Raw genomic sequence first — 124,864 nt, forward strand, 5'->3', positions numbered from 1 at the left:
TAATAATGTTATTTCAACATAATATTTCGTTTTTTCGACATAATATGTGCGTGCAACAAACAAGATGTGTATTTGTAAATCCGGTGATGCGTGCATAGATTTTTATCAATAAACTAGTGTTTTCTGACAGTGTCGACAGCAAAGATGAAGTTGACGATCGCCATATTTGTAGTGAACGCACCTAGAGAGAAATGCACATAAAGACATAATCAGAGAGTAGCCATTTTCTTTTCGTTTTGAATTATTTCGTTTGAAGACATTTCAAGCTTTGTGTATTTGATGTATTTATCATGTCTGTGTGAGGCATACGCTGAGTTTCGTTAAGTTAGGAGGATGAGATGCGCTCCAGCTGACGTGCAATGCAAGTGACCGCGCGGGCGCCTCCATGATTAGTGTCTGTTATATTTGCTTCTCTTACTTATCTCTTAAATCCAGCAATTGGTTGATGAAAAATTGATTAAAATTAAGATACAATTTATAGAAAACGAAATTCACTTTAAAGAAAGGTTTTCTACTAAACAAAACTTAATGAAGTGGTCAAAATCATGTCTGACCCACTCCATATCCATCTCTCGATATAATGCATCCTATCTTACTCGTGCTGTTCACTTTTCATATTCAACATAGATGGAAAAAAATAACATTATAATATTTTAACAAATATGATACTAAATGAGATTATTTAATGGCTACAACAGTATAGTAGGCCTATAGACTCTATTTGTACAAATTGCTGCACATTAATTTAATTAAATGAAACCTTGTAACGAATTCACACTGTAGGGTAGACTGTGTACAGTTGAGACACCTTAAATAACTTGCGTTCGCAGCACAAGTTGTGATTTTTGCTGTGCACTTGCATTTTAGTGTCAGCTGGGAAGGAAATATAGAGACCAGACCTCTTGGAACTTTAATTGAATACATAGCGTTGGTAAAGCATACTGAAATTGCATCCCTACAAATGTATTAGGCCCTACTGAAAATAAATGTATCGAATTTAAGCAAAGTAGCCTAAATGTTAAGACTGTAAGCCCTTTGCTTTTTTCGTAGCCTATAAAGGATTCTTATAGCCGACTTTGTGTTAATTTAATCTGTAGAGGATTTTTTTAACTCAAACATTAACACTGAAATAAATGAAACTAAAGTATTGTACATTTTTTTGGCACACCACGACGAGTGGCGCTATGCATTGTTCTAAAGCCAGGTTTTATTCTGGCATGTTGAATTAGTGTTCGACAAACGCGGCGGCGCGTTCATTTGAATGAAGAGCGCTTCTCGCTCGTGTGAGCGAACACACACTGGAACGTTAGGCCATGTTGCAACGAGTGAATCGTGGCCGAGTGGTTGAATTTACGTTACGATCATTTAGATGACACGGGTTCGAATCCCGAACTAACTGAGACTACTGATATTTTTATATTAGCCTATTAATGCATTGTATAGTCTATTGTTGATGCAGAGAGATTTGTCTATAGTTCTAAAACATAGTTTTTTGCTTATAGCCTATTTACAAAATAAAATCACCATGCATTTCCATTTTACACCAAGGAACAAATATTATACAATGACTTTACTTCTGTAACCTATAATAATTCCAATCGTAATTTCAAAAGCAGTTCTGTTAAAAAAACATATATATATATATGACGTTTAAACGACAAACAATAAAATCAGAACCAGTATTCTGTTACGTTCATGGTTCCAGTGGCAGTAATGCATCCACGGCTTTTCAAAATGTCACAAAGCGTTTTGAGATTGTTTTGAATGAAATATTGAAGTTTATAATTAAGTGTTTTGGCACACCACGACGAGTGGCAAACTCTTTGTTTTGTTTTGCAAACTCAGCTAGCCTGTGGGGGGTTTGGAGAAGGCAATAGTTGCTTTATCGTGGGGGTGCAGGACAGAGGTGTTAATGTTCCGTCTTTCATATGGAGAGTGTCGGAGCCAGCCTGATGAGCAGGCAAAGGCAACATTCTAAGGATTAATCTCAAAATCTCCAAAAGTCCATAGCCTATGTACAGTAGGCCCTATATCTTATTAAATTTTATATTGTAGTTTTATTGATTGTATTTAAAGGTTTTCCACAAACAATTTCAATTTAGCAGCTCTTTAATTCGCGACCCACCTCGTTTTATTGTAAGGTGAATTCAGCAAGGCATGTTGTATCTTTGAAGGAACAAAAGCTATTTGTTACAGTTTTTTCTTCGTGATTTGTGTGGATGACACACAGCGACATATACAGTATTATCAGCTGTATGGTGTTTTTTTACGCTGAAATGCTTAATTTCGAGAAAGACCCGCCGCGCGCAGTGAGGGAGACCAAACTTACTAAAAAAATATCCAGCGCGAGAGAGGCAAAGAAAAACGCCTGTTCTTAATTTATGTTGCTTTGAACTTTTTTCGTTTTGGACCGTTTTAATTTTTTAATTTAGCTGCAATTTCTTTGACAATAGAAATTTAAAATGTTGCAAGAATAAGATTCTGTGTTTCTTATTTTGCATCACAAAGGGAATAAACTATCGATGCAACCCTGTTTAAATAAATAAACTGTCCCGACACTTTATTCATACCTTGAAATGTGCGATGGGTTTTCAAACTTAATTAATTTTCTTTTACATTTTCATTGTTTATTTTTTAATTGAAAGCAATACTGTATTGAAAGTATTTTTCTGATTTGTTCGATCTGTTTTGAAAAATGTCTTCCGTTGCTATGGCCGGGTATAACTGTCAGTCATCTCAATCTCGTGAATGATTCACACACACACAAAAAAATAATTTAGCAGATTTATATTTTTACATATTCAATCAGTCTCATTTTTGTTCAAATAATGAAATATATATATATATATATATATTATAAACAGATAGGAAACTTACCTTTTAAAATGCTGCTGTTTTGCCCTGTCACTTGCGCCACCCGGTATAGCCTATAGTCATTTCGCGAACGACTTTGAAATTCGACTGGTTTATTTTTTCTGCGGCAGTAATAGGCATTGTGGTTGATTATTTATTAAAGAATTCAATTGATAATCATAACAACAAGTAAGCCTATTTAATTCTGAATATAACAAAGAATGCTTAAACCGACTAACATCGGTTAGTAGCCTAACTGCAAGTCCTGAAAATGTTTTAATTTTACGGTAAATTATTTTAATTTATTTCACTGTTATGTTTCAGTTAATAAATCTACAAACACATTAAAATAACACGAAGTAAATGACAAGTAACCTATTGACATAGCCTTTCTAAATTATAGAAAAACTGGGCACACAATGTTAACGTGTGTCTACTTTTTTTTTAATTTAATGAATTTGAATTCGTTTAACCACAATATTTATCTTGAATTTATCTGTGACCTCAGCTCAGATTACTGCCGCGGCAGATTACGTCATTAAGAGAATAAACTGACACTTTTCAAAGTCTGTGATTACAGCGCCACTCAGCGGTAAAAGGCAGCAAATACACATCCCAATTTTGCCGCCGCGGGAACGGCGGCGGTAAAAGTCTCATTCTGGTTGTCCACCATCTGTACCCACTTGCTTTGTAATTTTTGTTATAACTCACCAACATTTTTCAACTGCTTTCTAGTAAGATTTCGAGTAGTCTCTTGTTAGGTAAAGTTAAAGTATGGTGTCCTTATCATCATCACTTACTTGTTTGATTGGTATGGTTACAAAGATGAAACTTGTTTTCCTCTGAAGTTTTTCTTTTAAGAGTTGCCTGCAACTTCTGCAACCATGAGCAGTGCTGGGCCATCTCCTGAACAAGTATTGTCCTTTCCTCCTCCAGTCTCATTTTCAGCATGGCTTTGTTAAAATGTTTTAACTTGTCTTCGATTTGTGCTACAACAGAGGTAAAGAAAATGTATAAATAACAATTTTGACTTGAGTCTTTACAAAATAAATCAGAGGCCTCAGGAAACTCCACTTACCACTGCCATGAACCTCCCACGGCCAGGTTGGGGACGGGTTGTCTCCTGATAGCGACTGCTCCACTTCATTAACATCAATTGGCATGGCAGGCTCATGAGTGTTATAGGTCTCTATGTCTTTCAATAGCAGTCTCTTGCTCTCAGCAATTTTCCTCCGCAGGCGGTGACGGAACTTGCCACTATCTGTAAAGACATGAAGCAGAAGGTAAAAATAGTGACTAAAAATACAGTGAGCAATTATCTATTAACGATGTAATTATACCATTTTGGCGGTATAGAGCCTGCTTCCGCTGCCTCACGTTAAGGTAACGTCCCTCAATGGACTGCTCTAGGGAAGTACCTGTTGTGTCTGGAAACACAACACAAAAACACAATAGTGTAAAGAAGGACGAGTTGGAAGGGGGTGGGTGCCAAAAAAGGCTTACAGAGATAGTGGCAAGCAGTATAGTAACCAGTAGGCAGCTTAAATAGCATGATCTAAATGATCGCCACCAATGAAGAAGCACAAAGTGAAACATGTTATTGGTTCAAACTTACCACCAGCTGCCCATTCCCTCACATCAGACACCCACACTGCTTCATGGGTGCAAGCCAAGCTTTCTTTAAGCTCCGCTAGACTTGCAGTCTCCTCCTGAAGCCTCTGGCAAGTCTAATGCGACAGTTAAACAATGCAGTTACACAAAGCTACACAATAACCACAAATTGAAACCATTTACAGAGAACACACCTTCACATATCTTGCAGACAATGCCCGATGTAGTGTTGTGATTTTTTTTGTAGTTCCAGGCCATAGTATGGATTGTAAGCATATCCACACGTGCTGTTGAGAGTAAATGTTGAGTGAATGTCATGCAATAAGCAATAAAATATTGCATTAGAAGAGAAATACTACAATTACCTCCTTTCAACATGTATTTAGCCGTTAAGGCACAGCGGGAGAGGTAGCAGTTCACCTGTTCAATTTCCTCCCCCGCAGTTGACCCTGCTCCTTCTTGGTTTTTGCCACTCCATGTAATCTAGAAGTAAGAAGACATGTAAGGGATAATGTAATGTCCGCCGGTCATTATCAGATAATAAGTAACAAGGCGAACCGGACCCTGACGCGCAGCAGAGGGACTGAACATAGCTCACACTTAGTGGAATGTGCTGTAGTGTGCATCACGCTTAGGAAAGGCCTAATTGATGTTAGCCCCTGGAGATCAGGAAAGATGTTTGCTGATTTGTGTAAATATGGCCAGTATTTACACATTACATCCATGGCGATAAACCTTGGCTTTGAACTCATCAACTCCTTGTGCAGATACATGGGGTAGGCAAAGATTTCACCTAGGGTTATACAAATTGTATTAGAAATGCAAATATCCTATTATTGTACATTCTAAAGAGAGCATCATTATGGGAAACTCAACCAAGCAGTGGTATAAGATGAACTAATAGTGATAATTGAGATGCTTCTCCATATGATTATGGTATTTAGCTTTTGATCAAAGCGACATACAAATCACAACAATACAAAGTTACATTTAACAGCAAACAATTTATTATAATCTCACCTCTGAACATTTTAAGTGCTTTAAGGGGGAAACCATGCCGACACACCGCAACCTCCATGCCCTCTTCGTCCAACTTGAAGGTCCTCCTAGAAGTCTCCTTCGCTGCTGTCCACGAGGAGCTCCCACATCTGCCTTGTCCAGGTAGCTGTGATGTAAATGAAACACACTATAAACATACTGTATATACACCTTGTATTTTGAAGTTGAGGGCAGTTTTTCACCAATGCAAAGAAAATCTGGGCTGTAAAAGCATAGTAATGTAATTAACAAATAATTTGAAACCTGCCTGTTTCACAGCTTTATGCAAGACATCAACAAATGCAGACACAGATGTGTCTTCTGCGATAAATGCCCCATCAAAAAACGAGGAGTCGGAGCTGAGGAAGAAATGAAACAGAACATTTATCCATGCTGAATATCAAAAAAATCCAGATCAATCTACTGTATACTGGAAGAAAATCATATCACCTTCCGTTTCGGAGAAACCGGTATAGCTTCCTGTTGCCATCCACAGAGATTGCCAGCATGTTTGGGGTGCAAGCGGGGCAGGTGAAAGGTGCACCGCAGGACAAGTTATCTTCCTCAAAAGCACAATAGGAAAATTCCAGGAAGCTGCGCTGCAACGTGTCCCCGCACACTGGTCCTGACTGAAAGATGCATTATATTAATTGTTACTTCGGAGATGTCTGCATATGTTAAACGATTCTATAATATGGTGAACACTTACCCGTCCACCACACTATGTACGATGCTCCAGCAGCTTTGCAAAGGCTTGTCTGGACAGTGCCGGCGCAATGACTTTCAGTTCTCTTACACTGCTGAAAAGGTTGAGGGAATACAAAGTAGAAGAGCTGGAGGAAGCTGGCCAGTATCCACTGTTTATGAGGTCCATGAACTCTGGAGCCCACTGCTGCTGGCATGTTTAGCATGCAAACAATGGCTGGTGCATGTCATAACACAACAGCCCTGATTCCACCATAAACATGCAGTTTATCCGAAACATGAAGACATCAATTAGTGATGAACTCTAAAAACCTATAAAGCTTGTCCCATCATTTTTATTTTGGCCACAGAGAGAAGAGGTTCGGCTGTCAATGCCCATGATATTTAGACAAACTTACCCTATATGTGCCTGCATAATTGATTGTTTCGAAATTTTTATAGAACTCAAAAACTTAGAAGCAAGAGCACAAACATATTCGACCTATAAACATCATCACACCATGAAATACCTAATTGGCATATCCCCACAAGGAACAGTCATATTCATATCTAAGGGATGGGGAGGCAGAACATCAGACAAACGTGTCTCGGAAAATTCTGGGTTTCTGGAATGCATCAGTGCAGGTGATGTAATACTGGCCGATCGACGGTTTAACGTGGCAGAATCTAAAAGCTTGTATAATGCTGAGCTGAAGATCCCAGCTTTCACTAAAGGAAGGAAACAATTGAGCCCAGTAGAGCTGGAGTCCACACCTGGACTTGCCGCAGTAAGAATCCATGTAGAGAGAGTTATCGGTGAAACAAGAAACCGATACACTATACTACAAAGTACTATTGGTATCCAGATGTGTGAAGCTGAACACCCCAAAGGGTTAACAGTTTTAGACAAAGTAGTGCATGTGTGTTGTGCCCTTACAAATGTGGCACCCTAAATTATTCCTTCTGGTTAAACACTACATTAGTACAATGTAAATATACAATGATTTATTTATACAAACACACAATGTAAATAATAATAATAATATGACATTTTATATATTACAATAATACATTTATTGTATTTTCACTTTAAATTCCTATGTACAGTGTATTTATTTGTATTCATCTGTTTTGTTTATCTATGTATGTGCATTTTATTTATTTATTGAATAAATCTTTATTTGTCTGTTTTCATTTGTTTTCTTTGTGCACGCTTGCATTTTGCCAATTCCTGTTTGCAGACACTGCACTGTTTGTGACTGATCTACAGTCTTCAGGATAATGATTTAAATAGAGAGAGTCACTTTGCATTGTCAGCACATGCTTCAGTGCTCTGAGAGTGTTTATAGTGCTGTGAGTTTAACACTTCATGACTGAGAGCAGAACACAATCTTCATCATCACACAAGACTAAACTACAGCAATGAACACAATCAACATCTTCATCTGGACCATTGCACTGTTTATTCAAGGTAAGATGTAAAAACTGACTCTGGTTTTGGTGTTTTTGTAAAAGTATATGATGATAATAGCTTTAAACACTAATAGTTTTTCTTTTCTCTTCTTCAGAATCCAGAGGAGTGACTCTGACTCAACCTGAAGTTAAAACTGTCCAACTGAGTCAAACAGCAACAATAGAGTGTAATATAGATGTAGGAATATACAGCAGCTACTTAGCCTGGTATCAGCAGAAACCTGGAGAAGCTCCTAAACTCCTGATTTATTATATAAGCAGCCTTTATACTGGAACTCCATCTAGATTCAGTGGCAGTGGAACAGCAGATACTGGACGAGATTTTACTCTGACCATCAGTGGAGTCCAGACTGAAGATACAGGAGATTATTACTGTCAGAGTTTACACAGTGGTCCAGTGATCACACAGTGATAAAGAGTCGTACAAAAACCTCTGTCAGTCAGACGTCACAGTGACTGCACTGATACAGCTGAGAGAAACTGCAGCTGCTGATGGAGGATCACAAACTACACAATATCAAACCTTTCACACACTTTATTCATTTATTATGATGTAAGTAAACATGTAACACAATCTTATATCTCTTTCTAAACTGGAATAAAATGTGGAGAAAATGTGAGTGGTGATTGTTCTTGTAAAACTTCTTGTTCTTGTAAAGCCACTCAATTGTATAAAATGCACTTTCATCCTTCACCACTAGAGGACACATCTTTATATTACTGAGTTCCCTATCTGTCAGCTTACCCATTTTCCACCAAAAAAGAACTGGTTCGGAACTGGTGCTGGTTCAAAGTTGGTTTAACTTGCGAACCTTCTCAGAACCTGTTTGTTTTTCCACTGACTAGAGAGCCCAGCGAACGACACCGTTGCATCACTGTGTACGTTGCCATGCGTCTTAGCTTTCCCAACTTCACGCATCTCTGCAATTAATCTCAGAATTACAATGTTGGACTACATCGTCTTTCTGCAAATGTTTCTCCTGGCTTTGTGATCCTATATTGGGGTCAGAAGAAGACGTTCAGAATTACTGCTCATCTGGATTACTATAGACGGAGGTTATGTTTGAGAAGAAGTTTGACAATAGAAGTAAATGACTTAACATATCACAATATGATGGACAGGAGTCATAGTCCCATACTCCATTTCAATGAAGTCATTCAACTGTGCTCTCAGAGTTACAGTTATATTCATAAAGAGTCTTCGAGTCCCACCAGGTGTAATCCACGTTTAGAGAGTTGGGTCACTCTCCCACTCTTTACTGGAGATACAACTGTATATTTATGCCACTTTGACATACTGATCACTCGAATATACAGCTACAAATTATCTCACTAAAAACCCGTCAGTCATGAATGATCACGTCTGATTGCTGATCTCTGATTGGCTAAAAGTGCTGCTCATCGGTGACATCATCACCAACACCAGTTGACTCTGCGGTTATTTATTTTGACACACTACATGATATTTGTGGAAGTGCCAGTGAATTTCACATGATCATTGATTGTTTATTATTCATTTATGTTTAGGATGGGAAATGTTTAATATCGGTAACAATTTAAAGGTGAAATATAATGCCCATTTTCACATGATGTAATATAAATCTCTGATGTCCTCAGAATGTGTCTGTGAAGTTTCAGCTGGACTGGATCAACACAACAGCCGAATTTCTCTCAGGTAAAATGTCAATAACACCCAGTAGTGAGTGCAGACTCACATGTTTGAACCAGAGTCAGACACAGATGAGCCCCTTTCACACAAAGATTCCGGAAAATACATGGATAATGTGTCCCGGGATTTGTCCTGGGATCGTTTGATTTTGGTTCAGTCACACTGCCAGTGATTTTCCGGAATCTGTGAGTGCGTTCACACACATCCCGTAAAGATCCTGTAAAGACACTTGACGTCAGGATGTGTTGAAAGGCCAGTCTAATCTTCCGCTACCGCTCTTTCCATTGTAGTCGTGCACTTAGTGGATTTTTTTACGCAGCGTCTTAAGTTTACTAATGATCTGCGCTTTCAATCTCGATCTCATTTTTAACCGGATTCGGTTGTACACTAACGCATCATGTACCGTTCCACAAAGCTGGCGAACGATCTCAGCTTCAGCGCGGATAGTAAGGAGCTCCTGGTCTCTGCTTCACTCTAGTTTGCATGAATTTTTTCGTTCTTTCTTTGTTGATGATGAACACAGACTTTCTTCTAAGAGCAACAAAATACCCCTTACGGCACTGGTCCTGGCTTTGTTCACACAGAGCGCGTTCCGAGACTGATTCCGGCAACGTTACTTGGACCCCATCTCGGCATCAATGCCGGGACATGTTTGCTTTCACACAGAAGGCACTCTAGCAATTTTACGGCAATTTCCCGGAATGATCAGGAATGATCTATGAAGAGATCAGGAAGAGGCTGCAACTGTTAGACTGGACATGGATGTTTCGGAAAGGTTAGTGGATACATTTATGTAACTTAGTTGTTGTGGAGTTACGTTTATTCATCTCATCGACTAGCCTGTGCCGTCATGTTAATCTATAAACTGCTATATAGTGCTTGTGTGTGAACTGTATCAGGATGCCCACAGAGCCAGAACATATATTCTGCATGGAGAGAGAGCAGGAATGGTTTATTTTACGGTTATAATGTGGGACCGCTTCTCACTCAGGAGATCTAGTGCAGATCGTCATCAGTCGTGGGCCGGTTTCCCGACTCTTACACAGGAGTATAGGAGGATATCAGAAACAGCTTGTTCTGAGATATTGATAATGATATATGCGGATCATAAAAAAAAGTATTGGGTGGATTTTTACAATTATAAGCTGGTTTTTTTTTTTACACACATCTGTGTCCAAATACCTTATAAAAGTGAATTTTGAATGATAGGTCCCCTTTAACAGAAGGATTGTCTAATTTGAATAATTTGTCATAGTTTCAGACTCATACATTCATACAAACACAACTACTCACAGACGTGACCTGTTTTATGAATCCAGCGTATCATTAATAGTTTTGTGGATTGAACTCTTCAAGCTCTTACTCTCTAACCGAGTCGAAGACGATCTCAGCAGTCCAGAGGCTTCAGACCCTGACAGTGTTTCATTATAAACTGATGAATATGAACAAACCTCATCTCTCAATTAGTCCAACTCTTCTGACTCATTTCAGAGAATAAAGTGTCAGACAGTGAAACTCATATTTGCATCATCATTTATCAATTATCAATTATGTCATTTTGCTGATGAAGCAAATCAGTGTCATCACCACAGTGTCATTTCCATCAAATCTCAAATGTTTTATTGTGTTTAAAAGCATTCTGTCATGGAAATAAAATGTTTTATATTTTTGGAATAAAATGCCAAATCCTTAGTCTTGCCGAGGCTATTTTCAGCTAGTATTGCATGCATCCTAAACACACAAAAAAAATTATATTTTCATACTTTTCCACACAGCTTAATTGTAAATGGCACACAAATATTCTGATATTTTCTTTATTTTCTTCACTCATCAGATGTCTCATATTTCATCTCAAGCATCTTCACTGACACTGCTGTCTTCTTATAATTGTTCGGTTTGATGGAAATATTATACACTTTAATATTCTAAAGTCTCTTTCTGGGAAAAGGGCAAAATAATGAAATATGCATAAAAATTATTTAAAAAGAAGCGAATGGGACCCTATTGTAACAAAAAAAGAGACAAATAAAACCATTGTTAAAGTTAAACTCATGTCTTTCTCACACACACCCTTTTTTAGGTTTTTAATTACTTCTTTTTTTAATGAAAGTGACACTGAGAGCAAAAAACAGGATAATCATTGTATTTATAAAGCGCCGGTGTTAAGCAAATGTTTGGTGGGTCTACAGCCTAGGCTCACTCCTGTCTGCGGACATTTTAGACAGAAATGTTCAAACAGAATACATCACTGTTTTAATATTTTAATTACACCATTTACAGTCATTATCTGTTGCATTATTAGTAACAAAATCATTATACTTTATATTTCTATTTAAGGTTGTTGTTTTTTGAGGCTCTGCTCCACTACAAAAGCTCTGCAATAAGTGATCAGAAATCAAGAATCAAAAACTGCTGTAATAACTCTGGTTAAAATTACATTTTAAAATTGCGTGTCAAGTCCCACGAAAAGTCTTTGAAACACCTCAAATGCTTTGGAAAGCTTGGATGGACACTCAAGATTAAGTGCATATGTCAAACCCAAGCAGAAAGCAGCATGCTTTGGCCAGATTTACAAGATTGGTAAGGAATGGTATTCCCTCAATGGCGATTCCTACTGCATCTGGCTCACGGCAGACATAGATGCTCATATTCTTCATTTCCAGGTCCTCATGAACAGTGGTCTCTGCAGCCGCCTTCGAGATAAAAGATAAAGTATTTAAGACAAACAATCTCATTTGTTGATGAAAAACAAATTGTCCAGCACTATCTGCCAAATGCTGGTTCAGTCAGTTCACATTAACAGTCAGCACAATTTAAACCAGTTCACCAGACCGACCCAGTAATCAGAGATGAGCTCCTGTCCACTCTCTCCCATACACTCACAGAGGCGTCTCATCTCAGAGAGACATCTCTCTTCTTCACTGCACTGGCACTTGGGTCCTAGTTAATACAACAATAATGAATACAGTAAATTATTTGTGTTGGTAAATTCACTCCAACCCTGTAATGCCATCATTCCTGTAGGTCTGTATTAGTTTATCTTTATTATTCATTACAATATAATAATAGTAATAACAATTGAGACTATTTAGAAAAAAAAAAAACTGTCTAATTAAAAAAACAAAAAAACAGATAAGCAAGATAACTGAAAATCTACTCAATTGATTAATATTGTACATTTTAACTTTGTAACCACTTTTGCCCCGCCTGTATCAGTTCCATCAGCAAGTTATTGATGCGTTGACCAGTTGCTCCTCTTGGCACTCGAGAGCTCGAGGAGCTTTGGGCTGTGCTTGTCCAGCTGTGGCATAAACGTCCAGGGGAACCGCAGTACATCTCCAGAACTCCTCGTTTATCTGTAGGACAGCAAATGTTTGACTGTTATTTAAGGGGGTTTAAAGATTAGCAACATTTGAACTTTATGCAGAGCAAAAAAGTGAATCTACTATCTCATGTCCAATAGGGCTGTTGGAACGAATTCCGAAATTCGAATATAATTCGAATATTAAAAAAAATCAATACTATTCGAATGCATAAAAAAAAAAAAAAAAAAAATATGCAATCTTGCCTTTTTCACGCGCATGTGAAATGAAATGCTTTGGTTTCGTCAGATGAACAATAACGTTTTTTGAATTGTAACACAATTGTGCACGTTATCCACACTGTATCATAACAATACTGTCAAAAATCGCGGAGAGCAATGTCTGCACGGAAACGGAGATCACCACTCCTGACAATTTGAGAAGCGATGAGTTGAAGGTGTTTGGATTTCAAACCCTAAATGGAAAAACTGACAACGTTACACCCTGACAAGCTAGGCGATCTGTCCGAGGAACCGCCGCTAAAACAGGCAAGAATTATTCTTTCTGCCTCTCTCCTCTCTCCTCATCACGGGGCTTAACTGTTACCAGCTGTCCGCCAAGTAAGAGATAATGTAATATAGTGAGGCCGAGGCGGTTGTTATAGCGAATAATAACCCTGACAGGCTGAACTTATTACATGGCTACCTACAAAATAAATAAATAATTTGACACAAAATATTGATTTAAAAAGGAGTTTATTGATTTAAAAATGAGTGTATTGCTTCCGCTAAAGAAATTAGTCCGTTCCGCGTCCATAGCAACGCTGTTTTTCAGGGCAACGATGTGTTATACTCTGCAGCGGTCTGTTATCAAGAAATAACAGACCGCATCAAAGAGTATAGAAGGACTTCTATACTCTTTGACCGCATTCTACATTAGAATTCAACCAAGCCATGTAATAAACTGACACGGTTTATCTGTGGAGATATGAGACCGATCAACATCACGCATTGGCGATCCAAGACTGTGTAATGTCGTAAATATTAATAATAGGATACATTTGAGCATTTAATATTCGAATAGTATTTGAATATTAAATAAAATAAGGAATGGAATTCGAATAGTATTATAGAGGAAGATTGACAGCCCTGATGTCCAAGTCACAATTTCCAGAAATGGTCTCAGAAGTGAGTAGTGTCAGGAAAAACTGAATAAGTCACTTAACTGGAATGGTTGGAAGAGGGCAGGCCATCTTTCCTTAAAATCTGCCACACCAGGAGACTTGGCAACACTTCCTTCAGTGGCACATTAATCTCCAACCGAAGATAATCACTCAGCTGTGGCTTCGTGTGTGTCCGTGCGTCTGTGTGTCCGTGAGTCCACTGCCAAACTATGTCGAAGCCAAGACAATGGTTTTGAAGAAGTTACAAACACCTCTGAAACATTGAACTATCACACAAAGACAGCATTACTTATTCAACACACACACACACACACACACACACACACACACACACACACACACACACACACACACACACGCAGATTTATACAGTATGTGGCTTTGTGGTAACTGTTTGAGATGGAGCACACTCGAAGTTGGTGGTCGCAAAAGTTTGTAGGAAACAGAGCGATACTTTTGCAGATTGCGCAACACAAACACGTTAATTAGGGTAAAATCTAACTTTTAACAATACAAAGAGTTACTTACATGAGGTACGTGAAGTATAAATTATCCGGCTCCGTGGAAAACCCTGTTGGAATAAACTTCTGGAAGCTGGAACAGACAAGAGTGCAGTGTTGCCAACTAATTTTCAGGGGAAGTTGCTAAAGGCAGATCGATTTGTTGCTAAAAGTTGCTAAATGACGTTGTGACGTCATTGCGCTATGACGTCATTACGTAATCGCAACGCAAATCTACGCCATTATGTAATCCGTAGATATTATTGTTTGTTAAATAAATTATATATATGTATATATATATATATATATATATATATATACACAGCATTTGTAAAAGTAATACAAACAACACTTATTCATGATAAGATTTTTTTCTTTTTAAATACAACATTGATATTGAACAGTTAAACACTTTTGAACAATTACATTTTATGTAGGCTATTTTCTTATTAACCAGTGAAACTACACATTAACTGAACAATTAAAGCACTGTGGTAGTTGATATGCTAAAATGATCAACAAGTATACAGTACAAGATAATAACAAGGTGTATCAGTAAATGAACAATTAGGCTATATTGAACAATTGAACAATTGCAGCTAGCATCTTAACTTAAATATGTTTGTCTATTGCTAGGCACCTCTTTCCAACTCTCTCCATAGAATGGTGTGCTGCTGGGCTGGTTAGCAGTGGTTTCCTCCATTATTTTTCTTATTCACAGTGCAGTGCACACTGCCACCATCAGCCTTGATTCCCCCAGTTCTGGAAAATCCATTCCTTGATGAATCATAGATTTACAAGCAAATCATTTTCATCTTCACTGTCCAGTGAGCTGGTATCAGCAGAAAAGGATGGCATGGCTTTAAAGCTGTATGCTGCTGTGGTGCCAAACTGTTGCAGAACTTCACTGGGTAGTTTATGCTGGTAACAAGTATCACCAGCCAGCTTCAGTCCATACCGCACCAGAAGTATGGAGTTGAGAGTGTGCAGGGACAGTCTATTTCTTAACTTTGACTTGACCACACTCATTTGGCTGAACAGCCGTTCAACCTCTGCATTTGAGTGTGGCAAGGAGAGCGCAGCCAGTGCAGCTTTGAACAGTTCTTCGAATGGTTTTAACCCTGAAGCGTCTGTGTAGTTATACACTTCGCTCCAAAACTCAGTGGTATTTTCAGTTGATTCCCACCTCAATAAATGGATATTTCTCCATTGGGAAACAATTTTGTCAATTGACTCTGGCTGGTACCCCAGTAGCTCAGCTACTTTAATAATTTCATTGGTGCCTTTATTGTGTTTTAGTGTTTCCTTAACACTGAACAGGGTCATGTTTTGTAAAGTTTCGAGATTGTCTGGGAGCCTTCCTTGCAGCTCTTTTCTTAGAGCAACAACATATTTGATGCATCGTCTCCGAATTACTTTTTCGTCCTCTGGTGCAAGGCTGAGTTGGAACAATGTGCTTTCGAAAAGGTACCCAAGATATGGTGCTGGATTGAGATGACCATCAATGGGTTCCTTCAGGACATTAATTTTTGCCATAGGGTTGACTACTCTGCTACAAATTGATGATATGAGGTGAACCAGATTGTCTAAAAGCTTGACAGGATCTGTATGTTCTCCCTCAAATGACTTCACTGCAACTTGAACTTCAGACAGAATTGATTTTAAGAATGTAAGGTAGACATAGTTGGTCTTGTCCATGTACATAGCATGGAGCACATCTGCCATGTAGCAATGCTCACTGGCCTTGGTCAACTCAAAGTGGAGTTTTAGTTCTTAATATACGAGTTACTGCAGGCTCAATCGATATCCAACGTGTGGCACACACTTTCGTGATCTGCAGGGGTTTCTGACCACAATTAATGGTGGCATACACTGCTTTGTATGCCTCTCGCCGTTTTGGGGAAATCGAAAACCAGTTGTAGGTTTCCCTGATTAAGTATTCAACACATCTAGGGATGGTTTCTTTGGATGCTGCACTGACAGCCAATTGTAAAGAATGGCACACACAGCGGATGAGCACCAAATTGGGCAAAGCACATTCTTCCTTTAAAATCTTGTGTACGCCATTGTGCACCCCAGTCATCACAGACGCATTATCAGTGCCAATACCCTGAAGATTCTCCTTTTTAAGGCTACACTTTTCAAGAAATTCAACTATTGCCTTTGCTATTGATCTGGCATCGCCTGCCTCCAATTCAACCAGCCCAAGAAATGTGGACACAATTGTTCTTTTTTTAGCACTAAAATACCGAATCACCACACCCAGGTATTTTGAGACACTGACATCAGTGGACTCATCCAAAAGGAGACTGAACCTCTCATCCCCCACATCTGATGTTATCCTTTTCAGAAAATAAGGAGCCAATACTCCCTTAATCATTTCTGTGCACTTGGTGCGGTGCATCTGGAAGTTTGTTGCTGCCACAGAATCTGAAAAGGTAGCTTTGCAAGCCATACCTAAATGGTCGCATGCTAGCAGTGAACATTGCCATAGTAGCTTCTGCACTTTTGCAGTTATCCACTTTCTTAACTAGCTGTGGTAATGTAGACTGCTTTGCGGGGTTATATGGTTTTGATTTATTTATATGCTTTGCTGTAGCACAATGTTTTTTGATGTCATACATTTTTGCAAGCATATCTGATTTGTAATACGCACAGTATGCTCGACAGTCAACCCCAACTACTGGCTTCAGCCACCCTTTAAATTCAGGTAAAGACTCCCACTCTTTTCTGTACTTCTGGCTGTACAGTTTTGATTGAGACATGTTGATAGATGTAGTTAAGTCTCTAATCAAACATTCATGAACAGCTATATTCACTGGATTTTAACTGTGGTTGTTGAATTATTTAAATGTATAAAGAAAAGTAAAAAAAAAAACTAAAAATACTTCATTTACTTATATTTTGTCTGTAGTGAGTGCACTGCACTAGCATGCATTAGCCCTTTTTGAAGTGTTAATGGTAGCCTACTTGTAGGAAATGATAAATGTATCTTTTCTTTTTAATTGTGACTTGCTAACCAAACAATTGTACTCTGAACTTAACGTGTTTAAATTATTTTGCCAAAAATGTTAAATGCGTGCTGCTGCTGCACTCAGCCAACCATTTTTGCTTTTGCCACCCGCAGCTTCTGTGCCTTGCTAAATAGACCTTTTGTAGTCCCGCCCCTGCACTCGTTGTCTTTTGTCTTCCTGTTTTCACATTTCCACAGCGATCTTAAAGGGTAACTAAACCCTAAAACAACTTTTTTTAGTTAATGATCTGTAAGACTGGGGCTTTATTAATGCTGTTCATTTATTCAAGAAATTTTTTTGACATTTGGGTATAAAGTGTTTTAATTCTACAATATATGCTGTAAAAAGGTAAAAAAAACCCGTCTCTGAGTGCTGCCCTCTTCAGGTTGAACGGTGACTACTGCAGTTGAATTTTCCTATTGGAAGTTGTGGTGTCCTTAGCTCACCACGCCCTTGTGTGTGTTGTTTGGATTAGAGTCACTTTCCAAAAGTTGCTAAAAGTTGCCAAATAAATTACAAAAATTGCTACATTTGTTGCTAAGTGCTTTTGGAAAAAAAAGTTGCTAGGGTAGTCTGAAAAGTTGCTAAATCTAGCAACAAAATTGCTAAGTTGGCAACACTGCGAGAGTGAAGGCTTGTTCTTCCGTTGCTGCAGGTGTGGGCGGGTCACGTCTTTTACTTCTGACACGTCTGATATAAACTTTTAAAATGAGTTTTGTAAAATCAATTTATGGTGAAGTCCAATGAAATTAATTTTATTATTGAAAATATTAAGTAAAAAAAAAAAAGCACACTTTTTACTTATTGATAACTAAAAAAAAAACAAAGAAAGAAAAATAAATTAATTTATTGGAATAAATAGTTTTTAAAATTGAGTCATATGGACAATAGCATTGAACGACTTGGACAAAAATGTCCGCATTGCAAAAAAAAAATTATCCCAGGGCCATTTAACTATAAAATTATGCAATCTTTGTTAACAGTTTTAGTTTTTTAGTTTTTATTGAAAGGATCTCCATTGGCTACAGCCGTGCTGCAGCTATTCTTCCTGGGGTCCTGAGAAATATGTACATAAACAAAAAACAAACAAAAAAATAATTAAAAATACAACAAATAAATGGAAAAAGGTAAATACACATACACATATACACATACATATACACATGTATATACACATATCAACGTACATATGTACCCTCATACGGGCATGAAATATACACACATATAAAAACACATACATACACACGCCTATAAATATACCTACACATGTGCATGTACACACATATTCACACACATATATAAATATAAACAGTCAGATGTATTATTTTGATAAATGCTGTTTTACATATAATTTAAATGTATTGACATTGTTAGTAAGTATGATATTCTTTGGCAGTTTATTCCATTCCTTCATACCTCTGAACATAACAGTGTTTTTTATGGCATTTGTTCTTGCTATGGGTAAGGTGAAGTTGCCTTTAGTTGCATGTCTGGTACTGTACTGATGATTGTCTACACTGAAAGAAAGATGCTTGAACAAAACAGAAGGCAATTTAGAGATGGAAATGTTTCTTATGAGAATTAACAGTGAATACAACAGTCTATCTTCGACCAACAACCAGTTAAGATCTTTGTGCATTAATATAATATTTCTCCTATAGCTGCACCTAAGTGCTACACGAGCAGCTCTATTCTGTATAAGTTGTAATTTATTCATATATTCACCAATGGCATTTGACCAAACTGCTGGGCAATAGTCGAGGTATATCAATATTAGTGCTTTCATCGCATAATTCATAATATTTGAAGTTAAAAAATTTGCATGTCTTCTCATAATAGATATACCTCTTCCCATTTTTGCAATAATATTATTAATATGTTTTTTCCATGATAATCTAGAGTCAACTGTTACACCCAGCAGTTTGGTCTCGTGCACTTGTTTAATAGTTACGTTATTAATTTGAATATTAATTACAGGATTTTGATTAATGTTATAATTAGAACCTAAAATCATGCAGTTTAGTACCAGTTTATTTCATTTGATCCAATCTACTACATATTTTAACTCTATATTTAAAACAGTTTCTAGTTCCATTTGTGTACTTGCTGATGTATATATAGTTGAATCATCAGCATACATGACAATGTTAGCCTTATGTAAAATGCACGGTAAATCATTAGTAAAAATATTAAATAATAATGGACCCAGACAACTGCCTTGGGGTATTCCACATGTGATATTTCTGATACCTGAGAAACTGCCATTAAAAAAACACTGTCTGTGTTCTGTTTGACAGATAACTGTACATCCATGTGATTGCTGACTGCTCAAAACCATAACAAGATAATTTTGTTAATAACAGTTCGTGATCTATGATGTCAAAGGCAGCAGAAAAATCTAAAAATACAGCACCAATAATATTTCTCTTTTCAGTCTCTCTAAGCCAATCATCAGACATATGAGTCAGTGCAGTGGCAGTGGAGTGACTTTTTCTGTATGCATGCTGAAAATCTGTTAATAAATCGTTTGTATAAAAATAGTTGTTAATTTGATCATATACTATAGATTCCATTATTTTAGATAATACAGGTAATATACTTGTCGTGCGACTGTTGGGACCAGAGAAAGGCAGTTTTTTATCTTTGGGCAGAGGAACTATTTTAGCCTGCTTCCATGCATGTGGGCAGGTACAGCAGATAAAACTGAGGTTGATGATGTGGGTTAGAACAGGGGCAATAGAGTCAGCAGCTAGTTTAAGAAGCCTGCTGTCAAGACCGTCGACACCCGGTGGTTTGTTTTTACAGGATTTTAAAAGATTCTTTACTTGATCTGTATTTACACTTTCTAATTTAAACCTTGAGTTTTTATTTTTCATCAGTTCGTTTCTTATTAATAGGTGAGATATGTCATTACTTAGATTAGGCATATTTTCTCTTAGTTTATCTAATTTTCTTATAAAATAATCATTAAGATAATTTGCAATATCTGTTGGCTTAGTTATACATTTATCCCCTGTTTCCAGAAAAGATGGAATTATTTTATTTTTCTTACCAGTCAATTGATTTAAAACATTCCATAACTTCCTACTATCATTACCTATGTTTTTAACATGATTATCAAAATAGATTTTCTTCTTATTTTTATTAAGTTTAGTAACAGAGTTTCTCATTTTACAATATAGGTCCCAATCACATTTATTTCCTGTAGTAACTGCTGTTCTTTTCATTTGACCTCTTATTTTCATAGAATTTTTCAGTTCATCATCCAACCAAGGTGTGACGTTGTTCCTGACAGTAAACTTATTTAAAGGCGCATGTTTCTCAATCAATGACAAGAATAAATTGTTAAATTTAAAAAGGGCAATTTCTGGATTACTAGCTGCCAATACATCAGACCAGCATATAGCTTGAACATCTTCAATAAACTTGTCATTTTTAAACAATTTATAAGATCTTTTAAATAAGACTGCAGTTCCAGATCCACTCAGCTTGGTTATTAACACAGAAATGATCAGATTATGATCACTGCTACCAGTGGGGATAGACAGTACCTTTTTACACAGTTCAGGACGGTTTGTGAAAATATGATCTATACAGGTAGATGTTCTGGAGCTGTCGCTCTTAAACCATGTTCTTGTAGGCTTATTTATAAGTTGAGTAAGTCCACATGCATTTGCAGTAGTTAACAGTTTTTTTTTTTTTTTGTAAAGTGGCAGTCTTTAGAAAACCAGTCAATGTTTAAGTCACCCATGAAATATATGTCCTGACTTACATTCATATTTATATCCAGCATTTTACAGATAGTGTCAAGATATTCACAATTGGCACTTGGTGACCGGTAACAGCAGCACAGAAGTATCGACTTTCGGTGGGGTAGATGCATTTGCAACCATAATATTTCGATGTTAAAACTCATTAAATCAGTTCTTATTTTTACTGGCAAGTGATTCTGAATATAAAAAGCTACTCCACCACCAAAACCATTTCTGTAATTTCTGTATATGTTGTAACCTTCAATAAATAGTTCTGTGTCATCAAAGGAAGAGTCCAGGTGAGTCTCAGAGATAGCAAGAATGTGTATTTTATACTCATTTAGCAGTTCAGCAACTTCATTGATTTTATTCCTGAGACTGTTTATATTAAAGCAACAACATGGAACTTTTCCTCTGCGGTCGCCCTACAGGTTGGAAGCGGAATTGTCCATTACCGCTGTCGTAAAATGATTTACGGTTACTGTATATGAAGCATGCAGGTTTTTTCATATGGGCAATGATAATATTATTAATCTTCCCCCTTTCATAATTTATACATGTTTAGTAGACTAAACATTTTAACTCAAACATTTGCGATTTGCATGTCGATTGCAATGCTCAAATCTGAACGAGAATGATAGCGATAGCATCCTAACCATCTAAAACTACCATGTTAGTGTTTACTAGCTACCAGATTGATAATTCGCTCATCTACTAGCTGATTCATGAAGATAAATAAATGGAGGACCAGATAGTTTCCGTAACGTAGCCAGGCAGACAACAGATTAGAAAAACTAAAGATAGTATGCAAGCAATTTACAGTTACTTACTAGTTCAACAGCATGACGGCCAAGTCAGCATCGGTCTGGTAACTCTCCTCCTCCATAAGCTAACGCCAGCGAGCAAACGCTCGACCAATATTGATCCTCGTCCTGCCTTTCAGTTTATCACTCTCCCTTTTCCTCTTCCGACTCTACTCCGACAAAACCTTGGACTTCTTACGTTTCGCTGCTGCTTCAGCCATGACGAAAGTTGGCCACATTTGAGGAAGTGGTGGGCAAAGTGACGTATGCCGTAAAGCAGTCGAATTTTGTAGTTCTTTTTGAGCGCTGGTTACCGGGGTGCGGGTCTTTTTGACCCGCACCCCGAAGTTACATAGTGCCAGTAAAAGCGATACAGACCCCGTCAGGCTCTGGCAGACGTCTCATTCAACCTATTGTAAGTCGATGTACTATCACAAGGGTCTTGGAAATATATTATGAAGGTTGAAAAGTTACATGTTGTTACTTTAATATGTGCTAATCTTAAGCCGTTTCTTGGTAATGAGTACATGAGTTTTATGTGCTGTCATACCTTCAGAGTTGCACAGAGATTACTTAGGGGTGCTAGTGTGGGAATGGATGATGAGTCAGTGTCACACCTGAATGAATGGCTCATTATGCAGAGTGGGTGGGACATTGTATTCTCAGGTGTAAACCACTCCTCCTTCACGCCCCCCTCAGTTATTACTGTGGTAAGCATGGACATTGGAGAAAAGAGTGTAGGAAAAACTATTTGAACTATTTGATGTGGCAGTATATTCTACAGTAAAAACTGTACCCAAATCTAGTCAACAAAATGTTGTCTTTCATATTTCGCCTGACTGTAACATTGTTTTTATGAAATATTAGGTCATATAAATGTTAATTTGCAGTTTAATACGTTGCTTATACAAATAGCCTACATTTTATTTCAACATATTTCAGTCGATTTTTACTCATCTCAGTATAGCAATACAGTTTGCTAAAACATCATCATTCATTCACACACGCGATTTAAATTTAAACTGTCTTTTTGCGAGCTGTGGTAAACAGGCCCTGGAGAAGTTTTGACATGCCTTGATATTTCTTCTTTTTTCAGTTGCTTTAAAACATATTACAGTTTTTCTCAATTGCTTAAACACTATAACCAGGCTTTTGAACTAAAATTTCAAAACCATAACGGCATTTATCAAAAAGCACACCCATTTCACTAAACTATAAACACTATTCCCTGTTTTGACACATGAGTCAGATTTGTTGAACTGTCACTGCAAAACTCTACACACAAATCCCTTCATTTCTCATTGCCTACACCATGTTGTCATATAGAAAGCACTAGCATTCAAAATAATTCACTCAAGTTAGCACAGCTTCAGCTCAGTTAGCACACAATTACCCAAGTGAAAACACTAAGAGTAAAAATTTAACACACATCAATCAGAACCTTCAATAGATATATAAAAGGGCCCAAATCAGTTTATTGCGTTTTGGAACAATGGATCCAGAAAGACATGAAGGAAGAGGGATAAGAAGTAGGGGGAGGAAGGGCAAGAACAAGAAGACAAGCAGTCTCAGATGAAATTCAAGCCACTCTAGTTGCCCATGTCTTTGTCAATGGTGTGACTATGAGGGAGGCTGGGCTACGAGTAAGGCCAAATTTGAGTCGCTTCAACGTCGCCTCGAGAGTCTTCAGGGAGGAGTGGTGGCAAACAGAATTCTATCACTGAATAAGAGACAAACATTTCCAATAGTCTTTGATGAGGTTTATTTTCTTGCAAGAAAAGGCCAGCAGTCGTACAGTCACACAGAGCGGCTGCAGAGTGTGACAGTGAAGGGAGGGCATCCTTTCTCCTTTATAGTCTTGACTCCCAGAATGTTATCTTTCTAGGCATGGTATTTCAACCATATGTGGAACATTCTTAGATGTGTTCATCATATTGTCTCCTTGAGTGGAGGCTCTCCTGTCACGTCCCAACACTCTTTACCATTCCAATACATATTAGAATATGGTTTGTGTGTGCTCTTTTACTGTCATATGTTGGTCACATACATCATACTGTAAGTAAATATAAAAAAAAAAATTAGAGGAGAGAGTAAAACAAAACAAGTAATAAAAACTCGGTGAGTGTTTTAGCGCAATTTTCTCACCTAAATCTACAGTTTTTCTCAGTAAATCTTTTCCTGGATTTTTTTTGTGTGTTCCCGAGATTAGACCTTCCTTAACATAATGCCGAAAACCCGAAGTCTCTAGGTGGTCTGGTTGAGGAGTAGATAGAAGTGCAAGATTGGTCCGCACAGACAGAACAGAAATCATGAGTTACTGTAACAATCGCAATTTGTCCGTGGAGGAAAATTGCGCTAAAAAGAGTAAAAAAAAATATTTGTGTGTGTGTGTGTTTTCTGTGTATGAATAAAAATGTGCCAATGTATCCATTGGTTGTGTCTTTTGTGTTCATCATGTGAAAAGGTTTGTGATGGGGGGAACCACAAGCAACATAACTTACCAGTTTTGGAAATGTTGTTTTGAATTTATTGCACCAGTGTGTTAGACTATGTTGTAGTGTGTGTGATTTTGAGGGCTTGTGTGTCCAGTCTGAGAGCAAAGTTTGGTTTTTCAGCAAGAGTGAATGGTTTTGAGTGTAGAGCTTCATTTTGACCTGAAAATAGGATGTTTGGGGAATTGGGTGAGACGTTATGGATTTGTGTTTATAGTTTTGAGAATACGAGGCATAGTTTCAAGAAATGTGTTTAATCAATCGAGAAAAACTGTAATAGCTTACTCCATGTATTAAAGGTACACGGGCAATCGGTGTATGGACATGGATAGCGATAAACTGCCCCTTAAGTGCCCATGAACCTGCCTAAAATGTTGCAACAACAAATACCTGCTAGCTAATTCCAAACTGCATTCTTTGCACTGCCACATTCATAATCCTAAAAAGGAGAATAAAGACAATTAGCACATATCACATGACAATGATGCAAATCAGTTTGTGCTAGCATTGAGCAAGTATGTTAGTCTTATACCTACCATCAATAGAGATTGCCACAAACTGCTTTTCAAGTTAAACTGCAAAAGATGAGATACATATATTAGAGGTGTGAGCAATGGAGGAAATACTCAGGCGATGTATCCAAATAAAAGTAATTATTAATTATAGTCAAACACATTAGTACATAGGTTAATATTGTAGGTTGAAATAGAGCACCTATTAAAAAAATTAGTTTTAACATGCAATACAGATACAGATTTAACTACTGTGACTTTAAAAAATCTTAAAATTAAATAAAACCACTTTTCCTAAAGTAAAACACAGTCTTCTTTTCAATTACAGTTTTTCTCGATTGCTTAAACACATTTCATGAAACTATGCCTCATATTCTCAAAACAGTAAACACAAATCCATAACGTCTCACCCAATTCCCCAAACATCCTATTTTCAAGTCAAAATGAAGCTCTACACTCAAAACCATTCACTCTTGCTGAAAAACCAAACTTTGCCCTCACACTGGACACCCTAGCCCTCAAAATCACACACACTACAACATAGTCTAACACACTGGTGCAATACATTCAAAACAACATTTCCAAAACTGGTAAGTTATGTTGCTTGTGGTTCCCCCCCTCACAAACCTTTTCACATGATGAACACAAAAGACAACCAATGGATACATTGGCACATTTTTTATTCATTCATGTACTACACAGTACAACACACACACACACACACACACACACACAAATATATATTTGTTTTACTCTCTCCTCTAATTTTTTTTTTACAGTATTTACTAACTTACAGTAAGATGTGTGTGACCATCATATGACAGTAAAAGAGCAAACACAAAACCTTATTCTAATATGGAATTGTATTGGACTGGTAAAGAGTGTTGGGACGTGACAGGAGGGCCTCCACTCAAGGAGACAATATGATGAACACGTCTAAGAATGTTCCACGTATGGTTGAAATACCATCATTTGCCTAGAAAGACAACATTCTGGGAGTCAAGACTATAAAGGAGAAAGGATGCCCTCCCTTCACTGTCACACTCTGTGTCACTCTGTGTGACTGTACGACTGCTGGCCTTTTCTTGCAAGAAAATACACCTCATCAAAGACTATTGGAAATGTTTGTCTTTTATTCAGTGATAGAATTTTGTTTGCCACCACACCTCACTGAAGGCTCTCGAGGCGACGGTAAAGCGACTCAAATTTGGCCTTACTCGTAGCCCAGCCTCCCTCATAGTCATACCATTGACAAAGACATGGGCAACTAGAGTGGCTTGAATTTCATCTGAGACTGCTTGTCTTCTTGCCCTTCGTCCTCCTCCTCCTCCTCCGTATCCCTCCTCGATCTCTTCCTTCATGTCTTTCTGGATCCATTGTTCCAAAACTCAATAAACTGATTTGGGCCCCTTTATCTATCTATTGAAGGATCTGATTGATGTGTGTTAAATTTTGACTCTTAGTGTTTCCACTTGGGTAATTGTGTGCTAACTGAGCTGAAGCTGTGCTGACTTGAGTGAACAATATTGAATGCTAGTGCTTTATACATGACAACATGGTGTAGGCAATGAGAAATGAATGGATTTGTGTGTAGAGTTTTGCAGTGACAGTTCTGACTCATGTGTCAAAACAGGGAATAGTGTTTATAGTTTAGTGAAATGGGTGTGCTTTTTGATAAATGGCATTATGGTTTAGAAATTTTAGTTCAAAAGTCTGGTTATAGTGTTTAAGCAATCGAGAAAAACTGTAATGATATATGCATTCTTTAGAACTACTTGAATACATTATTCTTTCAAGCAGACATAATTATTTGTATGAATTAAATATAATTAATCCTTATTAAAGCTATTAACACACAGTGCATGCTTTTCTCTTTTTCTGGTAACGCTTTAGATTGCAGCCCGGAAAGTACTGCATAATTACGCCGAAATTACAGCGTACCTTTCGGTAATTATAGTGTACTTATAAAGTACGTACGTGTAATTATAAGGGAACAATTTATAATATTTGGGGAATAAAGGGGTAATAACCAGGAAAAGTATTGCGTAAGTACACCGAATTTACAGTGTACCATTCGGTAATTATAGTGTACTTATAAAGTACGTATGTGTAATTATAAGGGAACAATTTATAATATTTGGGGAATAAAGGGGTAACAACCAGGAAAAATACAAATACTATGCAGTATTTCATAACTAAGTGCTAACTATTTTAATATTACATGGTATGTATGACCTATTTGCTAAAAACGTGGAAAATTACAAATGATTTATACAGTAAGTAATTCATAACTTCGGGCTAACTATTCAAATATTAGGCCTATCTGATATGGCCTATAAGCTACATGCAAAACAACAATCTTATGTTTGAGAGCAATTTAGCGAGAACACACATTCACTGAATTGGCTCGATCACTCTCCTCTCCACATATAGCTGTGTGTGGTGATCGCACTGGCGTCGTAGTACCAAGGCTGCCGTCGCATCATCCATGTGGATTCTGAAAACTGTGGTGATTCAGAAGAGACCTCTGATATGGTTGTAAAGTGCGCTGGGTCTTCATTCAATCATAATCATACACCATATCTTTTTGGAATAATACATAGGTATTAAAATATATTTAGAAAAATGTATTTTTTTAACCACGGGGTACATATTCTATCATTTCATGATGCATGATGGAGATTACTTGAAAACTTGAAATTCAGGGGAATGAGTTAATGAGTTTCTGCTATGATTTTATTTAGAATTTTCAATATAGGTTACTTACCTTAAGCAATAAAAACAGGATTTTGTTGGGTCATCAAGCAAAATTTAAAATAGGCAAGGCAACTATGGTGAAAACAAGGCAAGCAAAACTAGAACTATTTTCACAGTTACTGTGTAAATATACCATTGTTTTGTGTTGTTACAGTGTAAGTCCAACTTGTTACCCCCTTGTTTCAAGTAGTTACAGAGTAATTACAACGTCTGCGGGCTGTAAATTAAAGCGACAATTGTTACCCCCTTGTTTCACGTAGTTACAGAGTAATTACAACATCTGCGGGCTGTAAATTAAAGTGACACTTGTTACCCCCTTGTTTCACGTAGTTACAGAGTAATTACAACGTCTGCGGGCTGTAAATTAAAGCGACAATTGTTACCCCCTTGTTTCACGTAGTTACAGAGTAATTACAACATCTGCGGGCTGTAAATTAAAGTGACACTTGTTACCCCCTTGTTTCACGTAGTTACAGAGTAATTACAACATCTGCGGGCTGTAAATTAAAGTGACACCTGTTACCCCCTTGTTTCACGTAGTTACAGAGTAATTACAACATCTGCGGGCTGTAAATTAAAGCGACAATTGTTACCCCCTTCTTTTGTATAGTTCTAGGGTAAGTTTAAAGGGTTAGTTCACCCAAAAATGAAAATTCTGTCAGTAATTACTCACCCTCATGTTGTTCCAACCATGTAAGTCTTTCGTTCATCTTCGGAACACAAATTAAGATATTTTTGATGAAATCTGACGGTTGCATCACTCCTCCATAGGCTTTCAGAGGGACCGAAACTCGTCGGCCCAGAAAAGTTATTAAAAACATTGTTAAAATAGTCCAAGTGACTACAGTGGCTCTACATTATGTTTATCATGCGACGGCAATACTTTTTGTGCGGAAAAACAACAAAAATAACTTTATCCAACTATTAGTGTTCTTCAATGTGGGCCTCTGACGAGAGTTCACGGGAGCGCCACAACGCATGCGCGAGAACTGAGATTACGGGGTTCTTACCTTCAACTACATCATGATGTGCGGCTATTGCGGCAACATACACTTTGAAGGGTGGAGGGAGACAGCCTTCGCTCCAACCCCTCTTGTAGGAAGGAGAGCACGACACTGATCGGGCAAGTTCATGGGTTCTCCCCGTGGGAAGAACACCAGTCGACGAACAGGTTCCACTTCAGAGCATAGAGGCGCCTCGTAGAGGGGGCTCTAGCTGAAGAGATGGTATCTACCACTGCCTGTGGCAGGCCATCTAGAACCTCCGCGTCCCGCCCAAGGACCAGACATGGAGTTCCCAAAGGTCTGGACGCGGGTGCACCAGAGTGCCCCTTCTCTGAGAAAGTAGGTCCTTCCTCAGAGGAATCGGCCAAGGAGGGACTGTCGCGAGGAGCATGAGTTTTGGGAACCAAGTCCGGGTTGGCCAATACGGGGCCACCAAAAGGACCTGCTCCTCGTCCTCCCTGACCTTGCACAGGGTCTGTGCAAGAAGGCTCACTGGGGGAAATGCATATTTGCGTAAGTCCCGGGGCCAGCTGTGAGCCAGGGCATCCGTGCCGAGGGTCCTCTCGGTCAGGGAGTAATACCACTGGCAATGGGTCGTGTCCGGAGAGGCAACAGGTCTACCTGCGCGGCTCCGAAAATTTGCCAAATCAGCTGGTCCACCTGGCGATGGAGTCGCCATTCTCCTGGTAGGGGAGGCAGTCGTGAAGGCTCGTCGGCCACACGATTGAGCTCCCCTGGAACATGAACGGCACGAAGCGACCTCAGATGCTTCTGACTCCACAGGAGGAGGTGGGAGGCGAGTTGCGACATACGACGGGAGCGTAGACCACCTTGTCGGCTGATGTATGCAACGGTCGCAGTGCTGTCCGTACGGACCAGTACGTGATTGTGTTTGAGAAGCCCCTTGAGGCAATACAAGGCTAAGCGTACTGCTTGCAACTCTAGGTAGTAGATGTGCCAATGCAGCTGGGGCCCGTCCACAGACCCGAGACTGCATGCCCTATATACGTGGCCACCCAGCCCTTGGCAGAAGCATCTGTGAACACCACAGCATGCCTGGAAACCTGGACTAGGGGCACTCCGGCCCGTAGAAACACAGGATCCGACCAAGGGGTGAAGGTTTGGTGACAGTGCGGGGTGACTTTGACCCGGAACATGCCGCTCTGCCACGCCCACCTCGGGACTTGGTCGTGAAGCCAGTGCTGGAGCGGTCTCATATGCAACAGACCGAGCGGCGTTACTGCGGCTGCGGCTGCCATATGCCCCAGGAGCCTCTGAAACTGTTTCAGTGGAACCGCTGACTTGCCTCGAAAAAACTTGAGGCAGTTGAGCACCGACTAGACGCGTTCCTTCGTGAGGCGCGCAGTCTGGGCGACCGAGCCCAGTTCCATAACGAGATAAGAGATCCTCTGCACGGGGCAGAGTTTGCTCTTGTCCCAGTTGACCTGAAGCCCCAACTGACTGAGGTGCCGGAGCACTATGTCCTTGTGATCGCACAACACATCTCGCGAGTGTGCCAGAATGAGCCAGTCGTCGAGATAGTTGAGAATGCGAACGCCTTGTTCTCTCATGGGAACAATGGCCGCCTCCGCGACTTTCGTGAAGACACGGGGCGACAGGGCCAGCCAGAAGGGTAGGACCTTGTACTGATATGCTCGACCCTGGAAAGCAAACCACAGAAATGGTCTGTGTCGGGGAAGAATCGAGGCATGAAAGTACGCGTCCTTCAGGTCGATTGCTGCAAACCAATCCCGGGGACGGATGCATTCGAAAATGCGTTTCTGCATTAGCATCTTGAACGGGAGCTTGTGCAGGGCCCGATTCAATACTCGCAGATCCAGGATTGGCCGTAACCCACCGCCTTTCTTGGGTACAATGAAGTAGGGGCTGTAGAACCCTGACCTCATATCGGCTGGAGGGACCGGCTCGATCAGGTCCTTCGCCAGCAGGGCGTCGATCTCTTTCTGCAAGACAGGAGCATCCACCGGACGCACATGGGTGAAGTGGACGCCCCTGAACTTGGGAGGCCGGTGTGCAAACTGAATTGCACAGCCGAGCCGGATGGTGCGGATGAGCCAGCGAGACGGCCTCAGGAGCGCAAACCAGGCTCCGAGAACCCGCCGCAACGAGCCCATCCGCACCACCGGCGTACCCGCGGAGGGGCAGCGAGGTGGAAGGCAGGGACACGCCTCCGGTGGCATTGCAGCGGCCGAGAGCGTGGTCAGGGTGTGTACTGGACAACACCTACCTGCTTCCACCGGGGGACAGACGGCAGAGAAGTCCCGAGAGTGTTCTACTGCGGGCTGTCGCCTGGCGAGGGAAGGGGAGGAGACGAGGAGCGAGGCCCAAGGGCGGCTGCTGGTCTCCGAGCCTTCCCGCCCAGCGGCAGACAGGAGTGACGTGACCGAGGTGGCGCCACTGCTATCTGCAAGCTGGGGAGAGGGGAGCGGGAGTGGCGCCGTTTGGGGGTGGCGCGCACTGCCATTCTGACCCTCTCGAACGGAGGAGACTGGCCTTATTTTACTGCCAGTCTCGACCGTGAGGGGAAACGAGGAGCGAGGCCCGGGGGTATCGAGTCCTGGTTTCCTCCTCGCCCAGCGAGAGACAAGAGCGACAAGGCCGTAGCCCTCACTGTCATCTGAGCGCTGGGGCCCGTGAGTGACTCAGAGGAAGTGGACTGCTCAGACTTTGGGTACCGCTGACTGGATGACCAGCGGCGGAACAGAAACAAAATTCTCCACCCGGCCCTCCTCCGGGGGAAGGAGTGGTGATGACACGCACTCCCGAAGAGCAGACGTCACATACTCTGGGTCGCTCCTCTCAGGGTCATTTCCCCTCCTTTTGCTGGGGGAAACGAACTCCGAGCGGGCTGGTTCTGGGGCACTTCTGGACCACCAGTGTGGACATCGTCTGACCGAAGGCCAGCGCAGTGACTAATCACGGTCAGTCATAAAGCGCAGCTCCACTCCGAGTCAGAACTACCCACGTGCACTGAATGTGCAGGGGTAGTGAGAGAGGAAAAACTTTTGCAGATTTAGGCATGTTTGGCTTGCCATATTGGCACCAAAATGTTTCCATACTGCCAAAAAAATTTCACACCCATCCATGCACTTTCGAATAGCCCAGGAAAGTGTGGCTGTCAAGTCTGAATCTTCAGCATGAGCATGCACCATTATAGTAGGAACTCAGCATCATTTCCAGAGTCTAACAGCCCTCTCTCCGATGTAGCGATCGACATCTGTCCTCCCCTGGAGCCCCGAATGAAATGCTTGGTCCCTCATGAGAAGGACCAGAATCCCACCCGAAAGCCTCAACGGCACACGGCACGCTGAGCGGCTCAAGCCCTTACGAATAAGGGGAGACGAACAACGTGCCGACGTGGTCATGCACTCATGAGAGAACATGAACCACCCACGAACGCAGTCTCAACACACTGATTAAGCATGTGAAACAGTGATCGTGGCCGTCAACCAGGCATGCAAGACAGTGAACGTGGCCATCGTTTCGACGACACACGGCACGCTGGGCACTCAAGCCTTCAGGCAAGGCGAACAACGTGCCGACGTGGTCATGCTCCCATGAGAAAGCATAAACCACCCACGAACACAGACTCAGCATGTTTGCGATGCGCTAGAGGAGTGGGAAGCTTGTGAGGGTCTTTCACCTGGCGAGACGTTCCACACTGTAACCCCCAGATCACCAAATGCTCATTAACCAAAGTAGTCCTCCCCTATTTAGAAAAGGAACTAGATTGGGGAACAAGCAAAGGGACTCAACCTCGTAGAGGTACACGAGTCTCGATCGCGCATCTAGAGCGCCGAATGACACGCGCGCTGGGTTGCCGTGACAACCCGCGCTGTCAGCCGGCGCTCGACGGCACACGGCACGCTGAGCGGCTCGAGCCTTTAAAAAGGGGAGACGAACAAAGTGCCGATGTGGTCATGCACTCCTGAGAGAACATGAACCACCCACGAACGAAGTCTCACACACTGATTATGCATATGAAACAATGAACGTGGCCGTCAAATGAGGACAGGAAACGATCGCATCCAGAAACACGTCATCCTGAAAAGGACGCGATCTTCACTAGTGTTGCTCTTTCAGGAAGAAAATACTCTCTCTATTGTGCTGAAGCACACAGGGACCCAACGCGGCGACACAGCGGGGAAACTGCAAGCCCGCTGTGCGCACTCCACCGTTTACCAGCTGTGAAAACAGCTTTTGAATTAACAGTCTTTTAGACGCTGCCGGCAGACAGGAAATCGCGCGGTCGCTAAAACGCCGTCTCACCAACACAGAGAGCTTCTCTCCCGAAACAGCAGACTCGTAGAGCGTAAGATAAATACAATCTTAAAACTCATTCACTCAGAGAAGACACAACTGGTCGGCTCCGAAGCTAAAAGCGTTTGTGTATGCGTTTGCTCCGCCTTTATACCCGCACTGGTAGGCGGGCCGCGGAATGCAAATCTTGCATGCCAATGTTCATTGGCTCGTTTTAATTCACTCGAAGGCAATTGGTCTCCCTAGCGTGATCCCAATTCGTCAGGGGAACTCCCCCGACGAGGCGTCGGAGTTCCCTGCTGACGAAAGGGAACTAATATTAACATTGTAATAGTAGTAAAGTGGTCACACCAATACATGACAGCAAGCTGTGTAACAATAACAGAAGTTACAGAACGATTATGATTACATATTTACTGATACATACCTCTGCAATGATGCTTGACAAAGCCAAGGTAGTTTTGTCAACCTTGGTACTATGACGCCAGTGCGATCACCACACACCAGCTATATGTGGAGAGGAGTGTGATTGAGCCAATTCAGTGAATGTGTGTTCTCGCTAAATTGCTCTCAAACATAAGATTGTTGTTTTGCATGTAGCTTATAGGCCATATCAGGTAGGCCTAATATTTGAATAGTATTTGCCTAATATTTAAACCTAATATTTGAGGCCTAATATTTGAACACACCAGCTATATGTGCGAGGAGTGTGATCGAGCCAATTCAGTGAATGTGTGTTCTCGCTAAATTGCTCTCAAACATAAGATTGTTGTTTTGCATGTAGCTTATAGGCCATATCAGGTAGGCCTAATATTTGAATAGTATTTGCCTAATATTTGAACCTAATATTTGAGGCCTAATATTTGAACACACCAGCTACTGTATATGTGGAGAGGAGTGTGATCGAGCCAATTCAGTGAATGTGTGTTCTCGCTAAATTGCTCTCAAACATAAGATTGTAGTTTTGCATGTAGCTTGCATGTAGCCTAATAGTTAGCCCGAAGTTATGAATTACTTACTGTATAAATCATTTGTAATTTTCCACGTTTTTAGCAAATAGGTCATACATACCATGTAATATTAAAATAGTTAGCCCTTAGTTATGAAATACTGCATAGTATTTTTCCTGGGTGTTACCCCTTTATTCCCCAAATATTATAAATTGTTCCCTTATAATTACACATACATACTTTATAAGTACACCATAATTACCAAAAGGTACACTGTAAATTAAGTGTATTTACGCAGTACTTTTCCTGGTTGTTACCCCTTTATTCCCCTAATATTATAAATTGTTCCCTTATAATTACACGTACGTACTTTATAAGTACACTATAATTACCGAAAGGTACGCTGTAATTTCGGCGTAATTACGCAGTACTTTCCGGGCTGTAATCTAAAGCGTTACCCTTTTTCTTTTGTTGCTTGATCAAAGTTAAGGACACAGACCACATTAGGTCTATTACCCACTGTCACTTTAAGACATCGGATCATGTCCAATGACATGCGGATCCAATTGTACTGATACATCATGCACATCCGATACACTCACAACCGTTTAAGACATAACCAACATAGTTTACGTGAATACTCTCCAAAACGGACATTTAGACATAATGTTGTGTGTATTTGTCCATCGTCCTTATTCAGATCTATATGTCTGCTATACTCATTCTCCCAGACGTTTACACTTTTCAAAGTTTTATGAGACCGCTGGGTAGATCAGCACGTTACAGTACAAATGTGCGCATCTAGCACAAAAGCAGGACATCAGTTCTGACTGGATCGCTTCCCAAATAGTCACTTTTTAACATTTTCGTCTAGTTTTTATTAGTTGACGAAAATGTCAATAGATTTTCGTCATAGTTTTTGTCATTCAAAACTAGGTTTTATTTAGTTATCGTCTCGTTTTCGTCTGTGAAAAAATGTCGTTGACGAAAATAATGCCATTAAGTATTTTACACACATGGCAGAAACAACGCAGCTAACGTTAGCTACCCAGTGTGTAGCCCGGTCTCGGCAGGCCGTCATAACTAGTCCACCTACAGCTTAAATGCATAAATACCGAACGAGCCATGGATATTTAAACTAACGTTTTCATTGTGGTATTGACCGCTTCGGTCCTTGGCTGCTAACGCTTGTCGCCGCCAATCCCGCCATTTTGGACACACGCACAACAGAAATTCGTCATTTTTTCTTTTACTTTTATTTGTCTACAGGCCAGTTTTGCCCGGTCCAAAATTGCGACGACGAAGAGCAATAAGCAATAAGTTAACCAAAGCAGTCAACGTGACTAACGTTAAAAGTACAAAAGTAGCACTAGCTAACCACCATATGTTAACGTTAGCCAGCCAACTCCTTTCAACTTTGAAGAGTGAAATTAGGCTCGCTTAAAGCAGCACTCAGTAGCTTTGGGACTTCTTCGCTGTATTCTCGCTTTTTGCTCGCAGGTTTCTCTCTAGAGCTCCCCCCACAGCTTCGGAATAGATATTTGACAACACTGTCGTAAAAACTCGTTGGTGATTCTCAGACACCAGAGGCTATAGATCAACGACATCAAAGCAGATGGGACGTTCTTTCAAACGTCTTCTTCATTCGGGTTCGAACAGCGTGAGTGAGCGCAATAATGACAGTATTTTAGCAGATTTCTTTTGGCCGTAAAGCAATTGTTTACATCGCGAGACCTGATATCACGCGATACTTCCTGACCCGCCGGCTCAAAGTTGCAAGTGCGTATTTTCCGCTCACGGGCACCAGAGGGGTGCGAAACGACCACCATTCAACCCGAAATAAGTAATATAACCATTCCAATGACTCCGAAGCTGTTCAGTTAAGGTAAAAAAAGTTACTTAGTTCACCTTTAACTGTTGCACACTTTCTAATCAACTACAACAAATGAATACTTACCAAGTAGTGGATATTCGCCTTTTATGTAGTCTCGTCCACCAAACGTTGCCTTGGCGTTGCACCCAGAGGATGGAGCGATGGGCGAAAAGAGCGCGCTGTCCCGCACATGCGCAAAGGGCGGTCCCGTATGACACTTTTTTTTTGGCGATCCAACGTAAATCAATTTCATAGGTGGAGCTATTAATGCATTTTTAGTTAAACCACTTAAATATATACACATATGATCTTAAATAGATATATTTAAATAAAGAAAATTATATTTAAATGTGTCACCTCTAAGAAGGGCTTGAATCATTTTTTTGAGTGCATGCTGGGAACTAGAAAGCCACTGCCCAGTTTTCAAAATTATCAAGACAGTTTCATCAAAAACATAAAAATTCAAGTTTAAATTATACAAAATATTACCAGAACACATCAAAATAATGTTTGCATCTTAGAAGTACACTCACCTAAAGGATTATTAGGAACACCACACTAATACTGTGTTTGACCCCCTTTCGCCTTCAGAACTGCCTTAATTCTACGTGGCATTGATTCAACAAGGTGCTGAAAGCATTCTTTAGAAATGTTGGCCCATATTGATAGGATAGCATCTTGCAGTTGATGGCGATTTGTGGGATGCACATCCAGGGCACAAAGCTCCCGTTCCACCACATCCCAAAGATGCTCTATTGGGTTGGGATCTGGTGACTTTGGGGGCCATTTCAGTACAGTGAACTCATTGTCATGTTCAAGAAACCAATTTGAAATGATTCGAGCTTTGTGACATGGTGCATTATCCTGCTGGAAGTAGCCATCAGAGAATGGGTACATGGTGGTCATAAAGGGATGGACATGGTCAGAAACAATGCTCAGGTAGGCCGTGGCATTTAAACGATGCCCAATTGGCACTAAGAGGCCTAAAGTGTGCCAAGAAAACATCCCCCACACCATTACACCACCACCACCAGCCTGCACAGTGGTAACAAGGCATGATGGATCCATGTTCTCATTCTGTTTACGCCAAATTCTGACTCTACCATCTGAATGTCTCAAAAGAAATCGAGACTCATCAGACCAGGCAACATTTCTCCAGTCTTCAACTGTCCAATTTTGGTGAGCTCGTGCAAATGGTAGCCTCTTTTTCCTATTTGTAGTGGAGATGAGTGGTACCCGGTGGGGTCTTCTGCTGTTGTAGCCCATCCGCCTCAAGGTTGTGCGTGTTGTGGCTTCACAAATGCTTTGCTGCATACCTCGGTTGTAATGAGTGGTTATTTCAGTCAAAGTTGCTCTTCTATCAGCTTGAATCAGTCAGCCCATTCTCCTCTGACCTCTAGCATCAACGAGGCATTTTCGCCCACAGGACTGCCGCATACTGGATGTTTTTCCCTTTTCACACCATTCTTTGTAAACCCTAGAAATGGTTGTGCGTGAAAATCCCAGTAACTGAGCAGATTGTGAAATACTCAGACCGGCCCGTCTGGCACCAACAACCATGCCACGCTCAAAATTGCTTAAATCACCTTTCTTTCCCATTCTGACATTCAGTTTGGAGTTCAGGAGATTGTCTTGACCAGGACCACACCCCTAAATGCATTGAAGCAACTGCCATGTGATTGGTTGATTAGATAATTGCATTAATAAGAAATTGAACAGGTGTTCCTAATAATCCTTTAGGTGAGTGTAGAAGGTTTATGTTATAATACATTGTTGTTGTAAAGGTGATAAACAGTTATTGATAAAAAAAAAAAAAAGTTATGTCTGAGTATTGTTTTCATATCTCATGTTCTCAGCCACAACCTGATATAAATGATAAGTACAGCTCTGCCACTGACGGGAATCTGTTGTAATGTTATTGTAATATGTCTCAATTGCACATCCCATTTAGTGTGTGTGTGTGTGTGTGTCATTGTTTCCAATGGAAGCTCATAAGGAAGTAAAAAAAAATAAAACTGTACTAACTGCATATTTAAATAACCTGTCAGACTTTAAGGGACTCTCACTTGGTTATTACCTGCCAAGCTCGGTGGTCAAGCAGTTTTATGTTTTAACTTTAGCTGTTAATGACTGAACTGGTATGTATCCTTCCTTTTCTTTCTAATCACATATTTTCATGGTCTTAAATGTAATTAAGATAGTATTTTTTCCAACATTATTCAATTCTTGCTGTATTCCTTGCATTTTGCTTCCAATTCAAAATTAATGCAAATAATAAAACATCATTCATAAAATGTAATCATTATGATTCCCAGTAAAAATGCAGTTATGTGCTTCTCTGCTGAGTTTGGCTTGGGCACTTTGTCTTGCATCACCAATGGTAAGTTGGATAGTAAAAGGTTTATGTCATAATACATTGTCGTTGTAAAGGTGATATACATTTGTTGATTTTTACAAATATTTTTGATGTCTGACTATTGTTTTCATATCTCATGTTCTCAGCCACAGCCTGATATAAATGGTAAGTACAGCTCAGTCACTGACGTGAATCTGTTGTAATGTTATTGTAATATGTCTCACTTGCACAGTGTAAAATATAGCGTTATTATTACTGTCTGAAATTTTGATTGCTCTTTTTTTCTCATTTTACTTTCAGATTGTTTCACTAAAATATGTTGACTAGCACTCAATTCGGTAACACTTTAGAATACTGTTCCTTCATTAATGAATAACTACACAGGAACAAATGAGTAATGCATTAGTAACACTCTAGTAACTACTATTAACTAACAAGAAACTCTGATTAACGAATTAGTAAGTAATAGCACTCAGTCGGATGTGGTAGTTCACTATTAGCTAATCAATAACTACTATTTTCACACCTCACTGAAGACTATAAGAACTACTATATACAGGTTAATAAATATTTATAATGCACAATGTTTAATATAAGGTAATGGTAGCCCACTAGTAATGACTCAAGTGTTTCTACATCTTTCTAAAGGAACTACTAATAATTTGGATCAGTAATCTAAAGTGAAAAACATGATAACAACCTAATATTGACTGAAGTCATTGTAAGCTTTTAAGGTTTTTGTAAGGTTTTGGATAGTAATGACTCAAGTGTTACTACATCTTTCTAAAGGAACTACTAATTATTTGGATCAGTATCTAAAGTGAAGAGCATGGGAACACACTAGTAATGACTAAAGTGTTACCAAATCCATTGGAAGGAATTACTATTCAAAATCTCACAAAAATCTCAAAAGCTTTCATGACTTCAGTCAATATTAGGTAGTTATCATGTTTTTCACTTTAGATACTGACCCAAATAATTAGTAGTTCCTTTAGAATGATGTAGTAACACTTGAGTCATTACTAGTGGGTTACCATTACCTTTTATTATAAATTATGCATTATTCATGTTAATTATGAACCTGTAGATAGTAGTTCTCTGGAAGGTATGAAAGAAATTGTTGTTATTAATTAGCTAATAATGAACTACTACATTCATCTGAGCGCTATTACATACTAATTTGTTAATCAGAGTTTCTTGTTAGTTAATAGTAGTTACTAGAATGTTAATAATGCGTTACTCGTTTGTTCCTGTGTAATTATTCATTAATGAAGGAACAGTATTCTAAAGTGTTACCCTCAATTCTATTTTCCGACATAACCTGTTTGTCTTATTTTGTTTCCTACATTATATTCTCCTCAAAGGCACTGAGGAATGGAAGGACATTCCAGATATAAACAAAGGTAAAACTACTATATTATCTCAAGAACTAAAGTACATTTATATTAGCAGTAAGCTAACATATATGTTTTTGTTCATAAATCATTATTTATACTCCTATTTTATTCAAGCATATTTACAGTAAACTGAACACAAGCATATTTACTGTAAACTGAACACAAGCATATTTACTGTAAACTGAACACAAGCATATTTACTGTAAACTGAACACAAGCACATTTACTGTAAACTGAACACAAGCATCTTTACTTTAAACTGAATGCTAGGTTTAAATCTTAGAGAAGGAGACATCATGGTGGTGAGTTCAGTTCTAAGAAATTCTCAAAGTACATTGAATATTGGATAATTCAGAAATACGTCAATATGATATTTCTAAGGGTAACAATTTGCTTTAAAGCATAAGCAAAGGAGTGCCATTCTTGGGAATGAGTACCGGTGGGATATTCCCGTCCCCTATGAGCTGAATGTGAAGCTCGGTAAGAAAACATGGATTTTTCACTTACAAAAAAAAAAAAAAAAAGTCATTTTTTAAAGTAGTTTTACTGTTATATGTTTTTCATCCATCATGTATTTTTGATTGTGATTATAGGAATTAACTATAAAGGAGTCATTTTGAGAGCTTTTGAGCAGTTCAGACTGAAATCATGTATTGACTTTAAGCCCCGAGCAGCTGAAGATTATTACATCTCTGTGGAGAGTCTTGAAGGGTACAGTATGCTTCCAGTTAGTAATCCACAATATTAGTAATATGTGGTATTATAGACAAATTCCGATACAGCCTAAATTATGCTATACTGAATGTATATTATAAAGGCCCGTTCACAGAGCAATAACTATAACGCTCATAGCAGAGTCCACACCGCAACTATATCGATAACTGATATAACTGTATTTGAAGTGAGTAAAGGAGCTGGAAACTCCAGTGGAGGCTTCTCACTGAACGATATCGTTACAATTGCTTTCAGACATTTTTTTTTTCAGCTAATGGAAGAAAGTGGCAGATGACAAAACTCAGTGTGCACTTATAAAAAACAGAACATTATTGTCCGCTGGTGTGGATGCTATAATAAGACTATAATTATTGTTATAGTTATCGATCTTGGTGTGAAAGGGCCTTAAAACATTCACGAGTTAACAAATTATTTTACACTATACCAGCCAAAATATTAATGCACCTATGTTCTGCGTGAATGTGCCGTTATCTCTCTCTTATTTTGCAGGTGTTGGTCATATGTCGGCCGCATATTTCCTGGACGCCAGACTCTTTCCATTGGAAATGGCTGTGGAATAAAAGGCATTGTTGAGCATGAGTTTCTCCATGCACTAGGATTTTGGCATGAGCAGTCAAGATATGACAGAGATGATTATTTGACCATCAAATTTGAAAACATCATGACAGGTTGCTCTGAACTTTTATTATTTTTAGGAAAAGAGTAAAACAGTGAAATACAGATGTTCACTGACATACTGATTGCAGTGCCCATTTAACTAATCAGCACTTTAATAAGCCATTCTTTATGAATAATCACCTTAATAACTCCATAGTCTTTATTTTCAGGCCGTGAGAGAAATTTTATTAAATACAGCGAGAATGTGACCACCACTCAAGGCACCCCATATGACTATTACTCTGTGATGCATTATGATAAAAATGCCTTCAGTAACGGTAATGGATCCACGATCATCACCAAGCTTCCTGAGTTCCAAGATGTGATTGGTCAACGCCTGGACATCAGTGAATATGATGCGATTGAGCTCAACAAACTCTATAAATGCAGTGAGTATTTTACACACATTGTTTTCATTTTGCAGTTTGTGGATGTTAAACATTTTAGTAGAATTTGAAGTCTGATGTGGTAGACCAGAGAAAACATGTGTTGTCCTATGCTGCGTTCACACCGAACGCGAATTGAGCGTCTGGAGCAGTGTTTCCCAACCTTTTTTTAGTCAAGGCACCCTTTGAAAATTAAAAAAAATGTGTGGCACCCTACACTATTGTCACGATACTACTTTGATATTATACCTTGAAATGTACCACAGGGAAGAACTGCCGTATAGGCCTATTGTCATATAGGTATTTTTAATATTATCAAATTTCTTTTTCCATCCATTTAAAGTCTAGGAAATCATTAATTTCTTCTGAAGATCACTTTACATGATGACATATTTAATTAAGGCTTTTATTCATATATAAACACTGCTCAATTACCATTGCAAATCTCACCTAAATGTTTTTATATTGGGATAATTTTGTTATAATTGCACAAGATAGCTTGTTTTTAATATATTTTATGTAATAATTTTACAGTTAATCTCCAAATTAATGTAGAAACAACATAAAGACAGTATATTTCAAATAATTGTTTAATGGCATCTTTTTATGAATGAAGTGTTATTTGATTCTGATGTCACTGCTGCTGCACATGTGGATCCCCCACGTGTCCCATTTTCTCACAACTGTTGATGTTCATTTAAGACTTTATTTAACTAATTTAAGACTGCTCTCATGAGGACACTCCTTTGAGTAGGCCTATCCTCAAAGTATTGCGAAAGTGCGAAAGAGAAGTCGATTCTGCCGCACATCGTTCTGTGCGTGTGTGTGTCAGCATCACAGACAGCGCATTCTCTTTTGTATTTTCTCGCTTGCATGGTTTAAAAGCATTTGCATGAAGAAGAACGTGATTATATAATGTAACGCTAGCCCAAAGGATGACAGAAATAAACGGATAATTGCGTTAAATATTTTTAACGCGTTAAACTGAAAAACATTAATCGCACGCGTTACCGTTGACAGCAGCAACGGACATAACCGATGTGTTTATGTGAATACGCGGCAAGACGGACGTGACAATGTTTTCGTATTTTGTGTAATACAAATGTTTTGTGAATTTGACCGTAAGCGCAACAATGAAAAATAGGTTGGGACCCCGGTTGGGAAACGCTGGTCTGGAGCGAGTGATTTCCATGTACGTGTTGACGCACGCTTGGAGGTCCTGCGGTGCGATTATGGAAAGCCAGGACAAGAGGGCCAAAAACACATGAATTTTAACACGTCAACAATGCATATTTCACGTGTTGAATACGTGTGACAAATCAACACATTGAAAACCCGTATTAAACGCATATTTAACGTATGAAATACACTTAAAAAACAGTTTGAATGGGTCAGTGTCATTGGCTGCTGAAGACTTGGGTCTAACCATTTCTGTGAGCTTAGGGGGGTGTACCGTTCATAGACTAGGTAGGCTACCACCATTGAACATACTATAGATCAGCCTTTTTTTTATATATAGAAATAATATATTTAAATTGCAGTTTTATGAGAATTTAGATAAAATAAAATTGCCTTGTTTTTCTCCACTCATGCCTTTTTTGTAAATAAACACATTAGTGGACATTCTAGCTTTAACATCAAAGCATTAACATTTGTGTGGGGAAATCAGTTACAGTGGTGCAGGTTTAAGATACAGACAGAGACAGGATGTGGACATTCTTGCAGGACCTGTTGGTAGTCCGGCTATTGATGCACTTCAGACTGTAATTAATATTCTGCAACAGTAGATTGCTTTCGATTGGGTTCTATTGTCTCTAAATAAATGATATGCATCTCAGATTCACACACACTCACACGCATAGTTAGGCTACACCTAACTGATAGAGAAACTAAGCGTAAAGAGAAACTGAGGGCATATAAAGAGATGCAATTTACTGTACTTATGGTCACGTACAAGACTTGTCGTAGCCTACGATCCACAGTTTTGCCTAGCCAGCACCAAGGCCAGACAGAAGACGACAATGTAAAAAGTGACATTACGGTGCAATTTTAATGATGAATATTTTCTAGAAACAAAAATTCCACATACAACATATTCATTTTTTAACTATGGATTTGATTACACTTTCTTACCAGGTTCTTCAAAAAGTCTAGTCACAATCAATCAACACAATGTACATAGATAGACAACAACACAACAAGATGACATTTAATAACAATTATACAAATTTAAGCTCCTTATTAAGTAGCCGAATCACCGCAGTTCACCACGAGACGCATGCCGGTTAGAAATGTGTCCGAGTGCGGTCCGCCTTGCTCTGACGTCATGCTGACGTATGTCAAAAAACTCTTGCGACCGCAAGGCGCACGTGTCGGATTCTGCAGTCGGAAGCAGTTGCTCTCCACTGACTGCGCTGATCAAAAGCACCATGGGAAACGACTTGCTGACGACACAGCTTAGTGCTTATTGGTTTAAACAACTGTGATGTAATGCTCTCTTGCTTTGATTTTAAAACTTTGATATCATGTTTTATGTGTATACGTACATTGGGCCCTATTTTAACGATCTGAAACGCAAGTGTCAAAGCGCAAAGCGCAAGTAACTTTGTGGGCGGGTCTCGGCGCTGTTGCTATTTTCCCGGCGGGATAAATGACTCTTGCGCCCAGCGCAAATCTAAAATGGGTTGGTCTGAAGTAGCTTCATTATTCATAGGTGTGGTTTGGGCGTAACGTGAAATAAACCAATCAGAGCGTCATCTCACATTCCCTTTAAGAGCAGGCGCGCTTGTTCTATAGCGGAGTCCTATTATAATGGCGGATTTGCCAGACGCGCGCCAGGAGCGGTTCACAGCCAAGGAGAGCAACGCTCTCGTCAGGGAGGTTGGGGATGGAGAAACACACCCAAATTAACTTCGGTTAAAAAGGCGTATGATAATTTGGGTAAATGTGTAAGCTAGATGTATGCTTTTATAATAAATTGTCTATCTATCTATCTATCTATCTATCAGTCTATCTATCTATCTATCATCTATCTATCTATCTATCTATCTATCTATAGTATCTATCTATCGTAATAATGTATGATTTGCAAAAATGAAAACTGCTGCTTCTGTGTAGATGAGAGAATCAAAGTGTATGCGCGTTGTGCACACGCTACATTGATTATGGCCAAGCATGCACCCTTAAAATAGCATATGAATAACATGCGCAACGCGCCACTGACTTTAAACTATTTTTTCCTGGTTAGTGGCGCAATTGTTTTCTAAACCTGCAAAATAGCATGAAGGAACGTTTGCGCCGGAAAACGCCTCCTTTTTTGCGCTGAACCGCCCAGGGAGCGCAAGTTCATTCCCTAGTTTAGCGGCGTGCTTCTGTGGAGGGAAAAGCGCGCTTTGCGCGGGTGCAAAATAGGAATGATACATGCGTCGGTGTACAAAGTCCATTGCGCTGGGTGCAAGATAGGGCCCCTTATGTGTGAATAAACTCTCTGACAGTGCGATATGGGTTATGTGACAAATATTAAAGTTAAATTCCTAAAAGGACAACACACGTCATGATTCATGAATGGGAAGTTGTAAGGAATTGATTTGCAGAATTGAAGTGCAACATGTTCCTGGATCAACATCAATTACAAAAATATGTTGACCCAGGGACATGTCTAACTGAGCAAAAAATGGATGTGCAATTTATTTTGCCTCACTGTTTGTCTGTTTGGATTACAGATTCCTCCATCTCTTTCCTTGACCACTGCAGTTTTGATGATGAATGTCAGATGAGTGTCTGTTCTGCTGTGGATTATGGCTGGCAGAGAGTGGAGTCAGTGAGTGGCATCAATGTGACTGACCACACCTACTCAAACAAAGAACAAAATGGTGAGATCCGTTACAGTCAGTCAGTAGAAAGTGTCTGTTTTGATATCACAGGAAGATAGTGGTGCAAAGGATCACAAAACACACAGGGTATATATATATATATATATATATATATATATATATATATATATATATATGTGTATGTATATATATATATATATATATGTGTGTATGTGTGTATGTATATATATATATATATATGGGGGGGGGTGACTTTGATTTTCATTTATAGATAATGCGCGAGTCCCAATTTTCACGCCTCTTCTTCAGCATTTAAAATAGTTTTAATGTGTAAATTGGCAAGACAAAACAAGTCCAAATGCTAAACTTTATATGATGGTTAAACTTGCCAGTTAATCCGTGAATCACATGCGTGCCGATTCTGGTCCGTACGGATCAAGGATCAACTGTGATCCGTTGCACCCCTACAGCAAGAGACTTTATTTCAGCTGCCCAAAAATAAATGCTTCACTACCATCCACAGAAGCAGTCACTGTAGCACCCAGTTCCACACAACTATAAACCTGTTTTCATGTTTGCAGGGATGTCTTTTTTCATGCACTTCAGCTCTGAGGGGAGAAAGGAAGGGGACACAGCCAGAATGGACAGCAAGACAATGACCCCTAAAAGAGACTGCAAAGTCCAGTGCCTGCAGTTCTACTACTATCACAGTGGTAATGAGTCTGACCAGCTCAACATCTGGATCCGAGAGTACCAAAATGAAGCAGACAACAGAGGAACTCTGAGACTTATGGATCAGATCACAGGTCTGTCTCTTCTTCAAGTATAATGTAATTACAGGGGAAAAAACACGTGTCGACCTATGCTTTTAAAATGTTCCAAAAATGTTGAATTTTACCTTTTAATTTCTTGCAGAACTCCCTGGTAATTACTGGAAACTGCATCATGTGTCACTGAATGCAAATAAAACCTTCCAAGTTGTATTTGAAGCCCGTAAAGGAGCTGGAAACTCCAGTGGAGGCTTCTCACTGGATGATATCAATATTTCAGAGACTGAGTGTCCCCACACATGGCAGATAAAGGACTTTTCAATAAGGGAATCTGCAACACGTTTCAGTCCATTGTATTACTCCAGTGATGGTTATCGCTTTCAGGCTTTATTATTGAATCGGATTAATTACTCTTATATGTATGTTCGTCTGGTATCTGGTGCATATGATGACCAGTTGCAGTGGCCTTGTCCATGGAGACAAATAACCTTCCAGATGCTTGACCAGAATCCACACTTGCAGAAGCGCATGTCCTTAGAACAAAGCATCACCACTGACCCTGCTTTGGCATCTTCAAGTGAGGATCCTATTATTCACATCTGTGTTCATATGCAGCATTTTACTTAGCTAAAGATCAAATAAATTATTTTGTTATTTTTGTTGTAACAGATGGCATATATTACTGGGACAATCCTAGAAAGAATGGAACTCGAGTCACCATCGGCAATGAGACAGTATATGTGGGGCAATTTTTTTATATATATCCATATTCCATAGTGAACGGTGATCTGACTAGAAGAGAGTTTATCAAGGGTGGTGACATCATATTTCTCTTCAGCATGCAAGGTAGGTTACCTGAGAGAAACCATGTTTTAAGTACAGAACGGGCAGAATAAGGCCTGGTTCACATAGACAGAGGTGGACAAAGTACACAACTTCCTTACTTGAGTAAAAGTACTGATACAACTGGTCAAATATTACTGCCTCTGAAGCAACCTCGTGAATACACTGACCAGTTTGAAGTATCTGAGGAATTCAGAGCTTTTAGAATGTTACAAAACCTATAGGAATTAAACAAGTGAATTGACCAAAAAAAACAACCATAATCATCTTCATTTTTTTTAACACTCCTACCACCCCCACAAAAGAAGTACACATCTATGTGGTGTATCCATTCATGCACAATCAAGCGGTCTGTAAATACAAACTGATCAGAAAAAAAAAAAACAGCTACACAACCATAGCTGTATAACTGCCCCAACAGCAATACTGCTTTAACAAAGAGTAAAACAGGAATACTTAATTTGCCATGAAAACAAAACTTTCAAACCGTTAGTTATGACAAAGATACTGTCTCTCACAGATCACTAGTAGAGAGAAATCGTATTGATCACTGAACTTCAAGACACATGACCCTACAATAGTGATTACTGATAGGCTGTCTGTCACCCGCAAAAATCCAATCACGTTTTAGAGAAGAAAAAAAATCATGCCCTAACTAACATAACTACTTTTTTCCTCAAGGACCTTGACAGAAATGTAGTGGAGTAAAAAGTATGATATTTGTCTTTCAAATGTAGTGAAGTTAAAGTAACAAGTACAGATACTCAAAAAGTGTACTTAAGTACTTGGGGATATTTTGGGGATATTTAATTTTATCTTATCAATCAATAAATTCCACTAGAGACAAACCCTGTTGTATTATTTTATTTTAATTTAATACTGTAAAGCTGCTTTGATACAATCTGTATTGTGAAAAGCGCTATACAAATATACTGGATTTGATTTGATTTGAAGTACAGTACTCAAGTAGGCCTACATTTACTTTGTTACTGTCCACCTCTGCACTTAGAACAACATGTGCTAGCTAGACAAATGTCTGTGACCACTGCGTCTCACTGCTTTTTCAACATCTTGTGCAATAATGCCACACTGTGTGAACTTAAAGAAATTCAACTTCTGGTTTTAGACCCCTGAATTATTTTACATTTATTTTGCGAACAAGTTCTGTATGAGGCTATGATGGCAATAATTCTAATGGGCGGCTGCAATATTCTACAGCTGAAATGTTCTGAGAACATTTAGCTAGATGTTAGGGGTGTGACCAGATCTTGTGTGCTGAGATCTCACGATATTAAAATGTAACGATAGGCTTGTTTGACTTCATGCAGTGTTGCGCAGGCCAATTGGCGGTTGACTTGAAGCAGTGTATGCCAGTTAGAAATGTTTTCCGACTTGAAACATCGCTGATGCCACATGACTGTGATGTATGGCATAGTACCGTGAGCGATTTGAGAGCAGACAGCTGACTCAGCCAGCGCAGCTTCTCAAGAGCGGCTGCACAAGCTCTGCTGACGACACAGCTTTTCCACGATTGACCAGATTCACCCCATGACAACGGTCACGTGCGTTTCGTGTTTATTCTGACCTTCAGTTCCACCAAAGCTCACAAATCTGTTTTTATAACAGTAAAAGCTATTTTAATGTCACCGCGATGTTATAACGTAGACCCGACTTCATTGGGTAGGCTATTTAAATAGAGTAGGCTTATGGTGAACTTATTCTTGTACAAACAGATGCTGTATTAAGCAGTAGGCTACATAATGTATTGAATGAATATGTCTCTGAAATATCTGTATTGGACAAATATTGCATTTATTTCACTTCAGCTGTGAAAGTATGCAAACACAGCACAAGCATCACTATGGGAAGCAGAAAGTGTCCGACTTCACGTCTCCATTTTCAGCTTCTTCCTGACTGCAAGCGGCAGCTCTCACCGATCAGTTACATCCAGCCGCACCCGAAGTCAAAAGCACCTGATATTTCTTGTTGAGGTGAAAGCTGTCTCGCGATATCAGCATGAAGGAGCTGAGTCAGAGATGGGCTACGGTAACAAAAGACATATGTCTGAATGCACAGTACTCCTAAAATAGTAGTCAAAAAGTAACCTATAAGACCTACTTCTTCCGCCAAGATTCTGAAATGTGCATACTATGGACACTTTACTATGCCATGAATGGCGGTGATGCAACAACTGATGCTGTAGGTTACATAAGTGTGTTCGACGGCTGCGGCTGGGTGTAACCGATCGGCGAGAGTTGCCGCTTGCAGTCATTTGCATTGAATGAAAAAAGAAAACACTACAGCATGAAAGAGCAACTTGAATAATAATAGAAACCATAAGAATAACAAGAACATACACTCACCTAAAGGATTATTAGGAACACCTGTTCAATTTCTCATTAATGCAATTATCTAATCAACCAATCACATGGCAGTTGCTTCAATGCATTTAGGGGTGTGGTCCTGGTCAAGACAATCTCCTGAACTCCAAACTGAATGTCAGAATGGGAAAGAAAGGTGATTTAAGCAATTTTGAGCGTGGCATGGTTGTTGGTGCCAGACGGGCCGGTCTGAGTATTTCACAATCTGCTCAGTTACTGGGATTTTCACGCACAACCATTTCTAGGGTTTACAAAGAATGGTGTGAAAAGGGAAAAACATCCAGTATGCGGCAGTCCTGTGGGCGAAAATGCCTTGTTGATGCTAGAGGTCAGAGGAGAATGGGCCGACTGATTCAAGCTGATAGAAGAGCAACTTTGACTGAAATAACCACTCGTTACAACCGAGGTATGCAGCAAAGCATTTGTGAAGCCACAACACGCACAACCTTGAGGCGGATGGGCTACAACAGCAGAAGACCCCACCGGGTACCACTCATCTCCACTACAAATAGGAAATAGAGGCTACAATTTGCACGAGCTCACCAAAATTGGACAGTTGAAGACTGGAAAAATGTTGCCTGGTCTGATGAGTCTCGATTTCTGTTGAGACATTCAGATGGTAGAGTCAGAATTTGGCGTAAACAGAATGAGAACATGGATCCATCATGCCTTGTTACCACTGTGCAGGCTGGTGGTGGTGGTGTAATGGTGTGGGGGATGTTTTCTTGGCACACTTTAGGCCCCTTAGTGCCAATTGGGCATCGTTTAAATGCCACGGCCTACCTGAGCATTGTTTCTGACCATGTCCATCCCTTTATGAACACCATGTACCCATCCTCTGATGGCTACTTCCAGCAGGATAATGCACCATGTCACAAAGCTCGAATCATTTCAAATTGGTTTCTTGAACATGACAATGAGTTCACTGTACTAAAATGGCCCCCACAGTCACCAGATCTCAACCCAATAGAGCATCTTTGGGATGTGGTGGAACGGGAGCTTCGTGCCCTGGATGTGCATCCCACAAATCTCCATCAACTGCAAGATGCTATCCTATCAATATGGGCCAACATTTCTAAAGAATGCTTTCAGCACCTTGTTGAATCAGTGCCACGTAGAATTAAGGCAGTTCTGAAGGCGAAAGGGGGCCAAACACAATATTAGTATGGTGTTCCTAATAATCCTTTAGGTGAGTGTATAAAAGGTTTTAAAGCTTGCTGCTGTAAATGTGCAAATATAAAGCAATCTGCAAATATAAAGCACTCTCAGGAGTTTTCAAGTTTGTTTGTTTTTTCAGCAACAAAAGCTGCAACGAGGTGCTCCGTCTACTCTCGAATTGCTCTTGAGGTACTTTAATGCCATACGCCATTTTTTTTTTTATGTAAACTCTAAAAATAGATCAATCCAAAACTAGTGTTTAAGAGCAAACATGTTCAAGATTAGCCGCTGGGCTGTCGATTCATTAAATGATAAGCCATTTCCTCAAAAAACGGTTAATACAGTGTAATAAAGCCTCTCCTCCATTGACATCTATTTAAAGAAATGGCCTCTTGTCTCCTCCCCTGCGTACCACAGCGTTACAGGCATTAAGGGTTGCAGGATAGCCTTCAAGTGACTTCGTTGAGTTTGTGGCAAAATCTCTTTTGCATTATGTTGTTCTGTCTCATACTCAGAAATAACTGAAGTGACATTCGTTACAAGATAGGGCTGTAACGATTCCTCGATTGAATTCGAGTACTCGACTTAAAAATCCTCAATTGCAATTTACCCATGTTGTTAACCAGCAAAATAACTGAAGTGGCACATTCCACAGACGAGAATCAGTAGACCACATTATTAGACCGTTTTCTAAGGCTGCAGCCGCTGAATGATATTAAAACCATTTGTGAATCACAAAGGCTGTGATTAAATAAAAAAAAAATATTAGCTGCGGGTTTCGGAATGATTTGTTATTCATCGCTATTTTAATAAAAAGTTTCAACCCTCGCTCTGAGTTTGCATGTTTGGATGTGCGCATGTCGTAACAATTCTAACTATCTTAAAGAAGTGGCCAAATATTAAAGATTAAGTGTACTTTTTCATTGGCCAATATTAACAAAGATTTGATCATCCTGTAAGTTGTAACAACAACAATCACCAGGCTGTTGGCGCCCTCTGCAGGCATTTGTTATAATGCGTAATGTACCGAAGTTGATTATACTGTAGTCTGTACTATATTACATTAGCCTATGTATTTTAACAGTGGTGTTCAATAAAACCATATGATTCCTTGCTTTCGATACTTTATTTGAGCCAATTATCATTGCATCATTGTTATTATATATGTAGCCTATTTTAAAACATTTTAAATGCTATTGTTCACTTAGCTCTATTTATATTACCACAAAAATATTATCCAATTCCTCAATCAAAATAATCGACTGATTACTCGATTACTAAAACAATCGTTTGTGACAGCTCTAGATTAGTTAAAACATTTCAAAATGCACCTGCATTGTTTTGCATTTTGTGACTTTCAGTCACATATTCTGTCATTGAAGATTTCTTAAAAATAGCGAACAAAATAACATGTATCTTCTCGTCTCACCTACAAAATGTTGTACTAATCCTGGATATTTTTTCATAGATATCTCAGGGCTCCTTCACAATGACTCTCTACCCTGCTCTAAAGTGACAGTGAAGAACTTCAACATTTCTCCTGATGCAAGTGCCCAGCAGGGACCATGTGCTACAAGGTGAATAACCATTTAACTGTTGTTTGTCAGGACCACTATCGTCAAGATGATTAAGAATTAGCATACAGTTTGGATTGATGGTATAGCCTAGTTCTGTTCTGGGCAAGAACTCCCTGCGCAACTATTGCAGCCTAGCAAGGATAAGCACAGGGAGAGTAGTGATAACCCCCTTAGGGCCTGTTCACATATCGCGTCTTTTACGCGCTCAAGTTCGTTATTACAAATGTAGGCGCGCGGTATGCGCGCTCATAATGGAAGCGACGCGCTCGTTTTTTCCTATCGCTTTCGCGCCGCATCGAGATAAAAACATCTCAACTTTTCAGAATGCCGCAAGCGCACCGTAGGTCACGTGACAAGAACCAACTAATCAGCTTCCTCACGTTTTTGCGTTTTTGTAGTATTGGGTGCACCCAAACACTGCGGCGTTTTTTACTTTTCTTAGTAAATAAATCTTGTAACAGAGTTACAGCAAGGGTTTTTGGGTGGTGGAAATCCATTGCTGAAATTTCCTTCGACAGACGCCTCCGGAGCACAACCGCCCTAGCGCATTGGAAAAAGGAGAATGCGGCGCGCCTAGCGTTTTCTGCGTGTTTTAGGCGCGATATGTGAACGGCGCCTTAGGGTAACAGAACAGAAAAGAGGAATATCAAAAGGCCAAGTCCTGAATGGACGAGAGGAGGAGCTGGGGATAGAGAAGGGTAATACCCAGCAAACACAGAACGTTGGCACAACGTAACCAACCTTCTAACAAAGTTTTAACAACATGGCCAAAAGGTTGCTATAACTACGTTGCGTGGTGAAGGTTGTTACAGCGTTGTCACAATGTTGACATTGAACCACCGTTCAGGGCCATTGCTTAAGGTTGTGCCTGGACAACCACTGGACGAAATATGTATTCATCACTGCCCTGAAGCGCGAAAATCAGACTTTTAAATTTCAACTGACCATTGGGCCGTCTCTCATTCTTCATCAAGCAATCCATACGCGAGAATTGCGTTTAATTTACCTCAGCTAAATAAGATACGTAATTCAAACAACCTACAACTTCCTTGTCTAATGTGACATTTATTTGAACATCTTCTGGTCAGGTATGAAAAATATTTAATAACTTTATGCCAAAAGTATGAAGCAAAAATTACTTTAATGATGAGTAATTGATTCAGCAACAGCGCTTAGCCTACTTGTTGCACATCAATGTTTTTTACTTTTTTTTTTTTTTGGAAACGCACAGAGAAAAAAAAATGTTTGTAACTACTCGCACACCTGTTTATATTTTCCTTTGATTTGTCGTCTCATTCGTTTCTTTGCCAGATTTTTCGCATGTTTGCTCATGCTAGTTAGTCCACTCCCTGTATAATATGTTTGTTTGTTTGTTTTTCTTCTCACAAATGTATGACTTTTGGAAGTGCAATTTGATTACCATATGCAGTTTTAATAAAGTTGAATTAATGTAACCTTCTGTTTTTTTTTACTCTTCAAAATGTACACTTGTAGATGTTGATTTTAATTAGGCTAATTTACTGATAGCCCCATTACATAATAATAAGGATAAACAATATTTAAACAAAAACAATATAATTATCTAACATATGACTAATTAAAAATTAACCTCAAGACATAAAATGCTAAATGGGGGATATCTATAGGCCTATCTAGCATAAAAACAAAAAAATGGCCAGAACGTCATCTCTCAGTTGCTGAATGTCACGCAACAACGTTGCTACAGACCTGTAGCGTCTTACAATTCTACGTTGTTACAATGTTGCGAGCACGTAGACAGCGACGTTGCCATAGCAGAAATGCAACGTGCCACAGACGTTGCCACAACGTAAATGTGTTTGCTGGGTAAGCTCCTGAGCAACGCGATAAAGCTGCTGATAACACTGAATGAACATTATAGATGCTTTGATAGGTGTTGTGTCCCTATAGGTTGCATGCTGGCAGCAACAAGCATGTTGCCTTAATGACAACAGAAAGTAAGGCAGTATCAATATAATCGCAAGCTTTATTGAAAACAACTATAAGCCTTAAGCAATTGTGTGGTAATACCCAGCCTAAGCAACAAGGACTTTATGTTGCCAATAACCTGATAGATTTTAAGATTTTAACCAATGAGCATAAAAAAGGAAAACTTAGCTTAGCTTCGTGAAGACGTTGAGAGATGAATGGAGGGTGAAATAGCCAGCTGTGACGTGGATGCTTGATCTCCTTGATATCATTCTCCTTCAGTGCGTGGAGAGTGCAGATCTCGTCTAAACTTTGTTCTTGAGGCAGTCATCTAGTATAACTTCAGAGAGATTGCGGGCAAAGAGTCCATATCAATAATGCAGTGATTCGAGAAGCAATGCTTACTCGGGTCACTTCCATATAAAATCAAGCAGCTTATAATCAATGCGTCGAATTTGCGTATTCAAGTTCACGAACTTAAATCTGAGGTGAAATCCGTGAGGGGAACAAATCATTCTTACTAAATTCCCGATTGCACAATTTTTGATATGATATGGTTTTCCCCGCTGAACTCGCTATTAAATTAGCTCCTGAGCAACGAGATAATTAGCTAAGCTGCTGATAACATTTGCCTTGTCCAAATACCCACACTTGGGTCTTGGCAACTTGAGAGCGCGTGTACGCAACAGGAAAGTGTGCAAGACTGTCCCATGTCTTTAAAATGGCACACTAAACTCACACTATAATGGACCTTATATATAGGATGCTGTGATAGGCCTCAGATCCTAGGTAGAAGTCATAGGTCAATCCTAGGTCAGCTGATGCGCGCTTGAGTAACATACGTGACTTGCCAGAACTACGTATGCTTGATTTGTACTTTTGTACAAAACAAACGTTTTTAAAGTTAGTCCTAATGAAAAATGAAACATCATTTAAGAAATAAGGCACGAAAGAATTTGCTATATTTGTATGAATATAAATAATCATGAATGGCGTTAAGCACAACCTGCCAAAACCCAAATTGTGACTATATTCATAATACAGCAGGTAATCAAGTGACAAATTGCTTTTATAAAACGGTTACCACAAAATATTCAAGCTACACTATGTAACTTTTGACCCTCAGCAGGGGAATCAAACTGCAGAAGAACAGGGTTCCCTTTCGTAGTCACTCCGAGTTACGTCGGATGACGACGAATGGGGTTTCGCTTAGAAAGCCTCTCGCCTTCGAGTATATAAAACGAGCCAATGGCAATGAAATGCCATGGGTCTGCGGAATTTGCATAGCGTATCTCCGCCCTACGCCGGGGAATATAAGGAAATACACTGGCAACACGCAGATATGTTTTCGCTTCGGAGCCAAGAGATTTCTTCACTCCTACAAGCCATTCTGAATCATCTTCACTCTTCGAGACGAGCGGCTCTTCAGTGTTGGTGTCACGGCGCGTTCCAGCGAGATCGGATTTCCTGCTGCTGGTCTGTGCAGTGATCTGCCGACAGTGTGTGTGTGTTTCTCCCTGGGCGCTTCAGCACTCTGTTGAGCTTTTTCCTCTCTCTAAAAGAGCTGCACACGGCACGTCTTTTTCAAGACAGCTCACCCGTGTATTTCCTGGATGTGGGCGCGTGATTCATCTGCCTAACGGTCACGAGCGCTGTTTCGCATGTTGGGCTTAAACACGCTCGGCAGCGCTCGCGGATGAGTCATGTTTTCATTGTTGGAAAATTGTGATGTTTATAGATCGAGACTCAATGATCTCTGTAAAGAGTGAGAGTCCCCTTTGCCACACCCCAATCTATCTCTTCCTTGAGAGGGGATACTTTGGCTGGTGGCCAGGGTGATCTGAGGGTTAGTGTGGCATATTTCCGACGAGCATTCCTCGGGCCACGCCCCCTCCACATCGCAACCGTGGGGCTTCCGTGTGTGCCTGGTTCCTCTCGGGGACCCAGTGTTTTCATTTGGGGCTCCAGCAGATTGTGTCATGTCACTCACAGCATCACAAGGCGGGCTTGATTCCTCTGGAAATGAAGTTTCGGCTGCGTTGCCTCCCACGGGAGTGCCATCGTTGCCGGGACTGATCCAGAGCTGTCAGCCATGCTTTCCCGGGCGGCTGTAAGCATCGGTTGGAGTGGCACTGCCCTCCCCCCGAGCGCTGTAAGCTTCTCCCGGACGTGCATCAGGACGCCTGCGCTCCGCGGGAGTCCACGTGACTTTCGCGGCACGCGGGCGTCCTCCGCCTTCGCTGCTTTCGATCGCGAGGTGATCATGGTCTGTATGTTCTCTGTCACTATTGTGACACAGTCGTGCAGTGCTGTGTCGCCTTCGCCTTCGATGCAGTGCTGTACTGGGAGTTCTGTCCGAACCGGCCGCAGTGGAACGCTAGTCCTTCCCTGGCCAACCCTGGCAGAACGCGGAAACTTAAACCACGCCCCCATGCTGGGATGCTATGCCTCCCATGCCCGGCCTGGTTGTTCCGCCACGCACACTACTGGCCTCGCTCAGGCGACATCGGTACCTGCGTGATCCTGGGTCAGGTGATGTCCACTAGTGTGGTCCAGACATGGGCTTAGCCAGGTTGATGTGGGGCAGTCTGAGAATTCATTTTCTCAGCTCCCCATGTCTCGGGCTGGGCTCTTTGGCGGTGTGGCTTCGACCACCTGAAGCAGACTCGGGTCCTGCACCGATGGTCATCTATCCGTGCGGTCTCCTTGGTCTGCTTTCTGCCAAGGCCCCCTCCATGCAGCTGCTCCCCCTCGGGTCTTCACCGGCCCTGAGTAGGAGTAAGTCGCAGGAGGGTGGCGCTGCCCGTCTCCGCCCCTTAGACTGTCACACGCCAGCCTAATCAGCACTCTTGAGACGGGCAGCCTGGTCGGCGGTGTGGTTGAGGACTGCGCCCATCAGTCTTCTATCACTCTATAAGCAGGCTGAGGACCTTCTGCACCGACGGTCATCTGTCCGTGCGGTCTCCTTTGCCTGCTTCCCGCCGACACCGCCTCCCTGCGGCTCCTCCCTTCGAGCCTTCACAGCTGGCCCGAGCACGAGGAGGTCGCAGGAGGGTAGCACCGCCTGTCTCTGCCCCTTAGCCGGCTAAACGCCAGGCTAAGCAGCACTCCTGAGACGGCAGCTTGGAGGTAGGACTCAGTTCTTCTCAGGAGCTGTTAGCAGGACCACTCCTTCCCCTGGTGGAGGGCCGGGGGAGAATCCTTGGAAAGAACTGACATATCCTTCTCTGACCACACAGAGTTCTCGGATGACAGTGCGCGCCGCTCACGAGCCTCGCCACTCTTGTCCCCCTCTGTTACAGAGTTCTCGGATGACAGTATGCGCCGCCCACGGGCCACGCTCCTCTCATCCCCCTCTGTCGCCAGACCCCTGCCAGAGCACGCCCCCGTGGGACGCTGGTCCTCCCCTGGCCTCCTCTGGCAGGACGCGGCTTATGACCGTGCCCCCACACTGGGCCGCTACACCACCCATGCCTGGGCCGGTCATTCCGCCTCGCTGCACCACCGAGGGTACGTCTGTGGTCCGCATGACCCCGCTGGTACATTTCCTGGTAGCCTGGCTAGAGCTTGCCAGGCTATCCCGCTGGGTCGCGAGGACCATCAAGCTCGGCTACACGATTCAGTTCGCGCAATCTCCTCCCTGCTTCAGGGGAGTCCGCTTCACTTTGGTCGGTGGCAATGCCCCTATCATGAGAGCGGAGGTCGCCACCCTACTGGCAAAGGGTGCGATCGAGATTGTCCCTCCAGCCGACAGGCTGCCGTTCAAGATGCTTACGGCCAAACACATCCTCCAGTGTGTGCGGCCGCAGGATTAGTTTGCAGCAATCGACCTGAAGGACGCCTACTTCCATGTATCCATTTTACCTTGTCACAGACCGTTTCTACGGTTTGCTTTCGAGGGGCGGGCATACCAGTGCGCAGTTCTCCCATTCGGGCTAGCCCTGTCTCCTCGCGTCTTCACGAAGGTCGTCTGGGCAGCCCTTGTTCCCATCCGGGAACACGGGTTCGCATCCTGAACTCTCTCGACGACTGGCTGATCCTAGCTCACTCTCGAGACCAGGTTTGCAAACACAGGGACCTAGTGCTCCGGCACCTAGCTCGTTTGGGCCTTCGGGTCAACTGGGACAAGAGCAAACTCTGCCCCGTGCAGAGGATCTCTTTTCTCGGTATGAAAATCGACTCGGTCGCCATGTGCGCGCAGCTTACGAGCGAGCGCGCACAGTCACTGCTGACTTGTCTTTGTCAATTCGTGGGCAAGAGTGCGGTTCCACTGAAACTATTTCAGAGGCTCCTGGGGCATATGACATCCGCAGCAGCAGTAACGCTGCTCGCATTGCTTCATATGGGACCGCTTTAGCTTTGGCTTCGCGATCGAGTCCCGAGGTGGGCGTTGCATCGGACATGCTGCCACGGGCTCCTGGACAGGACCCCAGCGCCTTTGGCATGTCAATTGCCTCGAGTTGCTGGCTGTATGTCTCGCCCTGCACCGCTTCCGTGCGTTGCTCAAGGGTCAGCACGTACTAGTCCGATCAGACAATACCACGACAGCAGCGTACATCAACCATCAAGGTGGTCTACGCTCCCGCCATATGTCGCAACTCGCTCCCCACCACCTCATATGGGGTCAGAAGCATCTGAGGTCACTTCGAGCCATTTATCCCCAGTCGGTTCAGCTGATTTGGGATCAGTTCGGGCGCACAGGTAGATCTGTTTGCCTCCCACGACTCGTCCCATTGCGACCTGTTTTATTCCCTGACCGAGGGCACGCTCGGCACGGATCACTGCATGAAAATTGGGATTTCCGACCCCGTAAACGGCCGTAAATCTCCCTAATTTTCGGCAGTTAACGACAATTTACAGCCTGTGAACGTCGCGTTCGTCTGTGCCGAATATTGTCGGAAACGAACCATGACGTATGCAGAGCGCTCGCGCCGGAGGTGTGAATGGCTCTAATTACCATATGAATAGCAGCTCCCGCCAGAGAAAGGCTTGAATTTCCTCACTCACTATTGGTTGAACCCACGTGGTTTAAACAAGAACAATCACTCGTGATTGGTTGGCAGATCTGTTACTATTGGTCACCCTCGCTCATTATAAATTCAAAAAATTATAATATTCATATAAATGATGATACATAAATTATTTTTTTATATTCATAAAATGCTATTCTGTGGTATATTCATGTCATTGTTAACCTATGGACTACACTATTATTACCATCAAGGACATGAATTTATAAAGGAAAGGAAAATTTGCCAGGGACATGCTGTTTATTCAAAGAAAGAGCTTTATTAGCACAAACACAAAACAATATACACCTATGTACAAAGCATAGATCATCTGCACACACAACAAATTGGAAGCTCAGTGTCTGTTTTCATCTTCGGAGCTGTAGGTGACTAGCGGCGTTCTCTCTGAATTCGATCCACTTTGAAAACGTCTGAGGTGCGTCGCCCTGTATCTAGGAGTCGCCTCTAATCTCGACTGCAGCGTAGCACAGAGCTCTGTGAGCTCCTGGCTGGTGGTTGAACTTCATCGGACATCAGATCTATGGTGGCGCACTTCCAAATGCCCACGTCATCCTCACTTGGCACACCGTCTCGCTTCTAGCAGCTGTAAAAACAACCAATACAGACAATCAGTACTGTGATGCACTGTGTATGGACACAAAACATCTATTAATGCACGTGAAAAATAGTCACATTGACTAAAAATCTTACCCTCTTTCTTCTCGCTCGACTCCGAGCTGAACTCTTCACAGCTTCGGCCTGCAATGCCAGATCTGGTTGTTTGTACCTGAAGCTCCTGCGTACTGTCTCGTAGTACGTCTTACAGGCAGCTGGAAAACAATTAAATGAGAGTGATATGAATAAAAACAACGCAAGTCACAGTAAAATGAAACAAGGAGAAAATAGTCAAAGTTACTTATAATGTCGTCATGAAAATCTGGACTTGCAGACATAGCTCTGAGTAAATGTGAGGTTACGCCCTCGTTATGAGGCGAGGTTACTCTATGGAAACAAAATGTATGATTAAGATCGTAAACTATAACGGATCTATTTTCTTATACAAGAGAATGAAAGCATATTCTTTGAATCTTACCTTTAAAATGTTTGTAAGTTTTTATGTAAGTAAAAAAATAAAAGAATGTAAGATTCTTTAATTTTTTTTACCTTGCTCCAGTTCGTAGCGCCCACAATTTGTCTCAGAGTTGAGAAGATGGCATACTGCTTCCTGTAAATTACATGATTATTTACAATTATTAAACAAATAATAGCCATCACTCCCATGACCTCTTGCTTTATGATGAAATCATGAAAAACTGAATATTCTTACATTTCACAAGGCCTGACAAAATACAAAAGTGACCGATGAGATGAATACTTACTGGGTGTCAACAGGTCTTTGCTCAGAGGTGCGCTAGCATCTTAAGGGCGAAAAAAACAAAGAATATAAAAAAATTTACAATTATTGAAATCAAACAAAAAGGTAAGAATTGCCACACTCTGCTCTTCTAAGCAAGACTGTCTGAAACATGTCATTAAGCCAATAAAATAAACTGTTACCAAACTTGATTCTCAAGCAGTAAGTAAAGACCAATTTATAGTTATGCGTCGACCTCCCGCTGTAGCTACAGAGTAGGCTGTGTACATAGCGTACCCTTTAGCACACCCTGACGTGCACCTCTCCCAAAATGTAACAATGCGTCAATTTTACGTGGACGGAAGCGCTGTGATTGGTCTAGAACGCCTCCCTCGGGTTTCACAGGCTTCTTTCTGCATGTGTAATTGTGCGTCAACAAGGCAACCATGCAGAAGTATAAATTAAACAGTGTAGCCTATAGCGTAGAGGCTCGGGCTTCGGTCTGACGCAAAAGTATAAATCAGCCTTAAAGGATTAGTTCACCTCAAAATGAAAATTTCCTGATAATTTACTCACACTGAGTGACAAGATATCCATGTCTGTCTTTCCTCAGTGGAAAAGAAATTAAGTTTAAGGAAAACATTTCCATATTTTTAATGGCATATACTTTAATGGCAACCAAAGATCTCAATGTTCCAAGACGGTTCAAATGTCCATCTCAATGCAGCTTCAGAGTCTCTACACAATCCCAGTCGAGAAATCAGGTTCTTATCTAGCAAAACCATCTGTCATTTTATAAAATTATATATACCGTATTTTCCGGACTATAAGTCGCTTCGGAGTATAAGTCGCATCAGTCAAAAAATGCGTCATGAAGAGGAAAAAAACATATATAAGTCGCACTGGTCTATAAGTCGCATTTATTTAGAAATTTATTTCACAAAATCCAAGACCAAGAACAGACATTTAATCTGGAAAGGCAAGTTATTCAACTACACAGAACAACAGGCTGAATCATACCTGTCAAGTATCCCGTTTTGGCCGGGAAAGTCCCGTATTTTACCCTTCTTTCCCGCCGTCCTCCCGTATTAGTATTTTCCCGTAAATCTCCCGTATTTTAACCTGCGTTATTAAAAAATAATAATACCCCGGGCCCGGGCGGAGTAAAAAAAAACAAAACAAAAAAAACATTCCCAATGCTCTGTCACTAGCCTCGCGATAACTGCCATCTGCAGTAGCCTAGGTACTGTAGGTGGCAGTTGTCGCGAGGTTAGTGTGTGAGTTCAGATGATGAGTGACAACGCGAAAAAATTAAATAAATAAATAAAAACAGAGACGGATGATGGACGCTACGACAGAGACGGAAGGCACTCCTGCCAAAAAAACAAAACCCTCATGTAAGTTAAATACCGCGAATGCAAAGTCTCCAACAAATTTGTACAATAACTCACTAAAAGAGTAAAGAAAAGTTATGTGAAATGAAAAGAAAAACTGTAAAAGAAAAGCAATATGAAATGAAAAGAATGTGTGGAATGAAAATAAAATGTAAATGTAAAGACAAGCAATGTTAAATGAACAGAAAATACGCAAATACGCCTTTAAATAAATGCTCTTCATATTTCATTTAGGCTATAATGAATGTTCACTGCATGTCAAGTAGTGATTTTAGCTTTCTTGTAGGCTACACCTTCTTTCACAATCATTACAATGTAAGGGATACTGGAGCTTGGTTGGGGGTGGTGGGACTGCTCGCGGTGGGCGCCGGAAAATTTCCCTTATTTTCAAATCCAAAACTTGACAGGTATGGGCTGAATAGGTGTCCGGTATGTTAACGCAACACATTAACAGTTATTCAGCTACACAATAGCATAAAGAACATATACTTGGGAGGCTGAATAGGCTAAATTAACATAAGCCAGCGAGTCCAACAAGCAAGTTACCAGTAAACAAGTTCACCAAGCTCCCGCGATCTCATTCCACATCATTTTCTTCATCCTTGGTGTCGCTTTTGAACAACTCCGCCAACTAGAGCGCCCCCTCGCGGCTGTAGACGGTAATGTTTTCTCTTGGTTCATCTCAGTCTGAATTAATTTTGATATATAAGTCGCACCTGAATATAAGTCGCAGGACCAGCCAAACTATGAAAAAAAGTGCGACTTATAGTCCGGAAAATACGGTACACATTTATGTATTTTTTAAACAATTGTTTGTCTTGTGCTAGTCTGCTGGCATTACAGACATTTGAACCTTCTTTGAACATTGGGATTGTTGGTTGCCATTAAAGTCCAATCTCTGTAGAAAAATACTGAAATGTTATTCCTCAAAACTAAATTTATTTTCCACTGAAAAAAGAAATAAAGGTTGGGGCAACAGATAAAGTCAATACTCACTGGAAATTTCCTTGCGCTGAAATCTGGCTGCACATTTCTCCGGGTCAGAGAAGGCTTCCACAAGACATTCAAAGTTTGAGTCTGAAACACATGAGTCAGCCAGTAAGTACGGTCATGTTGCCTATACTAAATTAATAATGAAATACTGGAGTCATTACTACGCTTAATTAAGAGTGAGAAGAACCTACTCATCTTGAATGGACAAAAAAAACTAATGTTTTTGTCTCATCTTTCCATAGAACATTTGAAAAGTAACTGAAACTACTGGAACTTCAGACGGGCAGAGGGACGACCAGACTCTGACCATAGAACGCTGCCCGTTTGAAGTTCCAGTAGTTTCAGTTACTTTTCAAATGTTCTATGGAAAGATGAGACAAAAACATTAGTTTTTTTTGTCCATTCAAGATGAGTAGGTTCTCACTCTTAATTAAGCAGCTTAAATAACTCTGACCAGCACTGTATATATTTAAAATAGATTATTCACAAGCAGTAAAAAACTACTTGTCTTGAATGGAGTGTGACTTTGTGCAGAGCAATGTTTTGTGCAGGGGGAAAAGTACTTACCAGGAGTGGACATTTCACTGCCAGGACGCTCCACTTGGCTAGACATGGCACAATCTTTATTAGATAAAACACATGAATAAGCCTGTGACTTATGTTGTACACAACACAATATTATGTTTAAGTTGTCATCAGTACTCACCAGTTTTGTGCAACATGCTGGTGTCCTCAATGGGCTGCAGCTTCCTTCGTACATTATTGAAGGGGGTAACGTTATATCTTGACGCTTATACAGAGGTAATGTAAAATAAAATATATAAAGTTAAAGAATTTAATTTTTAAACTGCAATTATAAATGAAGAGAAAACGATTACCCCTGATATTCTCATCCGAATCCAATAATACTACAAAATGTTTGTATAAAATTTCAGGCCCAATTTGTATCAACCGATTTTATATTTCATCTAATCACCTCATCGTCCTTCTCCTCTGCCTGGTAACGTTGTTACGTTAGGTGTCACATTCACGACGCACATTTATAAATTAGACAATTCACCTTTAAACCCACCTTGCATCATCTGTGAACCCCGTAGCAAGCTGCTATATGGACAAGCTAACTTAGTTAGCAAAGAGCTAAGTTAGCCAGTCAGACTCAGAACTCTATGCCATGCTGCTATCGGTTTACGTGCAGTTTAGTATCCCAAATTGACAATCTCTCGTGTACAGCTAAAATAACATGGACACTGAACATGAACCATGAGCAGCAAGCTAACTTAAAAAAAAAAAAGCGCCAAAAGCTAACGAGCTCTCTCTCTCTCTCTCTCTCTCTCTCTCTCTCTCTCTCTCTCTCTCTCTCTCTCTCTCTCTTCTCTCTCTCTCTCTCTCTCTCTCTCTCTCTCTCTCTCTCTCTCTCTCTCTCTCTCTCTCTCTCTCTCTCTCTCTCTCTCTCTGGTCGTTCTTTAAGTTAAAACATGCGCCCCGTCACAAACGCAGCCGTTCATCTACATTACTCACCGATCAAATAAGACTTTGGCGGGACAAAAATTCACTTTGGCAGGCGCTAAAACAAGTTCAATGCAGGAAAATTCATGCGTGAGTTTCCATTAGACTCGCACGGTAGCCAGGCAAATGGCGAGCTCAGCTGTTGTTGACGCTGTGTGTGCTTCAAGATTATGACGCAAGTGCTAAGATTCTGATTGGCCAAGAGAAAAAGTGCTAAGATTCCGATTGGCCCAGAGAAATGTAAATTATAAGATTTATCCAATAATGTTTCTCAATTCTAGCCTGCATGGCAGTTTACTGTGAGAATACAGGAATATATAATTGTTTGTGTTTTGTTAGCTTAAGTTTCAGTGTGGATTGTTTGTGTAACCTTTAGACATTAATGAAGATAATTTAATATTTTGTCTAAATCATGCAGAAAACCATCTATCTTTGGATAAAAGCGTCTGACAAATGGATAAATGTAAAATACTATATATTGCCACTGTACACTGTAAGTCCAGATGTTCCTTTATGAACAACAGCCTTTTAAAGTGGATTTTAATGTGGTTATTCAATTTGTCCCATTTTGTCTGTTTAATAATACTGCTATCACAAAAAGGGCAGTGAAAATTTCTGCAACATGTTGTGCATTGCTCCAAAAGTGGTAGCGCAATTCAAACTCCACTGGCTACCTGTCACATTCAGGATTGATTTTAAAATGTTACTATTTGTGTATAAAGCTCTTAACAAACCGCCCCCCCCCCAATTTCTGACCAATCTCCTCTGCCCGTACACTCCATCTCGTACTTTGAGATCCAGTGATCACTGTCTTCTTATCGTGCCCAGATCCAGACTTAAAAAACGAGGCGACTGCACTTTTGCGACTGCAGGCCCAAAACTTTGGAACAGTCTACCCCTCTATATCAGACTAGCTCCCTCAATTTCCATCTTCAAAACATCCTTGAAAACTTATTTATTTTCTCTTGCTTTTAATACCCCTTGACTATGATACAACTATTGCCTTTTTTTTATTTTAGTATTTTTTTTTTTTTTTTGTCCTGTTTCTGCCCTGCATTTTATCTATTGCCCTGTACAGCACTTTGGTCAGCCTTGGCTGTTTTTAATTGTGCGTTATAAATAAATATTGTATTGTATTGTATTTTTTTTAGAATTAAGTTAATACCTTTTTGTCACCTGGGATAAAACTCCCCCTGCTACCCTCATTTGCATTTGTAAAGCTCACAGCAGTCTCATTTACATGTTAAAGCATTAGAGGGAGGGGGGTCACGGGGCAAGCAAGTCCCACGTCAATTTCCGACAATTTCCGACAGTTTGCAGTGTTGCCTGTAAATTGCCGTTTGCAGTCGTGAACCTGAACTTCCATGACAATCTACAGCGCCGGTAACTGTCGAAAATCCCACTTTTCATGCAGTGGATGCACTGGCGCACAGCTGGCCGCGGGGCCTCCGCAAGTATGCGTTTCCCCCAGTGAGCCTTCTTGCGCAGACCTTGCGCAAGATCAGGGAGGACGAGGAGCAGGTAATTTTGGTTGCCCCGTATTGGCACAACCGCACCTGGTTCTCAGAACTAGTACTCCTCGCGACAGCTCCTCCCTGGCCAATCCCTCTGAGGAAGGACCTGCTTTCTCAGGGACGGGGCACCCTTGGTACCCTCGTCCCGATCTTTGGAGCCTCCACATGTGGCTCCTGGATGGGACGAGGCAGGTTTGAGTATCCTTCCACCAGCGGTGGTGGCTACCATCACTTCCGCTAGAGCATCGTCCACGAGACATGCCTATGCGTTGAAGTGGAACCTCTTCGTAAACTGGTGTTCTTCTAAACATCAAGAACCCACGAAATGCCCGATCAGTGTCGTGCTTTCCTTCATGCAAGAAGGGTTGGAGCGAAGGCTGTCTCCCTCCACCCTGAAAGTGTATGTTGCCGCCATTGCCGCACATCACGACGCAGTTGATGATAAGTCTCTAGGAAAGCACGACCTGATCATCAGGTTCCTGAGGGTAGCGAAGAGACTGAATCCTCCTCGTCCTCCCCTCCTACCCTCTTGGGACCTCTCAGTGGTACTAACTGCCCTGCAGAGTGCTCCCTTTGAGCCTATGCAATCAGTGGAGCTTAACCCTCTGGGGACCAAGGTGTTTTTGGGGCCCTTGAGATGTTCTGACATGCCTTGACATTTGTGCTTTTTTCAGTTATTTATAAACATGTTAATGGCAAAGGTGTAAATTCACTCTATATAGCACGAACAGGCCTACCATAATATGTGAGCAACGTGTATGTAGATGTTTGTATTTTTAAGAGAATAATGTTTATGCGTGGTTATTTAAAAAAAAAAAAAATGAAAGTTGCTGAAATAAGACCACAAAACTCATACAAAATATGTGCCCACAAGACTTTTGACTAATGGATGTTGTCGCTTCGAGTTCTGGCTTCAAAATTATGTAAAAATAGTCTTGCTTTATTGTTCACAAAAAAAATACATTGATTTAAATAGTGTAAAACAGGTTTTGCTTGGAAAGCCAATATGCGAGGGGGGCGTGAAGGAGGAGTAGTTTACACCTGAGAATACAATGTCCCACCCATTATACGTAATGAGCCATTCATTCAGGTGTGCTACTGACTGAGCCACAATGCAAGGACAAAATATATATTTAGAAGAAGACTTATATTGACCATTTAAGATTTTGCTTACATCTATCTTGTAAATATGTTTTGCTATTTTATTAAAAAGGTTACAATTACAACAATAATTACATTTTTAACAATATTTCAAGTGTACTCTTTCTTTGTAAAAAAAAAATGATTGAAGGCCTACAGTTTATCATATGTATTCATTTACATTTTACATTTACATTTAGTCATTTAGCAGACGGCCTTATCCAAAGCGACTTACAAATTAGGACTAAGTTCAGCGAGTCATCATAAAGAGGCAAAAGCAACAACAACGCAGGAAGTGCTCAAAATACGAAGTTCAGGTATTATTCAGAGTAGCATAAGCCTGATAAGTGATGTTTCAAAGGGAAAGGATTTTTTTTTTTTTTTTTTTTTTTTTTTTTTCTATAAGGTTAAGTGCTCACGGAAGAGATTGGTTTTCAGCTGTTTTTTGAATGTTGTCAGGGATTCTGCATTCCGGATGAGGGTGGGGAGAGCGTTCCACCAGCATGGAACTGTAAATGAGAATGTTCTGGAAAGTGATTTTGTGGCTTTCTGTGATGGAACCACGAGACGTCGCTCGTTGACCGATCGTAGGTGTCTGGTAGGGATGTAGACTCGTAGGAGTGAGTGAAAGTAGGAGGGAGCTGAGCCTGTGATAGTTCTGTAAGCAAGCGTCAGTGCCTTGAACTTGATGCGAGCAGCTAGAGGTAGCCAGTGCAGAGAGATGAACAGAGGAGTGACGTGGGCCCTCTTGGGCTCGTTGAAGACAAGACGAGCTGCAGCATTCTGGATCATCTGTAGGGGTTTGGTCGCACATGCTGGGAGTCCAGCCAGAAGGGCATTGCAGTAGTCAAGCCTAGAGATGACCAGGGCCTGGACGATAAGTTGTGTTGCATGCTCAGTTAGGAAAGGCCTGATCTTCCTGATGTTGTGCAGTGCAAACCTGCATGATCGAGCTGTCTTTGAAATGTGATCTGTGAAGGTCAGCTGGTCATCAAACGTTACTCCAAGATTTCTGACCGATCTTGATGGGGTGATTAATGATGACTCTAGCTGGATGGTGAAGTCGTGCTGTAGAGACGGATTGGCAGGGAGGACGAGAAGCTCAGTCTTTGCCAGGTTGAGCTGCAGGTGGTGTTCCTTCATCCATGTGGAGATGTCCGCCAGACAGCTTGAGACCCGTGCAGCTACTGTGGGATCATCTGGTTGAAAGGAGAGGAAGAGCTGTGTGTCATCAGCATAGCAGTGGTAGGAAAAACCGTGTGCCTGTATGATGTGTCCCAGTGATGTGGTGTAGATGGAGAAGAGGAGGGGACCAAGAACTGAACCCTGGGGAACCCCTGTGGTCAGCTGATGTGCTCTGGATACCTCGCCTCTCCATGCGACCTTGAAGGACCTACCTGTGAGATAGGACTCAAACCAGTGGAGTGAAGTTCCTGTGATGCCCAGTGATGAGAGGGTGGACAGAAGGATCTGATGATTCACTGTGTCGAAGGCAGCAGACAGATCCAGGAGAATGAGGACTGAAGATTTGGAAGCAGCTTTTGCGATCCGTAGGGCTTCTGTGACTGACAGTAATGCAGTCTCAGTTGAATGTCCTTTCTTGAAGCCAGATTGGTTGACATCCAGCTGGTTGTTTAGAGACAAGAAGGATGTTAGTTGGTTGAAGACAGCTCTTTCAAGTGTCTTCGCAATGAATGGTAGGAGAGAGATAGGTCTGTAATTCTCTACCAATGATGTGTTTAGCGTTGGTTTTTTGAGCAGTGGAGTAACCCGAGCCTGCTTGAATGCTGTAGGGAAGGTGCCAGTGTGGAGGGATGAGTTGATGATGTGTGTGAGTGATGGTAGAAGTGTGGGAGAGATGGCTTGTAGAAGGTGTGAGGGGATGGGGTCAAGCGGGCAGGTGGTAGGGTGACTGGAGAGGAGAAGTGTAGATACTTCTTCCTCGGTTAGCGAAGAAAAGGAGGACAGAGGGGTATTGGCTGTGGAAGGGGTCGGTCTGGGTTCCTGTGTGTGTGGAGCTGAGAACTGACTGCTGATAGCTGTTGTTTTGTTGGTGAAGAAGGTCGCAAAATCGTCAGCAGTTAAGGAGGAGGCGGGAGGTGGTGGAGGTGGACAGAGGAGAGAGTTGTAAGGCCCGCTATATTGGCCCAATCTGCCGGTTCGCCAATACACGGGGAAGGTTGTCACGTGTTCTGTCCTCACTCATGCAAAGTATTTGTTGGTTAAATTTGCAATACATTAATCATGTACTCACTCATTAATTCATCTGACTCCATAAATGAAAGGTTTTAATAATATCTGTGCCTCACTAAAAGTGAGCAAATGTTTGACTATTCCTTTTAACCATTAAATGAACAATGTCACAATCAGTTAGAATAATCACGTAACAATTTATTATGTCAGGTAAATGTATCATGCCAATTTCATAATCAATTCAAAGATAATCGATACAAAACATCAAATTCTTCGGAATAAAGAAAAGATGCAAACCCAACATTAAGAAATACATGAGGCTGAGAGATCTCGGTCTCTCAGCCTCACGGGCCATCTGAAGTACAGAAAAGGCCTCGATCTCCCTACTGCAATTCCTTAAATAGACAAACCTTTTACCTGGAAACATGTAACAATAGAAATTTGCATGCAGTGGTCGCATCTTCATGGGGGTGGGAGACCATTTGCTTGAGAGATCACCTTCCCTTGTAAGTCAGTTATCCATAAACTCTTAAAGACCTTACTACCTTTTATTTTATCTGTCTGGATATGAGATATCTGTACCAGTCGCACTGTGACATTTTAAATGATACCAAACTTGAAAATACTCTGTGATAATCATACACATTAAACTATACATTTTCTTGGGTGATTTCAGGTGATGATCTGAGCATAAGAGAGAGGGGTGAGGGGAAAAGGAAAACGATGTAGATTACATGACTCGGGGGTGAGACTTTGTCTCGATGGTGCATGAGAGCCAGTTCAAATGCTAATCTCCGGAGAGGTCCTTTTGTCCTCTCAGGGTCTGGTCAGCCCCAAAACAGACTGTCTGGAATTTCCTAATTTATCAATTCTTACAGAGTTGAATGTCTTGAAGAGTAATCGTGTGTTGGAGGAGCTGTTGATCTTGTTGTGGAAGTATGAAGATTTTGCAGCATGAACATCAACAGAAAAGGAGGAGAGGAGAGATTGATACATACTCAGGTCAGATGCGTCTTTTGATTTGTGCCATTTCCTCTCCGCTGCCCTGAGTTTGGTCCGGTGTTCCCGAAGAACCTCAGATAACCAGGGGTTAGAGGGAGTAGTGCGTGCTGGCCTGGAGGAGAGAGGGCAGATAATGTCTAGAGAAGAGATTAGAGTGGAGCATAAGGTGTCCGTTGCGGTATTCACATCCAGAGATGAGAATTGTGAGGGTGGGGGAAGAGAGGATGACACGGCAGAGGAGAGAGTATTCATTAGTTTGAATATAGCCAACATTGGAACATCTTAGTCTAAGACTTTATTTTTGACAAAAATTGTATTTATATATATAACATTTGAGCAGAAATTGTTAAACAAAAGCTTATTTGATGTGGCAGTATATTCTACAGTAAAAACTGTACCCAAATCTAGTCAACAAAATGTTGTCTTTCATATTTCGCCTGACTGTAACGTTGTTTTTATGAAATATTAGGGCATATAAATGTTAATTTGCAGTTTAATACGTTGCTTATACAAAGACATTTTATTTCAACATATTTCAGTCGATTTGTACTCATCTCAGTAGGCTATAGCAAAGCATTTTAGTTGATTAAAGCGGTTTATTATTTCACACACAGACGCGCGATTCATATTTAGGCTAAACAGTCTTTACAAATATGTACCCTTCAATCATCTCACAGAAACGCGATTCATATTATAGAAACGCAATTCAACTTTTTGCGGTTTACATAGGCCTACACTAACGTTACTCCATAACGTTATTCCACATTAACACTTGAGAAAAGATAACAGCCTACCTCACTCCTCAGCGGGATCTATTGGTCCTCATATCAGCACTGTTCTGAGGAAACTTTTCTCCATAAGGTAGGCTATATTATGCCTCACTCGCGGCGCTTTGTTTACAGCTGATGTGGGCGTTTCACAGGTCTGAAATGGTTCTCAGAATTTGCGTTTGAATAGCACGCGCTCTCCGGGGTGTGGTCACATTACATTTGAATGAGCTCTAATAAGCTCGACTGGAATCGCTCTCTTTTAATACAGATTTCACAAGCTGAGAATATTTGTTTTTTATATAAATTACTTCATTTAAAAGATGCGATCTCAAGCTTTATGCCCGTGGGTATGTTTGCCTGTTTGACAGAATTTTCGCGGAGTTATAGATCATTTTCGAACGCGTTTCAAATTGGAGTTTACTGACAGAGAGAGTGCAGAAATCGCATCATGTTAATTTTTCTTTATTTGGCAAAAAGCAAAACACTTTATTTTTATTGTGAGTATACAGAAAAAAAAAAGAAACTGAACAGGATCGATTGATGTATAACACGAAAATGAAAGATCAAAATTAACAGAGCATTTAGTGTTTATTTTTGCAAAAAACGAGCAAAACGCGCGGGCGCGTTTTTGGTCCCCAGAGGGTTAAGCTCCTGTCTATGGAGACAGCGCTCCTGGTTGCATTGGCCTCCATCAAGAGGGTAGGGGACCTGCAGGCATTTTCGGTTGACAAAGCGTGCCTGGAATTCGGGCCGGCCTTCTCTCACGTGATCCTGAGACCCCGGCCTGGATATGTGCCCAAGGTTCCCACCACTCCCTTTCAAGATCAGGTGGTGAACCTGCAAGCGCTGCCATCGGAGGAGGCAGACCCAGCCTTGGCACTGCTCTGTCCAGTACGCGCCCTCCGTGCTTACGTAGACAGAACGCAGTGTTCAGGACCTCAGACCAGCTCTTTGTCTGTTTTGGTGGGAAGCTGAAGGGAAAGGCTCTCTCCAAGCAAAGGTTGTCCCACTGGATAGTGGACGCCATTGCTTTGGCTTACCAGCAGCATGGTCGACCGTGCCCCCTTGGTGTGAGAGCCCACTCCACTCGGAGTGTGGCATCCTCTTGGGCTCTAGCGCATGGCCCCTCGCTAACAGACATCTGCAGAGCTGCAGGCTGGGCGACACCTAACACATTCGCGAGATTCTATAATCTCAGAGTGGAACCAGTTTCTTCTCATGTACTCGCTTCAACTAGCCGGTACTAGATTCTGCTCAGGTGTCTTCGCTTGCTCGCCATTCCTCTCCACGGACGGGATACGTGCGATATTCTCCTCAGGTGAGCCTCATAAGCCCTGAGTTCCTCCAGCACTGTTGACGTCAACGCCAGAGTTATGCCACCGGCAGCTTTCACGCTTGGCTAGGTGCCTCCATGTGTATGGTTCCCCCTCCGGGCGATCCCCACATGTGTATTCCACTGTAATTAAATATTCCACCTGCGGCTGGACACCCCAGTGATACTCCATATGCAGCCCCTCCGGGTCATATGTGTATTCCAAGTCCCCCATTCGTCATCATCTGACGTAACGTCTCCGTTCCCTACTCAGGGAACGAGGGTTACATACGTAACCGAGACGTTTCGTAGTACAGAGCCCCTAAGGCACTTAGTGGTTGAAAAAAAAAATAATAATTAGATGGGAGAAAATATATTCAAAATAATAATCAAAAATAAAATGATGGAACCCAAAAGTTTTTGCGAGGGGACACAAAGGTTTTGGGAGCGAACGTAAAGTTTCTCTGGGGAACGCAAACGTTTTTGCAAATGAACACAAAGGTGTTCATAGGTGAACGTACATGTCATATTTTTTTTCTTCACAATCTTATATTTTTAGGGGCTCCGTAGATCACTCAAGTGATGCTGTGCAAACACAAGCACGAAGCACCGCAAAGAAGTCTCTCATGAGAACACACATTTCATGAGAGAACACAACAGGTTTAGCAAGAGAACAGAAAAGTTTTACGAGCAAACTCAAAAGCTTTGTAAAATACTTTTTCCTCCTATCCTATTTTCTTTCCACCACTATGTCCCTTTTATCAAAGTGTATTATAGTGTATAAAGTAAAGACATAGTTTGGAAGATGTTTTTTGCACTTTCTTGCAAAAAAACCCTTGCTCGTCAGGGATCACCGGTGATCCCGGATTATTGTTGTTCAAAATTCATTACTCTTTAAAACATCACACTCTTACTTGGGACAAACTCAGCATTACAAGAAAGATTTAAGACTCCAGCTTCGATATTTGACCACTGTTTATGATTCAAGTGGTTTGCAGTGACATTCATTTCTTAATTTATGCCAGGAGTGCAAAATAATTCATCTGTAACGATCGTTATTTTTAATAGAAATAATCACTCACACAACATTCATTCTCGTCTTCTCCAGTATATTTGTGTTCAAATACATAACGTTATAATATACAGCATACGACAGGGCTATTAGTCCAATAGTGCGCATATTTGGAGAAATAAATATTAATTATCACGTTAGTAAATTATTTCGCCATACAGAAAAACATTTCTATTTATTTTCCACTGAATTATGCGATCTGAAGAGCTCAAACAGCGAACACAGCGAGATGTGTGTCTCTTCTTCTTGATTCGCGTCAGATTTGACCTCGAATGATTATGATTAGCTGTACAGCATGTCAATCATCTCACGTGGTTCATCGTGACCTCTTCTGTATGACGCGTCATGTCCACACTTCCTCATTCTGGACATCCGTGATAACATAGCGAAAGTGACAATCTCTTCACCTGAAACTAGAAGATAATAAACGCAAGATTTAAGTATGTGTGTTTTTTGTTTGATTTCCGTGCGATTCGGGGTGTTTTTATATGAATAAAGAATAAAGGTATAGGTAAATATAGCCCATAGCTTCACATAAAATGCTAAATATAACATATTTCAAAATCATTTTTTTAATGGAAACCATAATAAACCGCGACCGGAATATGATACAAATACTCGATGGTGTTTTAAAGTGAGCTCTTAGTAAAAGTGTAATATTAATTAATTAAATTGTGTCATGTAGCTTGAGGCTACCTGTTGTGCTAATGCACCTGCTGCAGGAGCTTTCTATTCCATACAATCATTTTTTTTTTTAATTCGCATTTAAAGTTTCAATAATAGTTTTTTTTTTTTTTTTTTCTAACCAGACTTAAGATAATAAGTGGATTATTCATGTATAGTGGGATTTACATAGCTGTCGATGGCCAAGGATTATGCCAGAAGAAAGGCTGTAATGGCTGAATTCAAACAAAAGAATAAGGATAAAAGAATAATGAAGGTGTGAAAGGTTAGTCGATTTAAATGAATAGAACATGAATGGGGCAGTTCTCCTCGCCAGACATTAGTCAGAGACTGTAAATGGGTGTTTAGAGGGCAATAAACTATGTGATGAGAAACTTGTAGCCTTCTAAAAAAACTTCTCTGAAATCCTCCCCTGACATGGTCTTACAATAGGCTTCATAAAATGCATAATTTTCGAGATATCATCCTCAGACTTGAAACGAAGCATGACCACAATTGTGTCTACACTTTAGTTGTGGTTATAAGTTGCTATCCTAAATTCAAATCAGATTCTTATACATTTAAAAAATATATTCTTAATATTTGTTGTTTTTGTTTTTATGTTTGAGCTTATATATCTCAATATTAATAACAGTTTGGTTAATTTTGAGTCTTGAACTATAAACTCTTAAGGGTTGGCTTTCTAAATATGTGTGTGTTATGTGTCTATTCAGAATGACTTATGAGCAGCAACCTTTTTATTTTGGGTATGTCATGTATGCATCACTTGCCAAAATTGGGGGTGACTGGTAAGGGGTAATATTTTTGGGGGCATTTTAAATAAATTTCAAAAAGAGACATACAGTAGCATACCTTTTAAAACAATTCTTATTAATTAATCAAATTCATTAAATGTTATTCTTAGGAAATTGTTGCTTGAATAGAAACACTTTTCTGAAGGAAATTGGATACACTAACAGTATATTCCCTTCTAGAGCTCTTCCCACACCTCATCAGACAAGTTCAACAACAACTACACCAAAACCTACTGAGGGGTAAGCCACAACCTCTTGCTGTATGGTCAGATTTTTTATGTGGATGGAAAATGTTGAAAAAAACTCCATTATCATTATCAGCTACATTATCAATATCTGCTTTAGTTTGACTGCAATTCTTAAGCAATAAGTTTAGGGAGGCTGTGCTATAATGTGTAGTAGTCATATATAATATCATCATGAATAAAGAGTTGTGAGGAGTGATGCACAGTAGCATACATTCACAAGTTAAAGAGAGAACACATGTTAAAACTTATTTTTACTAAAATATTTTAATAAGCAAATTTATGGTTGCATTTTTCTGCTAGACATACGCTGAATTCAAAATAGCATACTACCACACTACTCTCACTATTTCTGCAATATCTTTATAGTGATTGGTATGCTAGTATGTTATTCTTAATTCAGCCACAGTCCCCAAAAATAACATAACTAATAAATAAAAAAAATCTGCTAATAATGGGGCATGATTGCATATTTCCACTGAGATATGCTTCCCAGTGTACCTTGGTATTCCTGTGTTAAGTAGGAGTCCTTCGTCCGTGCCAGTCTCTCGACAGGGAGCTCAGACTTACGCAGGGCACTGGAAGACAGTCGAGAGGTGGCGTGATTACACTGGGAACCCCATTCGTCGTCATCCGACGTAACTCGGAGTGACTACGAAAGGGAACGTCTCGGTTACGTATGTGACCCTCGTTCCCTGAGTATGGAACGGAGACGTTACGTCTCCCTGCCACTTCCGCTGTACCGCTGGAACGCCTGAGTTCAGTCTCGGCTCCTCAGCGAAGACATATCTGCGTGTTGCCAGCGTACTTCCTTATATACCCCCGGCGTGGGGCGGAGATACGCTATGCAAATTCCGCAGACCCATGGCATTTCATTGCCATTGGCTCGTTTTATATACCCGAAGGTGAGAGGCTTTCTAAGCGAAACCCCATTCGTCGTCATCCGACGTAACGTCTCCGTTCCCTACTCAGGGAACGAGGGTTACATAGGTAACCGAGACGTTTCGTAGTACAGAGCCCCAAAGGCACTTAGTGGTTGAAAAAAAATATATAATTAGATGGGAGAAAATATAATCAAAATAATAATCAAAAATAAAATGATTCCCCCGATAAACTTTGCATTCACTCGCAAATCTTTTGAGAAACGCAATGTTTTTGGGGGGAACCCAAAAGTTTTTGCGAGGGGACACAAAGGTTTTGGGAGCGAACGTAAAGTTTCTCTGGGGAACACAAATGTTTTTGCAAATGAACACAAAGGTGTTCATAGGTGAACGTACATGTCATATTTTTTTTCTTCACAATCTTATATTTTTAGGGGCTCCGTAGATCACTCAAGTGATGCTGTGCAAACACAAGCACGAAGCACCGCAAAGAAGTCTCTCATGAGAACACACATTTCATGAGAACACAACAGGTTTAGCAAGAGAACAGAAAAGTTTTGCGAGCAAACTCAAAAGCTTTGTAAAATACTTTTTCCTCCTATCCTATTTTCTTTCCACCACTATGTCCCTTTTATCAAAGTGTATTATAGTGTATAAAGTAAAGACATAGTTTGGAAGATGTTTTTTGCACTTTCTTGCAAAAAAAACCCTTGCTCGTCAGGGATCACCGGTGATCCCGGATTATTGTTGTTCAAAATTCATTACTCTTTAAAACATCACACTCTTACTTGGGACAAACTCAGCATTATAAGAAAGATTTAAGACTCCAGCTTCGATATTTGACCACTGTTTATGATTCAAGTGGTTTGCAGTGACATTCATTTCTTAATTTATGCCGGGAGTGCAAAATAATTCATCTGTAACGATCGTTATTTTTAATAGAAATAATCACTCACACAACATTCATTCTCGTCTTCTCCAGTTTATTTGTGTTCAAATACATAACGTTATAATATACAGCATACGACAGGGCTATAAGTCCAATAGTGCGCATATTTGGAGAAATAAATATTAATTATCACGTTAGTAAATTATTTCGCCATACAGAAAAACATTTCTATTCATTTTCCACTGAATTATGCGATCTGAAGAGCTCAAACAGCGAACACAGCGAGATGTGTGTCTCTTCTTCCTGATTCGCGTCAGATTTGACCTCGAATGATTATGATTAGCTGTACAGCATGTCAATCATCTCACGTGGTTCATCGTGACCTCTTCTGTATGACGCGTCATGTCCACACTTCCTCATTCTGGACATCCGTGATAACATAGCGAAAGTGACATCTCTTCACCTGAAACTAGAAGATAATAAACGCAAGATTTAAGTATGTGTGTTTTTTGTTTGATTTCCGTGCGATTCGGGGTGTTTTTATATGAATAAAGAATAAAGGTATAGGTAAACATAGCCCATAGCTTCACATAAAATGCTAAATATAAAATATTTCAAAATCATTTTTTTAATGGAAACCATAATAAACCGCGACCGGAATATGATACAAATACTCTATGGTGTTTTAAAGTGAGCTCTTAGTAAAAGTGTAATATTAATAAATTAAATTGTGTCATGTAGCTTGAGGCTACCTGTTGTGCTAATGCACCTGCTGCAGGAGCTTTCTATTCCATACAATCATTTTTTAAAAATAATTCGCATTTAAAGTTTCAATAATAGTTTTTTATTGTTTGTTTTCTAACCAGACTTAAGATAATAAGTGGATTATTCATGTATAGTGGGATTTACATAGCTGTCGATGGCCAAGCATTATGCCAGAAGAAAGGCTGTAATGGCTGAATTCAAACAAAAGAATAAGGATAAAAGAATAATGAAGGTGTGAAAGGTTAGTCGATTTAAATGAATAGAACATGAATGGGGCAGTTCTCCTCGCCAGACATTAGTCAGAGACTGTAAATGGGTGTTTAGAGGGCAATAAACTATGTGATGAGAAACTTGTAGCCTTCTAAAAAAACTTCTCTGAAATCCTCCCCTGACATGGTCTTACAATAGGCTTCATAAAATGCATAATTTTCGAGATATCATCCTCAGACTTGAAACGAAGCATGACCACAATTGTGGCTACACTTTAGTTGTGGTTATAAGTTGCTATCTTAAATTCAAATCAGATTCTTATACATTTAATAAATATATTCTTAATATTTGTTGTTTTTGTTTTTATGTTTGAGCTTATATATCTCAATATTAATAACAGTTTGGTTAATTTTGAGTCTTGAACTATAAACTCTCAAGGGTTGGCTTTCTAAATATGTGTGTATTATGTGTCTATTCAGAATGACTTATGAGCAGCAACCTTTTTATTTTGGGTATGTCATGTATGCATCACTTGCCAAAATTGGGGGTGACTGGTAAGGGGTAATATTTTTGGGGGCATTTTAAATAAATTTCAAAAAGAGACATACAGTAGCATACCCTTTAAAACAATTATTATTAATTAATCAAATTCATTAAATGTTATTCTTAGGAAATTGTTGCTTGAATAGAAACACTTTTCTGAAGGAAATTGGATACACTAACAGTATATTCCCTTCTAGAGCTCTTCCCACACCTCATCAGACAAGTTCAACAACAACTACACCAAAACCTACTGAGGGGTAAGCCACAACCTCTTGCTGTATGGTCAGATTTTTTATGTGGATGGAAAATGTTGAAAAAAACTCCATTATCATTATCAACTACATTATCAATATCTGCTTTAGTTTGACTGCAATTCTTAAGCAATAAGTTTAGGGAGGCTGTGCTATAATGTGTAGTAGTCATATATAATATCATCATGAATAAAGAGTTGTGAGGAGTGATGCACAGTAGCATACATTCACAAGTTAAAGAGAGACCACATGTTAAAACTTATTTTTACTAAAATATTTTAATAAGCAAATTTATGGTTGCATTTTTCTGCTAGACATACGCTGAATTCAAAATAGCATACTACCACACTACTCTCACTATTTCTGCAATATCTTTATAGTGATTGGTATGCTAGTATGTTATTCTTAATTCAGCCACAGTCCCCAAAAATAACATAACTAATAAATAAAAAAAATCTGCTAATAATGGGGCATGATTGCATATTTCCACTGAGATATGCTTCCCAGTGTACCTTGGTATTCCTGTGTTAAGTAGGAGTCCTTCGTCCGTGCCAGTCTCTCGACAGGGAGCTCAGACTTACGCAGGGCACTGGAAGACAGTCGAGAGGTGGCGTGATTACACTGGGAACCCCATTCGTCGTCATCCGACGTAACTCGGAGTGACTACGAAAGGGAACGTCTCGGTTACGTATGTGACCCTCGTTCCCTGAGTAGGGAACGGAGACGTTACGTCTCCCTGCCACTTCCGCTGTACCGCTGGAACGCCTGAGTTCAGTCTCGGCTCCTCAGCGAAGACATATTTGCGTGTTGCCAGCGTACTTCCTTATATACCCCCGGCATGGGGCGGAGATACGCTATGCAAATTCCGCAGACCCATGGCATTTCATTGCCATTGGCTCGTTTTATATACTCGAAGATGATAGGCTTTCTAAGCGAAACCCCATTCGTCGTCATCCGACGTAACGTCTCCGTTCCCTACTCAGGGAACGAGGGTTACATAGGTAACCGAGACGTTTCGTAGTACAGAGCCCCTAAGGCACTTAGTGGTTGAAAAAAAATATATAATTAGATGGGAGAAAATATAATCAAAATAATAATCAAAAATAAAATGATTCCCCCGATAAACTTTGCATTCACTCGCAAATCTTTTGAGAAACGCAATGTTTTTGGGGGGAACCCAAAAGTTTTTGCGAGGGGACACAAAGGTTTTGGGAGCGAACGTAAAGTTTCTCTGGGGAACGCAAACGTTTTTGCAAATGAACACAAAGGTGTTCATAGGTGAACGTACATGTCATATTTTTTTTCTTCACAATCTTATATTTTTAGGGGCTCCGTAGATCACTCAAGTGATGCTGTGCAAACACAAGCACGAAGCACCGCAAAGAAGTCTCTCATGAGAACACACATTTCATGAGAACACAACAGGTTTAGCAAGAGAACAGAAAAGTTTTGCGAGCAAACTCAAAAGCTTTGTAAAATACTTTTTCCTCCTATCCTATTTTCTTTCCACCACTATGTCCCTTTTATCAAAGTGTATTATAGTGTATAAAGTAAAGACATAGTTTGGAAGATGTTTTTTGCACTTTCTTGCAAAAAAAACCCTTGCTCGTCAGGGATCACCGGTGATCCCGGATTATTGTTGTTCAAAATTCATTACTCTTTAAAACATCACACTCTTACTTTGGACAAACTCAGCATTATAAGAAAGATTTAAGACTCCAGCTTCGATATTTGACCACTGTTTATGATTCAAGTGGTTTGCAGTGACATTAATTTCTTAATTTATGCCAGGAGTGCAAAATAATTCATCTGTAACGATCGTTATTTTTAATAGAAATAATCACTCACACAACATTCATTCTCGTCTTCTCCAGTTTATTTGTGTTCAAATACATAACGTTATAATATACAGCATACGACAGGGCTATTAGTCCAATAGTGCGCATATTTGGAGAAATAAATATTAATTATCACGTTAGTAAATTATTTCGCCATACAGAAAAACATTTCTATTCATTTTCCACTGAATTATGCGATCTGAAGAGCTCAAACAGCGAACACAGCGAGATGTGTGTCTCTTCTTCCTGATTCGCGTCAGATTTGACCTCGAATGATTATGATTAGCTGTACAGCATGTCAATCATCTCACGTGGTTCATCGTGACCTCTTCTGTATGACGCGTCATGTCCACACTTCCTCATTCTGGACATCTGTAATAACATAGCGAAAGTGACATCTCTTCACCTGAAACTAGAAGATAATAAACGCAAGATTTAAGTATGTGTGTTTTTTGTTTGATTTCCATGCGATTCGGGGTGTTTTTATATGAATAAAGAATAAAGGTATAGGTAAACATAGCCCATAGCTTCACATAAAATGCTAAATATAACATATTTCAAAATCATTTTTTTAATGGAAACCATAATAAACCGCGACCGGAATATGATACAAATACTCAATGGTGTTTTAAAGTGAGCTCTTAGTAAAAGTGTAATATTAATTAATTAAATTGTGTCATGTAGCTTGAGGCTACCTGTTGTGCTAATGCACCTGCTGCAGGAGCTTTCTATTCCATACAATCATTTTTTTTTTAAATAATTCGCATTTAAAGTTTCAATAATAGTTTTTTATTGTTTGTTTTCTAACAAGACTTAAGATAATAAGTGGATTATTCATGTATAGTGGGATTTACATAGCTGTCGATGGCCAAGCATTATGCCAGAAGAAAGGCTGTAATGGCTGAATTCAAACAAAAGAATAAGGATAAAAGAATAATGAAGGTGTGAAAGGTTAGTCGATTTAAATGAATAGAACATGAATGGGACAGTTCTCCTCGCCAGACATTAGTCAGAGACTGTAAATGGGTGTTTAGAGGGCAATAAACTATGTGATGAGAAACTTGTAGCCTTCTAAAAAAACTTCTCTGAAATCCTCCCCTGACATGGTCTTACAATAGGCTTCATAAAATGCATAATTTTCGAGATATCATCCTCAGACTTGAAACGAAGCATGACCACAGTTGTGTCTACACTTTAGTTGTGGTTATAAGTTGCTATCCTAAATTCAAATCAGATTTTTATACATTTAATAAATATATTCTTAATATTTGTTGTTTTTGTTTTTATGTTTGAGCTTATATATCTCAATATTAATAACAGTCTGGTTAATTTTGAGTCTTGAACTATAAACTCTCAAGGGTTGGCTTTCTAAATATGTGTGTATTATGTGTCTATTCAGAATGACTTATGAGCAGCAACCTTTTTATTTTGGGTATGTCATGTATGCATCACTTGCCAAAATTGGGGGTGACTGGTAAGGGGTAATATTTTTGGGGGCATTTTAAATAAATTTCAAAAAGAGACATACAGTAGCATACCTTTTAAAACAATTATTATTAATTAATCAAATTCATTAAATGTTATTCTTAGGAAATTGTTGCTTGAATAGAAACACTTTTCTGAAGGAAATTGGATACACTAACAGTATATTCCCTTCTAGAGCTCTTCCCACACCTCATCAGACAAGTTCAACAACAACTACACCAAAACCTACTGAGGGGTAAGCCACAACCTCTTGCTGTATGGTCAGATTTTTTATGTGGATGGAAAATGTTGAAAAAAACTCCATTATCATTATCAACTATATTATCAATATCTGCTTTAGTTTGACTGCAATTCTTAAGCAATAAGTTTAGGGAGGCTGTGCTATAATGTGTAGTAGTCATATATAATATCATCATGAATAAAGAGTTGTGAGGAGTGATGCACAGTAGCATACATTCACAAGTTAAAGAGAGACCACATGTTAAAACTTATTTTACTAAAATATTTTAATAAGCAAATTTATGGTTGCATTTTTCTGCTAGACATACGCTAAATTCAAAATAGCATACTACCACACTACTCTCACTATTTCTGCAATATCTTTATAGTGATTGGTATGCTAGTATGTTATTCTTAATTCAGCCACAGTCCCCAAAAATAACATAACTAATAAATTAAAAAAAATCTGCTAATAATGGGGCATGATTGCATATTTCCACTGAGATATGCTTCCCAGTGTACCTTGGTATTCCTGTGTTAAGTAGGAGTCCTTCGTCCGTGCCAGTCTCTCGACAGGGAGCTCAGACTTACGCAGGGCACTGGAAGACAGTCGAGAGGTGGCGTGATTACACTGGGAACCCCATTCGTCGTCATCCGACGTAACTCGGAGTGACTACGAAAGGGAACGTCTCGGTTACGTATGTGACCCTCGTTCCCTGAGTATGGAACGGAGACGTTACGTCTCCCTGCCACTTCCGCTGTACCGCTGGAACGCCTGAGTTCAGTCTCGGCTCCTCAGCGAAGACATATCTGCATGTTGCCAGCGTACTTCCTTATATACCCCCGGCGTGGGGCGGAGATACGCTATGCAAATTCCGCAGACCCATGGCATTTCATTGCCATTGGCTCGTTTTATATACTCGAAGATGATAGGCTTTCTAAGCGAAACCCCATTCGTCGTCATCCGACGTAACGTCTCCGTTCCCTACTCAGGGAACGAGGGTTACATAGGTAACCGAGACGTTTTGTAGTACAGAGCCCCTAAGGCACTTAGTGGTTGAAAATAAATATATAATTAGATGGGAGAAAATATAATCAAAATAATAATCAAAAATAAAATGATTCCCCCGATAAACTTTGCATTCACTCGCAAATCTTTTGAGAAACGCAATGTTTTTGGGGGGAACCCAAAAGTTTTTGCGAGGGGACACAAAGGTTTTGGGAGCGAACGTAAAGTTTCTCTGGGGAACGCAAACGTTTTTGCAAATGAACACAAAGGTGTTCATAGGTGAACGTACATGTCATATTTTTTTTCTTCACAATCTTATATTTTTAGGGGCTCCGTAGATCACTCAAGTGATGCTGTGCAAACACAAGCACGAAGCACCGCAAAGAAGTCTCTCATGAGAACACACATTTCATGAGAGAACACAACAGGTTTAGCAAGAGAACAGAAAAGTTTTGCGAGCAAACTCAAAAGCTTTGTAAAATACTTTTTCCTCTTATCCTATTTTCTTTCCACCACTATGTCCCTTTTATCAAAGTGTATTATAGTGTATAAAGTAAAGACATAGTTTGGAAGATGTTTTTTGCACTTTCTTGCAAAAAAAACCCTTGCTCGTCAGGGATCACCGGTGATCCCGCATTATTGTTGTTCAAAATTCATTACTCTTTAAAACATCACACTCTTACTTGGGACAAACTCAGCATTATAAGAAAGATTTAAGACTCCAGCTTCGATATTTGACCACTGTTTATGATGCAAGTGGTTTGCAGTGACATTAATTTCTTAATTTATGCCAGGAGTGCAAAATAATTCATCTGTAACGATCGTTATTTTTAATAGAAATAATCACTCACACAACATTCATTCTCGTCTTCTCCAGTTTATTTGTGTTCAAATACATAACGTTATAATATACAGCATACGACAGGGCTATTAGTCCAATAGTGCGCATATTTGGAGAAATAAATATTAATTATCACGTTAGTAAATTATTTCGCCATACAGAAAAACATTTCTATTTATTTTCCACTGAATTATGCGATCTGAAGAGCTCAAACAGCGAACACAGCGAGATGTGTGTCTCTTCTTCCTGATTCGCGTCAGATTTGACCTCGAATGATTATGATTAGCTGTACAGCATGTCAATCATCTCACGTGGTTCATCGTGACCTCTTCTGTATGACGCGTCATGTCCACACTTCCTCATTCTGGACATCCGTGATAACATAGCGAAAGTGACATCTCTTCACCTGAAACTAGAAGATAATAAACGCAAGATTTAAGTATGTGTGTTTTTTGTTTGATTTCCGTGCGATTCGGGGTGTTTTTATATGAATAAAGAATAAAGGTATAGGTAAACATAGCCCATAGCTTCACATAAAATGCTAAATATAACATATTTCAAAATCATTTTTTTTATGGAAACCATAATAAACCGCGACCGGAATATGATACAAATACTCGATGGTGTTTTGAAAGGTTAGTCGATTTAAATGAATAGAACATGAATGGGACAGTTCTCCTCGCCAGACATTAGTCAGAGACTGTAAATGGGTGTTTAGAGGGCAATAAACTATGTGATGAGAAACTTGTATCCTTCTAAAAAAACTTCTCTGAAATCCTCCCCTGACATGGTCTTACAATAGGCTTCATAAAATGCATAATTTTCGAGATATCATCCTCAGACTTGAAACGAAGCATGACCACAATTGTGTCTACACTTTAGTTGTGGTTATAAGTTGCTATCCTAAATTCAAATCAGATTTTTATACATTTAATAAATATATTCTTAATATTTGTTGTTTTTGTTTTTATGTTTGAGCTTATATATCTCAATATTAATAACAGTCTGGTTAATTTTGAGTCTTGAACTATAAACTCTCAAGGGTTGGCTTTCTAAATATGTGTGTATTATGTGTCTATTCAGAATGACTTATGAGCAGCAACCTTTTTATTTTGGGTATGTCATGTATGCATCACTTGCCAAAATTGGGGGTGACTGGTAAGGGGTAATATTTTTGGGGGCATTTTAAATAAATTTCAAAAAGAGACATACAGTAGCATACCTTTTAAAACAATTATTATTAATTAATCAAATTCATTAAATGTTATTCTTAGGAAATCGTTGCTTGAATAGAAACACTTTTCTGAAGGAAATTGGATACACTAACAGTATATTCCCTTCTAGAGCTCTTCCCACACCTCATCAGACAAGTTCAACAACAACTACACCAAAACCTACTGAGGGGTAAGCCACAACCTCTTGCTGTATGGTCAGATTTTTTATGTGGATGGAAAATGTTGAAAAAAACTCCATTATCATTATCAGCTACATTATCAATATCTGCTTTAGTTTGACTGCAATTCTTAAGCAATAAGTTTAGGGAGGCTGTGCTATAATGTGTAGTAGTCATATATAATATCATCATGAATAAAGAGTTGTGAGGAGTGATGCACAGTAGCATACATTCACAAGTTAAAGAGAGACCACATGTTAAAACTTATTTTACTAAAATATTTTAATAAGCAAATTTATGGTTGCATTTTTCTGCTAGACATACGCTAAATTCAAAATAGCATACTACCACACTACTCTCACTATTTCTGCAATATCTTTATAGTGATTGGTATGCTAGTATGTTATTCTTAATTCAGCCACAGTCCCCAAAAATAACATAACTAATAAATAAAAAAAAATTGCTAATAATGGTGATATAGTGAATAAGTGTTTTGCATCATAGTTGCTGCTGCAGTATTGTAGATTTCAGCACACTGCTTTGAACCCAGGAACATTTTATAATGATACATTTAGTAAAATGAAACCGTTGCATGAACACTCCAAAAATGTGATGAAATGAATGTTTTCCATTTAGGACTGTTTCTTCTATGATCCTTTTGGTGTTTTGCTTCATTTTCCTGGTGAATTAAACATGAGAAGCCACTATTAATCACTACCCAGTGTCTGACTACACAAGAGTTGTAGTCATTGTCAAAGCACTGCATCTATCTTCAGCCTTCTGAGTATGATTCCATTAAATCCATCCATCCATTTTCCAAGGCACTTGTCCTTTTCAGGATTGCATGGCCTATCCCTTTAAAGCTCATCCCAGCATCTCAGGTCATAAGTAGAGAAAAACACTGGATGGATGGCCAGTCCATCACAGGGCTAACACACGCATTCACTCTTTCACCCATGCCTTTGGACAATTTATAGTCTCCCATTCACGAATGCTTGAGGTCTTGTGGAGAAAACCTGAACACCCAGAGGAAACCCATGCTAAGATGGAAAGAACAAGTTCTTGTGCTTGAAACCAATGAATGTGCATTTAATTAAGCTTTTTACACAGATTGTATCTATATTCACTTGCCTGTGATAAAGCAATCAACATGTTAATCGTAACTCTATATCCAGTGATTACAAGTGTATATCTCTTTCATGTTTCACACTCTCTTTAAAGTTTTGATTAAAATTTTGCAATATCTGAGACTGTCCTTCCTTCCTGAAACATTCTGGTGACATCTACATATCTAGTGACAAAAAAACTCCTGCTGTAATACGTTACAGAAAATCAAGAAAATTAATTGGGCAGCACAATGATTTCGCTGAGAACAGCAACAGCATTTTCATGACATAATTTACATGCTGTGTTCTATATTGAAGAATAACCTTATTAAGCCTACTCAAATCTAAGTTTTGAAGTTACAGCACAATAGTGATGTGACAACTGACAATAGAGTTTAGAAGCTTGAGTCAAAAAAGTATTGGAGACAAAAAATTGGGTTCACTCTTGTGATGTGATTCTACTGTGCAATACTTCGTAGAAAAATGAAACAAAAGCACACACATCAATCTCAAAAGGGTGCTCGACTAAAAAACATCAAGTAAAAATTAAAGTAAAGTCGGCAACACCTAAGCTCCAAAATTATCAAAAATATTTATTGTAAAGACAACTATCGCATAGCGGTAACGTTTCGAGCACGCAGGCTGATCCTGCGTGCTCGAAACGTTATCGCTATGCGATAGTTGTCTTTACAATAAATATTTTTGATAATTTTGGAGCTTAGGTGTTGCCGACTTTACTTTAATTTTTACTTACTGTGCAATACTTTAAATGTATTTATTGATGTATCTTGTTGTAAATCTAAAATGAGACATAAATGAGAAAACACAATAATATTCTAGATATGAATAAAGGGGTTATGAACTAGATTATTTTACAAACCTTCTTTTTATAACAGTCTGCAAACGTCTGGGGACTGAGGGGACAAGTTGCTCAAGTTTAGGAATAGGAATGTTGTCCCATTCTTGTCTAATACAGGCTTCTAGTTGCTCAACTATGATGCAAATCATAACTCTTTATGATGCACCAAATATTTTCTGGACTTGTTTTCTTTTCTGGATCTGGACTGCAGACTGCCATTTCAGTACCCGGATCCTTCTTCTACGCAGCCATGATATTGTAATTGATGCAGTATATGGTCTGGCATTGTCATGTTGGAAAATGCAAGGTCTTTCCTGAAAGAGACGACGTCTGGATGGGAGCATATGTTGTTCTAGAACTTGGATATACCTTTCAGCATTGATGGTGCCTTTCCAGATGTGTAAGCTGCCCATGCCACACACACTCATGCAACCCCATACCATCAGAGATGCAGGCTTCTGAACTGAGTGCTGATAACAACTTGGGTTGTCCTTGCCCTCTTTAGTCCGGATGACATGGCGTCCCAGTTTTCCAAAAAGAACTTCAAATTTTGATTTGTCTGACCACAGAACAGTTTTCCACTTTTTTAATGAGCCTTGGCCCAGAGAAAACGCCTGCACTTCTAGATCCTGTTTAGATATGGCTTCTTTTTTGACCTATAGAGTTTTAGCTAGCAATGGCGAATGGCACGGTGGATTGTGTTCACTGACAATGTTTTCTGGAAGTATTCCTGAGCCCATGTTGTGATCTCCATTACAGTAGAATTCCTGTATGTGATGCAGTGCCGTCTAAGGGCCCGAAGATCACGGGCATCCAGTATGGTTTTCCGGCCTTGACCCTTGTGCACAGAGATTGTTCCAGAATCTTTGGATGATATTATGCACTGTAGATGATGATAACTTCAAACTCTTTGCAATTTTTCTCTGAGAAACTCCTTTCTGATATTGCTCCACTATTTTTCACCACAGCATTGGGGGAATTGGTGATCCTCTGCCCATCTTGACTTCTGAGAGACACTACCACTCTGTCAGGCTCTTTTTATACCCAATCATGTTGCCAATTTACCTAATAAGTTGCAAATTGGTCCTCCAGCTGTTCCTTATATGTACTGTTGAGGCAAAAACAAATAACTAACAAAACAGCATCAGGCATAAGAGACTTCATGATTCAAATTGTCCTTAAAAGATATTTATTCTTGCAAGAATGTTCCCAGTCCATCCACAGTCCAGCTGCAGGCGGAGTGAGACCCAGAGCAGAGGTTGGCCAGCATTTTTATAGTGTTATCTCTTGTCACCCACCACAACACAAGGAACAAAAGGGACCCCCCTTGACCCCGGGAATCCTCTCACCTCTGAAATCCCACACACACACCCAGCAGCTGTACTAGCATCATAAAAGAAACTCAAAATACAGACAAATGAATGTATGGCATTCATTTGTTAAATCATTGAAAATAAAATATAGAGAAAAGATACATTTTTCCATAACAGTACATTTAACTTTTCCGGCCTCTTATTGCTACCTGTCCCAACTTTTTGGGAATGTGTAGCTCTCATGAAATCCAAAATGAGCCAATATTTGGCATGACATTTCAAAATGTCTCACTTTCAACATTTGATATGTTATCTATATTCTATTGTGAATAAAATATAAATTTATGAGATTTGTAAATTATTCCATTCCTTTTTTACTCACAATTTGTACAGTGTCCCAACTTTTTCTGATTTGGGATTGTAAATAAACCACCGATTTGAGCTTTAACCCTCTGGGGACCAAGGTGTTTTTGGAGCCCTTGAGATGTTCTGACATGCCTTGAAATTTGTGCTTTTTTCAGTTATTTATAAACATGTTAATGGCAAAGGTGTAAAATCACTCTATATAGCACAAACAGGGCTACCATAATATGCGGGCAACGTGTATGTAGATGTTTGTATTTTTAAGAGAATAATGTTTATGCGTGGTTATTGGAAAAAATAAAAATGAAAGTGGCTGAATTAAGACCACAAAACACATATTAAATATGTGTCCACAAGACTTTTGTCTAATTGATGTTGTACCTTTGAGTACTGGCTTCAAAATTATGTGAAAATAGTCTTGCTTTATCGTTCACAAAAAAAAAAAACATTGATTTAAATGGTGTAAAACAGGTTTTGCTTGAAAAGCCAATATGCGAGGGGGGCGTGAAGGAGTAGTTTACACCTGGGATGTCCCACCCACTCTGCATAATGACTCTGCATAATTAGCCATTCATTCAGGTGTGACACTGACTGAGCCACAATGCAAGGACAATGTATTTAGAAGAATACTTATCTTGACCATTTAAGATTTCGCTTACATCTATCTTGTAAATATGTTTAGCTATTTTATAAAAATGTTACAATTACAACAATAATTACAATTTCAACAATATTTCAAGTGTACTCTTTCTTTGTAAAAAAAAAAAAGAAAGAAAAAAAAGATTATAGGCCTACATTTTATCATATGTATTCATTAGTTTGAATATAGCCAACATTGGAACATCTAACATCTTAGTCTATGACTTTATTTTTGACAAAAATAGTGTGACTAACGCCTGACTAACGTTGTTTTATTGAAATATCAGGGCATATAAATGTTAATTTACGTTGCTTATACAAATACATTTTATTTCAACATATTTCAGTCGATTTTTACTCATCTCAGTAGGCTATAGCAAAGCAGTTTATTCTTTCACACACAGACGCGCGATTCATATTTAGGCTAAACACTCTTTACAAATATGTACCCTTCATTCATCTCACAGAAAGGCGAGTCATATTATAGAAATGCGATTCATCTTTTTGCGGTTTACATAGGCCTACACTAACGTTATTCCATAACGTTATTCCACACTTGAGAAAAGAAAACAGCCTACCTCACTCCTCAGCGCGATCTGCTGCTCATATCAGGAGATATTTCTCCTCATCAGCACTGTGGAAACTTTTCTCCATAAAGGCTATAATGTCTCACTCGCGGCGCTTTGTTTACAGCTGATGTGGGCGTTTCACAGACTGAAATGGTTCTCAGAATTTGCATTTGAAAAGCACGCGCTCTCCGGGGAGTGGTCACATTACTGTGAATCATCTCGTAATGAGCTCGACTGGAGTCGCTCTCTTTGTATACAGATTACAGAAACTAAGAATATTTGTTTTTTATATAAATTACTTCATTTAAAAGATGCGATCTCAAGCTTTATGCCCGTGGGTCTGTTTGCCTGTTTGACTGAATTTTCGCGGAGTTATAGATCATTTTCGAACGCGTTTCAAATGGGAGTTCACTGACAGAGAGAAGGCAGAAATAGCATCATCTTAATTTTTCTTTATTTGTCAAAAAGCAAAACACTTTATTTTTATTGTGAGTATACAGAAAAAAAATAGAAACTGAACAGGATCGATTGATGTATTACACGAAAATGAAAGATCAAAATTAACAGAGCATTTTGTGTTTATTTTCATTGCTAAAAAAAAAAAACGAGCAAAACGCGCGGGCGCGTTTTTGGTCCCCAGAGGGTTAAACAACTAATTCTCGCCAGAAAAAATCTTAAAACTATAGTTCGTGACAAAATAACAGCAGTATTTTTAAATTATGCGGGTTTTCTCCCTATTGGTGCGAGATGGTGCTGGGATAACTGGCTGTCTCAAGTCCACAAAAGTCACCTCTCGATGCATCCTCGATAAAAGCGGCAGATCAAGAACACATTCGGGGATTTGAACTGGACTTGGCTAGATGTGAACATTGAATTGGAACAGTACTTGGGCAGCGACTGATGACTTTTCACAAGTACACAAGTACACAAGAACACTTATTGAGAAACGGCTCTGCACATATTGTGTGTCTCCCTATCAAACACCTGATCAACTTATCAGCTCATTAGTAGACTCCAAGACCTGAAATGATTGTGTCAGATTAGAGACATTGTAGGGGAGCCACTGATCTAGAGTTTCATGACTGAACTCGATATATATTTTTAACTTTGTGTATATGTGTGTAAATGTGTGTGTCAGTATATTTAATGTTACTGTGCTTCGGCCATTTAAAGCCGTTCTTTTAACCCTGTCAGTAAAGCTGTTTGACTCTGATGAGTCTGAGGTGAGTCTGTATCTCGTCCTGATCTCTCTTCGGTCTCGTCGTGAGCTCACAGTCTACAGCAGCTTTTGCATTCAGAGGGTGTTTTATATGATCAGCACATGCTTCACTCTGCATGTGTTTATAGCTCTATGAACTGAACATGACATGATCAAGAGCTCTTCTTCATCAACCAACAAACATGACTTTTAGCATCATCTTCCTCTTGACTCTGGCAGTGTTTAGTTCAGGTTTGAATAATGATTTATGATTGTATTTTCACACACTAATAACACTATATCATTACAATCAACATCAATCTTGTGTTTATGAAGACAATGAGTCAGTGTTTCAATATGATCATCATGTTTTAGGTGTAATATATGATCCTGTCAATCAAACTGAACAGACTGCATTCAGTCACTTCTGCTGTCTGGACGTGATGCTTTCCATTTGAGACACACAAACTTTTACATTCTTACACAATTACTGTCACAACGGCTGATTCTTGATCTTTTTTTATGATATTTTTATATTATAATGTTTTTAATCTCCTATAAATGATCAGTTTGTCTGCGCTGCTTCACTAAAGCAGAAGTGAAAGTGTTCCAGTCCAGATCATGTAACCAATCAGAGAGTGAGACTGAAACCCCATTTGCATTGTCAGGGTGGAGTGATTGTGATCCTCTCAGAATAGAGCAGCTCTGTCTCCAGAGACCATGTTCAAACCCCAAGAGCTTTATTTGACATTTACTGCTACATCAACCTTCTGAAAAGCACCTGCATCTTCATCTGTTAGTTGAATGATGTTGTCAGACACAAAGTGAACTTGTTGAGAAGCTTTATTGAATGTTGCAGCAAACACAGCAGATTGAAAGATCACACACACACACACACACACACACACACACACACACACTCTTTCAGTATTGAGTTGTAAATCACTACAGCTGCAGCACTAGACTCATGTGAATCCTGCCTGACACAGGACACTCAGATACGGCTCATCTTCAGGAGAGAAACATCAGCACTCAGAGCTCTTGTGGAACGAGACCTCATGAGGAGCTCCATCATGTGTTACTCTGCAGACGTACAGCTCTCCCTCTTCCCAGCGTGCTTTGCTGAGGGTCAGGACGCTACTGCGGCTGTAGCGGCCGTCCTGCTGGCTCTCTGCGCTGGTCAGAACCCCCTCGGTGACCTCTGACCCGTCCAGTGTCCAGCTCACCAGCGCCCCCTGTGGAGAGTAAGAGCTGAGCAGGCAGAGCAGTGCGGCTGAGTCTCCAGAGATCTGCAGAGAAGAGGGCGGCAGCAGAGACACTGAGGGCTTCACTGTGGGACCAGCTGCAGGAGACAAACACAACACATTCACACACACACACACACACACACACACACACACACACACACACACTTGTTTTTGTGGTATAGAAGGACACTGATGCCCAAACAAGTTTGGTGGTGGTATATGGGGACACCCCTTTCCCAATGCCCTACAGTGATGATACAAATATCAAAAATTTTGTTTTAATCTGCAGATCACAAATCTGACTTCAAATGTTCTATACACACAACAGAACAGAAAATATGACCATATGATATTTTGGTGGTACACAAGGACATTCCCGCCCATCCTAAAATGTTCCCGCCTATGACATAATTGTGATTTTTGGGGCCCAACTTGATTATGAGGACACTCTTTTTACAATACACTAAATATGTCATTTCAGTGGATTACAGGGACCAATGTGTTTTACTGGTACATGACCACACACACACACAAACCTGACAACACAGTGTATTACCAAGACTAAGGTGATTTAAGAGGACTGGATCTTAAACACAATACACAACTGCATAATCCAACATTATAAGGACGAGTGTGTTTAATGGTACATGCCCACACACACACACAAACCTGACAACACGGTGTATTACCAAGACTAAGGTGATTAAAGAGTACCGGATCTCCAATACAATACACAAAACAACTTGCAACATTACAGGGACAGAAGTGTTTTAGAGGTGCTTTAATTATGAATTCAATAATATCATCATAAACATTGAGTTTTTTTCAGTTTTACCATGTAATACAATCATGTCATGCCATTTTAAGGGGAAAGTGACATCCACAAACTTAAAAACATGGTCAATAAAACTTGCACAACTGTGTGATCTTTCAGAAAGCATACAGTATCATTACTGTTTTGACATATTAAAATGACAAACAGATGAACCATTCAAAACTTCGAAAAGATTGACAAAACAGCCCTTGGAAACAGGCACAATTTAAAGATGTCATTAAACAGGCTTTGAAATGTATAAAATGAACTCACTCAACATGCAATATATGCTGCAACATGTAGAGAAACCGACTTACAAGGGACGGTTTACCTAAAAAGACAATTCTGTTATTTCCAGAAAATGTAAACAGAATTGTCAAGTTTCAAAGCAGAATTACAGAGATAACAGGAAAAGTATTCAACAAAGTTAGTTTGGGCTGTACATCAGCTCTAGAAGAGTATAGTGTCATTAGAATACAACCATCATTGTAAGTACAAAAGCTCTCATGTGTTTAGGGCTTGGTATCGTTCAAAAAATTTCGATACCAATACCGATACCGATACCTTGATTTCGATACCGGTTCCTAAACGATACTTTTTTCGATACCAATTTTATGAAATCCATTTTAACAAGATTACATAACACTTTACCTCAGAAAAACTTGGTGTTATTTTTTCAGTTTGACTCATGCTCCTTAGCCAGTGCACAAAGGAACAAAAAAAGCACAAAGGAACAAAATATTCCTTATACATATACATAAGGAACAAAATATTTTTTTTTTATATAGAGCTCATGCTCACCAAAGCTGAATTTGTCTGACCAAAGATACAATAAAACTTGTAATATTGTGGAATAGTATTACAATTTAAAATCTTATTTGAATATATTTCAAAATGTAATTTATTCCTGTGTTGTCAAAGCTGAATTTTCAAAATCATTACTTCAGTGTCACATGATCCTCCAGAAATATGAAAACAGTTTTTGGAAACTACGATACATTTTTTCATGATTCTTTGATGAATAAAACATTCAAAAGAACAGCATTTATTTAAAAAAAGGAAATCTTTTGTAACATTACACATGTTTTAAGGTCATTATTGATCACTTTAATGCATCCTTAGTGAAAAAAAAATTCTGACCAACCAACACATTATTGAACGGCAGTGTACACTCAGTAGGTCATTATTGCAATATAAACACAGTCAGAGTGATCAACAAGGTATATCTTCATTTACCAGTCGAAGACGGAGCAACTTTCTGCTCTTATGTTTACTCGTGCACTGTCAAGGGCTTCATCATATCTGTCGCGGTACCGTCTTTGCAGCAATTATTTTACCACAAATACTGCATCGCGCGCTGTTGGCATCGAGCCTGGAGAAATGTATCCACACTTTTGATCGACATCTTTAGGGTATTGTGAGTGTGTGTGCTCGCGTCTCATTGAGTATGTGCGCGAGTTTGTGTGTGTGTGTGCTCGCGTCTCATATGAGAATGTGTGCGTGGACAGTTTGTGTGCGCGCGCGCGTCTCATATGAGTATGTGCGCGGAGAGTTCCCCGCGTCTCGTGTGTGTAGAGTTCACGTGTATGTGCGCGAGCGACTTTAGGCGTGTTGTTGTGCATTTCATATGTATTTGTTTGAGCACTGACGTTGACGAGTTAACCCCTTAGGTATCGAAATATGGTACCGAAAAACAAGTCATTTTTCGATACTCGATAGTATCGAGGCAATTCGGTCGGTACCTAAAAAGTATCGAACTCGGTACCCAGCCCTACATGTGTTTAGAGAATACTAAAGCATGTATTCTTCTGTACAGAGAATGAGAGAGAGGCAGAAATTGAAAACCCACGGAAAGGATCCTCAGCGGTCTTACACTGCTGGCATTCAGTCAGTGTGGCCAGTTTTCCTTTGGTTATACACTCACCGAAAGGATTATTAGGAACACCTGTTCAATTTCTCATTAATGCAATTATCTAATCAACCAATCACATGGCAGTTGCTTCAATGCATTTAGGGGTGTGGTCCTGGTCAAGACAATCTCCTGAACTCCAAACTGAATGTCAGAATGGGAAAGAAAGGTGATTTAAGCAATTTTGAGCGTGGCATGGTTGTTGGTGCCAGACGGGCCGGTCTGAGTATTTCACAATTTGCTCAGTTACTGGGATTTTCACGCACAACCATTTCTAGGGTTTACAAAGAATGGTGTGAAAAGGGAAAAACATCCAGTATGCGGCAGTCCTGTGGGCGAAAATGCCTTGTTGATGCTAGAGGTCAGAGGAGAATGGGCCGACTGATTCAAGCTGATAGAAGAGCAACTTTGACTGAAATAACCACTCGTTACAACCGAGGTATGCAGCAAAGCATTTGTGAAGCCACAACACGCACAACCTTGAGGCGGATGGGCTACAACAGCAGAAGACCCCACCGGGTACCACTCATCTCCACTACAAATAGGAAAAGAGGCTACAATTTGCACAAGCTCACCAAAATTGGACAGTTGAAGGCTGGAAAAATGTTGCCTGGTCTGATGAGTCTCGATTTCTGTTGAGACATTCAGATGGTAGAGTCAGAATTTGGCGTAAACAGAATGAGAACATGGATTCATCATGCCTTGTTACCACTGTGCAGGCTGGTGGTGGTGGTGTAATGGTGTGGGGGATGTTTTCTTGGCACACTTTAGGCCCCTTAGTGCCAATTGGGCATCGTTTAAATGCCACGGCCTACCTGAGCATTGTTTCTGACCATGTCCATCCCTTTATGACCACCATGTACCCATCCTCTGATGGCTACTTCCAGCAGGATAATGCACCATGTCACAAAGCTCGAATCATTTCAAATTGGTTTCTTGAACATGACAATGAGTTCACTGTACTAAAATGGCCCCCACAGTCACCAGATCTCAACCCAATAGAGCATCTTTGGGATGTGGTGGAACGGGAGCTTCGTGCCCTGGATGTGCATCCCACAAATCTCCATCAACTGCAAGATGCTATCCTATCAATATGGGACAACATTTCTAAAGAACGCTTTCAGCACCTTGTTGAATCAATGCCACGTAGAATTAAGGCAGTTCTGAAGGCGAAAGGGGGTCAAACACAGTATTACTATGGTGTTCCTAATAATCCTTTAGGTGAGTGTATGTGCCTTAAAATGTTCAATTGCAGCTGTAACTTCAGCATTTGACCAGCACACTTTTTGTCCTTTCCACAAGGTTTTCTATTCCTACCTCACATTCATTCTCTGTACAGAAGAATACATGCTTTAGTAAACTCTAACTATATGAGAGCTCATGTACTTACAATGGTGGTCATATTCTGATTTAAACCTCAGGTACCTTGAGGAACTTCAGTGGTTTCTCGATGGGCATCTTCTGAACACCTGTAGGAAATCAGTTATAGACAGATCAGAAACTCAGATGTAACTCAAACCTGCATCTAGAACTTAAAACTGGTTATACATCTGATATCTAAAAATTACATTTCAAATGACACTCATTATTCTGGAGATGGAATGTTGTGTTAAACATCTCCTTTTTAAAGTTTTTGACCAACATGAACATGATAAACTTATTGGTTTGGTACTGATTCCATTCATTTTGTTCTAGAAAAATTGTTATTTATAATAATATCTGATTATTGATAACTGATTTTTACAATTAATGGCAAAAGGAATGTTTAGAAATGTAATCTGATATTATCTACTGACACACTATAGCAGGGTTCACCAATCTCGGTCCTGGAGGGCCGCTGTCCTGCAGAGTTTAGATCCAACCAGCTCCAACACACCTGGTTGAAAGTTTCTAGTATGCCTAGTGAGACCTTGATTATCTGGTTCAGGTGTGTTTAATTGGGGTTGGAGCTAAACACTGCAGGACAGCGGCCCTCCAGGACTGAGATTGGTGAACCCTGCACTATAGTATGATATATATGTATACACTATGAACAAAATTCTAAACGCTTTTGTTTTTGCCCCCATTTTTCATGAGCTGAACTAAAAGTTAAGACTTTTTCTATGTACACAAAAGGCCTATTTCTCTCAAATATTGTTCACAAATCTGTCTAAATCTGTGTTAGTGAGCACTTCTCCTTTGCCGAGATAATCCATCCACCTCACAGGTGTGGCATATCAAGATACTGATTAGACAGCATGATTATTGCACAGGTGTGCCTTAGGCTGGCCACAATAAAAGGCCACTCTAAAATGGTGGTGGTTGAGGAGATCCCCCCTTTCATGTAAAGCGCTTTGAGTGCCGAGAAAAGCGCTATATAAATGTAATGAATTATTATTATTATTATTATTAAATGTGCAGTTTTGTGTGGTGTCGGGGGGTGGGGGGTGTGTGGTGTCGGGGGGTTGGGGGTTGGGGGGTGTCGGGGGTCTGGAAACAAGTCATTATCTGGTGTGACCATCATTTGCCTCACGCAGTACAACACATCTCCTTCGCATAGAGTTGATCAGGTTGTTGATTGTGGCCTGTGGAATGTTGGTCCACTCCTCTTCAATGGCTGTGTGAAGTTGCTGGATATTGGCAGGACCTGGAACACGTTGTCGTATACGCCGATTCAGAGCATCCCAAACATGCTCAATGGGTGACATGTCCGGTGAGTAATGGTGGCCATGCAAGAACTTTGCAGAATGGGGCCGTGCATTATCATGCTGCAACATGAGGTGATGGTCGTGGATGAATGGCACAACAATGGGCCTTAGGATCTCATCAAGGTATCTCTGTGCATTCAAAGTGCCATCAATAAAATGCACCTGCGTTCGTTGTCCATAACATACGCCTGCACATACCATAACCCCACCATGGGCCACTCGATCCACAATGTTGACATCAGCAAACCTGTCTGCCATCTGCCCTGTACAGTGAAAACCGGGATTCATCCGTGAAGAGAACACCTCTCCAAAGTGCCAGACGCCATCGAATGTGAGCATTTGCCCACGCAGGTCGTTTACAACGACCAACTGCAGGTCGAGACCCCGATGAGGACGATGAGCATGCAGATGAGCTTCCCTGAGACGGTTTTTGACAGTTTGTGCAGAAATTCTTTGGTTATGCAAACCGATTGTTGCAGCAGCTGTCCGGGTGGCTGGCCTCAGACGGTGTTGGAGGTGAAGATGCTGGATGTGGAAGTCCTGGGCTGGTGTGGTTACACGTGGTCTGCAGTTGTGAGGCCGGTTGGATGTACTGCCAAATTCTCTGAAAAGCCTTTGGAGACGGCTTATGGTAGAGAAATGAACATTCAATTCACGGGCAACAGCAGGTGGACATTCCTGCTGTCAGCATGCCAATTGCACGCTCCCTCAAAACTTGCGACATCTGTGGCATTGTGCTGTGTGATAAAACTGCACATTTTAGAGTGGCCTTTTATTGTGGCCAGCCTAAGGCACACCTGTGCAATAATCATGCTGTCTAATCAGTATCTTGATATGCCACACCTGTGAGGTGGATGGATTAACTCGGCAAAGGAGAAGTGCTCACTAACACAGCTTTAGACAGATTTTTGAACAATATTTGAGAGAAATAGGCATTTTGGGTACATAGAAGAAGTCTTAGAACTTTGAGTTAGATCTATAATTTTGTTCAGTGTATATAACTGGCTTAAAACCATTTTTCTTTGGTGAAAATACTAACGTAAAATTGTACCACAATATATATTGGTTTAAAATAATAATAAACATGTTCATAAACACAAACTTGTTATGCTGGGTACACACCAAAAGATAATCAAGCTGATTTTGGGCCGATTTCCCCCTTCTGACAATCCTAGCTGTGTCCCGATTATCTTGATGGTTATAGATTATCTTATCAGATTTTCCCTTGGTGTGAGGTGTGTTAAGAGTGTCCGAACCTGATCGGAAGAACGTCGGAGCCGCCCTGATCTCGAATCGCAAATATTCAACATGTTGAATATTTACGATCAGAAATCCTGAAATGTGGGGGGAAGCCCAAGGACAAACGCGCGCATGCTCTGGAGATTATCACGTGAAAGGAAACAATATCCAATCAGAAAGCGAGATGAAGGAAGAAGGAAGCATAACAAACGCAGTCATGGCGGCACAAAGTGAAATTGATGTGGACAGCAGAGATGGAGGATCAGCTTGTTGATTTGTGGAACAAATGTTTACACAACGTGTTGTGTAAAACTTTTCCAAACACTATCATTGCAATTTCTTCCTGCATATCGTCCGCCATGCTTATTCTGAGGTCTCTAGAGTGTTAACAGTCGAGACTCTGATTGCATGGTCTTTAGGGTTGGGTATCTAGAACCGGTTCCAAAATGCCAAAAACAGGGGATTCGATAAGACGTGCGCACTTCAATTCCGCTTATCGATTCCTTACTTTGGTGATGCTCACATGCGCGAGGTGAATGGCAGTGAGCATTTGTTTACAGTTGTATTGATCTGCCAGGACCTGCCTGCCGCACATGCGCTGTACATTATATTTACGATGGCGGAGCGCAGCAGACGTTCAAAAGTTTGGTTAAGCTTTTCAAAAAAAGATGAAAATACAGCGAATTGTAACACATGCAAGAAAGACATTTCATGCAAGGGAGGAAGCACCTCCAATATGATGAAACATTTGCTGCAACACAGGGTCAATTTGAAGGAATGCAGCGCATTTGATTCGGTGCGATCTCTCAACAGCAGTACCACAGGTTTCCACACACCAGATAAAGCTACTAGCAGCAGCAATAGCAGTCTCTCACACTCAGGTACAAAACTAGAGCCGCATAATTCTGGATAAAATGAGAACCAGTTTTGTTTAAAATAGAGATCATGAATAAATACATCAGACAATTAATACGAGTCGAGTCTATAATTCCTTAAAGTGTTATATATATACAGTATATTGTAAATTAAGATGCATTGTCACAGTTTTACTGGTAATAGCCTAAATGTAACAAGAATAAAAGGTAGAAAAAAGTATTTGCTCTCTTTTTTCTCTCCAATAAATATTGGAATCGAAACCAAGAATCGTTAAGAACCGGATTCGATAAGCAGAATCGGAATCGTTAATTTAAACGATACCCAACCCTCACGGTCTTTTCACATCATGGCACACCACACACTATAGGAGCAAAACGGTTAAATCTAGGATTTTTTGTCCTCATGTTTGTGGTCTATCACATTTTGAAAATCTTATAAGATGTAAAAAATCTTTTGGTGTGTAACCCAGCATTAGTTGACACATACCAACATTACTGGAGACGCCTGCAGCTCCAGCAGGAACATCACCTTCAGAACCGCTTTCATCAGGATCACTGGCATCAGAGTCCGTCATACTGATCTCATCTTAAAGAAAAAGAGACATTTAAAACAAGAACATCTTCAGTTTAACCTGTATTCAGAAGTCATTTATGAAACATGACAAATGGCACCGTTTAATAATAATAATCATATTAATAACAACTATAATACTTCACTAAGATCACTATTATTAGAATTATCGCCTAGACAGTGATATACTAATACTGTCAATGAAAAATTAATATTTTATAATGAGTATATTATTTTACAATAAGAGGTTATAATACTTTCTTAATTTCTTCACTTAAGCTGTTATACTGGCAGAAACCTGCAGTTTAAGTGAAAACAGGTTTATAAACGCATCTTATTGCAAAATTGGATTACCACAAAAAATGTGGATATAATGCGAATGTGAAAATAGAGAGTAACTGGTGCTGGTTGCGTTCCCAAATGCATGTTAAACTTATGGCACATGCAGAGATGGAGTTCACTGCATTCATTCCCTGTGAAACGAGGCATGGAAAAAGCCAGATCATGAGCTGATCGAGCGAGCAAAGTGTGCTCTTCAGTTTGAAACACGCAGCACAACAGACTACAGACTTACTTTCTTATCGTCTTTTGCGATTTGATAAGGGCATTAAGCCATGTTGTGCTTTTGATTTTAATATGTTTGAGAGATGCTTTGCCAAAGCAATTGCGCAAAAAACAAAGACAATTTATGTTATTATGAGGCGTAAAAATATTTTCGGTTCTTTTGGTTCAAACTGTGGAGGGACAGATTAGACTGTGGTGGGTCACTAGAGTAAATTAATGGTAACACTATGAATTTTACTCCTCCCAAAAATGCCAAATAATAAACAGGTGAGAGCGTATTTTAGGCTATATGACACGATATAGTGAGATATGACAGCGCTTCTGCAACACGCATCACTGCAGATGAGTAGCTGAGGATCTCTTCAGCATGCTGATGCACAAAATACAAACTAAAAATAAATTAAAGTAAGTCGCAGATGCTCAACACACAGTCATCTTCATTAAAAGTAGTGAGAATAAATGATTTTACCAGTGCTGATGCTACTCTCTCTCCTATTGATCTTAAAATTAGCTGATACAAAAAATGCTGCTCATAGCGGTAGCTTTCGATGACGTGAACACCGTTAAATCTGATATAGCGCGGGAAATGAAGATCGGATTTATGTCTGTTTTGTGCAGACACATTTATGTGGCCAAGTGTAAATGGAATTGTTTTGACAATGAAATGACCAGGTGTAAAACAGCCCCAAAGATGATGTGAAAAAGTTCTTACTAGACTAGCATTTCCTAAAATGATGCAATGCTCTTTTTATTACCATCTCAACACAGTCTTGATCCTCCAATGATGAGTGTTCCTTCTCAGGGCTCACCTGAAAGCAAGGCAAAGAAAGAAAAAATAAACATCTATTAGATACAAAGGATTCAGAGATTCTCCAAATGAAGCAGCACAGATACTTGACTCCATTAACACTGACTGATCACTGTCATAAAACATAAAATTAAAACAATTTCACATTATCAATGATATACTTGAGCAAAAGAAGGCTGATGACGCCAAACTAATTCAGGTATGATGGGACATTTCAAACAGTGACTTAAGATTTAAAACACTGTGACATAAGTTGTAATCAAGTATAAAGTTAAAACCCTATAAATATATGGTCAAAACCAATCAGGGATGCATGAAAATAATGCTCATTATTATTGTTATCATTGTCAATCCGATAAGAAAATTAGGCCGCTATATTAACACTAATAAATAATGGATTACTTCCTTCAGCTTCAGATGTGCGCTGTTCACCATGATGGTTTTGAAATGTTTGAATCACAAATCTGTGAAATCAGCACATTGTTACAGGGAGAGTTCACTTGTGGAATTGTAAGTTGTAATATTTTTTATTTTTGTTATATATCTGATTTATCTCATATAGGATGCATTTGGCTGAGTTAATGAGTGCTGCAGTAAACACTTCACTGTAGGCCTACCGGTGGTCAGCAAAACATTAATTATGATTGGGACTGTCATATATACATAACACTATAATGAGCAAACTATTGCATTAAAAACGTCGTGAATTCTTTGGGTTTAGTTGCTGTGTTTCAGCGTGTTGTCCTGGGAGGAGCGCATCCACAACAGGAGTTTCACTATGTAATAGTTGATTACTATTAATAATAGCTCAAGTTAATCTGTGCATGATTTTGTGCAAGTATAAGTTGTAATATTGTGTTTATTTTGTATAAATATCTAATTTATCATATATAGGTTGTGTTCCGTTGAGCTAAAACCATCTAACAAAGCCTCAGTTTAGGGGTGTTCCTTCAGCTCTTTAGGCCATTTCATTTTAAGTTTAATGTTGTCTAATAACTTGTTTGCATTTTAATTTCATTTGATTTATTATTATTATTATTATTATTAAGGCAATAGATGTTTTGGTAAAACTTCACAATACATATGTTATTGCATTAACTAACATGAACTAACAGAGAAAAACTTTTGTTAATGTGAGTTAATAAAATATGTGAGTTCATGTTCGTTCACAGTGCATTAAATTAACAGATACAACACTGGATCCTAAAATGTCTTGGAAAATGTTGAGATTAACGTTAAGTAAGATAAACATTAAGTAAATCCTGTAGAAGTATTGTTCATTCATTGTTAGTTCATGTTAACTAATACTAACAAGATGAAACCTTTTTATAAAGTATTGCCATTTTTTTATAAAGAAAGTTGGAAATATGAATGTAAAATTCATTTTAAAAGTTAAGGAATCTTACATTAGGCCACTGTACTGTATATGTTTGATTTATGTTGAAGTGTTTGGGACATTGGCTTTAAATGATGTGCGTTTCGTTTTTGTAATCAGGCTTTCAAAGTATATCAAATTTTGGATTTAGATTCATCGGCTAATATATCAGATATCGGCTTTCGAATATAAAGAATGATCAGTTATCGGCCCAAATGTTCATATCGCTGTATCCCTAATTTGATTTCCAAAAAAACAATACCTTCTGTACATCTCTGACTTCTGACTGGGACGGGGACGGACTCTTCATTTCGAGAGTGGAGGGTTCAACCTCACTGAGAGTCTACAAAACATAACATTAGACATGAAACAGTGGTGTAAATATGTGAACACTAGATCTCACAGATGTCTCTGCTTCGTTTGCTCGTTCTCTTCCAGCACAACTCTCACTTACTTTGTCTAGTCCCACAGTAAGAGCAGCACAATCACTGCCTGATGACCACTGGCTCTTATGGCTCATCTGAGAATATGAAATTAAGCGTTACATACAGAAACACTTCACCTAAGAGTTTAAAAAAAGCATTATAAATGGAATATATAAAGGATAATGTACAGTCAGTCAGTAATTAATAAAAAATAAACTGACAGGATAATAAGGGTCCTGATACACAGCTACCTATCAATAAATATTTGCACATGAAATACTGATTTGAGATAATATACAAGATTACAAAATAGTTAAAGTTTTCAAATCAATATTTCAATATTTAAATGCTACCACAAGGTAATGTTCACGGCTTTTATGCATCACATTACATGTGTTTTCATTCCAGTGTGTCAGGTTGTGTGTAGCTTTACACCGTTTTATGAGGACATCATAAGAGCATGATCCTGATGTTTGACTTGACTGAAGAATCTCAGTGTGTTGTGTAAGTTTAACAGAATACTGGTCTATGAGGACACTAGATTTATGAGGACATCATAAGAACATGATCCTGATGTTTGACTTGACAGGAGAATCTCAGTGTGTTGTGTAAGTTTAACAGAGTCCTGGTCTATGAGGACACTAGATTTATGAGGACATCATAAGAACATGATCCTGATGTTTGACTTTGACTGAGTGTGTTGTGTAAGTTTAACAGAATCCTGGTCTATGAGGACACTAGATTTATGAGGACATCATAAGAGCATGTTCCTGATGTTTGACTTTGACTGAAGAATCTCAGTGTGTTGTGTAAGTTTAACAGAATCCTGGTCTATGAGGACACTAGTTTTACTGGGACACTGGTAACTAGATACACTTGGACGGCACTGAGTTCAAGTGTGTGTATGTATGAGAGTGATACGAGACATTGCGCCTGTGCTAGATGTACAGTAAGTGATCGTGACTCACTTCTTACACACACAATCATAATTCAGGGACTGATAACTGTGGCAAATAATCTGTTTCTGAGGAAACAGAGTTATTACATTAACTTATTGGATACCTTTAGAGTTGCTGTATCTTGTTCAGGTTTCATCTGATTCTTCAGAGTTATCATCTGAAAAAAAAAGTAGTAAAAATATATAAAAAAGACAAATAAATACTAATTTTAGTATCACTTATTGAAAGCCAAACAGAGGTAGCTTTTTTTTAACAACTTCTTCAATGATTATATTTAATCTGACAAGCACAAATAGTTTTCGCTATTGGTATTAGCCACAATGAGCTGTGAATTATGGGTTATCAGTATCGATCCTAATATTCCATATGTGTGTCCCGGTAAAACTAGTGTCCTCATAGACCAGGATTCTGTCAAACTTACACAACACACTGAGATTCTCCTGTCAAGTTAAACATCAGGACATTGCTCTTATGATGTCCTCATAAAACGGTGTCCTCATAAAACAGGTGTAAGACACACACACACACTTGACACACTGTAATGAACATGCATGTAATGTGATGCATTAAAGCCATGAACATTAACTTGTAGGGCTGCACAATGTATTGCTTTATCATTCATACCTATCTGTGGTAGTGACATTGCAGTATAGGCCTCTGTGAAGTCAGGCTATATAAAGACTCTGCTGTGTTATTTTACAGTTGATTCCTCAAGTTCTGTACCTAAATGCTGTTAGACTTACCTGGAATATATGAGGCATTGTTTATTTCACATCTTTGTTAATTTTTTTTATCTCTGCTTGCAATTTATTATTTTCTATGCAGATGCAAACCCCTACAAAATCACACCAATCATTCTAGAATGATTAATTATTTCCAAATAGAGCTATTCAATTCATTTAGTGAAATTGCTTTTCATATTGAAAAACTTTTGTTAATGTGAGTTAATAAAATATGCGAATTCATGTTCGTTCACAGTGTATTAAATTAACAGATACAACACTGGATCCTAAAATGTCTTGGAAAATGTTAAGATTAACGTTAAGTAAGATAAACATTAAGTAAATCCTGTAGAAGTATTGTTCATTCATTGTTAGTTCATGTTAACTAATACTAACAAGATGAAACCTTTTTATAAAGAAAGTTGGAAATATGAATGTAAAATTCATTTTAAAAGTTAAGGAATCTTACATTAGGCCACTGTACTGTATATGTTTGATTTATGTTGAAGTGTTTGGGACATTGGCTTTAAATGATGTGCGTTTCGTTTTTGTAATCAGGCTTTCAAAGTATATCAAATTTTGGATTTAGATTCATCGGCTAATATATCAGATATCGGCTTTCGAATATAAAGAATGATCAGTTATCGGCCCAAATGTTCATATCGCTGTATCCCTAATTTGATTTCCAAAAAAACAATACCTTCTGTACATCTCTGACTTCTGACTGGGACGGGGACGGACTCTTCATTTCGAGAGTGGAGGGTTCAACCTCACTGAGAGTCTACAAAACATAACATTAGACATGAAACAGTGGTGTAAATATGTGAACACTAGATCTCACAGATGTCTCTGCTTCGTTTGCTCGTTCTCTTCCAGCACAACTCTCACTTACTTTGTCTAGTCCCACAGTAAGAGCAGCACAATCACTGCCTGATGACCACTGGCTCTTATGGCTCATCTGAGAATATGAAATTAAGCGTTACATACAGAAACACTTCACCTAAGAGTTTAAAAAAAGCATTATAAATGGAATATATAAAGGATAATGTACAGTCAGTCAGTAATTAATAAAAAATAAACTGACAGGATAATAAGGGTCCTGATACACAGCTACCTATCAATAAATATTTGCACATGAAATACTGATTTGAGATAATATACAAGATTACAAAATAGTTAAAGTTTTCAAATCAATATTTCAATATTTAAATGCTACCACAAGGTAATGTTCACGGCTTTTATGCATCACATTACATGTGTTTTCATTCCAGTGTGTCAGGTTGTGTGTAGCTTTACACCAGTTTTATGAGGACATCATAAGAGCATGATCCTGATGTTTGACTTGACTGAAGAATCTCAGTGTGTTGTGTAAGTTTAACAGAATACTGGTCTATGAGGACACTAGTTTTACTGGGACACTGGTAACTAGATACATTTGGACGGCACTGAGTTCAAGTGTGTGTATGTATGAGAGTGATACGAGACATTGCGCCTGTGCTAGATGTACAGTAAGTGATCGTGACTCACTTCTTACACACACAATCATAATTCAGTGACTGATAACAGTGGCAAATAATCTGTTTCTGAGGAACACTGGTCGCATGGCACTGCTTAAGCATGGAAACCCTGAACTCACCTTTATAATGATTGCTGAATCTGCCCTGGAGCTCATCTTTGTCTGTAAACGGCATGTCCTCTTCCAGATCTTGATCTTCTCCTTCACTGACTCACTTCAGCCATCATCTCATGTGTCTGCGCGCATAGAAAAAGACTCTCATTAATCACGACCATTGCATTTCATTTGACATATTATTCAAAAAGCTTGTTTTAAATAAATTGATCAATTATGGTAAACAGCATTCAAGTTATTTTAATACTTTATTATTATATGATATTTAAGGAATATGTTAACTGATAATAACTATTCATTCATAGATTTCATTCACAATTGATACATTATAGGCAATAATAGTGACAGTATTAATAAGACTGAATCAGACTGACAGTTCTAATAATATTCAGAGTATATTTTATTATAGTCAGGAGTAATATGAGCACATATTTGTGTCTTAATGTGTTTAAAGCAAGCATAACTGTAGTAATATTAACAGTAGCATATCAGGATACTGTACTGGGTGAAATAGCCTCCCCTTCACATACTGTAGTCATGACAACGCGTTATTATGATGGCTAGACTATTTTATGAGATCAGAAAAGGTAGCAGTTACAAATATAGTGCAATCGAAAACGAGTTTAAAATGACAAGCATCGCTGATTCCCTCATGTCAGTCTGTAAACAGAATCACTATAGGTCCGCTAGCACCGTTAGCATCACGCGCTAGCTGCTTTCTAACTGTAAAACGAGCAGCGAAGAGCATACAGAACATGCACAAACAAGCCAACCGGACCCACATGCTATTAGAGAAGCAATTAAACAACGTTATAACTTACCTTTTGGATAACAGTTGCCTTCATCAGGTCCACAGATGTCTTCTCAGGTGCAGAGTTTGTCCAGTCCAAACAGGAAATGACGTGACGACGAATGACTACACCTCTGATTACGTTGTACTTATCATAATATAAACGGGATTTTATTTATTTATTTATCATATATTTAATGCAAAATTAATAAATTACAGGCAAAAATACTTAAATAATTAGTATTTTGCATTAAGTTGCTACACATTTTAAAGCTGATTGAAGCTCCGCCCACTGGCGCCATCTTGTTTTCGCGATCTCCCGCCTACCGGTACCGATCTGACCAATCACTAAAGCTGAGTGAAGCTCCGCCCACTGGCGCCATCTTGTTTTCGCGATTTCCCGCCTACCGGTACCGATCTGACCAATCACAGGCCCCAAAGAATACACTTGTGTAAAAGATGCAAATTTTTGATGACGCGGGTGTAATACCAGGACCTGGCTACAGGGGCGCACTCTCGAAATCAGGGATACACTGTGTATGGTAAAATTTCAGGGTTTTGTGGTATGTAAGGACATGGCGCCAAACTTTGAGAGGGAGCTTCTGGAACGTAGTAAATGACATCTACGCTGTCGGATTTATGAGGACATGGCCTCTGTCCTCATAAACCCAAATGTCCCCATAGTGCTGGTGCGTATTCAGGTCAAAAGTCCTCGTAAACCACAAAAACAAACACACACACACACACACACACACACACACACACACACACACACACACACACACAATTACATTTTTAATGCATTAATTATGCACTGCTATATACATTAAAATGTATGTATGATCTAATCAATAAGTGTAACAGCAGTTATAACACATATTATCTATTATCAGGCCGATCTGACTGCTTTAATTCCAGCAATTATTCACTCTGAACATAAATATCTTACATTTTGAGATATTCACCTGAACTGAAAATGTAACTCAATTTCAAACAGAGTTAAAACACAATTGAATCATACAGAATGAACAAAACACTGAATTATAAGCACAACATGAGCAAAAGAGATTCAGTATCATTGACTGAACTACAGAAAGAAGCAACATTTACATTCTGATGACAAATCTCTTTTTCCATGTATGATTTCTACAATAAAAGATGAACTAAATATGAACTCAGTGTAGAAATAAATGAAGGAAAAACAAACCTGTAATAAACTGATTAAACTCATAGTGAGACACAGTGTGTGGAAATATGTTTATATTTTTATTTATTTTTATAAAAATAAAAAAGTATTTTTTCTTTTATTTCTTTTTATTTCTTTATACATATTGTATTATAAAAAGTATTTTTAATGCATTAATTATATATTGTTTTACACATTATAATGCATGTATGATCTCATCAATAATTGTAACCAAGGTTTTAAAACATTATAATATTATTTATTCATTGTTACACCTCCAAAAAATTATAATACACTAAAACTCATGACAAACAACCACTTTAAGATGTAACAAGGAATTTGCAAATATTATAAAACATTTTAACTTTGGTTACAGTTATTTATGAAAACATATGACATTATAACATACGTTATTGATACCTTTATAATGCATTATACATAAAGGCTTTAAGTAAAGTTTGCCACAATATCTAATAATCATTATTAATAATAAATGTTGTTCTTGTTTCAACTGTAAAACACTTTCTGAAATCTAAATTGTATTTTTTTATTAGGTGATTAAATAGACAGACTTACCGATCACCAGTTTAGTTCCTCCACCGAAAGTCCACCACAGTGATACAATCTAATGAAACGCTCGTACAAAAACCTCTATTCCACTCGAGTGAACACACACTCCAGCAGAGAGAGAGAAACAACACTTCAACACACTGATATTAGAAGATCCTCAGCTCTTCTCAACACTCACTCATTCAGATTTGACTAAATGCTTTCTGATATAACACTGTTTAAAGAAATATATTTGATGAGCTGTGACCTCTGAGGTGACCTTTGACCTCTTTGATCATGGATGATGTTGTGGAGTTTCTCATAATGATGCTTCTGTTCTTCATATGCAGATCAATCATCATGATTCACAGAAAAACCTGCAGCTTCAAATAAATGAATCAAAAATTCTGAACATTTCAGATGCACATTGTTTAATATATAATGACCTGATTATGAGTCCTGATGAACTTCATGCATGTGGAAAATGTGGGGAATAAATAGACATCATGAAAATATTTCCCAGAGAGCAACATGTCAACACTGATTCCAAAGACCATAATAGATTTTTTTTCTGGTTTACTCTAAATATAGTAAAATTGATTTATTTAGTTATTGAGTTCTCATTGTTAACATGCTTATAAAGTTGTAGCACATAAATAAATATTTATGGTGTTTAAATTGACACACTACACCATGGGTCACCAAACTAAGGCCCACAATAAATGTAATATATGTGGTATTTCAAATTAAAACAAAGTGTGAAGACTTGATTAATACTTTTGCAAACCACTAGTAAAGATAAACAAATATGTGCCAGGAATCAAGTGTTGATATAGTAGTGTGGATATAGTAGTGTGGATATAGTAGTGTTGATATAGTAGTGGGGATATAGGATATAGTAGTGTGGATATAGGATATAGTAGTGTGGATATAGTAGTGTGGATATAGTAGTGTGGATATAGTAGTCTGGATATAGTAGTCTGGATATAGTAGTGTGGATATAGTAGTGTGGATATAGTAGTGTGGATATAGTAGTGTGGATATAGTAGTTGGGATATAGTAGTGGGGATATAGTAGTGTGGATATAGTAGTGTGGATATAGTAGTGTTGCTATAGTAGTGTGGATATAGTAGTGTGGATATAGTAGTGTGGATATAGTAGTTGGGATATAGTAGTTGGGATATAGTAGTGGGGATATAGTAGTGTGGATATAGTAGTGGGGATATAGTAGTGTGGATATAGTAGTGTGGAAATAGTAGTGTGGATATAGTAGTGTGGATATAGTAGTCTGGATATAGTAGTGTGGATATAGTAGTCTGGATATAGTAGTGTGGATATAGTAGTCTGGATATAGTAGTGTGGATATAGGATATAGTAGTGTGGATATAGTAGTGTGGATATAGGATATAGTAGTGTGGATATAGTAGTGTTGATATAGTAGTCTGGATATAGTAGTGTGGATATAGTAGTCTGGATATAGTAGTGTTGATATAATAGTCTGGATATAGTAGTGTGGATATAGGATATAGTAGTGTGGATATAGTAGTGTGGATATAGTAGTGTGGATATAGGATATAGTAGTGTGGATATAGTAGTCTGGATATAGTAGTGTGGATATAGGATATAGTAGTGTGGATATAGTAGTCTGGATATAGTAGTGTGGATATAGGATATAGTAGTGTGGATATAGTAGTGTGGATATAGGATATAGTAGTGTGGATATAGTAGTGTTGATATAGTAGTCTGGATATAGTAGTGTGGATATAGTAGTCTGGATATAGTAGTGTGGATATAGTAGTGTGGATATAGTAGTGTGGATATAGGATATAGTAGTGTGGATATAGTAGTGTGGATATAGTAGTGTGGATATAGGATATAGTAGTGTGGATATAGTAGTGTGGATATAGTAGTCTGGATATTGTAGTGTGGATATAGGATATAGTAGTGTGGATATAGAAGTGTGGATATAGGATATAGTAGTGTTGATATAGTAGTGTTGATATAGTAGTGTGGATATAGTAGTGTTGATATAGTAGTGTTGATATAGTAGTGTTGATATAGTAGTGTGGATATAGGATATAGTAGTGTTGATATAGTAGTGTTGATATAGTAGTGTGGATATAGGATATAGTAGTGTGGATATAGTAGTGTGGATATAGTAGTCTGGATATTGTAGTGTGGATATAGGATATAGTAGTGTGGATATAGAAGTGTGGATATAGGATATAGTAGTGTTGATATAGTAGTGTTGATATAGTAGTGTGGATATAGTAGTGTTGATATAGTAGTGTTGATATAGTAGTGTTGATATAGTAGTGTGGATATAGGATATAGTAGTGTTGATATAGTAGTGTTGATATAGTAGTGTGGATATAGGATATAGTAGTGTTGATATAGTAGTCTGGATATAGTAGTGTTGATATAGTAGTGTGGATATAGTAGTGGGGATGGCTGTGCCAGGCTAGTTATCTCTACTACACAATAAGGCCTGCTGTTGGTCATTTTGGTCTAGGTCATACAATTCTATGTTATAGCTGACCCGGCCCCGGCCCCGGCCCCCCCCATCACAGTCAGGAACGATAATGTGGCCCCCAGTGAAAAAAGTTTGGTGACCCCTGATCTACACTCATGATTCTCCAGTCATTTCAGTGGCCTAGAAATATCTTCATTGGTCCCTCTTTATGGTGTCCATCATGTTGAGATCACATGACCAGCTAAATTTATCTCACTTTATCTTGATAGCATATTATCCGAAACATTCTCTTGATGTAAATTAAACTGCATGACAGTGAATAGATTATTTCTACAGCGGCTCTGAAAACTGAAAATGTTCCATCCACACTGATAGACGTCAATATAAAGAACCCTAGTGACTAACCTATCAGCCTGCCAAACATAAAATATAATTTCACAATTAATCACTAAACGGTACATCAATAAATAACATTATTCTGAGAGTAAAATCTTCTATGTAGAGAGTTTATGAGTTTGTTATCAGCACAAGCTGTTGTAACCCTTGTTGAAAAGAAATGTGTACTTAATTGTATTGAAAGCGTACTTTTTGTGTGCTTAAAATACAGTTTTTTTCAGTCGCTAACAAGCGTTTGTCCAGCCAGTTGTCACATTTTCAAAACTCTAAACACAATTAGCACAACATCGGTCTTTTGTGGCCATACCATTCACACATTTCTTGTCGTTTTCACACAATATGCAGTCAGTGAACACATTTCCACAATGCTTACATTTTCTTAACAGACAAGCTATACCTCCCAACAAAATTATGGATTGTTTTTGTAGTATTTACAAATGTTAACACACAATATCCCACAATAGCAAAACCAATATTCCAAACCTTAAATACAGTATGGACTGCATTTATTTATTTACCATTTAAATTAAATTTTTACCATTTTTGTAAATTTCATGATTTTAGCAAAATGTGATTTGGATTGCTAGCAAAATGTGTTGCTTTTGAACAATGTCATGAAGAAACAAGCTTTTCGAGTCCATATGCATCTTCCTGGAGTAATGATGCTGAAAATTCAGCTTTTCATCACAGGAATAAATTACATTTTCCACAATTTATTACATGACATACATATTTTTAAACAGAAATCAGTTATTTCAAATTGTACTATGTAATATTTTACAATATGAAAGTTTATAAAAACCTCTGCTTCTGCAATGATATCAGTTCAAAAACAATATATCAGTGAGAGAGTCAAGGAGCTACAACGACAATATGTCCAGGTATAGTGTACTGTATATTCAATTCAATGTCCAGTTCTATAAGCTTTGCACTTTGCAAGTAGGTAACCTACACAGTACAGTATAGTATACAGTAATGACATCATTTACATAGACTTTGTTTTGAGAGTTATGGAATTGGAGGCCAACCAGGCCCCTCATGAATTCATATACATATAGATGAGGCAGGATTCAATCTGGCCAAAAGGCGTCGACCTGGACGAAATGTAATGTGAAGGTGGAAGGTTTATGACCATCAGCCACATGACCAGATGTCCCTCCTTGAAGCCATGGATGCTGGCTCCAAGGGTGGATCCGACATACCAAGCAGTTTTATCCCAGGTGCATCGCCTTGGATAATATCAGATGTGATCTTGATGAAAACATGTGGCCTAACCCTGAAGATTGCAGAGATTAGTAATTTTGTGTTTTTTTTTTTTGCTGTTGTTTTTTTGTTCTATCAAACCATGTTTCTACTGTACCTCCTGTAGTAAACATCAAAGGAATAAAAACTGATTTGCTTTTTACTGGAATGCTTATGAATGTGAACAGTACTGTACATGTGGACATACAGTTCCCAACCAAGAAATTTAGTGTAAAACGGTGGATTGCACGTTTTGCATGCAAATACCTGTAAAACTGAAACATAAAAGTCTATGCAGTTTTAGTAATGTCAACAATAGCCAGTATTTTGAAACCCGGGGCTCGTTCTTCGTACGTCGCTAACTCAGTTAGCTGGATTTGATTGTTGACGATTTGGCATGATCTTGGATTGTTTGGTTCTTCGACGCTCATCCTGGACTTGCTGTCATAGCAACAGGTGCGCAAACTTGAACCTGCTCGGGAGCAGGCTTATTTCATGTAAACAGGATTAGATCCCGGCTTCATAAGCGGAGCTGATACGGGAAGTCCAGCGCAGCGCGATAGTGCACTTTCTGAGATTGAAATTTTTTTCTCGTGACTCGTGAGATTGTCGTTTACATTATTAATTTGTTGGAAACGCACATTATTTTCGACTTGTCGGAGTCGGGCTTTAACTACAGCACAAACTGTTTGCATTGCCCTATGATTATTTGCGAGTGGCTCTTTCCTTTACACTATTGGAGCAGAGAACTTGATGGAAAGTGCTGTCTGTCGTGTCATTCGGAGTTTACCTGGCGCTTTTAGGTTTAAAAAACAGTTTTAGGTTTTTAAGACCCAATGTTGTAAAGCAGTTTTTTTAAAGCTTTTTTTTTTTTTTTTTTTTTTTTTTTTTTTTTTTGGCTATCATTTTTTATGAAGATCATGCAATCATGACCATGCCGATTACAGTATGTCACTCAGGCTTCACTAACGTCATTGGTATAGACTATAGGCTTCCATAGACTGCCATCAAGGTCTCAATGAAGGGGATTTTGTGAACAGAAAGGGGGTTCACAATGTAAATGTGCAGCCCAGTTACTATTGGGAGTCTTAATATTCCAGATTAATAATATTATATCAAATAAAAAAAGTCAGTTGACTAAAATCTTCCATATCACAAATGTGAAAGCAAAATGGCCAGGATCTGTGCATGACTTAAGAATTTTCAGAGATTCACATTTATGCACATTATTTGAAAGTGGTAAGGAAAGTTCCACAATTAAATATCAAGCTCACTGTATTACATACACTTATGCTGATCCTAACAGAACTGCATTTCTTCATAGGTGATTATGACATGTTCCTGCCTGCAGACAGGTGTTTATGACCCCATTCCCTGACCCAAACCAGTTACAATGCAGTAGCCAGGACAAGGGCACACAATGAAATGAACTTTGGCTAACTAAAGGGAAGATTTCAGTGTCTGATAAGTCTGAGGTTTGCACACCTGACAGGGCCTGTGACATTGCTGCATGTGCCATATTACACAACATTGCCAAAAAAAAACAAAAAAATAACTTTTCATTATAATATAATGAAAAGTTTAATAAAAGACCAATATACTTAGTTCCTTGAGTTTTATTTCAATTGTTCTTTGTAAAGAAAAGCCAGTGGTCAAGTGCCTGCAACAAGAGATATTAGATACATGCCTCATGCAACAAATAAAAAGGAAAAGTTGGCTATACACTGCCCACCTGTAGGCCTATGTCTCCTCTGTCTGTGCAGACTCTTCTGTAGGCCTTTCTGTAGATGTGGAATCCTGCAACTTATATTGCTGCCATAAAGCATACAAGTATAAATTAAGTAAAGTTATTTATGCACTTGCAGGTAGGCTAGTTCCTCCATATGACAGTTATCTGAGAGGGTTTATTCACTGTCCAGTGAAATGGAAACAAATGGACATTACAAAGTCTTATACTTTCTTTCCTTTGGAAAGTTATAAAAAAAATGTCCACTTACTGCACATATTTCAGCCACCACTTTCTTGGGAACAGATACAAGTGTTGGTGTATTATGTAAAAGTGCACAAAAGAGGAAAACACAATGTCATTATATGAACTACACTCTGGAAAAATATTTTTACATTAATATAAGTTTATTAGTTTTCACTTTCACAAGTCAAAGCAATTCATCATTACTCAAGATTTAACAGTTGAAATGACTATACAGCCTTAATTTAATGCAGCAAAAATTATTTTACAGTGTAGGCTACTAAGATCTTTTCTTCTTTTTTTTTTTTTTTGCTCAGCCTTTTTCTTGGTTGCTTTTATAAACAGCCAACCATTTATTTAACAGTGTCTTTTATAAAAGAGACTATAATATAACAAAAAAATTACCATTATGTAGAATATTTTTGTACTTCACTTTTGTTTGTTCCCATGTTCTAGCGTGGTGACTCTGACATTACAATGAACAAAGTAATTATGCAATTATTCAAATACAAAAATATAGGCTAATAAGTGATAAAAAAACATCTAACATGGCCACTTCTAACGGATTTAAATTGTCTGCTACTTTTTGCCAGCCCTCTCTCCTGGCTTTTGCAGACTTTGAGGTGTTCCCTGGCGTTTTGCATTAAAACATTAAAATTCCGAATAAACTTCGACTATTAGTTCTTGCTCTGCTGCGGAGAAAAACTGTGCGCGCTCTTTGGCCATGCTGAACAGCCAATAGCAGCGTTGCTGATCAATGTTTCTACTATCGATACATGTCCCCTTTTAACCCAGCGCATGAACGCGCAATTATCTCAGATAACTCAATCCAGCGATACTAATCCTATCCGGCAAGTGTGTTCGAAGAACCGAGTTAGCCAGATCATGATTAGCACGATGATATTATCTTGGATGTGTCATTTGATCTCGGATGTAATAAGCAACGTACGAAGAACGAGCCCCTGGTGTACTTTGATTGAGTGCATGTACCTTGTGAAGTGAAAACAAGTGTTATTCTTTGACAGAATAATTTAATTTTGAGTCAGATTTCCAGTGTTTTGGTAAAGTTAGTGTGTGCAGAGAAACAGGTGTTCTGTTTTGAAATGAAGAGTTAGTATATATTTAACAAAATGTGTTTTTGAGAAGAAAATTAACCATTTGGCCAATTGTGTTTTGTAGGTGTGAGTCTGTGTTAAGAGTTTAGAATAAGTATCTGAAGTATGGATAAGCACTTGTTAGCGATTGAAAAAAACTGTAATAAAAGTATACTTTTTAAAAAGTGCACTTGCAGATAATATAATAAAAACTAGAAAAAAAAAAGTTTGTTGAGACAAACTTTAAGTTGGCTTGAGAAAGCCAGACCAGAGAGTTTGAAGAAGTTAGAAGAAGTTTGATGTTTAAAGTAGGTTAAAGTTTGATATAAAAAATTTGAAGAAAAAGAAAGGGAGAAAGAAAGATTAGAAAGAAAGAAAGAAAGATTAGTTAGAAAGAAAGAACTAAAGAAAGATTAGTTAGAAAGTAAGATTTGTTAGAAAGAAAGAAAGAAAGAAAGAAAGAAAGAAAGAAAGAAAAATTTGTTAGAAAGAAAGAATAGTTAGAAAGTAAGGAAGAAAGGAAGAAAGAATGATTAGTTGGAAAGAAAGAAAGAAAGAAAGAAAGGATTAGTTAGAAAGAAAAGGAAGATAGATAAGTTAGAAAAGAAAGATAGATAAGTTAGTTAGAAAGATAGATAAGTTAAAAAGAAAGAAAGATAAGTTAGAAAGATAGATTAGTTAAAAAGAAAGAAAGAAAGATAGATAAGTTAGGAAGATAGATAGATTAGTTAGGTTAGTTAGAAAGATAGATTAGTTAGATTAGTTAGAAAGAAAGAAAGAAAGAAAGATAGATAAATTAGTTAGTTAGAAAGATATATAGATTAGTTAGGAAGAAAGAAAGATAGATAAGTTAGTTAGAAAGATAGATTAGTAAGAAAGAAATAAGGAAAGATAAGTTAGTTAGAAAGATAGATAGATAAGTTAGAAAGAAAGAAAGAAAGAAAGAAAGAAAGAAAGAAAAGTTGGTTAGCAAGATAGATCGATTAGTTAGAAAGAAAGAAAGATAGATTAGAAAGATAGATAAGTTAAAAAGAAAGAAAGAAAGAAAGAAAGAAAGATAAGTTAGTTAGAAAGATAGATTAGTAAGAAAGAAATAAGGAAAGATAAGTTAGTGTAATAAAGGATCCACTGGAGGCAAGTTGAAAGTGAGAACCCAAGTGCAGTTTATTTTAACTAAAATAAAACATGAAACAAAAACATGGCGTGGCATGAAAACAAAAACCAAATCTTGAACATGAACTTCACACAACAGCAGACTACAGGAAACAATACTTGACAAAGACACATGGCAAACATGAGGGCTTAAATACACAGACTAATGACAAAACAAGGGACACCTGTGAACAATGATCAGACAATTAACCAATGACAAGACATGGCAGGATCACATGACAAACAGGGAAATCACATGACAGACATGGAAACAAGACATGACACAGAAACATGACAAGAACAAACCCAAAACGTGACAGAATCCCCCCCTCTAAGGGCGTCTCCCGACGCCCAACAAACCCAAAACACAAGACAAGACCAGGAGGGTGGTGGAGTGGAGGAGGTCATGGGGGAGGGATGGTGGGCCAGGCCCGTGCAGGGGGACAGGACATGGGACGTGGCATGGCGTGGACGGGCCTGGGTCGTGGCAAGGCGTGGGCGGACCTGGGCCGTGGCAAGGCGTGGGCGGACCTGGGCCGTGGCAAGGCGTGGGCGGACCTGGGCCGTGGCAAGGCGTGGGCGGACCTGGGCCGTGGCAAGGCGTGGGTGGACCTGGGCCGTGGCATGGCGTTGGCGGACCTGGGCCGTGGCATGGCGTGGGCAGACCTGGACCGTGGCATGGCATGGGCGGACCTGGACCGTGGCAAGATCCGGCAGTACAGGAAGCCAGGGCGGATCCGGCAGTACAGGAAGCCAGGGCGGATCCGGCAGTACAGGAAGCCAGGGCGGATCCGGCAGTGCAGGAAGCCAGGACGGATCCGGCAGTGCAGGAAGCCAGGACGGATCCGGCAGTGCAGGAAGCCAGGGAGGATCCGGCAGTGCTGGAGGCCAGGGAGGACCAGACAGTTCAGGTGGCCAAGGTGGACCAGACAGTTCAGGTGGCCAAGGTGGACCAGACAGCTCAGGTGGCCAGGGCGGACCAGACAGCTCAGGTGGCCAGGGCGGACCAGACAGCTCAGGGGACCATGGCGGCGCGGCCTCCATGGTCCTTTCAAGGACCCTACTGCCCCCCCCCAAAATTTTCTTGGGGATCGCTATGGGGTTATGGGCTGGAACAGACAACGGCTCAAGAACAGAAATGACGTGAAAAGTCTCAGCAGTCGTGATGTGAACAGGCTCTGGCTCGGCAGACGTGACGCTCAGTCTCTGGCTCGGCAGACGTGACGTGAAGCTCAGTCTCTGGATCGGCAGACGTGACGTGAAGCTCAGTCTCTGGATCGGCAGACGTGACGTGAAGCTCAAATGTGTGCACCGACCACACACACCATATGGCTGTGGCCATAATTGTTAGTGTAGCCATAACTGAGGGCTCAGGTTCAGGCATGGCGGCGGCCATCTTGTCAGGAGACACAGGCTCGGTGGCGGCCATCTTGTCAGGAGACACAGGCTCGGCGGCGGCCATCTTGTCAGGAGACACAGGCTCGGCGGCTGCCATCTTGTCAGGAGACACAGGCTCGGTGGCTGCCATCTTGTCAGGAGACACAGGCTCGGACTTGGCAGGCGTGACGTGAAGAGACCCAGACATGGCAGACATGACGTGAAGAGATTCAGGCTTGGCAGACATGACATGAAGAGATTCAGGCTTGGCACACATGACGTGCAGAGATTCAGGCTTGGCAGACATGACGTGAAGAGATTCAGGCTTGGCAGACATGACGTGAAGAGATTCAGGCTTGGCAGACATGACGTGAAGAGATTCAGGCTTGGCAGACATGACGTGAAGAGATTCAGGCTTGGCAGGCTTGGCAGACATGACGTGAAGTGGCTCAGGCTTGGCAGGCATGACGTGAAGTGGCTCAGGCTTGGCAGGCATGACGTGAAGTGGCTCAGGCTTGGCAGGCATGACGTGAAGTGGCTCAGGCTTGGCAGATACTGTGGGTTTGTGGGGCTTCTCCTCAAAACCCACAGTAAATGAGGAACCACTCAATAATAGGGCATAGTCAATATATTGGGCCAAGGACCAGTGGATTTTTCCCCCAGGAAGCTGGGAGCGAATGGGCTCATTCAGACTCACCCTAAATATGTCCTTGAGGGCCACGTCATTAAAATCCAGTTGGCAACACAGCCCACAAAATTTCTCCACATACGTTTCCAGGGGAAGATTCCCCTGGCGTAGGTTTAGGAGGGCAACCGCTGGGTTCATTGTAGGAGGTCAAGTATTCTGTAATAAAGGATCCACTGGAGGCAAGTTGAAAGTGAGAACCCAAGTGCAGTTTATTTTAACTAAAATAAAACATGAAACAAAAACATGGCGTGGCATGAAAACAAAAACCAAATCTTGAACATGCACTTCACAAAACAGCAGACTACAGGAAACAATACTTGACAAAGACACATGGCAAACATGAGGGCTTAAATACACAGACTAATGACAAAACAAGGGACACCTGTGAACAATGATCAGACAATTAACCAATGACAAGACATGGCAGGATCACATGACAAACAGGGAATCACATGACAGACATGGAAACAAGACATGACACAGAAACATGACAAGAACAAACCCAAAACGTGACAGTTAGTTAGAAAGATAGATAGATTAGTGAAAAAGAAAGAAAGATAGATAAGTTAGAAAGATAGATAGATTAGTTAGAAAGAAAGAAAGAAAGAAAGATAAGTTGGTTAGCAAGATAGATTGATTAGTTAGAAAGAAAGAAAGAAAGAAAGAAAGAAAGATAAGTTAGTTAGAAAGATAGATTAGTTAAAAAGAAAGAAAGATAGATAAGTTAGTTAGAAAGATAGATAGATAAGTTAAAAAGAAAGAAAGATAGATAAGTTAGTTAGAAAGATAGATAGATTAGTTAAAAAGAAAGAAAAAAAGATAGATAAGTGAGTTAGTTATTTAGAAAGATAGATAAAAGAAAGAAAGATAGATAAGTTAGTTAGAAAGATAGATAGATTAGTTAAAGGGATACTTCACCGTTTTTTCATATTAAACTATGTTATTCCCTTAACTAAGACGAGTTGATACATACCTCTATCGTCTCAGTGCGTGCACTAAATCCCTCTGTCTTGCGGCGAAACTTTGTTAGCCCAGTTCATTTAATATGGGCCAAGCAGAGAAGCTACCAAACACCTCCACGTTTTCCCTATTTAAATACAGTTACTCGCGAAGTGTAACTCGACCTAGGACTGTGACACAAAACAAAACGTTGCGCTTTTCTAAGCGTGTAAAATGGATAACTATTTTGTATGGCGGAATACCATAGCAAGTGCTTGTAAGCACTTCGACTTGGCGTAGTAATATCTTCACTCGTGAAAAATCCTCTCACCGGCCCCCGCTCCCTCTAGTGAAGATATTACTGCGCCAAGTCGAAGTGCTTACAAGCACTTGCTATGGTATTCCGCCATACAAAATAGTTATCCATTTTACACGCTTAGAAAAGCGCAACGTTTTGTTTTGTGTCACCGTCCTAGGTCGAGTTACACTTCGCGAGTAACTGTATTTAAATAGGGAAAACGTGGAGGTGTTTGGTATCTTCTCTGCTTGGCCCATATTAAATGAACTGGGCTAACAAAGTTTCGCCGCAAGACAGAGGGATTTAGTGCACGCACTGAGACGATAGAGGTATGTATCAACTCGTCTTAGTTAAGGGAATAACATAGTTTAATATGAAAAAACGGTGAAGTATCCCTTTAAAAAGAAAGAAAAAAAGATAGATAAGTGAGTTAGTTATTTAGAAAGATAGATAGATTAGTTAGAAAGAAAGATAAGTTGGTTAGAAAGATAGATAGATTAGTTAGAAAGAAAGAAAGATAATTTAGTTAGAAAGATAGATAGATCAGTTAGAAAGAAAGATAGATAAGTTAGTTAGAAAGATACATAGATTAAAAAGAAAGATAGATAGATTAGTTAAAAAGAAAGAAAGAAATATAGATAAGTTAGTTAGAAAGATAGATAGATTATTAAGAAAGAAAGATAGATAAGTTAGTAAGAAAGAAATATAGACACGTTAGTTTGATAGATAGATAGATAGATAGATAGATAGATAGATAGATAGATAGATAGATAGATAGAAAAGTAAGAAAGAAAGATAGAAAAGTTAGTTTGAAAGATAGATTAGTAAGAATGAAAAATGGATAAGTTAGTTAGAAAGATAGATAGATTAGTTAAAAAGAAAAAAGATAGATAAGTTAGTTAGAAAGATAGATAGATAAGTTAAAAAGAAAGAAAGAAAGATAGATAAGTTAGTTAGAAAGATAGATAGATTAGTTAAAAAGAAAGAAAAAAAGATAGATAAGTGAGTTAGTTATTTAGAAAGATAGATAAAAGAAAGAAAGATAGATAAGTTAGTTAGAAAGATAGATAGATTAGTTAAAAAGAAAGAAAAAAAGATAGATAAGTGAGTTAGTTATTTAGAAAGATAGATAGATTAGTTAGAAAGAAAGATAAGTTGGTTAGAAAGATAGATAGATTAGTTAGAAAGAAAGAAAGATAATTTAGTTAGAAAGATAGATAGATCAGTTAGAAAGAAAGATAGATAAGTTAGTTAGAAAGATACATAGATTAAAAAGAAAGATAGATAGATTAGTTAAAAAGAAAGAAAGAAATATAGATAAGTTAGTTAGAAAGATAGATAGATTATTAAGAAAGAAAGATAGATAAGTTAGTAAGAAAGAAATATAGACACGTTAGTTTGATAGATAGATAGATAGATAGATAGATAGATAGATAGATAGATAGAAAAGTAAGAAAGAAAGATAGAAAAGTTAGTTTGAAAGATAGATTAGTAAGAATGAAAAATGGATAAGTTAGTTAGAAAGATAGATAGATTAGTTAAAAAGAAAAAAGATAGATAAGTTAATTTGGAAGATAGATAGATTAGTTAGAAAGATAGATAGATAAGTTAGTTAGAAAGATAGATAGATTAGTAAGAAAGAAAGAAAGATAAGTTAGTTAGTTAGAAAGAAAGAAAGAAAGAAAGAAACATTAGAAAGAAAGAAAGAAAGAAAGAAAGAAAGAAAGAAAGAAAGAAAGAAAGAAAGAAAGGAAGAAAGAAAGCAAAAAGAAAGACAGATTAGTTAGAAAGGCGGATTAGTTAGAAAGAAAGGTAGATTAGTTGGAAAGAAAGAAAGAAAGATTAGTTAGAAATAAAGAAAGATGGATTAGTTAGAAAGAAAGATAGAAAGAAAGAGATTAGATATAAAGAAAGTTTGAAAAGAAAGATAGATTAGTAAGAAAGAAAGAAAGATGGATTAGTTAGAAAGAAAGATAGATTAGTTAGAAAGAAAGATGGATTAGTTAAAAAGAAAAAAGAAAGATTAGGTAGAAAGAAAGAGAAAGACAGAAAGAAAGAAAAGATTAGTTAGAAAGAAAGAAAGATAAGTTAAAAAGAAAGATTAGTTAGAAAGATAGATTAGAAAGAAAGATTAGTTAGAAAGAAGGAAAGAAAGATTAGGTAGAAAGAAAGCATGAAAGAAAGAAAAAAGAAAGAAAGATAAGGTAGAAAGAAAGAAAGAAAGATTAGTTAGCAAGAAAGATAGATGGATTAGTTAAAAAGAAAAAGAAAGACTGATTAGTTAGAATGAAAAAAAGAAAGACTGATTAGTTAGAAAGAAAGAAAGAGTTTAGTAAAAGAAAGAAAAAAGATTGATTAGTTAGTTAGAAAGAAAGAAAGAAAGAAAGAAAGAAAGAAAGAAAGATTAGGTAGAAAGAAAGAATAGTTAGAAAAAAAGAAAGAACAATTAGAAAGAAAGAAAGAAAGATAGAAAGAAAGAAAGAAAGAAAGAAAGAAAGAAAGAAAAGTTAGAAAAAAGAAAGAACGATTAGAAAGAAAGAAAGAAAGAAAGAAAGAAAGAAAGAAAGAAAGAAAGAAAGAAAGAATAGTTAGAAAGAAAGAATAGTTAGAAAGAAGAAAGAAAGATTTGGTAGAAAGAAGAAAGAAAGATTTGGTAGAAAGAAAGAAAGAAAGAAAGAAAGAAAGAAAGAAAGAAAGGTGGATTAGTTAGAAAGAAGGAAGGAAGGAAGGAAGGAAGGAAGGAAGGAAGGAAGGAAGGAAGGAAGGAAGGTGGATTAGTTAGAAAGAAAGAAAAAGAAAAAGAATGTTAGATAGATAGATAGATAGATAGATAGATAGATAGAAAAGGTTTGAAGATAGATAGATAGATATATAGATAGAAAAGGTTTGTAGATAGATAGATAGATAGATAGATAAAGTTTATAGATAGATAGATAGATAAGGTTTGAAGATAGATAGATAGATAGATAGATAGATAGATAGATAGATAGATAGATAGATAGATAGATAGATAAGGTTTGAAGATAGATAGATAGATAGATAGATAGATAGATAAGGTTTGAAGCTAGATAGATAGATAGATAGATAGATAGATAGATAGATAGATAGATAGATAAGGTTTGAAGATAGATAGATAGATAAGGTTTGAAGATAGATAGATAGATAGATAGATAGATAGATAAGGTTTGAAGATAGATAGATAGATAGATAGATAGATAGATAAGGTTTGAAGATAGATAGATAGATAGATAGATAGATAGATAGATAGATAGATAGATAAGGTTTGAAGATAGATAGATAGATAGATAGATAGATAGATAGATAGATAGATAAGGTTTGAAGATAGATAGATAGATAGGTAGATAGATAGAAAAGGTTTGAAGATAGATAGATAGATAGATAGATAGATAGATAGATAGATAGATAGATAGATAGATAGATAGATAAGTTTATTACATTGAATGGTAGTTTAATTGAGTCTAGGGCTTCAGAGAATTTAGATTTGAGTTTGGGATGTGCACTAATGGGTCACCAGAAGAATAATAATAATAAGTTTAAATAGGATTTCAGTAAGTTGGCTTTCTCAAGCCAACTTAATTAAAGACCACTTAAGTGTACTTAAATGGAATACACTTTAATGACAATACTTCTTAACACACTTAAGTGCACTTTTTACAAATGCACTTTGTAATAATATCTAATTAAGCTTAACTTAAAGTAAGTACACTTTCATGACAATATT

At 39.2% G+C, this 124,864-nt stretch overlaps 5 protein-coding genes and 1 long non-coding RNA gene across 14 annotated transcripts in view; 1 reads left to right on the plus strand and 5 right to left on the minus strand.

Moving 5' to 3' along the window:
- LOC309490158 (uncharacterized protein) overlaps positions 1-4,037 on the minus strand; it is a 5,594-nt gene extending 1,557 nt beyond the window's left edge. The window contains exons 1-2 of the mRNA XM_082159176.1: positions 3,932-4,037; positions 3,654-3,842 (exon numbers count right to left, since the gene is read on the minus strand). Of these exons, the coding sequence (XP_082015302.1) occupies positions 3,654-3,842; positions 3,932-4,016 (274 nt within the window). The 5' untranslated portion in view covers positions 4,017-4,037. The remainder of the gene's footprint in view (positions 1-3,653; positions 3,843-3,931) is intronic.
- An 8,145-nt stretch (positions 4,038-12,182) lies between these two features.
- Positions 12,183-14,428, minus strand: LOC309491176. 2 transcript variants are annotated; one of them, XR_014202954.1, is made up of 4 exons: positions 14,342-14,428; positions 13,856-14,020; positions 12,506-12,684; positions 12,183-12,268 (listed from the first exon to the last, which is right to left on the minus strand). It is a non-coding gene; the product is annotated as an uncharacterized lncRNA (long non-coding RNA). The 2 variants fall into 2 exon arrangements; XR_014202955.1 differs by having other exon boundaries at positions 13,856-14,079; positions 14,342-14,405.
- Positions 14,429-37,721: 23,293 nt separating this feature from the next.
- LOC309490467 (meprin A subunit beta-like) lies at positions 37,722-86,550 on the plus strand. Its single transcript, XM_082159657.1, has 17 exons — positions 37,722-37,889; positions 38,067-38,131; positions 38,254-38,272; positions 39,472-39,510; positions 39,775-39,806; positions 39,906-39,984; positions 40,098-40,215; positions 40,729-40,907; positions 41,067-41,285; positions 45,005-45,154; positions 45,697-45,921; positions 46,031-46,462; positions 46,555-46,731; positions 51,736-51,844; positions 74,709-74,768; positions 85,049-85,108; positions 85,734-86,550. The coding sequence occupies exons 2-17, from the start codon at positions 38,072-38,074 to the stop codon at positions 85,786-85,788; spliced, it is 2,013 nt and encodes a 670-aa protein (XP_082015783.1). The 5' UTR covers positions 37,722-37,889; positions 38,067-38,071; the 3' UTR covers positions 85,789-86,550.
- Positions 59,059-64,730, minus strand: LOC309490578 (uncharacterized protein). The gene is made up of 10 exons (XM_082159813.1): positions 64,060-64,730; positions 63,420-63,449; positions 63,248-63,331; positions 63,105-63,162; positions 62,545-62,625; positions 60,180-60,218; positions 59,965-60,025; positions 59,717-59,802; positions 59,512-59,630; positions 59,059-59,404 (listed from the first exon to the last, which is right to left on the minus strand). Exons 2-7 carry the CDS (start codon positions 63,432-63,434, stop codon positions 59,997-59,999), a joined length of 306 nt encoding a protein of 101 aa, XP_082015939.1. The 5' UTR covers positions 63,435-63,449; positions 64,060-64,730; the 3' UTR covers positions 59,059-59,404; positions 59,512-59,630; positions 59,717-59,802; positions 59,965-59,996.
- A 5,419-nt stretch (positions 86,551-91,969) lies between the features above and the next one.
- Positions 91,970-102,142, minus strand: LOC309490206 (uncharacterized protein). Of its 6 annotated transcripts, XM_082159234.1 has the most exons (4): positions 101,806-101,860; positions 100,403-100,501; positions 96,540-96,583; positions 91,970-92,635 (listed from the first exon to the last, which is right to left on the minus strand). In XM_082159234.1, the coding sequence occupies exons 2-4, from the start codon at positions 100,488-100,490 to the stop codon at positions 92,282-92,284; spliced, it is 486 nt and encodes a 161-aa protein (XP_082015360.1). In that variant the 5' UTR covers positions 100,491-100,501; positions 101,806-101,860; the 3' UTR covers positions 91,970-92,281. The 6 variants fall into 6 exon arrangements, 2 of the variants coding, with proteins under 2 accessions (XP_082015360.1, XP_082015359.1); XR_014202634.1 differs by having other exon boundaries at positions 96,505-96,583; positions 100,403-102,142; XM_082159233.1 differs by lacking the exon at positions 101,806-101,860 and having other exon boundaries at positions 100,403-101,262.
- A 958-nt stretch (positions 102,143-103,100) lies between these two features.
- On the minus strand, positions 103,101-108,574 carry LOC309491163 (uncharacterized protein). Of its 3 annotated transcripts, XM_082160580.1 has the most exons (7): positions 107,791-108,574; positions 106,976-107,091; positions 106,232-106,297; positions 106,040-106,120; positions 104,721-104,774; positions 103,688-103,753; positions 103,108-103,576 (listed from the first exon to the last, which is right to left on the minus strand). In XM_082160580.1, the coding sequence occupies exons 2-7, from the start codon at positions 107,009-107,011 to the stop codon at positions 103,469-103,471; spliced, it is 411 nt and encodes a 136-aa protein (XP_082016706.1). In that variant the 5' UTR covers positions 107,012-107,091; positions 107,791-108,574; the 3' UTR covers positions 103,108-103,468. The 3 variants fall into 3 exon arrangements, with proteins under 3 accessions (XP_082016707.1, XP_082016708.1, XP_082016706.1); XM_082160581.1 differs by lacking the exon at positions 107,791-108,574 and having other exon boundaries at positions 103,101-103,576; positions 106,232-106,339; positions 106,976-107,775; XM_082160582.1 differs by lacking the exons at positions 104,721-104,774; positions 107,791-108,574 and having other exon boundaries at positions 103,105-103,576; positions 106,976-107,775.
- Between the last annotated feature and the right edge of the window lie 16,290 nt (positions 108,575-124,864).

Source organism: Leuciscus leuciscus (genome assembly GCF_965113295.1).
Source record: "Leuciscus leuciscus genome assembly, chromosome: 25".
Lineage (NCBI taxonomy): Eukaryota > Metazoa > Chordata > Actinopteri > Cypriniformes > Leuciscidae > Leuciscus > Leuciscus leuciscus.

Excerpts from the sequence above, each read along its gene's own strand:
- LOC309490206 (XM_082159234.1), bottom strand. The coding sequence starts at position 100,490 with ATGACGGACTCTGATGCCAGTGATCCTGATGAAAGCGGTTCTGAAGGT. Across the intron at positions 96,584-100,402 it reads AGGCGTCTCCAGTAATGTTG|GTGTTCAGAAGATGCCCATC; the intron begins GTATGTGTCAAC and ends GATTTCCTACAG. Across the intron at positions 92,636-96,539 it reads AACCACTGAAGTTCCTCAAG|GGCATTGGGAAAGGGGTGTC; the intron begins GTACCTGAGGTT and ends TCATCACTGTAG.
- LOC309490467 (XM_082159657.1), top strand. The coding sequence starts at position 38,072 with ATGCAGTTATGTGCTTCTCTGCTGAGTTTGGCTTGGGCACTTTGTCTT. Across the intron at positions 40,908-41,066 it reads ATTTGAAAACATCATGACAG|GCCGTGAGAGAAATTTTATT; the intron begins GTTGCTCTGAAC and ends CTTTATTTTCAG. Across the intron at positions 51,845-74,708 it reads CAGGGACCATGTGCTACAAG|AGCTCTTCCCACACCTCATC; the intron begins GTGAATAACCAT and ends ATTCCCTTCTAG.
- LOC309491163 (XM_082160580.1), bottom strand. The coding sequence starts at position 107,011 with ATGAGCTCCAGGGCAGATTCAGCAATCATTATAAAG. Across the intron at positions 106,121-106,231 it reads TTACTGTGGGACTAGACAAA|ACTCTCAGTGAGGTTGAACC; the intron begins GTAAGTGAGAGT and ends TATGTTTTGTAG. Across the intron at positions 103,577-103,687 it reads TTACTGTGGGACTAGACAAA|ACTCTCAGTGAGGTTGAACC; the intron begins GTAAGTGAGAGT and ends TATGTTTTGTAG.
- LOC309490578 (XM_082159813.1), bottom strand. Across the intron at positions 63,163-63,247 it reads CAGCATGTTGCACAAAACTG|ATTGTGCCATGTCTAGCCAA; the intron begins GTGAGTACTGAT and ends TATCTAATAAAG. Across the intron at positions 60,219-62,544 it reads TCAGCGCAAGGAAATTTCCA|ATGCTAGCGCACCTCTGAGC; the intron begins GTGAGTATTGAC and ends TTCGCCCTTAAG.